Source organism: Urocitellus parryii, unplaced genomic scaffold (assembly GCF_045843805.1).
Source record: "Urocitellus parryii isolate mUroPar1 unplaced genomic scaffold, mUroPar1.hap1 Scaffold_155, whole genome shotgun sequence".
NCBI classification, from domain to species: domain Eukaryota; kingdom Metazoa; phylum Chordata; class Mammalia; order Rodentia; family Sciuridae; genus Urocitellus; species Urocitellus parryii.
The window spans coordinates 226,735-370,913 of record NW_027552093.1 but is presented as its reverse complement, the minus strand read 5'-3'; positions in this window follow the sequence as shown (position 1 = coordinate 370,913).

Below are 144,179 nucleotides of genomic sequence, written 5' to 3'. Positions count from 1 at the left end.
TTAACACTAACCCTAATAATAACCCGAACACGAACCCTAAACTGAACACTAACCCTAACCCTCACCCTAACACGAACCCGAACCCTAACCCTAACACGAACCGGAGCCCTAACCCTAACCCTAAACCTAACCTTTAACCTTACCCTAACGGAACCCTAACCCTATCCCGAACCCTTACACTAATCCTAACTCTAACCCTAACCCGAACCCGAACCCTAAACCTAACCCTAAACCTAACCCAGACCTAACTCTAAACCTAAACCCAATCCTAACCCTAAACCGAACCCGAACCTTAACCCTAACGCGAACCCGAAACCTAACACTTAACCTAACCCTAAACCGAACCAAAACCCGAACCCTAATCCTAACCCTAACCCTAAACTTAACCCTAACATTAACACTAACCCTAATCCTAAACCGAACCCTAACCCTAACCCTAACCCTAACGTTAACACTAACCCTAATCCTAACTGGAACCCTAACCGTAACCCTAACTCTAACCATAACCCTAACCCTAACCCTAACCCTAACCCGAAGCCGAACCATAACCCTAACCAGAACACGAACCCTAACCATAACCCTAAACCTAACCCTAACCCGAAACGTAACCCGGACCCTAACCCTAACCCTAAACCTAACCCTGAACCTAACTCTAAACCTAACCCCAAACCTAACATTAAACCGAACCCGAACCAAAACCCTAACCCGAACCCTAACACTTACCCTAACCCTAACTCTAACCCGAAACCTAACCCTAACCCTAAACGTAACTTAAACCGAACCCGAAACCTTACCTTATCCCGAACCCTAACCCTAACCCTAACCCTAACGTTAACACTAACCCTAATCATAACCTGAATCCTAACCATAACACTAACCCTATCCCTAACCCTAACGCTATCCAGAAACATAACCCTAAACCAAACCCTAACCCTAACACTAACCCTAACATTAACCCTAACAATAATCATAACCCGAACCCGATCCCTAATGCTAAACCTAACCCTAACCCTAACCCTAAACCTAACCCTAACCCGAACCCGAAACCTAACTTTAACACGAACACTAACATGAACCCGAACCCTAACCCGAACACTAACCCTAACCCTAACCTGAACCCTAACCCTAACCCTAACTCTAAATGTAACCCTAACCCAAACACGAACCCTAACTCTAAACCTATCCCTAAATCTAACCCTAACCATAACATTAACACTAACCCTAATCCTAACACGAACACTAACCCTAACCCTAACCCCAAACCTAACCCTAACCCGAAACGGAACCCTAACCCTAAACCTAACCCTAACACTAACCCTAACCCTAACCCGAACCCGAACCTTAACCCTAAACATAACCCTAACCCTAACCCTAACCCTAACCCTAACACTAACCCGAAACCGAACCCTAAACCTAACCTTATCCTAACCCTAAGATTAACACTAACCCTAACTCTAACCCAAACCGAAACCTAACCCTAACCCTAAACCTAACCCTAACATTAACACTAACCCTAATCATAACCCGAACCCTAAACCTAACCATAACCCTAACCATAACCCTTAACATAACCCTAACCCGAACCTGAACCCTAACCCTAACCGGAACCCGAACACTAACACTAACCCTAACACTAACTCAAAACCGAACCCGAACCCTAACCCTAAAACTTACCCGAACACGAAGCCTAACTCTAACCCTAACCAGAACACGATCCTAACTCTAACCCTAAGCCTAACACTAACCCTCAACCTAACCCGAAACTGAACCCTAACCCTAACCCAAACCCTAACATTAACAGTAACCCTAATCCTAACCCAAACTTTAACACTAACCATAACCCTAATCCTAACGTTAACCCTAAACCTAACCCTAACCCGAATCCGACCCCTAACCTTAAGCCGAAACCTTACCCTAACCATAACCCAAAGCCTAAACCTAACACGAACCCGAACCCGAACCCTAAACATAACACGAACCCTAAACCTAACCCTAACCATAACCCTAAGCCGAAACTTAGTCCTAACCCAAACCCTAAACCTAACGCTAGCCCGAACCCTAACCCTAACCTTAACCCTAACCCAAACCCAAACCCTAACCATAACCCTAACCCTAACATTAACACTAACCCTAATCCTAACCCGAACTATAACCCTAACCCTAACCCTAACCCTAACCGTAACCCTAACCCTAACACTAACCCTAACCATAACCCGAACCCGAACCTTAACCCTAAACCTAACCCTAACACTAACCTTAAACCTAACCCTAACAATAACCCGAACCCGAACCCTAACCCTAACCCTAACACTAACCCTAAGATTAACCCAAACCCTAACCCTAACCCGAACCCGAACCCAAACCCTAACCCTAACCATAACCCTAACATTAACACTAACCTTAATCCTAACCCGAACCCTAAACCTAACCCTAACCTGAAAACGAACCCTAACCCTAAACCTAACCCTAACCCGAACCCGAACACTAACCCTAACCCGAACCCTTACCCGAACCCTAACCCTAAACCTAACCCTAAACCTAACTCTAACCCTAACCCCAAACTTAACCCTAAACCGAACAAGAACCCTAACTCTAACCCGAAACCGAACCTTAAACCTTACCCTAACCCTAACCCTAACCATAACCCTAACCCTAACACTAAACCTAAACCTAATCCGAACCCGAGACCTAACCCTATCCCTAATCCTAAACCTAACACTAACCCTAAACCTAACATTAACACTAACCCTAATCCTAACCCTAACCCTAACCCTAACCCGAATCTGAACCCTAACCCTAACCCTAACTCTAACCCTAAACCTAACCCTAACCCGAACCCGAACCCGAACCCTAAACTGAACCCGAACCCTAACCCTAACCCTAACCCTAACCGAACCCAAACCCTAAACCTAATATTAACACTAACCCTAATCATAACCTGATCCCTAACTCTAACCCTACCCTAACCCTAAACATAAACCAACCTTAACCGGAACCCGAACACTAACCCTAACCCAAACGCTAACCCTAACATTAACACCACCCTAATCCTAAACTGAACCCTAACCCTATCCCTAAACCGAACGCTAACCCGAACCCGAACCCTCACCCTAACCCTAAAGCTACCCCTAACCCTAACCATAACCATAACCCGAATACGAACCTTAACCCTAACACTATCCCTAAACGTAACCCATAACCTAACCCTAAACCAAACCCTAACCCTAACCCGAACCCTAATCCTAAACCGAACACTAACCCTAACTCTAACCCTAACCCTAACCCTAATCCTAACCTTAAACCGAACCCTAACACTAAACCTAACCATAACCCTAACGCCAACACTAAACCAAACCCTAAAGTGAACCCTAAATCTCACCCTAAACATGACCCTAACCCTAAACCTAATCCTAACCCGAACCCGAACACTAACGCTAACCCGAACCCGAACCCTAACCCTAATTTTAACATTAACACTAACCCTAATCCTAACCCGAACCCTAACCCTAACCCTAACCCTAACCCGAACCCTAACCCTAAACCTAACCCCAACCCAAACATTAACGCTAACACTAATCCTAACCCGAACACTAACCCTAACCTCAACACAAACCCTAACCCTAAACCTAACCCTAACCCGAACCCGAATGCTAACACTAACCGGAACCGGAACCCTAAACCTAAAGCTAACCCTAACCTTAACCCTAAACCTAACCCTAACCCGAACCCAAACACTAACCATAACCCGAACCCTTACCCGAACCCTAACCCTAAACCTAACCCTAAACCTAACTCTAACCCTAACCCCAAACTTCACCCTAAACCGAACAAGAACCCTAACTCTAACCCAAACCCGAACCCTAAACCTTACCCTAACCCTAACCCTAACCCTAACCCTAACCCTAACACTAAACCTAAACCTAATCCGAACCCAAAACCTAACCTATCCCTAATCCTAAAACTAACCCTAACCTAAAACCCAACATTAACACTAACCCTAATCCTAACCCTAACCCTAACCCTAACCCGAATCTGAACCCTAACCCTAACCCTAACTCTATCCCTAAACCTACCCCTAACCCGAAGCGAACCCGAACCCTAAACCAAACGCGAACCCTAACCCTAACCCTAACCCTAACCGAACCCGAACCCTAACCCGAACCCTAACCCTAACCCTACCCAAAACCTAACCCTAAACCTAAACCTAACCCTAACCTGAACCCTAACATTAACCTTAACCCTGACCCTGACACTAAACCTAACCCTAACCCGAACCAAAACACTAACCCTAACCCGAACCCTAACCCTAAACCTAATATTAACACTAACCCTAATCCTAAACCTAAACCTAACCCTAAACCGAACCCGAACGCTAACCGGAACCCGAACCCTTACCCTGAACCTAACCCTAACCAAAACCCTAACCCGAACCTTAACCCTAACTCTAACCCGAACCCTAACCCTAAACCGAACACGAAACCTAACCCTAAACTGAACACGAAACCTAACCCTTACCCTAAGCCGAACCTTAACCCTAACCCAAACCCTAACCCTAACCCTAACCCTAAACCTAACCCTAAACCGAACCCGAACACTAACCCTAACCCTAACCGAACCCAAACCCTAACCTTAACCCCAACGCTAACATTACCACTAACCCTAATCCTAACCCGAACACTAACCCTAACCTGAACACTAACCCTAATCCTAAACCTAACCCTAACCCGAACCGGAACCCTAACCCTAACCCGAACCGAAACCCTAACCCTAAAGCTAACCCTAACCCTAACTCTAAACCTAACTCTAACCTGAAAACGAACACTAACCCTAACCCTAACGCTAACCCTAACATTAACACCACCCTAATCCTAACCCGAACTCTAACCCTAACCCTGACCCTAACCCTAACACTAAACCTAACGCTAACCCGAAATCGAACCCTCACCCTAACCCTAAATCTACCCCTAACCCTAACCCTAACCATAACCTGAATCGGAAACTTAACCCTAACCCTAACCCTAAACGTAACCCTTAACCTAAACCTAACCCGAACCCTAACCCTAATCCCAACCCTAGTCCTAAACCAAACCCTAACCCTAACTCTAACCCTAACCCTAACCCTAATCCTAACCCTAAACAGAACATTAACAGTAACCCTAACCCTAACCCTAACCGAACCCGAACGCTAAACCAAGTCCTACAAATAACTCTAACCCTAAACCTAAACCTAACCCTAACCCCAACCCTAAATCTAACCATAAATTGAACCCTAACTCTCACCCTAACCCTGACCCTAACCCTAAACCTAATCCTAACCCGAACCCGAACACTAACCCTAACCCGAACCCGAACCCTAACCCTAATTTTAACATTAACACTAACCCTAATCCTCACCCGAACCCTAACCCTAACCCTAACCCGAACCCGAACCCTAACCCGAAACCTAACCCTAACCCTAACCCTAACCCTAACACTAACCATAACGCTAAACCTAAACCGAACCCGAACCCTAACCCTATAACTAACTCTAACCCGAACCCTTACCCTAACCCTAACGCTAACCCTAACCCTATCCCTAACACCAAACCTAAACCTAAACCGAACCCGAACTCTATCCGTAAACCGAATCCGAACCCTAACACTTACCCTAACCCTAACCGTATCCTGAACCCTAACGCTAACCATAACACTAACCCTAAACCTAACCCTGACCCGAACCCGAAACCTAAACCTATCCTGAACCCTAACCCTAACCCTAACACTAACTCTAACATTAACACTAACCCTAACCCTAAACCTAACCCGAACCCTAACCCTAACCCTAACCCAAACTCTAACCCGAATATGAACCCTAGCCCTAACACTAACCATAAGCCTAACAATAACACTAAACCTAATCCTAACCCGAACCCTAACGTTAATCCTAATCCTAAACCTAACCCTAACCCGAACCCCAACCTTAAACCGAACCCGAACCTGAAACCTAACCCTAAACCGCACCCTAAACCTAACCCTGACCCGAAACGGAATCTGCAAGCTAAACCTAACGCTAACCCTAACCCTAACCCTAACTCTAACTGTAACTCTAAACCTAACCCTAACTCGAACCCGAACCTAAACCTAACCCTAACCCTAACATTAACGCTAACCCTAATCCTAACCCGAATTATAACCCTAACCCGAACCCGAACCCTAAACCTAACCCTAACCATAACACTAACCAATACTCAAATTATAACCCTAACCCTAAACCTAACCCTAACCTGAACCAGAACCCTAACCCTAACCCTAACGCTAACCCTAAGGCTAACCCTAACCCTAACACTAACATTAACACTAAACCTAATCCTAACCCTAACCCTTACCCTAACCCTAACCCTAAACCTAACCCTATCCCTAACCCAAACCCTAACAATATACCGAACTCTAATCCTAACCCTAACCCAAAATCTAACCCTAACCCGAAACCTAATCCTAATCATAACCCTCACCCTAACCCGAATCCAAACCCGAAACCGAACTCTAACCCTAACCGTAACCCTAACCCTAACCCTAACCCGAACCCGAACACGAACCCTAACCCTAACCCTAACCCGAACCCGAAACAGAACCCTAACCCTAACCCTAACATTAACACTAACCCTAACCCTAACCCTAACCCTAACCCTAACCCTAACCCTAACCCTAACCTAACATTAATGCTAACCCTAATCCTAACCCGAAACCTAATCCTAACCCTAATCCTAACCTTAACACTGAACCTAACCCTAACCCTAACCCAAACCCGAACCCTAACCCTAAGGCTAACACTAACCCTAACCCTAAACCCAAACCGTACCCGAAACTTAACCCTAACCCTAACCATAAACCTAACCGTAACGCTAACCCTAACCCTAAACCTAACATTAACTCTAACCGTAACCCGAAACCTAAACCTAACCATAACCCTAACATTAACACTAACCCTAATCATAACCCTAACCCTAACCCTAAACTAACCCTACCCCTAAAACTAAACCTAACCCTAACCTGAACCCTAACCCTGAACTGAACTCTAACCCTAACCCTAACCCTAAACCTAACCCTAGCCCTAACCCTAACCCTAACCCAAACCCGAACCCTAACCCTAACCCTAACCCTAACACTAACATTAACACTAACAGTAACTCGAACCCTAATCCTAACCGTAAACTAACCCTAACATTAACACTAACCCTAATCCAAACCCTAACCTAACCCTACCCCTAACACTAAACCTAAACCTAAACCTAACCCTAACCCGAAACCTAACCCTAAACCGAACCCTAACCATAACCCTAACCCTAACCCTAACCTTAACCTTAAACCTAATCCTAACCCTAACACTAACCCTAACCTTAACCCTAAACCTAACCCTAACCCTAACCCGAACCCGAAACCTAACCCGAACCCGAACCTGAACACAAACCGTAACATTACCCCTAACCCTAACCCGAAACCGAACTCGAACCCTAACCCTAACCCTAACCCTAAACCTAACCCTAAAACTAACCCTAAACCGAACCCGAACCCTAAACCTAACCCTAACCCTAACATTAACACTAACTGTAACCCTAACCCTAACCCTAAAACTAACCCTAACCCTAACCCGAACCATAACCCTAAACCGAACACTAACCCTAACCCTAACCCTAAACCTAACCCTAACACTAAACCTAATCCTAACCCTAACCCTAACCCTAACCTTAACCCTAAACCTAACCCTAACCCGAAACGAAACCCTAAACCTACCCCTAACCCGAACCCTAATCCTAACCCTAACCCTAACCCTAACATTAACACCAATCATAATCCTAACCAGAACCCTAACCAGAACCCTAACCCTAAACCGAAACCTAATCCTAACCCTAACCCCAAACCAAACCCTAACCCTAAATCTAATTTTAACCCTAACACGAACACGAACCCTAACTCTAAACCTAACCCTAAACCTAACCATGACCCGAAACGGAACCTGCACCCTAAACCTAACACTAACCCTAACCCTAACCATAACTCTAACCCTAACCCTAAACCTAACCCTAACTCGAACCCGAACCTAACCCTAACCCTAACCCTAACAGGAACACTAACCCTAATCCTAACTCGAACCCTAACCTAACCCTAACCCGAACACTAAACCTAAAACTAACCCGAACCCGAAGACTAACCCTAACCCGAACACAAACCCTAACCCTAACCCTAACCCTAACATTAATACTAACCCTAATCCTAACCTGAACACTAACCCTAACCTGAACACTAAACCGAAATGTAAAAATAACCCTAACCCGTACCTGAACACTAACACTAACCCGAACCTGAACACTAACACTAACCCTAACCCTAACCCTAAACCTAATCCTAACCCAAACCCGAACACTAACCCTAACCTGAACCCGAACCCTAACCCTAACACTAACCATAACACTAACCCTAAACCAAACTATAAAACTAACCCTTACCCGAACCAGAACCCTAACCCTAACCCTAACGTTAACCCTAACATTATCACTAACCCTAATCCTAACCTGAACACTAACCCTAACCCTAACCCTAACCCTAATCCTAAACCTAACCTGAACACGAACCCCAACCCTAACCGTAACGCTAAACCAAACCCGAACCCTAACCATAACCCGAAACCGAACCTTAACCCTAACCCTAACCCTAAACCTATCCCTTAACCTAACCCTAACACGAACCCTAACCCTAACCCGAACACTAACAATAACCCTAACGCTAACCCTTACCCGAACCCGAACCCGAACCCTAACCCGAACTCGAACCCGAACCCTAACCCTAACCCTCAACCTAACCGTAAACCTAACTCTAACACTAACCCCAAACCTAAACCTAACCCGAGCCCGAAACATAACCCTAACCCAAACCCTACCGCTAATACTTACGCTAAACCTATCCCTAACCCGAAAGTTAAACCTAACCCTAACCATAACCAGAACACTAACCCGAACACTAACCCTAACCCTAACCCTAACCCGAACCATAAACCTAAAACTAACCCGAACCCGAAGACTAACCCTAACCCTTAAACTAACCGTAAAATTAAATCTAACACTAACCCCAAAACTAACCCTAACCCGATCCCGAACCATAACCCTAACCCGAACCCAAAACCTAATCCTTATGCTAAACCTATCCCTAAACCGAACCTTAAACCTAACCCTAACCATAAACAGAACACTAACCCGAACCCAAACCCTAACCCTAACCCTAACCCTAACATTAACATTAACCCTAATCCTAACCCGGACACTAACCCTAACCTGAACACTAAACCTAAACGTAAAAATAACCCTAACCCGAACGTGAACCATAACCCTAACCCGAACCAGAACACTAACACTAATGCTAACCCTAACCCTAACCCTAAACCTAATCCTAACTCAAACCCGAACACTAACCCTAACCGGAACCCTAACCCTAACCTTAACCCTAACCATAACACTAACCCTAACCCAAACTATAAAACTAACCCTTACGCGAACCAGAACCCTAACCCTAACGTTAACCCTAACATTATCACTAACCCTAATCCTAACCTGAACACTAACAATAACCCTAACCCTAACCCTAATCCTAAACCTAACCTGAACACGAACCCCAACCCGAACCGTAACGCTAAACCTAAACCTAACCGTAACCATAACCCGAAACCGAACCTTAACCCTAACCCTAAAACTAAACCTAACCCTTAACCTAACCCTAACATGAACCCTAACCCTAACCCGAACACTAACAATAACCTTTATGCTAACCCTTACCCGAACCCGAACCCAAACCCTAACCCGAACCCTAACCCAAACTAAAACCCTAACCCTAACCCTTAAACTAACCGTAAAATTAAATCTAACACTAACCCCAAAACTAACCCTAACCCGATCCCGAACCATAACCCTAACCCGAACCCAAAACCTAATCCTTATGCTAAACCTATCCCTAAACCGAACCTTAAACCTAACCCTAACCATAAACAGAACACTAAACCGAACCCTAACCCTAACCCTAACCATAACCCTAACATTAACACTAACCCTAATCCTAAACAGAATCCTAAACCTAACCCTAACCATAACCCTAACCCTAACCCTAACCCGAAACCTAACCCTAATCCGAACCCGAACCCGAACACTAACACTAATCCTAAACATAACCTGAAACCGAACCCGAACGCGAAAACTAACCCTAACCCGAACACGAACCCTAACTCTAACCTTAACCCTAACCCGAACCTGAACACTAACACTAACTCTTACCCTAACACGAAACGAAACCCTAAACCTAACCCTAACCCTAACCTGAAAACTAACCCTAACTCTAAACCTAACCCTAACACTAACCCTCAACCTAACCCGAACCCGATCCATAACCCTAACCCTAACCCTAATGCTAACATTAACACTAACCCTAATCCTAACCCGAACCCTAAGCCTAACCATAACCCTAACCCGAAACCTAACCCAAAACCGAACACGAACCCTAACCCTAACCCTAACCCTAACACTAACCCTAAACCTAACCCTAACCCGAACACTAACCCTAACCCTAACCCGAACCCGAACCCAAAGTCTAAACCTAACACCAACCCTAACATTAACACTAACCCTAATCCTAACCCGAACACTAACCCTAACCTGAACTCTAACCCTAACCATAAACCAAACCCTAACCCCAACCGGAACCCTAACCCTAACCCGAACCAGAGCCCTAACCCTAATGCTAACCCTAACACTAACACTAAACCTAACCCTACCCTATTCTGAAACCTAACCCTAACCCGAAACCTAACACTAAACCTAACGCTAACCCGAACCCGAACCCTAACCCTAACCCTAACTCGAACCCTAATCCTAACCCTAAACCTAACCGTAAACCTAATTCTAACCCTAACCCCAAACCTAACCCTAAGACGAACCCGAACCCTAACCCTAACCTGAACCCGAACCCTAACCCTAACCCTAACCCTAACCCTAACCATAACCCGAACCCTAACCCTAACCTTAACCCTAACCCTAAATATAACCCTAAACCTCACCCGAACCCGAAACCTAAACCTAACCCTTAAGCTCACCCTAACATTAACACTACACTAATCCGAACCTGAACCCTAACACTAACGCTAACCCTAACCCTAACCCAAACCATAACCCTAACCCTAACCCGAACCCTAACATTAACACTAACCCTAACCCTAAACCTAAATTTTAACCTAACCCTAGCCCGAACCCTAACCCTAACTCGAACCCTAACACTAAACCTAATGCTAACCGTAACCCGAACCCGAACCCTAACCCTAAACCTAAACCTAACCCTAAACCTAACTCTAAACATAACCCCAAACCTAACCCTAAACCGAACCCGAACCCTAACCCTAACGTTAAAACTAACCCTAATACTAACCCGAACCCTAACGCTAGCCCTAACCCTAACCCTCACCCTAAACCGAACCCGATCCCTAACCCTAACCCGAACCCTAACCCGAACCCGAACCCTAACCCTAACCCGAACCCTAACCCGAAACATAACCCTAAACCTAAAACTAACCCTAACCCTAACCCGAACCCGAACCTGAACCCTAACCCTAACCCTAACCCTAAACTTAACCCTAAACCTAACATTAAACCGAAATGGAAACCTAACCCTATACCGAACCGTAAACCTAAACCTAAACCTAACCCTAACATTAACACTAACCCTAATCCTAATCCAAACCGTAACCCTAACCCTAACTCTAACCCACACCCTAACCCTAACCCGAACACGAACCCTAACCCTAATCCTAAACCTAACGCTAACCCGAACCCGAACCATAACCCTAACCCTAACACGATTCAGAACCCGAACCCTAACCCGAACACGAACCCTAAATTAACCCTAAAACTAACCCTAACCGAACCCGGACCCTAACCCGAACCCAAACCATAAACCTAACCCTAACCCTAACCCTAACCCAAACCCGACTCCAAACCCGAACCATAAGGTTAACACTAACCCTAACTCTAACATTAACACTAACCCTAATCCTAACCCGAACCCTAACCCGAAACGTAACCCTAACCCTAACCCAAACCCCAAACCTCACCCTAACCCGAACCAGAACAGGAACCCTAACCCGAACCCTAACCCTAACCCTAACCCTAACCGAAACCGAATCCTAACCCGAACCCTAATCCTAAACCGAACCCTAACCCTAACTCTAACCCTAACCCTATCCCTAATCCTAACCCTAAACTGAACACTAACACTAACCCTAACCCTAACCCTAACCGAACCCGAAACCTAAACCAAGTCCTACCCAGAACCCTAACCCTAAACCTACCCCTAACCCTAACACCAACACTAAACCTAACCCTAAAGTGAACCCTAACTCTCACCCTAACCCTGACCCTAACCCAAAACCTAAGCCTAACCCGAACCCGAACACTAATGCTAACCCGAACCCGAACACTAACCCTAACCCGAACCCTTACCCTAACCCTAACCCTAACCCTAACACTAAACCAAAACCTAATCCGAACCCAAAACCTAACCCTATCCCTAATCCTAAACCTAACCCTAACCCTAAATCCAACATTAACACTAACCCTAATCCTAACCCTAAACCTAACCCTAACCCGAATCTGAACCCTAACCCTAACCTGAATCTGAACCCTAATCCTAACACTAACTCTAATCCTAAACCTAACCCTAACCGGAAGCGATCCCGAACCCTAAACAGATCCCGAACCCTAACCCTAACACTAACCCTAACCGAACCCGAACCCTAACCCTTACCCTAACCCTTACCCTAACCCAAAACCTAACCCTAACCCTAAACCTAACCTTAACCTGAACCCTAACACTAACCTTAAACCTAACTCTAACACTAAACCTAACCCTAACCCAAACCAAATCACTAACCCTAACCCGAACCCTAACCCTAAACCTAATATTAACACTAACCCAAATCCTAAACCTAAACCTAACCCTAACCCGAACCCGAACCGTAAACCTAATATTAACACTAACCCAAATCCTAAACCTAAACCTAACCCTAACCCGACCCGAATGCTAACCGGAACCCGAACCCTTACCCTGAACCTAACCCTAACCCTAACCCTAACCCGAACCTTAACCCAAACCCTAACCCTAACCCTAACCCTAAACAGAACACGAAACCTAACCCTAACCATAACCCTAACCCTAAGCCGAAACTTAACCCTAACCCAAACCCTAACCCTAAACCTAACCCTAAACCTAACCCTAAACCGAACCCGAACACTAAACCTAACCCTAACCGAACCCAAACCCTAACCCTAACCCCAAACCAAACATTAACACTAACCCTAATCCTAACCTTAACCCTAACCCTAACTGTAATATGAACCAGAACCCGAACCCTAATACTAACGCTAACCCTAACCCGAACCCTAACCCTAACCCTAACCCTAATCTGAACCCGAAACCTAACCATAACCGTAACCCTAAAATTAACACTAACCCTAAACCGAAACCTAACCCTAACCCTAACCCTAATGCTAACATTAACCCTAACCCTAACCCTAACCCTAACCCTAACCCTAACCCTAATCCAAACCCGAACCCGAACCCTAACACTAACCCTAACCCTAACCCTAACCCTAACCCTATTCCGAACCCTAACCCTAAACCGAACCCTAACCCTAACCCTAACACTAAACCTAACCCTAAACCTAACCCTAAACCTACCCTAACCCGATCCCGAACCCGAACCCTAAAAATAACCCTAACCCTAACCCTAACATTAACACTAAGCCTAACCTTAGCCCGAACCCTAACCCTAACCCTAACCCAAACCCTAACCCGAACCCTAAACCTAACCCTAAACCCAACGCTAACCCTAATATTAACACTAAACCTAATCCTAACCCGAACCCTAACCATAGCCCTAAACCTAACCCTAAACCTAACCCGAACCCGAACCCGAACCCTAACCCGAACCCGAACCCGAACCCAAACACTAACATTAACCCTAACCCTAACATGAAACCGAACTAGAACGCTAACCCTAACCCTAACCCGAACCCGAATCCTAACTCTAAACCTAAACCTAACACTAACCCTCAATTTAACCCGAACCCGAACCCTAACCCTAACCCTAACCCTAACCCTAACCCTAACAATAACACTAAACCTAATCCTAACCCGAAACCTAACCCTAATCATAACCCTGAATCTAACCCTATCCCTAAACCTAAACCTAACCTTACCCGAACCCGAAACCTAACCCTTACCCGAACCCGAACCCTAACCCTAAACCTAATGCTAACCCGAACCCGAACCCTAACTGAAACCCTAACCCTAACCGGAACCCGAACCCGAACCCTAACACTTACCCTAACCTGGATTCTTACCCTAACCCTAAACCTAACCCTAACCCGAACACAAACCCTAACACTAACTCGAACAGGTACCCTAACCCTAACCATGACCCTAACCCTAACCCGAACCCGAACCATAACCCAAACCCGAACCCTTACCCTAACCCTAAACATAACCCTAACCCGATCCCGAACCAGAACCCTCAACCTAACCCTAACCCTAACCCTAACATTAACACTAACCCTAATCTTATCTCAAACCCTAACCTAACTCTAAACCTAACCCTAACCCTAACCCTGACCCGAAACGGAATCTGCAAGCTAAACCTAACGCTAACGCTAACCCTAACCCTAACTCTAACCGTAACTCTAAACCTAACCCTAACTCAAACCCGAACCTAACCCTAACCCTAACCCTAACATTAACACTAACCCTAATCCTAACCCGAATCCCAACCCTAACCCTAACCCGAACCCTAAACCTAACCCTAACCATAACACTAACCGTAACCCAAACTATAACCCTAACCCTAACCCTAACCCTAACCCGAACCAGAACCCTAACCCTAACCCTTACGCTAACCCTAACCCTAACCCTAACCCTAACACTAAACTGAACCCGAACACTAACCCTAACTCTAACCCTAACATTAACACTAAACCTAATCCTAAACCTAACCCTTACCTTAACCCTAACCCTAAACCTAACCCTATCCCTAACCCAAAACCTAACACTATACCGAACTCTAAACCTAACCCTAACCCAAAACCTAACCCTAACCCAAAACCTAATCCTAAACATAACCCTCACCCTAAACCGAATCCGAACCCGAATCCGAACTCTAACCCTAACCCTAACCCTAATCCTAACCCTAACCCTAACCCGAACCCTAACCCTAAACCTAACCCTAACCCGAACCTGAAACAGAATCCTAACCCTTAACCTAATATTAACACTAACCCAAACCCTAACCCTAACCCTAAACCTAACATTAACACTAACCCTAATCCTAACCCGAAACCTAATCCTTACCCTAATCCTAACCTTAACAATGAACCTAACCCTAACCCTAACCCAAAACCGAACCCTAACCCTAAGGCTAACACTAACCCTAACCCTAAACCTAACCAGTACCCGAAACAACCCTAAGCCTACCCCTAAACCTAAACCTAACGCTAACCCTAACCCTAACACTAACCCTAACCCTAAACCGAACCCGAACCCTAAACCTAACCCTAACATTAACACTAACCGTAACCCGAACACTAACCCTAACCCTAACCCTAACATTAACACTAACCCTAATCCTAACCCTAACCCTAACCCTAACCCCAACCCTAAACCTAACCCTAACACTAACCCGAACCCTAACCCTAAACCTAACCCTAAACCTAACCCTAACCCTAACCCTAATCCTCACCCTAACCCGAACCCGAAACCTAACCCTAAACCTAACCCTAACATTAACACTAACCGTAACCCGATCCATAACCCTAACCCTAAACTAACCCTAACATTAACACTAACCATAATCCTAACCCTAACCTAACCCTAACCCTAACACTAACCCTAACCCTAACCCTAACCCGAAACCTAACCCTAAACCGAACCCTAACCATAACCATAACCCTAACCCAAACCTTAACCCTAAACCTAATCCTAACCCTAACACTAACACTAACCTTAACCCTAAACATAAACCTAACCCTAACCCGAACCCGAACCCTAACCCGAACCCGAACACAAACACTATCTTTAACCCTAACCCTAACATGAAACCGAACTCGAACCCTAACCCTAACCCTAACCCGAACCCGAACCATAACCCTAACACTAACCCTAACCCTAACAATAACACTAAACCTAATCCTAACCCGAAACCTAACACTAATCATAACCCTGACCCTAACCCTATCCCTAAACCTAAACCTAACCCTTACCCGAACCCGAACCCTAACACTAAAACTAACGCTAACCCGAACCCGAACCATAATCCAAACCCTAAGCCTAACAAGAACACGAACCCAAACCCTAACCCTAACAATAACCTGAATTCTAACCCTAACCCTAAACCTAACCCTAACCCGAACACGAACCCTAACACTAACTCGAACCGGTACCCTAACCCTAACCATGACCCTAAACCTAACCCGAACCCGAACCCTAAACCTAACCCTAAACATAACCCTAACCCGATCCCGAACCAGAACCCTCAACCTAACCCTAACCCTAACCCTAATATTAACACTAACCCTAATCTTATCCCGAACCCTAACCTAACTCTAAACCTAACCCTAAACCTAACCCTGACCCGAAACGGAAGCTGCAAGCTAAACCTAACGCTAACACTAACCCTAACCCTAACTCTAACCGTAACTCTAAACCTAACCCTAACTCGAACCCGAACCTAACCCTAACCCTAACCCTAACATTAACACTAACCCTAATCCTAACCCGAATTATAACCCTAACCCTAACCCGAACCCTAAACCTAACCCTAACCATAACACTAACCGTAACCCAAATTATAACCCTAACCCTAAACCTAACCCTAACCTGAACCAGAACCCTAACCCTAACCCTAACGCTAACCCTAACACTAACCCTAAACCGAACCCGAATGCTAACCCTAACCCTAACACTAACATTAACACTAAACCTAATCCTAACCCTAACCCTTACACTAAACCTAACCCTAAACCTAACCCTATCCCTAACCCAAACCCTAACACTATACCGAACTCTAAACCTAACCCTAACCCAAAATCTAACCCTAACCCAAAACCTAATCCTAAACATAACCCTCACCCTAACCCGAATCCGAAACCGAATCCGAACTCTAACCCTAACCCTAACCCTAACCCTAACCCTAACCCGAACCCGAACCCTAACCCTAAACCTAATCCGAACCTGAAACAGAACCCTAACCCTAACCATAACATTAACACTAACCCTAACCGTAACCCTAACCCTAACAATAAACCTAACATTAATACTAACCCTAATCCTAACCCGAAACCTAATCCTAACCCTAATCCTAACCTTAACAATGAACCTAACCCTAACCCTAACCCGAACCCGAACCCTAACCCTAAGACTAACACTAACACTAACCCTAAACCCAACCCGTACCCGAACCTTAACCCTAACCCTAACCCTAAACCTAACCCTAAATCTAACTCTAAACATAACCCCAAACCTAACCCTAAACCGAACCCGAACCCTAACCCTAACGTTAACACTAACCCTAATACTAACCCGAACCCTAACGCTAGCCCTAACCCTAACCCTCACCCTAAACCGAACCCGATCCCTAACCCTAACCCGAACCCTAACCCGAACCCGAACCCTAACCCTAACCCGAACCCTAACCCGAAACATAACCCTAAACCTAAAACTAACCCTAACCCTAACCCGAACCCGAACCTGAACCCTAACCCTAACCCTAACCCTAAACTTAACCCTAAACCTAACATTAAACCGAAATGGAAACCTAACCCTATACCGAACTGTAAACCTAAACCTAAACCTAACCCTAACATTAACACTAACCCTAATCCTAATCCAAACCGTAACCCTAACCCTAACTCTAACCCACACCCTAACCCTAACCCGAACACGAACCCTAACCCTAATCCTAAACCTAACGCTAACCCGAACCCGAACCATAACCCTAACCCTAACACGATTCAGAACCCGAACCCTAACCCGAACACGAACCCTAAATTAACCCTAAAACTAACCCTAACCGAACCCGGACCCTAACCCGAACCCAAACCATAAACCTAACCCGAACCCTAACCCTAAACCGAACCCTAACCCGAAACCTAACCCTAAACCTAAAACTAACCCTAACCCGAACCCGAACCCGAACCTGAACCCGAACCCTAATCCTAACCCTAACCCTAACCCGAACCCGAACCCTAACCCTAACCCTAAACCTAACATTAACAGTAACCGTAACTAGAACCCTAATCCTAACCCTAAACTAACCCTAACATTAACACTAACCCTAATCCAAACCCTAACCTAACCCTAACCCTAACACTAACACTAAACCTAACCCTAACCCTAACCCGAAACCTAACCCTAAACCGAACCCAAACCATAACCATAACCCTAACCCTAACCTTAACCTTAAACCTAATCCTAACCCTAACACTAACACTAACCTTAACCCTAAACCTAAACCTAACCCTAACCCAAACCCGAAACCTAACCCGAACCTGAACCCGAACCCGAACCGTAATATTACCCCTAACCCTAACCCGAAACCAAACTTGAACCCTAACCCTAACCCTAACCCTAACATTAACACTAACTGTAACCCTAACCCTAACCCTAAACCTAACCCTAACCCTAACCCTAACCCTAACGCTAAACCTAATCCTAACCCTAACCCTAACCGTAACCTTAACCCTAAACCTAACCCTAACCCAAAACAAAACCCTAAACCTACCCCGAACCCGAACCCTAATCCTAACCCTAACCCTAACCCTAACATTAACACCAATCATAACCCTAACCAGAACCCTAACCCTAAACCGAACCCTAATCCTAACCCTAACCCAAAACCAAACCCTAACCCTAAATCTAATTTTAACCCTAACCCTAGCCCGAACACGAACCCTAACTCTAAACCTAACCCTAACCCTAACCATGACCCGAAAAGGAACCTGCACCCTAAACCTAACACTAACCCTAACCCTAAACCTAACCCTAACTCGAACCTGAACCTAACCCTAACCCTAACCCTAACAGGAACACTAACCCTAATCCTAACCCAAACCCTAACCCTAACCCAAAACCGAACCCTAAACCTAAAACTAACCCGAACCCGAAGTCTAACCCTAACCCGAACCCAAACCCTAACCCTAACCCTAACCCTAACATTAACACTAACCCTAATCCTAACCCGAACACTAACCCTAACGTGAACACTAAACCTAAACGTAAAAATAACCCTAACCCGAACCTGAACCCTAACACTAACCCGAACCGGAACACTAACACTAACACTAAACCTAACCCTAACCCTAAACCTAATCCTAACCCAAACCCGAACACTAACCCTAACCCGAACCATAACCCTAACATTAACACTAACCATAACACTAACCCTAAACCAAACTATAAAACTAACCCTTACCTGAACCAGAACACTAACCCTAACCCTAACGTTAACCCTAACATTATCACTAACCCTAATCCTAACCTGAACACTAACAATAACCCTAACCCTAATCCTAAACCTAACCCGAACATGAACCCCAACCCTAACCGTAACACTATACCTAACCCTAACCCTAACCATAACCCAAAACCGAACCTTAACCCTAACCCTAACCCTAAACCTAACACTTAACCTAACCCTAACACGAACCCTAACCCTAACCCGAACACTAACAATAACCCTAACACTAACCCTTACCCGAACCCTTACCCGAACCCTAACCCGAACCCTAACCCTAACCCTTAACCTAACCGTAAAACTGACTCTAACACTAACCCCAAACCTAACCCTAATCCGAGCACGAAACCTAACTCTAACCCTAAACCTAACCCAAACCCGAACACTAACACTAACCCTTACCCTAACACGAAACCGAACCCGAAACCTAACCCTAACCCTAACCCGAAAACGAACCCTAACTCTAAACCTAACCCTAACACTAAGCCTCAACCTAACCCGAACCCGATCCATAACTCTAACCCTAACCCTAACCCTAACATTAACACTAACCCTAATCCTAACCCGAACCCTAACCCTAACCATAACACTAACCCAAAACCTAACCCTAAACCGAACACGAACCCTAACCCTAACCCTAAACCTAACCGTAACCAGAACACTAACCTTAACCCTAACCCGAACCCGAACCCAAACCCTAAACCTAACCCCAACAATAACATTAACACTAACCCTAATCCTAACCCAAACACTAACCCTAACCTGAACACTAACCCTAACCCTAAACCAAACCCTAACCCCAACCGGAACCCTAACCCTAACCCGAACCGGATCCCTAACCCTAATGCTAACCCTAACCCTAACACTAAACCTAACCCTACCCTATCCCGAACCCTAACCCTAAAACGAAACCTAACACTAACCCTAACGCTAACCCTTACCCGAACCCGAACCCGAACCCTAACCCTAACCCTAACCCGAACCCTAATCCTAACCCTAAACCTAACCGTAAACCTAATTCTAACCCTAATCCCAAACCTAACCCTAACCCGAACCCAAACCCGAACCCTAACCCTAACCTGAACCCGAACCCTAACCCTTACCCTAACCCAACCCTAACCCGAACCCTAACCCCAACCTTAACCCTATCCCTAATTATAACCCTAAACCTAACCCGAACCGGAAACCGAAACCTAACCCTAAAACTAACCCTAACATTAACACTACACTAATCCGAACCTGAACCCTAACACTAACCCTAACGCTAACCCGAACCCAAAACCTAACCCTAACCCTAACCCGAACCCGAACCCTAAAACTAACCCTAACCCTAAACCTAACCCTAAACCTAACACTAAACCTAACACCAAACCAAACCCTAAAACGAACCCGAACCGTAACCCTAACAAGAATCCGAACCCTAACCCTTACCCTAACCCTAACAAAACCTGAACCCTAACCCTAAACCTAAACCTAACCCTAACCCTAAACCTAACCCGAACCCGAACCCTAACCCTAACCGTAACATAACCCGAACCGAAACCCTAACCCTAACACTAACCCTAACCCTAACATTATCACTAACCCTATTCCTAACCCGAACCCTAGCCCTAACCGTAAACCTAACCCTATCCCGAACCTGAACCCTTACCCTAACCCTAACCCTAACCCTAACCCTAAACCTAACCCTAACCCAATCCTGATCCCTAACCCTAACCCGAAAAATAACCCTAACCCTTACCCTAACCCGAAAAATAACCCTAACCCTTACCCTAACCCTAACCCTAACCCTAACATTAACACTAACCTTAATCCTAACCCTAACCCTAACCCTAACCGTAACTCTAACCCTAAACCTAACTCTAACCCGAACCCGAACCCTAACCCTAACCTGAACCTGAACCCTAACCCTAACCCTAACATTGAAGGGCACTGATATATTGATTTTTCAATGCTATTGTACAGATATCAGGTTAATATTAAAGGTCAGCTATTATATTACTTTTAGATGCTATTGTATGGATGTTATATTAAAATTAAATATCAAAGTGTACCTATAATATTAGTTTTAAAATCTATAATGCTGATATTATATTAATCATAAATGTCACAGAGCAGCTATAATATTAGTATAGGATGCTATAGCATAAATATTTTATTAAAATTGAATGTCACAGGAAAGCTATTATATTGGTTTTAAATCTATAATAATGATATTAATTATAAATGTCACAGTACAATTATTATACTAGCTTTGAATACTAGAGTATGGCTATCATATTCATATCAAAGGTCAAAGTGCAGGGGAACACAAAATTAGTCAGGCAGTCAGTAAAGATAGGTAGATTGAGTCAGATCAGATCAAGGAGGCCAATTGCAGTTAATCCCAGATGTTGGAGAGGGATTGAAATGCTAATGCCTTCAGAGCCCTTCCTCCACCCTTATCAGATAATCTGCCCCTGCTCCAACTTGTTGCTAAGGTAACCTGCCCAGGAATTGTCCTTCCCTAGAGGGAGTTGCAAAAGTTGCTAGTTAATTCACCCTGGGCACCCCTTCCTGCCCAAATGCTCCACTTTGGCCCCTCCAAACCATCTGCTTCTCACCTTTTGGCCATCCCACTGAGCATCTCCTGGGCCTAGTCATGTATGCAAGAAGGGAAGAGATAAAGGGAAGACAGCAAAAGAACAAAAGAAGCTTAATATATATAAAAAGGCTCTTTGTGATAGAGAGGTGGGAGGAAAAGGGAGGGATAAGGGGAATTTTATGAAGATGGAAGGAGACCCTCATCATTACAGGTGAGGAAAAAGAAAAAAAAAAGAAGTGTGTCACATTAGATTGGGTAGAGAGAAGTGATGGGAGGGGAGGGGGGGAAGAAAGGGTAGCAGAATAAAATAGACATTATTATTGCTGTATGTATATATTTGACTACATGACCAATGGTATTCTGCAACCTGTACACTCAAAAATGAGAAATTATACCCCATCTGATTCAAATGTATGACATTTCAAGATCATTATATTGTCATGTGTAACTAATTAAAACAAATTAAAAAAAAATAAAATGAAAAAAAGGCTCTTGGGATTCCAGGATACCAGCTATGGCCCCTTTCTTCCTCCAAGGAGAAGTCTGTTACCCCTTTTTAAATAAATCCTGTTTTATATGCTTGCTTTGGTGTGCTTCTCTAATGTTATATGTCAACATGTTAAGAAGCAGAACTCGTTACTGGTATTACAGGCATTTGATCAATTTTAGATGTTCTAATATAGATACCATATTAGTATTAAAGGCCAAAGGTAAAAATTATACCACTTTTAGTTAGTTGAGTATGAATATCATATTAGTATTAAAGTCAACAGGGCAGTTAATATATTAATTTTAGATAAGATTATAGGAATATCATATTAGTTATTAGCCATAAAGCAGATATTATGTTAGTTTAAAGTGCAATAGTATGGATATAATGTTCATATTAAATGCCACAGGCCATCTATTTATCTGTTTTAGATGCTATAATATGGACAATAAATAAATATGAACATTGACCAGGAAATTATTATATTGGTCATAGAAATATATACAGGTCATAGAAAGAATGGTATATTAATATTAAAAGTCACACTGCATCTATTGCATTGGTTTTAGAGGCTATAATATACATATCATATTAGTATTAAACACTACAGGGAAGCTATTATATTAGTTTTATTTTTTTATTGGTTGTTCAAAACCTTACAAGGCTCTTGACATATCATATTTCAGACATTAGTTTCAAGTGAGTTATGAACTCCCATTTTTACCCCAAATACAGATGGCAGAATCACATCAGTTACACATTCACCTTTTTACATAATGCCCTATTAGTAACTGTTGTATTCTGCTACCTTTCCTATCCTCTACTATCCCCCCTCCCCTCCCCTCCCATCTTCTCTCTCTATCCCATCTACTGTAATTCATTTCTCTCCTTGTTTTTTCTTCCAATTCCCCTCACAACCTCTTTTATGTAGTTTTTTATAACAATGAGGGTCTCTTTCCATTTCCATGCAATTCCCCTTTTCTCTCTCTTTCCCTCCCATCTCGTGTCTCTGTTTAATATCAATCTTTTCTTCCTGCTCTTCCTCCCTGCTCTATTCTTAGTTGCTCTCATTATATCAACGAAGACATTTGGTATTTGTTTTTTAGGGATTGGCTGGCTTCACTAAGCATAATCTGCTCTAGTGCCATCCATTTCCCTGCAAATTCCATGAATTTGTCATTTTTTAGAGCTGCGTAATACTCCATGGTGTATAACTGCCACATTTTTTTAATCCATTCATCCATTGAAGGGCATCTGGGTTGGTTCCACAGTCTAGCTATTGTGAATTGTGCTGCTATGAACATCGATGTGGCAGTATCCCTGTAGTATGCTCTCTTAAGGTCTTCAGGGAATAGACCAAGAAGGGCAATAACTGGGTCTAATGGTGGTTCCATTCCCAGCTTTCCCAGGAATCTCCATACTGCTTTCCAAATTGGCTGAACCAATTTGCAGTCCCACCAGCAATGTACAAGAGTACCCTTTTCCCCACATCCTCTCCAGCACTTGTTATTGTTTGACTTCCTAATGGCTGCCAATCTTATTGGAGTGAGATGGTATCTTAGGGTAGTTTTGATTTGCATTTCTCTGACTGCTAGAGATGGTGAGCATTTTTTCATGTATTTGTTGATTGATTGTATGCCCTCCTCTGAGAAGTGTCTGTTCAGGTCCTTGGCCCATTTGTTGATTGGGGTATTTGTTGTCTTATTGTCTAATTTTTTGAGTTCTTTGTATACTCTGGGTATTAAGGCTCTGTCTGAAGTGTGAGGAGTAAAAATTTGTTCCCATGATGTAGGCTCCCGATTTACTTCTCTTATTGTTTCTCTTGCTGTGAAAAAACTTTTTAGTTTAAGTAAGTCCCATTTGTTGATTCTATTTGTTAACTCTTGTGCTATAGGCGTCCTGTTAAGGAATTTGGAGCTTGATCCCACAATATGTAGATCGTAGCCAACTTTTTCTTCTATCATAAGCAGAGTCTCTGATTTGATATCCAGGTCCTTGATCCATTTTGAGCTCACTTTTGTGCATGGTGAGAGGAGGGGATTCAGTTTCATTTTGTTGCATATGGATTTCCAGTTTTCCCAACACCATTTGTTGAAGATGCTATCCTTCCTCCATTGCATGCTTTTAGCCCCTTTATCAAATATAAGATAGTTGTAACTTTGTGGATTAGTCTCTGTATCCTCTATTCTGTACCATTGGTCCACCCGCCTGTTTTGGTACCAGTACCATGCTGTTTTTGCTACTATTGCTCTGTAGTATAGTTTGAAATCTGGTATTGCTATACCACCTGATTCACACTTCCTGCTCAGAATTGCTTTTGCTATTCTGGGTCTTTTATTTCTCCATATGAATTTCATGATTGCTTTATCTATTTCTACAAATAATGCCATTGGGATTTTGATTGGCATTGCATTAAACCTATAGAGGACTTTTGGTAATATCGCCATTTTGATGATGTTAGGTCTGCCTATCCATGAACAGGGTATATCTTTCCATCTTCTAAGATCTTCTTCTACTTCTCTTTTTAGGGTTCTGTAGTTTTCATTGTATAAATCTTTCACCTCTTTTGTTAGGTTGATTCCCAAGTATTTTATTTTTTTTGAAGATATTGTGAATGGAGTGTTTTTCCTCACTTCCGTTTCAGAAGTTTTTTCACTGATATACAGAAATGCCTTTGATTTGTGCGTGTTGATTTTATATCCTGCCACTTTGCCGAATTCATTTATTAGTTCTAGTAGTTTTTTTTTGTAGACCCTTTTGGGTCTTCTATGTATAGAATCATGTCATCTGCAAATAGTGATAATTTAAGTTCATCTTTTCCAATTTTTATGCCTTTAATTTCATTCGGTTTTCTAATTGCTCTGGCCAGTGCTTCGAGAACTATATTGAATAGAAGTGGTGATAAAGGGCATCCCTGTCTTGTTCCAGATTTTAGAGGGAATGCCTCCAATTTTTCTCCGTTCAGAATGATGTTAGCCTGGGGCTTAGCGTAGATAGCTTTTACAATATCAAGGTAAGTTCCTGTTATCCCTAGTTTTTCTAATGTTTTGAACATAAAGGGATGCTGTACTTTGTCGAATGCTTTTTCTGCGTCTATCGAGATGATCATATGGTTCTTATCTTTAAGTCTATTGATATGGTGAATAACATTTATTGATTTCCGTATATTGAACCATCCCTGCATCCCAGGGATGAATCCTACTTGATCATAGTGCACAATTTTTTTGATGTGTCTTTGTATCCGATTCGCCAGAATTTTATTGACGATTTTTGCATCTAGGTTCATCAGAGATATTGGTCTGTAGTTTTCTTTCTTTGAAGTGTCATTGTCTGGTTTCGGAATCAATGTGATGTTGGCCTCATAGAATGAATTTGGAAGAACTCCCTCTTTTTCTATTTCCTGAAATAACTTGAAAAGTATTGGTATTAATTCTTCTTTAAAGGTTTTGTAAAACTCCGCTGTATACCCATCCGGTCCTGGGCTTTTCTTGGTTGGTAGTCTTTTGATTACTTCTTCAATTTCATCCATTGATATTGGTCTGTTCAAATCGTGTGTGTCCTCCTGACTCAGTCTGGGCAAGTCATATGTCTTAAGAAATTTATCGATGTCTTCACTATCTTCTATTTTATTGGAATATAGGTTTTCAAAATAATTTCTAATAATCTTCTGTATTTCTGTGGCGTCTGTTGTGATATTGCCTTTTTCATCCCTTATGTTAGTAATTTGAGTTCTCTCTCTTCTTCTCTTCGTTAGCATGGCTAAGGGTCTGTCAATCTTGTTTATTTTTTCAAAGAACCAACTTTTAGTTTTGTTAATTTTTTCAATAGTTTCTTTTGTTTCAATTTCATTGATTTCCGCTCTGATTTTAATTATTTCTTGCCTTCTGCTGCATTTACTATTGTTTTGCTCTTCCTTTTCTAGGGCTTTGAGATGAAGTGTGAGCTCATTTATTTGTTGGTTTTTCCTTTTTTTGAGGAATGACCTCCAGGCGATGAATTTCCCTCTTAAAACTGCTTTCATTGTGTCCCATAGATTCCGATATGTTGTGTCTGAATTTTCATTTATCTCTAAGAATTTTTTGATTTCCTCCTTTATGTCTTCTGTAACCCCTTGATCATTCAGTAACATATTGTTCATTTTCCATGTGATATTGGATTTTCCCTTCCTTCTTTCATCATTAATTTCCAGTTTCAATCCATTATGATCAGATAAAATGCATGGTATAATCTCCACCCCTTTATATTTATTGAGGGTTGCCCTATGGCATAATATATGGTCTATTTTTGAGAAGGATCCATGTGCTGCTGAGAAAAAAGTATATCCATTCGATGATGGTTGGTATATTCTATATATGTCAGTTAAGTCTAGGTTATTGATTGTGGTATTGAGTTCTATAGTTTCTTTATTCAACTTTTGCTTGGAGGTTCTGTCCAATGGTGAGACAGGTGTGTTGAAGTCACCCATAATTATTGTGTTGTGATCTATTTGATTCTTGAACTTCAGGAGAATTTGTTTTATGTATTTCTCAGCACCGTTATTTGGTGCATAAATATTGATAATTGTTATATCTTGTTGTTTAATGGTTCCTTTTAACAGTATATAATGTCCTTCCTTATCCCTTTGGATTAACTTAGTCTTGAAGTCGATTTTATTCGATATGAGGATGGCCACACCTGCTTGCTTGCGCGGACCGTGTGCATGGTATATTTTTTCCCAACCTTTCACCTTCAGCCTGTGTATGTCTTTTCCAGTCAGGTGTGTCTCCTGGAGGCAGCATATTGTTGGATTTGTTTTTTTAATCCATGTTACCAGCCCATGTCTCTTTATTGGAGTGTTTAAACCATTAATGTTTAGAGTTACTATTGATATATGGTTTGTACTTCCAGCCATGTTTGATTATTTATCTCTTTTTTTAAAATATTTTGTTTGTTTCTCCATGATTAGCTTTCCCCGCTCCGTCTGTCTTTACTGAGGTAATTCCCACTGTTGGTTTTGGTTATTGTTTTCCTTTTCTTCCTCGTGAAGTGTTTTGCTCAAGATGCTTTGCAACGCTGGTTTTCTGGCTGCAAATTCTTTTAGTTTTTGTTTATCGTGAAAGATTTTTATTTCATTGTTGTATCTGAAGCTTAATTTTGCTGGGTACAGAATTCTTGGTTGGCATCCGTTGTCTTTCAGTGTTTGAAATACGTTGTTCCAGGATCTTCTAGCTTTCAGCGTCTGAGTTGAAAAGTCCGTTGTTAACCTTATTGGTTTACCCCTGAATGTAATCTTTCTCTTTTCTCTTGTAGCTTTTAATATTTTCTCTTTGTTCTGTATATTGGATATCTTCATAACAATGTGTCTTGGTGTTGGTCTACTGTGATTTTGTATGCTCGGTGTCCTGTATGCATCTACAATTTGTATATCTGTTTCCTTTTTTATTTCTGGAAAGTTTTCTGCAATTATTTCATCTAGTAGATTACTCATTCCCCTGATTTGAATCTCTATCCCTTCCTCTATCCCAATGACTCTTAAATTTGGTTTTTTTATATTATCACATATCTCTTGTAGGTTTCTCTCATGATTTTTAACCAGCCTATCTGAGTTGGCTAGACTCTTTTCCAGATGATATATTTTGTCTTCATTACCTGACGTTCTGGCTTCTACTTGCTCCACTCTATTAATGATACTCTCATTTGAGTTTTTAATTTGGTTTATAATTTCCCTCATTTCTAAGATCATTGTTTGATTCTTTTTTATAGTCTCTATCAATAAAGATGCTTAACTTCTTCTTTTAACTGTTTATGTAATTCATTCTCAATGTGTTCTTTCGCTGCTTGAATTTGCTGTCTCGTATCCTCTTTAAGGTTCCGTTCCATCTGTCTCAGGTGATCCATGAGTTCTTTATATGACCATTTTTCTGGTGACTCTATATCCTCCTGAATATTTAGGCTGCCCTGCATTGTTTGCACTCCTTTTCTTCCTTGCTTTTTCATGCTGTTCATATTGTTTCTTGTTCTGTTTGACTGCTGAGTTACTGTTTACTCCTATAAATTTATTTGATGCTTGGGAGGAAAGGTATTAGAAGAGATGGGAAGAAGTCACTAAAGAGAATGAGAGTAAGCAGGTAGAATTCAAGGAAGGGGGAATAAGAAAATTGAAAAGAAAAGTAAAGGAAGGAGAAAAGAAGGAAAGAACAAGATAGAAAATTTAAAAGAATTTAAAAAAATAATAATAGTAGAAATGAAAAATGAAATTAAAAAAATAGAATAAAATAAAATAAGATGGATTAAAAAAACATTTAAAAGGACAGCAAAAAAAAAAATTATAAATGTAGTCCTAGAGTTCGATTAACTGCTCTTCCAGTGGATGGAGCTATGCCTACCGGGCCAAGTATCTCCTCTCAGTAGGCGGGAGTCAATCACTGTGCAGCAGTTCTTCCTCCCGGACTAGGCGAGTCTCCACTCCTGCTGTGGGCGGGGCCTTTCCCAGAGCTGGTCAGGGGTCGTTTGCAGCACTGGGCTGGCAGGTTGGGGGGGGTCATCTGTAGCTCCAAACCACCAGAGGAGGTTCACAGAGTCGGGCCGGCCGGGGCCGAGCAGGCAGCGCCCGCTCCCCCACTCACTGCAAGGTTGCAGGCAGCGGCTGCTTGGCGCCAGCCGGCGGCGGTTCACAAAGCCGCGGCGGGCGTGGGCCCTGGCAGGCAGCGCCCATTCCTAAGTTTGCTGTAGCGTGTGGGCGGCGGCAGTTCACAGAGCCGGGTGGCGGGGGCCCAGGAGGTCAATGTCGGCTCCTATGTTCGCTGTAACGTGTGGACTGCAACCACCCGGCAGCGGCCGGTGGTGGATCACGGAGCCTGGCCGGTGTGGGCCCAGGCAGGCCGCGCCCGCTCCTAAGCTCGGTGCACCCTGTGGGCCGCTCCTCTGGCAGCGGCCAGCAGCGGTTCACAGAGCCAGGCCGGTGTGGGCCCAGGCAGGGAGCGCCCGTTCCTAAGATTGCTGCTACTTGTGATCAGCGGCCGGCTGCAGTTCACAGAGCCGGGCGGCGGGGCCCAGGCAGTCAATGTCCGCTCCTACGTTCGCTGCAACGTGTGGGCTGCAGCCACCCAGCAGCGGCCGGTGGTGGATCAAGGAGCCGGGCCGGTGTGGGCCCAGGCAGGCCCGCCCGCTCCTAAGATTGCTGCTGCATGTGAGCAGCGGCTGGCTGCGGTTCACAGAACCGGGCGGCGGGGCCCAGGTGGTCAATGTCTGCTCCTACGTTTGCTGCAACCTGTGGGCTGCAGCCACCTGGCAGTGGCCGGTGGTGGATCACGGAGCCGGGCCGGTGTGGGTCCAGGCAGGCCACGCCCGCTCCTAAGCTCGGTGCACCGTGTGGGCCGCTCGTCTGGCAGCGGCCAGCAGCGGTTCACAGAGCCAGGCCGGTGTGGGCTCAGGAAGGCCCGCCCGCTACTATGATTGCTGCTACGTGTGATCAGCGGCCAGCTGCAGTTCACAGAGGCGGGCTGCAGTTCACAGAACCGGGCGGCGGGGGCCCAGGTGGTCAATGTCTGCTCCTACGTTCGCTGCAACGTGTGGGCTGCAGCCACCCAGCAGCGGCTGGTGGTGGATCACGGAGCTGGGCCGGTGTGGGCCCAGGTAGGCCACGCCCGCTCCTAAGATTGCTGCTACGTGTGAGCAGCAGCCATTTGGCGGCGGCTGGCGGGGCTGTGCCCCTGCTCTGCGTTGCCGAGATTCAGTAGTCTGTGACAAGCAGACACCTCCAATTAAACTTACTAGTTCCCGGTACGTCTCCTTTCAGTGGAATTTTGCTTGAAGTTTCTCAGCCTGACGCATGTGGGTGTATTAATGAGTCTCTCTGATCCCCTTACCACGGATGCATTGAATATGCTGCCTCTTCGCTGGCGGCCATGTTGGGCTCCGGGTATCTTATATTAGTTTTAGATGCTATAGTATGTATATCACATTAGTATTCAGGGCCACAGTATAGCTATTACATTAATTTTAGATATGATAGTTTAGATATCTTATCAGTGTTAAGGGCCACAGAGCAGCTATTATGCCAGTTTTAAAAGGATTTAGTATAGATATTACACTTACATTATAGATCATAATGCAGCTATTATATTAGTTTATAATACCAAAACACAAATATAATATTAATATCAAAGTCCATAGAATAGTTTTTAAATTAGTTTCAAATGCTATACTATGGATATTATGTTAAAACTAAAGGCCAAAGGGCAGATAAAATATTAGTATATGATTCTGTGGTATACATATTATAACATCTATTACTATTAAGGACCAAAGTTTATCCTTTATATTAGTTTAAGATGTTATTTTATTAATATTACATTAACTCAAAGGCCAGATGTCAGCTATCATATTAGTTTTTATGTTATTCTATGGACATAATATAAATATGAGAGGCCACATGTAAGCTATTACATTAGCTTGAGATAGCAAAGTATGAAATTACATTAATATACTATTATAAAAAACTATAGGCAGCTAAATATTAGTACAGAATTCTATAGTGTAGATAGTACATCAATATTAAAGGTCACAGGGCAGCTATTTTATCAGTTTTAGAGTCTATAACATGGATATCACAGTAGTGATATATATGGATATTACTTTAATGTTAAAGGACACAGGGAATATATATTAGATTATTATTATTATTATTAAGTTAGATTACATAAGACAGTATATATTCATTGGTATTAAAGGCCACAGGAGAGCTATTCTGTAAGACTGAGAGGCTATAGTATGACTATCATATTACTGTAAAAGACTACAAGGCGCTATTACTTTAGTATCAGATGTTATAGTTTGGATATCATATAAATATACAGGCCACATGGCAACTATTATATAAATTTTAAATTCTATATTTTTGATACTATAGTATTTTTTAAAACCACATGGCAATTATTATATTTTAGATATTATTTGTTGGATATCACTAGTATGTAAGATTACAAGAAAGTTAATATATTAGTATATGATGCTGTAGCATGGATATCACATTAACATTAAAGGCTGCAAGGCAGCTATTATATTTATTTAAGTGCTGTATTAGTGATAGTTTATTTATATTAAAGTTCACAAATCAGCCATTATATTAGAATCAGATGCTAAAGTATAGTTATCACATTAATAATAATGCCACATGGTAGGTACTATATTTGTTTAATATGCTATAGTATTGATTTTACATTGATAATGAAAGCAATAGTGCAGCTATTATATTAGCTTTACACGCAATAGTATGCACATGATATCAGCACTAAAAGCCACAGGGCAGTTATTATACTAGTTTTAGAGGCTGTGCTATGGATATATTTAGAATATTATAGGCCAAAATACAGTTATTCTATTGTCTTTAGAATGCATATTATAATAATAGTAAAGGCCATAGAAGAGCTTTTCTGTTTTAGATGCTACAGTACAGATATTACATTGTTATTAAAGACCACAGGAGAGTCACTTTGTTATATTTATTTATTTATATAAATATATATATATATATATATATATATATATATATATATATATATATTTCAAATACTGCATTATGAATATTAGTATCAAAGTCTACATGGTAACTACATGTTTTAGGTGCTATAGTATAGATATTACATTGTTATTAAAGACCACAGGAGAGTCATATATAAATAAAAATATATATAAATATATATATTTATATGAATGTCTTTAGATAAGGGGAATTAGTCATATTTTATTAATTTTATTACTTTTAGATGCTATAGTACAAATATCATTTTAGTATTCAATGTCACAGGGCAGCTATTATAATAGTTTTAGACTGTATAATATGGAGATCATATTAGCATTAAAGGTCTTAGGGCAGAAATTTTTTTAGTTTTAGAAGCTATAATATGAACGATATAGTATGGGTATTATATTATTATTAAAGGCCAAAGGGTAGCTATTATATTAGTGGTGGACTATACAGAATAGAGATCATGTCAGTATTAAAGGCCATAGGACAGCACTTATATTAGTTTTATAATCTATAATAGGATAATATATTAATTATAATCACCACAGGTGTTATGATTTGGATGTGAGGTGTCTCCCAAAGTTCATGTGTGAGACAATGCAAGAAGGTTCAGAGAAGAAATTATGGGGCTTTAAAAGCCTTACCTCAATCAGTAAATTAATCTCCTGATTGGATTAATTGAGTGGTGACTGGAGGCAAGTGGGGTGTGACTGGAGGAGACGGGGCATTTGGGGTAAGCCTTTGACATATATATTTGTACCCAGCAAGTGGAGATCTATCGAGCTAGTGAGCTAGCTAGATATCTCCTTCATGATCATCATGAGAGCTGCTTCCTTCTACCACACTCTTTCACCATGATGTCCTCTTTCACCTTGAGCTCCAAGGAATGGAACCCGCAATGGATTGAGACCTCTGAAATCATGAACCCTCAAATCACCTTCCTCCTGATATACCTAGCCTAGTTATCTCATTAGATTAGAAGCCAGCTTGTCACAAGTTATGAAGGATTCATTTCTGTTTTCTGTAAAAATATCAGGATGTCTGTATGGCCTGGCCATTAGTTGATGTTGTAAAGCTGATTGGAATGCCTGCCCGTGCCCTGAACTCACCCAGGTCCGGTTTTCCCTGACCATATAACAACCCTTTCCTAAACCTTAGTGACGCCTCATAAATTCTGGCCCTCCCTGGCCAGATAATGACCCTCTCTGAGTCTCTAAGATCTCCTTAAATTCTGATGCCAGAGCCAGCAAAAATGTAAACTTGTGTTATGCTCTTCAGAATGTTGTTATCTGTACCCCCCCCCCTTTGTGTAACTTTTTGGGCTATAAAACTGGGCCACAAAGAAGCCTCGGGGCTGTCCTTGGCTCCCCCAATTTTGAGGGGCAAGGCATCCCGGCCGGTCGAAATAATAAGCTTGCTTTAATTTGATTTTAATTGGAGTCAGTGGTCTTTTCTTGCGTCGTGGTCTAACACTTCCTCTATAACTTGGCTGTTTGGGTCTTTTAGTCAGAGCAGTGAAGAATCTGAAGAAAATAAATTAGTACCAAGAAGGGGAGTCACTGCTGTGACTAACCTAACCATATGGTTCAGAAACTTTCGGAGCTCTTTTGAAATTGGTGCAAGAAATTTTGAGATGCTCAACAGTGCAAGCTGAAAATGGTTTAAACTGTTGTAAGCAGAACTTAGTGGCCAATTCTTGTGGGAGCTCAGAAGACCAGAATGCCAATGGGACCAAGAACAGTGAAGATAGGCCTTGAGAGGGCTCAGAGGAGGATGCTATTGGTAAGTGGGCTAGAGGCCATTAATGTTATGTTCTGGCTGAGAAGTTGTCTGCCTTTTGCTTATGTCCTGAGGCTTTCTGTGAGGCTGATTTTAAAAGTGATACCCATCTTAACCTGGCAGAAGAAATGTCTAGGCAGCACAGAATTCAGGAAGTGGCATGGGTATTGTTGGTGGCTTTTAGCCAAGTTTATTTTGACATTCAGAAGCAGAAAGCAGAACAAAATTGAAAAACATGAACTTGAAAGATGGGAATAAAACTGGGACCAAGGAAGTTGCAGTTTTTAAAAACTTTACCATTACTAATGAAATGCTAAAGACTTTGCCCAAAGACAATAAAAAAGATGGCTTGAGGGCATCTCAGGAGCTAGCAAGACCACACCCAACTCAGGCCCAAGGGAGTAAAAGTGAAAATTCTCTTGGAGACCAATGGGGAATCCTTCTTCTTCTTCTTCTTCTTCTTTTTTTTTTAAGAGAGAGAGAGGGAGAGAGAGAGAGAATTGTAATATTTATTTTTTAGTTTTCGGCAGACACAACATCTTTGTTTGTATGTGGTGATAAGGATCGAACACGGGCCGCAGGCCAGGTGAGCACGCTACCACTTGAGCCACATCCTCAGCCCTGGGGCATCCTTCTTGCACAAGGGGGCCTAGAAAGTTTTTTCAACATGCTTCCACCAGACACACTGAGGCTGTTGCATCCAAGGTGTCTGAAGGCTTTACCACTTATTGCTTTGAATGGCAATAGACATTGGCACCAACCACGTGGTGCTGGTTCTGCAGGAATGCAGGATGCTGGAATTAGGTGGTCATAGAAATTTCCACCAAGATTTCAAAGGAAGGCCTGGGAGACCAGGCAAAGTGCAGCAGGGTTGAAGTCCATGCAGGCAGCACCTGAGAGGGCAAAGTGTGGAGGTGTGAGACCCCCAAGATTAAGAAATGCCAGTAATGTGGGACACCATCCAAAGAAAGCTGCAGGGATCATGCAGAGACAAGCCAACAGAAAGCCACTTGGCTACAAACCACAAGCCCTTTGGAGAGAACATCATGATGCTATGAGCTCCAGATGCCAGTCACAGAACTACAGAACTTGTTTTCCCAGCTGGATTTCAGTCTTTGTTCTTATCCCTTCTTTCTATGCCCCTATTTTTCTGAATGAAAATGTTTGCTCTGTATCATTGTATATTAGATACTTGTAAATTGCTTTTAATTTTATGGGAGCTCAAAATGCAACATTGCCTTAACTTTGGACTTGAACTTTGAGCAATATTGGAACTGTTGAAACTATGGGGACTCTTAGGAATGAATTAAGTATTCATGTATAAAACAATGCAAAAAGTTTCAGAGATTGGGTTGTAAGAGTCTTAACACAATCAGTAAATTAATCACCTGATGGGATTGATTGAGTGGTAACTGAAGGCTGGTAAGGTGTGGCTGGAGAACTTGGGGCATTGGAAACATGTCTTTGGGGATATATTTGTATCTGGCAAGTGGAGATCTCTTTCTCAGTCTCCTATTTCTGATTATCATGAGAGCTGCTTTCCTCCACCACACTCTTCAACCATAATGTCCTGCCTCATCCTGAAAGACAAGGAATGGATCCAGCTGTCTGTGGACTGAGAACTCTGAAACTGTGAGCCTCCAAATGAACTTTTCCTCTTTTACAATTGTGCTTTTAGTGACAGCAATGAAAAAAGCTGACTAAAACAAGAGGGCTCTATTTTGTTAGTCTTGTATATGACATGTAGAAGTCATATTAGTTATCAAAGGCCACAGGGCAGCCATTATATAAGTTTATATGTCACAGTTTGTATGTTCTACTAATATTAAAGGCTACATGGCAGATATTATGTAAGTTTTAGAGGCCAAAATATGGATATTATGTTAATATTAAAGGCCACAGGCAGCTATTAGTTTTTTTATTCTATACTATGTATATCACATTAGTATTAAAAGCAGCCATTATATTGGATTATAAGCCACAGTATGAATATTATATTAACATTAAAGCCATGTGGCAGCTATTATATTAGTTTTAGAGCAAAAGTATGGGTAGTATGTTAATATTAAAGGTCTCAGGTCAATTGTTATATTAGTTTTAGAGATTAAAGAATGGCTTTCATATTGAAGTCCACAGTACAGTTATTATATTAATTTTCAATGCTATAGTGTGGATAAAATATTAGTACTAAAGGCCACAGGGAAGATATAAAATTAGCTTTAGATGCAATACTATGGATATTCCTGTAACATAAAAAGTGACAGAGAAGCTATTGTATAAATTGTAGAAAGTATAGTATAGACATTATAATAATATTAAAGGCTAGAGGACTGACTAAGAATATTATGTATATCAGAAGTTTCAGTCCTCACTGAAGCCCTTATTGTTTGTTAGAGACTTCAGTAAGCATAGTAAATGTGTTAGAGTCTACAGGAGGATATTATGTGTCAGAATCCAGAGAAAAGCTATTACTTGAGTGTGAGTAGTATATGTATTAGAGCCCTCAATCACACTGTTATATGACTATGAACATCCTTATATGAGAAAAATATCTGACTGCAAGAGGCCTTGTTGAAGGCATTGCATGTGTTTGAGATCTCAGTATGTTCAATCTATGGCTCAAAGGTCTCAGGAAAGAAATCCTATGTGTCAGAGGCCTCACAGAGGACAAAACAGGAATGCCAGGCTACTGAGCGAGAACATTAATTGTGTTAGAGTCCTCAGGGGAGAAGGTATACTAATGTCACATACTTCATTGAGGGTATTACTGTGTTGAAGGCCTTGGAATTTGTGCTGCTTGGTTGAAAGTCCCAAGTGGAGCTACAGTCTGTGTCAGAGACCTCAAGGAGACACTTAAAAGTGTCAGAGGACCTCAGGGATTTAGAGGCCTCAGGGAGTATATTATATATGTCAGAGTATTCAGAAAGATATAACATGAGCCCAAAATCTCATTGAGGCTATTAACTGAGTCAGAGGACTCAACACTGGTACTTCATTGTTGTTAGAGGTCTCAGCAGAGGATAGATTGCTTTTTAGAGGGGTAAGAGAAAAATATGTTTTCCTGAGGGCACTATGAGGATACCATGAGTCAGAGGCTTCAGTGTGGGTAGAACATATAAGGACCTGAGTGAAGATTTCATAAACCTCAGGGGGATTATGATGGAGTATCTCAGAACTCAGTGAATAAAATCTATTAGTATCAGCAGCCACATGAGGAAATTTTATGCATTGAAATCTTCTATGAGTCTATTATATGGGTTTCAGAACTCTCCGAGAAAATATCACAATTCTAAATGCTGTGAGTGAGGATATTTTAGAGCTTCTTTAGGAAGTTGCTTACAGGTGTCTGTATAATCAATGAAATAAAATATGAATATTAGAGGCCGCAGTGTGTATAGGATGCAAATGTCAGAGGAGGACCTATTATGAATATCCTATCAGGGATAAGACCACCAGGAGGGTTCTATTTGAGTAGTCACCATCAGAACAAGGATATTACATGGGTCATAGTCATTAGTGTGCCAATGGTAAGAGTAAGAGGCCTTTGCAAATACAGTATATGCCTTCGATACTTGATGTTTAAAGTTAATTCCAGAGTGAAGCTATTAGTTGAGTTTCAGCAAGTTTCAGCAAGAATCACATATATGACCCCAGAAATCAATAATAAAATATTATCCAGCTACAGGCCTCATTGAGGATGTGTCAGGGGCTTCATTGAGATTAATCAATGATTGCCACAGGACTCAGCTAGGGTATTGTCTCTGAGTTCTCAGTGAGTTGAATACATATGTCCAAGAACTCAATGTATATAATATGTTTCAGATCCCTCAATCACACTATTACATGACTATGAATATCCTTAGTGAGGAAAATATCTTACTGCAAGAGGCTTAGCTGGAGGCTTTGAATGTGTTTGAGATCTTAGAATGTTTAATCTATGCCTCAAAGATCTCAGGGAGGAAATCCTGTATAAGAAGTCTCACATAGGATGTGACAGGAGTGCCAGCCTACTCAGTGAGAACATTATGAGTGTTAGAGTTATCAAGGAAGAGGCTACATCAGTGTCACACCCCTCACTGGGGATATAATTGTGTCAAAGGCCTGAGCATTTGTACTGCTTGGGTGAGAGTCCTGCATGGAGAGTGTCTGTGTCATAGACCTCAAGGAGACACTTAAAATGTCAGAGGAGTCTGTGTTGACAGAAAGATACTGTCTGAGCCCTCCATGATTTTTAAATATGACTAGACAATTAGGATCTCTGCCAGTGATGCTCTTAGTTGTGCCTGAGCTCTCATTGAGATATTAACTGAGGGACAGACAGAAGGTTGAGGGAGAATATTATCTACATACAGCAAGCCTCTGTGAATATGTGATGTAAGTGTCAGAGGCAACTGGGAGGAGAGGACATGAGTGTCAGAGCCCTGAGTGAGTTTATTATACATGTGACAGAAAAATTTATGGACTCAGTGAGATGATCAAGGAATTTCAGAGCCCTCAATAATTACACAACATTGAGTGTCAGAGGAGGAATCATTGAGTATATTTCCTGAGTGTCAGGGACCTCCATGAGAATGTTCCATGAGTGCTGCAGGCCTGAGTGAGGACATATATGTGCTGTAATAGGAAGAGACCTGTGTTAGCCTATTATATGTGACAGTGCCTTCATATGGACATTTAGTGTCAGAGTCCAGAGGGAGGCTATCACCTGAGTGTCAGAATCCTCATTGAGACTGATACATTTTTCAGAACATGTACTGAAGATATTTGGTCAAAGTCAGAGGCCTTAATAAGGATGTGATAGGTGTCAAAGTCTTCATTGAGATTATTTTGCTATTACTATAGGTCTCAACCAGGGTATTTTCTCTTAAGAGACTGTTATGTCTCTTAAGAGAAAATACGTGTTAGAGACTAGGGGTAGAGAATGTAGGTATCATAGCCTCACTCACTCTGTTATGTGACTATGAAGGTCCTTAGTGAAGAAAATTTTCTGACTAGGAGAGGTGTTATTGAGAATAGTTTCCTCAGTAAGTATATTTTAGAGATGAAATTTCTAGTGAGTAAGTTTTTTTAAAATTTTTTTTAGTTATACAGGACACACTAACTTTATTTTGTTTATTTATTTTTATATGATACTGAGGATCAAACCCAGGGTCTCACACGTGTAAGGCGAGTGCTCTATCACTGAGCCACAACCCCAGCCCTCCACTGAAGAACTTCTATGTGTCAGATGTCTCATTGAGAATAATGGTGGGAGTGCCAGGGTACCCAGTGAGGACACTGTAAGTGATGGAGTTTTCAGGGTTGAAAGAACATCAGTGTGAAAGGACTCAGTGAGATTATGAAATGAGTATCAGAGGCCTTAATGATTACATATTACATGGAAGAGGATCTACTGAGAGGACGATTTTTCTCAGACTGGTCAGTGAGGAAAATATGGGCTCAAATGACTCAGTCCCTCCTCTACAAAGGTTGGAGCCCTCTGTGGGGATTTCATATGTGTCAGAGACCTCAATGAGACCTCAATGAGACACATGCATTGTACATACTATGTAACCTTTGGAGGTCTCAGTTATATTTTGAATATCTATCAGAGCATTAATCTGTGCAGACATCAGGTACCCCAGAGCACTTGGTAAGATAATACTTAAGTGTTAGAGGTCTAATGGAGGTCATTATCTGAGCTTGAGAAGCCTAAGGTGGATATTATATTCATTTCATTGTCCTGCATGAGGATGATATCCACTGCAGAGTCCTCAGGCAGTATGTTACCAGTGTGAGTGGACTCAGTGCTATATGATGTGAATGTCAGAGGCCTCAGGGAGGAATCATGGAAGTTTAAGAAAGGATACATCGAGGATATGATATGAGTATCAGATACCTGCTTCACACTATTATAAAAGTGTCCAAGGCCACAATCATTATATCTTATGTGTCAGAAACTTCAGTGATAACACTGTATTTGACATAGGCCTCTGTGAGAATATTGTAGGTGGCCGAGTCTTCTCATGGATATTAAGTGTCAGAGTCTAGAGCCAGGGTGTTACCAGACTGCCTGAGGCCTCAGTAACAATGTGAACATGACCAAGGTTACAGTTTAGATATATTATTGATGTCAGAGGCCTCTGTGATGATGTGATATGTGTCCAAGGCTTCAGTGAGAATGTGATGTGTTTGTCACAGGCCTCACATTGGATTTTATACTTCATAGAGGCTGCAGTAAATTTACTATACCTGTCAGAGGCCTCAGGTTTCTCCTATGGAAAGAGGCCTCCATAAGTATATGATGGCTGTCAAAAAGATTCTAAGTGGAAGAGACTTCTGTTAGTCAATTACATGTGTCAGATGTCTCCAATACTACATCATTAATATTAGGGGCCTCAGTAAGCCTCTTATAGGTCCTGTAGGTCACAATGTAGATACTGTATGTGTCAAGTCCTCAGGGAGTTAGAGGCCTAAAAAAGTATATTATATCTGCCAGAGGTTTAAGGTAGGATATTAAATGCTCCTGACTCTTCAGTGAGGCTTTTAATTGAGTCAGTGGATTCAGAATTGATACTTCATTGCTGTCAGAGGCCTCAGTGAGGACACTATTAGGGTCACAGATCTCATTGAGTCAGAAGTCTTAGTGACAATGGAGGATATGTCAGAGGCCTGAGAATATCACATGCATCTGAATCTTCAGAGATAATATTTTGTGTGTCAGAGGCCTCAGCAAGTATATGGGCTACAGCCTCAGTGTTGATATTACATGAGCATCAGAAGCCTGAGGGAGGAGGCATTGCATATGCCCTGAGGGAGGGCATTCAAAATGTGTCTGAGGCCTAGCTGAGGATAGTTTGCTTGTTGAAGGGCTAAGGGAAAATATTGTTTGTCAGAGGCCCCAGGGCAGATACCAGGTGTTAGAGGCCTTACTGTGGGTAGAAGGTATGAGAACCCTGAATGAAGATTTCATTTATTTCAGAAGCCTCAGTGAGACTACAATGTTATTATCACAGGACTCAGTGAATATACCAGGTTAGTGTCAGAGGACAAGAAAGGACTTTCAATACATCAGAATCCTCTAGGAGTTTATTATATGGATTTCAAAGACCTCAGGAAAGATATCATGTGATTCTTGGAGCTGTGAGTGGGGACATTTTAAGTTTCAGAGTCCTCAGGAATTTGATTAGGGATGAACGTACCTTCAGTGTGATTGTATATGAATGTCAGATGCCTCAGTGAGTATGGGATATGAATGTCAGAGGAGGCATGGAGGATATCCTATCAGGGTAAGAGACACACAGGAGAATTCTATATAAATAGCATAGCCCAAATGAGGATATTGCAGGGGTCAGAGTCCAGTGTAACTATGGTAAGAGTAGGAGGCCTCTGTAATCCTATCATATACCCTAGAATCTTCATGTGGATATTTACTGTCAGAGTCCAGAGCAAGGCTATGAACTGATAGTCAGAAGCCTCAGTGAAAAATCATACATGTGATCCAGGACTCTGTGAAAACATTATGTCCAAGTCAGAGTCCTCTGTGGAGTTATTGTCTGTGTCAGAGATTTCAAGTGGATACTTAAAAGTGTCAGAAGGATCTGTGTTGATAGGACGGTACTTTCAGAGTCTTCAGTGATTTTTTAATATTTTAGACAATAGGGGTCTTTGTCAGTGAGGCTATTAGGTGTGCCTGAGCTCACTGATGGCCAAGAGGATTGAGGCTATTTCTTGAGTCCCACAAGTCTCTATGAATAAGTTGTGCAACTGTCGGAGGAAAAAGGAAGGAGAGGATATGACTGATAGAGATCAGAGTGAAGATATTGTACACTTAAGAATCCTCAACAAATGGAATAGGAGTGTTTATGGACTCAGTGAGATAATCAAGAAATGCCAGATAATCAAGAAATCCTCAGTGAGTATCCAATGTGTCAGAGAACGACTCACTAAGGATATTACATGAGTGTCAGAGACCTCCATAAGAATGTTTCTTAAGTGCCATAGGCCTGAGTCAGGACATATATGTGCTGTAATAAGAAAAGGACCCTGTTAGCGTATTATATGTGAAAGTTCTTTGAGGATCAAAAGCCTGAGTGAGAATAATACATTTGTTAGGGGACATACTGAAGATATTCTGTCAAGGTCAGAGGCCCCAGTGAGGATATGATATGTGTCAGACTTCACTGAGTTTATTTTGTTTTCACCACAGGCCTCAATTAGGATTGTTAAATATTTATGTCAGAGGCCTCAGGGTAGATAGTATAAATGTCAGAATCCTCATTTACTATTTTATATGACTGTGAGGTGAAGAAAACTTCTGAATATTAGAGGACTTCCTGAGGATTTTGTCCTCAGTGAGTATATTTTAGGGCTCAGAGTTCTCAGTGAGGAAATTCTATGTGTCAGAGGCCTCCTTGAGAATAATGATGGCAGTGCCATGGTACCCAGTGAGGACATTGTATGTGATGAAGTTTTCAGGGTAGAGAGAATATCAGTGTGGAAGGCCTCAGTGAGATTATGAAATGAACACCACAGGCCTTTGTGATGATCTAATATGTGTAAGAGGCCTCACTGAGAATAGAATCTCTCTCAGAGGTCAGTGAGGATAATATGGGGTCAAATGACTCATTCCATACTGTACATAGGATGGAATCCTCAGTGGGAATTTTATATGTGTCAGAGACCTCAATGAGACATATATGTCTCTGAGGACTCATTGTACCTCATGTTACCTACAGAGGCCTCAGTACTTTTGGATGACTCTAGAGGGTCTAAATCTGTGTGGACTTCTGGTGACCCAGAGCACTCAGTGTGATATTCCTTGAGTGTCAGAAGCCTTGATTAGGATATTTCTGAATGACAGAAGCCTCAGGGTGGATATTATATTGATCTCACTGTCCTGTATGAGGATGATATCCATTTCAGAGTCCTCAGTAAGAATGTCATTAGTGTTTTGGGACTCAAATGAGATAGGATGTGAATGTCAGAGGCCTCAGGGAGGATTCATGTTGGCGTTAGAGGAAGACTCACTGAGGATGTGATATGAGTGCCAGAAACCATTCTGAGGCTATTATAAAAATATCCAAGGCCTGAGTGTGGTTATTTTATGTGTCAGAGGCTTCATATGGATATTATGTATCAGAGTCCAGTGCCAGGGTATTACCAGAGTTTCTGAGACTTCACCAACCCATCCCCTTGAATGGGATCAAGGTCACAGTACAGATATCCTGTTCATGGCAGTGGCCTCAATGACAATATGTGGAAGATTCCTCAGTGACAATATAGAGTGTTTGTCACAGGCTTCACCTTTGACATTATATTTTGGGAGTTGGCAGTAAACTTACTATACTTGTCAGAGGCCTCAGTTTTCTCCTATAGAAAGGGACCTCTGTGAGTACATGATGGCAGTGCCAGAGGCATCAAGAAGACATTCTAAGTGCAAGAGACCTCTGTTATCCAATTGTACATCTCAGATGTCTCCAATACTTTATTGTTATTATTAGAGACCTCAGTATGACTCTTATAGATACTGTAGGTGTCAATGTAGATACTAAATATTTCAAAGACCTCAGGAAGTTAGAGGCCTCGGGGAGTATATTATACCTCTCAGATGTTTCAGGGAGTATTTTAAATGCACCAGCCACCTCAGCAAAGCTATTCCTGAGTCAGATGTCTCAGTACCAGTACTTCATTATTGTCAACAGCCTCAGTGAGGATACCATTAGGGTCACATGCCTCAGTGAGAATACTAAATGCATTTGAATCCTTAGTGACAATGGGACTTGTGTCAAAGGACTTATGATATCATATGTTTTAGAGTCTCCTCTGAGAATATTATAGTTGTCAAAAGAGTTAGTAATATATGTCAGAGCCCTCAGTGAAGACAGTGCCTTTTTAAATAGTTTCATGTGTTTAGTTAGAGCTCTGAATAAAAATATTGTTGTGTTTCAGAGGCCTCAATGTGGTTTTTCCTTATTTGTCATAGGCTCTCATGGATATTTTATGACTGACACAGGCCTCAGTAATGATATTGAGCATGTTAGAAACCTCTGTGAGGACATTATATGTCAGAGTCCTCAATGATTATATGTGTAGAGGACTCATTGAAAATATTATAGGTGTCAAAGAACTTAGTTTTTATGTGAGTTTTAGAGAACTTATTGAGAATATTTTTATGTGACATAGGCTTCCACAATGATTTCATATATGTGTCAAATGCCTCAATGAAGATATCATATTTTTTCTAGTTCTCTGTGAGGATATCTTATGAGTTTGAAATTTTGACATGTTATTTTCTAGGGGTCTCAATGTGTATGTGATATCAGCCAGTGGTATCATTAATGATATTTATTGATAACAAACTCATATTATTTCAGTGCGTACTATATATGTTAGAGTCTTCATAAGAATATTATATTGTACTTAAAGCCTCAGTGAAATGTTTTATAAGTGTAAAAGGCCTAATTGAGGGTATTATACTATTCTTTCCTGTTAAAAGAAAACAGGAAACAATAGAAAGAACTCCCAGTGGAAAGAATGGTCAAAGCTATTCCCAAAGGCTTCAAGCAGGAATGAAGTAAGCAACAAAGTGCTATAGAGTTGGATAACAAACAAAATCTTGGAGTAAATATCCAGATGCTCATTTATTTACAAGTAAATGACTAAACAGATAAACAAAAGAGGCTAAATAAAAACCTCTTATGCAGAATTTCAAGTAATTGAGGTGGACATTTGGCCCTCAAGGAGTTAGGCCTAACTTCCCACTCCTTAAGAGGGGGCTCTGGATAGTGACTTACTCCAAAACAATATATATATAATGTGTACATGTAGAGAAACATAACTTCACAGTGAGAAATCTGGCAAACACTACATCAGTCAGGTGAGCACCTTGAGGATATGAAATGAAGAATAGCACTTCATCTGTAATCTGCTTTCCCCAATCCATAACCTGTCTACATATGAGAAAAACATCAACTGAAAATCTAAAAAGTACCTGATAGGTACTCCTCAACTGTCAGGTCCTCCTCAAACATCAAGGGCATCAGAGAAAGGAAGATCAGAGAAACTGTCGCTACGAAGAAAAGCCTATGGAGACAGGATGACTGTCTTGCGGAATCTTATATGGGGTCCTGGAACTGAAAGAGACTGTACTGAGAATTCAAAGGAAACACAGACATTAGTTAATAAGAGCATATCAGTATCTGTTTATCATGAAAAATCATGTATGAAGTTAACATATCTGAGATAGCTCACGTAAGTCATAAGAGCAAAAAAAACTGGGTAGAAGTTACATAGTAGATCTCTGCATTTTCTTTGCAATTTCTGTGTAAACATAAAACTACTCTAAAATAAAATCTTAAGACATGGCTATATTTTTCAAACACCTGCTCATTTAATTACTCATTATTAGTAATTGACATTCTTTACTAGTTCTGCATTTTGTTAAGAGCATTTATAACAAAAATGTGTCAAACTAAGATAATGTAAGATAAATACTTATTTTATATGTTTTATGTTAAAGTAATAATATGTTTAAACTTATTTATCATTATTTATTTTGCTATTTCTAGGTTCTGGATTTTCTCTCTAAAAATTTCAAAACTTTAGAGAAAATATCTACGTTTTAGAGACACTATTTCAAGTCATGGTTGAACTTTTTCAAAAGAGTCATGATAAAAAATATGTTACAAGAGCAGATTGATTCATTGTGAATGAATCATTGATCCCAAGGGAGTCTTATCTTTCGTTTGTTTCTATGTATACCCTTCAACAGCAATAGCATCAAATATTTGCCACTAGGAAAAATATTTAAACGAAAAATGTAAACAGAATTTGTGACAATAACTTATGATGCTTTCTAAAAAAAGAAAAATTTAAAAGAATATCAAAGTCAGTTTTCTCCATGACGTTCTTCAGAAGTGGTAAAACTAGAGAAACATCAATGGAAGCATGGTTTATGAGTGATCTTAGATATTCTCGTGTTTTACGGGGAAATTATATTTTAGAAATCATAAAAATATTGGATGCCCAAACTCTTTAGTGTTTTCAAATGTAGTTGAATTTCTATGTAAGTTTCTCATTGATATAGCTAGTCATAAAGCTAATAAAAACAAAGAATCTATGGGGCTAGGATGTAGCTCAGTGGTGGTATACCTTATCCAGAATTCAGGAGGCCCTGGGTTTGATCCCTAGCACCACAATTTTTTTTTAAATCAGTGCCTTATTTGTGTAATCAAATAGAAAGTGAACCATCACCACTCTTAGGAAAATGTTAAGCCTGAAAAACAGTTAAGAATCAAAATACTCTTACAATAGAAATAGCCTATTGTGACCAGATGTGTCATATCATAAAGTACATTCACATTATACTATCAAAATATCAGAATCAAAATACTCTTACAATAGAAATAGCCTATTGTGAGCAGATGTGTCACATCATAAAGTATATTCACATTAAATATCCTCTCAGAACAATAAAAAAAGACTTTGATGACCATTTAGAAGGAGAAAATGGCTATAATATAGATTAGAAAATTATTAAGAAATTAGAAACATGAGGTGAGGGGCTGTGGGCACGGAGAGCGGGTGGCCTAGGCTTGGCGGGTGGAAGGGACCCTCCTGCAGGGTTTGTGGATTGAGCCGGGTACACAGGGGTGGTTGTGTGGTGTCCCCTCTGGCTGTCCGTCTTGAGGAAGAGCTGAGTGGGCGGGAAGGATGGAGGACCAAGGGTAGTTGTCGCGGAGGTGATCTGGGTGCTCCGAGGCCCTCATAGGGAAGGCCTCAGGAAGCTTGGAGGTGTGGAGAGGAGAAGCCCATCCTCAACCAATGCCCAGCGCTGGGCGGATCCGATGTTGGGCTGTAGAAATGCTCTGTGTGGTGGGTGGGGTGCGGGTGGTCTTTTTCCTCAGCCCATCTTGCACGTCATGCATGCGAGGAAGTGTAAGGGGTGCGGCCTCCAGGCACCTCTTCAGCTCCCTTGTGAGCTGCCCTGTAGGGGTACCCTGCAATCATGTAGGAATAGGAGACGCTGGCAGAGCCTTGCAGTCAGGACAGCAATGATGACACTGAAGATGTTTCATTGTTTGATGCAGAAGAAGAGACAACTAATAGACCAAGAAAATCTAAAATCCGACACCCAGTGGCATGATTTTTCCATTTGTTCTTCTGAGTCTGTGCCATTATAGTCTATCATCTCTCTGAATTGCTAAGCAGCAGCTTTATTGCTTGTATGGTGACAATTATCTTGTTGTTGTCACGTGACTTTTGGGCAGTGAAGAATGCCACAGGTAGAGACTGATGGTAGGCCTTGGGTGGTGGAATCATATTGATGAGGATGGAAAGAGTCATTGGGTGTTTGAGTCCAGGAAGGCATCTCCTCAGGAGAATAAAACTGTTTCAAAAGTTGAATCAAGAATCTTTTGGTTAGGACTAATTGCTTGTACAGTGCTGTGAGTGATGTTTGCCTTTAGTGCTTTCTTCTCCCTCAGAGTAAAATGGTTGGCATGGTTATCATGGGTGTGGTGCTACAGGGTGCCAACCTGTATGGTTACATTAGGTGCAAGTGGGCAGCCAGAAGAATTTAACTAGCATGGCAACCTGGTATCTTGAAATGCAGTTTTTAAGACAAAACACCAGAAATGAACAGACTTCTTGAATAGAGAGAAAATTATATTTTCTGTGATATTGGGGAATGGCTGAAGAGATTCTTGATTATGAATTGTTTAGAGCTCAGTCCAGTATAAAAAGGAGCATTGATTTTTGTTTGTTTGTTTTGTTTTCACTTGCAAAGTTACTATAAAAACTGTTTTTTTTTTTTTAAACAAAGTTTTAATTTTCTTTTTCTAGTAGTTGAGGCTGGGAAGTATGATATCATTAAGAACATTGTCAGAATTTATTTTATGGTGTACATATGTATGCATATAGTAATGTATCCATATATCCCAAATTAATGTGTTAGTTTACATATGTTACAGAGATATTTGCATTTTGATCCATAGAATATAGGATGTTCTTAATATATCTCAAAGGTATGTGTGTTTACATACTATTTCTATAGGTTATTTTCAGAAATAAGTTGATTCCATGATTAAGAGTAAACACTTGGCTTGTGTATGAGTTAAAAAGTTAGAAAAAAATGTTAATTTTAAATATATACTTCATGTTGAAATTGCTTATGTTAGACATGCACAAGTGAAAACAAATTCAGGCTGGTAGTGTTAACTAGTTTCTAAAATTTTCTTTTATTTTTATACTTAAGGCCTAACTAATAAATGGAATCTTTATAGTTTATGTTTAAGGGATACCCAGGGATTGCTGCTGTTTTATTTATTTCATAGAAAGGATAGTCATATTTTATTTTGGAACTTCCTGGAAACTCTTCAGTGATCTCTGGGCTAATAAAATCTTTTAGTACTAAATGAATATTATTCTTATGTCATAGTAAAAAGAATCATTTAAATACTTGGCATAATAAATGCCTAAAGACATTTTATGAATCTATTTTTTCTTGCTATAATGGGGATATTGTAAATCATACATTTGTATTAATAATTTTTCTTAAACAAGGCAATATATTTAACTGTAAACTAAACCAATCTACAAATTATTGTGGGCAGTTGTAAATTCTGTTGAGATACTGGAAACTTTGTTGGAGTCTTTTAATCAGCAGATTATATTGTGAATGTATTTGTACATTGTTAAAATATGTTTAAAGATGTTTTGTTTTAGTTGAATAAATGTGTATTGGAGTCAAAAACAAGAAATTAGAAACATGATAATGCATAAAAATTCTCTAGGCCATACTAGGCACTTTGAACTGTAATCACAGCTATTTTGGAGACTGAAGCAGGAGGATCACAAAGTTTGAAGCCAGCCTCAATACCTCAGGAACTTAGCAAAATCCTGTCTCAATATAATATTTTAAAAGGGCTGAAATTCATTGTTTGCCTAACATAGTCAAGGTTATCAGCTTAATTCTCATCACCATAAATAAATTTAAAGAATAACTCCAAACCAAGCATATAATATGAGATAACTGGGGCATTTATAGAAGAGGGTGGAAACTATTATGTTGAACACCCCAAAAGGATTCAACTATATTTAATTATTTTTCAGCTCATGATATCAAAATGTCTAATCTCCACTTATATTACTTCATTAAAATATGGTAAAAAGTGTATGTACTTTTTTAATGATTTCAAAATATGAGTTATACTCAACTCTATTCTAAAAACTACCTTTGAAGCACATAGAGCACCAGCATTTATATAAAATGAAATCAGGCCATTTCCTACACAAAGTAATATTTAGTAAGTACTAATATATACACACATTATTTCAAAAGAAATTAAAATTGATGAAATCAAAAGGTCACTGGTATGCTTTTGAATGATATTTTGAATATATGAGAAACACTTAAAAGAGTTCTCCAAAAAGAACTTCTGACAATATATAAAGCATTCTTATTAGAAGGTCAATTCCCTTGCTTGCAAGGAGTAAGAGAAACTAACTACATGATGAATGTAAGACTTTAATAATAAGATATTCAAATATGCTTTCTAAATTTGAAAAAGTAGAAAATGTCTGTTTAAAAAAGTCTATTTTTGGTAAATGCATCTGTTTTTTTAAAAGAATATATTGACCTTTATCTTACACACTGTAATTATTTCAGTGGTTTTAAGCTGGAATATCATGTAATATCAATAGGTGGAATTTTAAAATATCACCATCCTCTTTCTTTCTATAAAATTGATTAGCGAATTTTCTTAGAATAATTTTAACCCAATTTGGAAAATATCTGTGTGTGTGTGTGTGTGTGTGTGTGTGTGTAAATACATAATATTTTAAACAATTCTCCTGACCCTTGGGTCCTGTGAAAGACATATTGTCTGTGTGTGGTGCTGAAATGGAACCCAGGGACTCTCACATGTTAAGCGAGTTCTCTGTCACCAAGTTACACACACTGTCCCAAAGATATTAATAAGAAAAAGATAATTAAAACTTTTTGAGATAATGAGAACTGTCAAACAAGATAATTCAATCAAAACAAGGTAAACTAAAAATTATATTTAAAAATATTGTTGATAAAAATGGCAGAAGTTCAAAGTTAGAGAAGAAATTAAAAATCAAACTGCAGAAACCTACTACATAAAATTGGAAACCTAGAGGGAATGGGTAATTTCCTAGTTAAAAAAACACATTAATAAAAGATTAAAATAAGAAAACTATGAATGATCAATCAGCTTAAAAAGTTTAAAATGATGCTTACAGATCTCCCATTGGGACAAAAACCAGGAACATAGAGGTCCACAGTTGAGTGTTAACTGACTTTTAACAAATTCTGGATTTACTTAAAATGTTCATGATCTAGGAGGAAAGAATGAAATCATTACTTAAAATAAATACTTCAATTAATTAAAATTAATTTCCTCAATTAACTTTGTGGTATAATACCAAAGCATTATATAGTCAAGATATTTCAGCAGATGTAGAATGTCAACACAGTATACCATTACAAATGCACTGCCAAATAAACTGACTTGCTCAATCAAAGACAAAATGTATTCTTAATCAAAATTTTGATTAATTTAGTTCCATAAAATCCATGAACTATTTTTTCACAAATTCTGGCTTATTAGAAATAACATATTTAAACTTAAATAACCTTGTGGGTTTCATACATCTACTTTTCCATTTTTTAATATTTTTCCTGCTTTAACACAATAAAAATAAGCAGTTAGAACAATTCCTCCTCCCTCTGTGCCAGAAATCATCCAAGTAGCCGTGTTTTGATGACAAGTAATCAGAGCCTCTTGAAGGGATGTTTCCCCAAAGTAAACCTTGCTGAAATAATGAAGGAGAGCAAGGCTCCCTTCTCAGCTCTCAAATGGGCGCAGGGAGTGAATCTGCTTTCTCTTCACACTTCCCTTTTCCTCACCTGCCGCCTATTTATCCAGAAGTTTCTGGAAGATCTCTCTGAGGCTGCTCTAGGCATGCCTATAGACATGACCCACAGAATCCTCAAGCCAGGATCTCTCTAAGGCTAGTCTGAGAAGAGCATCCCTGTAGATATGACTCAGTGTCCCCAAGTGAGGCATCCCTCTGAGGTTGCTCTGAGGAGAAGGGAGCTCGGGATGACCCTACACACGTGACCCACAGTGTCTCCAAGTCAGTTATCTGCCTGAGGATGGTCTGAAAAGAATGGAGCTCTAGGTGTCCCTATAGCCTTGACCCACAGCTGGTCTTAGAACGGAGTTATAGCCTTGATCCACAGTGTCCCCAAGCTGTGAGTCTCACTGAGGCTAAAGAGAAGGGACCCTAAAGTCCCTGTAGACACAACACAAAGTGTCCCCAAGCTGGGAGTATTCCTGAGTCTGCTCTAAGAGAAAGCTCCAAGTCCGCATACACATGAACCACATTGTCTCCAAGGTGGGAGTATGCTTGAGTCTGCTGAGAAGGCAACTCTCCTCCCATACATATGACCCACCAGGGTACCCAAGTTAGGAGTTACCTCCTCAGACCAGAGGTGCTCAGAGAACCTAGGGTGCCAAGCTGGTGGAGTATTGCTTCAGACAGGAGGCACATGGAGCACCCAGGGTCCCTGAGCTGGGAGACTCCAGGTACATGGCATACCCAGGTTCCCTGAGCTGGGATTATCTCCTCAGATCCCAGGCACACTGAGGACCCAGCGTATCCAAGCTGGGAATATCTCCTCAGATCCAAGGTGCACGGAGGACCCAGGGTCCCTGGGCTGGGAGGACCTTCTCAGACACCAGGCACACCAAGGACCCAGGGTCCCGGAGCTAGGAGTACCTCCTCAGACCCAAGGCACACAGAGGACTCAGCGTCTCTGAGCTGGGAGTATCTACTCAGACCCCAGGCACACGAAGGACCCAGGGACTCCGAGCTGGGGGATCTCCTCAGACCTGACACACACCCAGGACCCAGGGTCCCCGAGCTGGGAGGAACTCCTCAGACCCTGTCGCGACCCCTTGCCCGCAAGGAAGATGCAACTCAGGAATCTTCTTTCAGCAGTTTATTCAGGTCCTTGATACTTTTTCTTCTTTCAGCTGTTTATTCAGGCCTTTGTATTGACATGTCTTTTAGCTTCTACTGCTACTCCTACTACTACTTCTACTGCTACTCCTACTGCCACTACTACTACTGCTACTACTACTGCCACTACTACTACTACTGCTACTACTACTGCCACTACTACTACTCCCGTGTGCCCCAGCCTTAATAAAGCAGATAAAGCCCCAATGCACAACTGCCACGTGGACTTTTCTCATAGGGTGCCAAGTCACAGCGTGCCAACTCATTCTGATAAGGAGTTGTTTGTCACAGACTACAGGGGAAACCAGCGCCATCTTGTAATGGCGGCCACAGTTCACAGAAACGGCTCACCACAGTTCCCCCTTTTTTGTTTTATTACGACAATACAGGCGAGAGTAGAGGTCCTATCCCACTGTGCAGAAGTGGCTGCATAGTATGGCCCAGCCTTAAGGAGGGCCCTTCCCCAAACCTGAGGCCATATGAGCCGATGCCTTTTTTCGTGGGGCGGGGCGTGGACGTCAAACCCGCATGCAATAGGACATGCTCCCCTTGAGGTCCACTCAAGTGGATCACTCAAGTGCAGTGCCTTGTCTCGCATCCTGTATCGTGACGATGGTAGACAAAGGGGGACAGCTGAGGCTGTCTTTGTAGTGCAGACAAAATTAAGTTGGCAATACCCTAAGAGAAAGGCACGGACAATAGAGAGGGGGAGAAATTTGGTTGTGACATCTGCCATTGTTAGATAAAGGTCAAGACGTTCCCGTGGAGCACATATGTCATGGCCCTGTGAGCTGGCCACTTTGACATACAGAACAAGGAATTGGGGGCTGGGCCCCGGGGGCCAGGGAAGGCCTGCTATCAGCAAGTTCCCCTCTTTTGTTTATTGCATGTCAAAGGGAATCAAGTAGCCCCTGTCTTAGGTCGTCCACCGCCCCTGCACTGCTTACCCGTCTCTGGGGAGGCCCCACTCCCCTGTCTTAGGTTGCAGTGCAAGCGTGGAAGTTGCCCGTCACTGGGTACTACAAGATCAGCTCAGTGTGTTGTGGCCAACAGGACAGTGTTATGGTAACCGCCTCCATGTACAGGACCCATGACCATCACCATCAAATGGCAGGTGTAGTTGAACCGTAAGATTAGCTAGCAAAGATCCTAGTGCAGAAAGGCAGGGAGGAGAGGTATGTACAAAGGAAAGATATGGTAGAAGTTTCAACATTAGAAGAATGACAAAAGAAAGACATGTCGATCCCAGTGCAATGTTATAATAACTTGGGGTGCAACGACCATGTCAAAGGTTTACTGTTTAAGATGCGCAAGCCAGACCTGTGGCGAGTTGCCATTTTCTAAAGCAGCAAGAGCTTGTATGATCATAGCCTTATCGTGAGCACTGCGGGCCTTGAGGCGACAGAGAAACTACAAGCAGAGAAACATACCAAAGCAACACATTGCACCAAAAATGCCTATTCCCACCCATTCCTTAAAAAAGGAAAAGGCAGAAGAAATCCAAAGGGTGAATTGTCCCAAAGTCACCGGTATGACACGGGTGTCGTTCAAAACAGCTATCTGAGTCAGTTGAGACTGGATCAAATTTTCTGCCACCATGGACCAATTTCCGGCCAAGTACTCTCCGATGATGCGGGAAGCATTCCTGGAATTATTAAATCTGACAGAGGTTATGTATAAATGTGCATGTTGGTCAACACAACCCAAAAGCACCAAGTCAGCCAATTCTTCTACCTGAGCTTGGAGTAAATCTATTCTTTGGTTGGCAGCTAAAATCCCTGACAAAAGATGTTGGTTAACTTTATTTTGAGAATCGAGTATGGTGGAAGTTTGTTGAATAACCTGATTAATAGTGGCAGCAGTTTGGACCTGATTAAGAGCCTGTTTGCATTCAGCAAGCTGCTCCTTAATCTTCACTTTATCAGTTAAAAGAGCATCCTTTACCAATCTCCATAGAGAGAAAGTAGCAATCGGGACTCTATCTGGACCCTGGTCCCTCAACAACTTTTGGAGATCCTGCTTTACCAAATCCCAATCACTGTTATTAAGAAAGCCTCCTGTCAGAAACCAAGGACAAGCCTGGGCTATAGCTTTAACGAATTTAGTTGTTGTCTTGGTTTTTATTTCTGTTTCTTGTTTGCTTAACAGTTCTTTAACTTCGTTGGCCAGATGAAGTTTCACTGTTGAGTGACCCATGGTACGTACCCTGTCTCTTTAAATTATCTTTGATCCAATCCTCCCCCTTCTCCCTTAGAAGGTGAGCCTCCTCCGCTTACCTCTGCTTTCTGAATCTCGGTAAGGACCTCCAGATGCCAAGTCCGGCTAACGGAAACCGAGTCCGGCGAGAGACGTCGAGGTTAAAAAATAATAAAAAAATCACAGGACACCAACGTTCTTTATCCAGGAGGCATGTGCGTTTTTTTTTTTTTTTTTTTTTTTTTTTTGCTTTTTATATTTTGGAACAATTTTTGAAAACCTTAGAATCTATAAACAAATTATTATATTTTGAGAAGAAATATCAATGAAAATAAAGTTAAAACCTTTAGATATTTTGGAGAAATAATTATAATAATTTATCATTATATGAGTTTGAACAATAACCTTGAGAATTAGAAATTACTTGATTGTATTTTTACTTAAAAGCAAATTTATAGTAAACACATTTATCTCAAATATCTGTAACTGAAAAGGCAGAGGATCTGATAAATGTAAATATAAAACATAAATTATGGGTTTTCTGTTGAAGAAAAACAATTAGGCAAATATATATTAACTAATCAATTAGGCATGTGCTAATTAATTTATAGATTAACAAATATAGGTTATCTAAATATCTAATATATATATATATATATATATATATATATATATATATATATATATATTAAGAATAAGAACATGACTTATAATTGTATTAACTTTATGTAACCACGTGGTCTTAAAATATTTGGATCCATTTAAATTTATTTTTAACTAGGAGTGCACTCTTCTATGTGACGTCACTTGATGTAACTGAAATAAGATCCTTGAGTATACATTTTTATTTTTATAGTTAGCAATGAAAATAAGGATTTTTTGGTCATCACAGGAACTTTGCCGGCTTGTTCCTGTGGCGAGCAAATGCATCCTCATAACCTTCAAAATTAAAAGTAAAATATAAAGAAACATATTTGATATCTCTCATCAATAGAACATTATTTAGTAACACAACTAGAGAGACAAAGTCAGGTTATTTAACTTAGAACTAGCTTAAATTTAGGACTGTAACATAGAAACCTGTGGAATTAAATTTTGTCTGAAAAAGATATCTTTCATTAGCATTTACAGGTAGGCATTTTTTTGTAAAAAAAATACAGGCTCTGAGCAGCTCCGGTAGAAACCTGAAACACAGCAGTACAGGTTAGTGGCTGGAAAGCGGGACCAGAAGTCCTGTCTGAGTGACTATGGAAGAACCAATCAGAAGCCCGCAAAAGTGTGGGAGGTGGGACCAGGAAGCAGCTATGCCGGCCAGGCACCCCATGGTTACCATGGTGATGCAAACAACATGGAGTCTGGTGCCCATTTTCAGGGCAAAAGTTCTCCAAGTTTTCTTAGCCGATTGTATTTTGTTTGATTTTGTCTGCATTTTCCCCCGCCTGGCCAAGATCTTACTGCGGTAACAGCCTGTTCTGTCTCTGTGACCTGCGGTTGCAGCTCGTGTACATCCTGCACTTCCTGGCGTTCCCCTGGGGAGTCTACAGATAGAAAGGGGTTGGTCCGTGGGAAGCCAGCGTCCTGATGGACTCGGGCTAGCTCGCGACACCTCTCTTGATTTTCACTTTTCCACAACAAAAAATCCCCTCCGGACAACACAGCCATGCAAAGCTGTTGCCAGTCACTAGGTGTCAGCTGATTGGCAGAGAAAGACTCGAAGAGAGTCAATGTAAAGGGGGCATGGGATCCGTAATTAGTAACTGCCTCCTTTAGTTGTTTAATATCCTTAAAGGCTAAAGGAACATGTACTCTGGCCGGCTGTCCATCGGCATCCAAGTTTTCAATTACTGGGAAGTTTGGGCCGTCTTAGGCTGCCACTGAACATCCCCCAGGCTTCTGGGGTTGTCCTTGTCCCAATCGGGGTTATAAGGAGGGAGCGTGACAGCATCAGGGCCGTAGGTGCTTTAAATCTTGACTTTTCCAATTGACCCTCCAGTTCCTCTATCTCCCTTTCCAGTTCTTTTTCCTGCCAGCTGTTACCATGGAGCCCAGTTAGTAACTCCCTTATCTTAGAAATGTAGTCAGCACTGTGAAGCCCAGCTCAAGGCCAGAGGCCTTGTTACATATTTTTGTGAAAAACTAGTAAGGGAGTGTCCAGTGCCTGGAATGCTGATTTTTTCAGACAGTAGCCAAATAAAACAGGGCAACATGAAAATAGGAAGTTTATCTACATTAAACCTTTTTGTAGAGATTCTTTTGCTGAAAGTCCTAAAATAAGTCATGGTGAATATTCTGGAGAAGGTCAATTAAGACTTTTCTGTGGGCCTGATAGGGAGGGGGAAGATGAGAAGGCGGGGTTGAGAGCGGCTAGGGTGGATCTAATTCCTCAGAACTGTCCGAGCTACTTGTGTCCTTGGGAGTTTTTAACTCAGTCAAGTCCGGATAGAGCCTTCTCCTCTGTTTAACTTCAGACTCCCTTATCTTTTCACCACTCTTACTCCTAATACTTTCTGCTACCTCGCTATGTGACCCCTCCGATTTTTCTTCATGCAATTGCTCAAGAACAGCCTGACCCTCGCTCACAGCTTTCTGGCATTTACCATCCATTATACACCCCCTCACTAATTTCCAAAGCGGAATGGTACCGCCCCTTAAAGTTCCTTGTTTGTAAGCGAAATCCAGATCTTTCCCTAATTTGTCCCAACTGGAAATCGTGAGACTCCCTGAAAAAGCAAACCAAGAAGCTACAGAGTCAGTCTCTTCTAAAAACCTCTGTAATGTGCTCTGCTTCACTTTAAGTTCCTTAGAACGCAGTAACCCGTCCAAGGCCAGCAAAATTGGGCTTGAGGGAGTAGCACCCATACTGTTCCAAGCAGTATAAAGAAAGTGAAAATACAAAATTCCGCTCTCTCCTTATTTACAGAGGAGCGTCTTATTTTATTATTTTCCCCCGCTCTCTCTTTATCTACAGAGGAGCGTCTTATTTATTATTATTTTTTTTTTGCTCTCTCTTTATCTACAGATGACACAACAACAAAAGAAACACAAAAAACAAAAGCGAAATGACACAACAAAAGAAACACAGAAAACAAAAGTGAAAGTACACAGTGCAGCTGCAATAAATGTGAGGCTCTCTCTTTCTTTGTAGAGGAGCTGACCCCGCTTTGGACGCGGATCCCACTTACTGGGACTATCCCTGCTTTGATCGCAGATCCCACTTACCTGGGACTAACCGGTGCACCACCCCTGACTGACTGAAAGTTCTGGTTCCCGGGTCTCGGCGTCACTTGTCGCGACCCCTTGCCCGCAAGGAAGACGCAACTCAGGAATCTTCTTTCAGCAGTTTATTCAGGTCCTTGATACTTTTTCTTCTTTCAGCTGTTTATTCAGGCCTTTGTATTGACATGTCTTTTAGCTTCTACTGCTACTCCTACTACTACTTCTACTGCTACTCCTACTGCCACTACTACTACTGCTACTACTACTGCCACTACTACTACTACTGCTACTACTACTGCCACTACTACTACTCCCGTGTGCCCCAGCCTTAATAAAGCAGATAAAGCCCCAATGCACAACTGCCACGTGGACTTTTCTCATAGGGTGCCAAGTCACAGCGTGCCAACTCATTCTGATAAGGAGTTGTTTGTCACAGACTACAGGGGAAACCAGCGCCATCTTGTAATGGCGGCCACAGTTCACAGAAACGGCTCACCACAAGACCCCATGCACACGAAGAACCCAGGGTCTCTGAGCTGGGAGGACCTCCTCAGACCTGACACACACGGAGGACCCAGGGTCCCCGCGCTGTGACGACCTCCTCAGACTTGATGCAGACGGAGGACCCAGCGTCCCTGAGCTGGGAGTATCTCCTCAGACCCCAGGCACACGAAATACCCAGGGTCCCCGAGCTGGGAGGACCTCCTCAGACCCAAGGAACACAGAGGACTCAGGGTCCCGGAGTTGGGAGGGCCTCCTCAGACATGAGGCACACGGAGGACCCAGGGTCCCTGAGCTGGGAGGGCCTCCTCAGACATGAGGCACACGGAGGACCTAGCGTCCGGACCTGGGAGTATCTCCTCAGGCCCAAGGCGCACACGGAGGACCCAGGGTCCCAGACCTGGGAGTATCACCTAAGACCTGACACACACGGAGGACCCAGCGGCCTCGAGCTAGAAGGACGTCCTCAGAGCCGAAGCAGGTCTGAGGAGGAGCTCCGCATCCCCACACACATGACCCATAGTACCCTCAAGCTGTGTGTATCCTGGAGGCCGGTCTGTCGCTCCCTGGTGGTTGACCCAGCACGCTGGCAATTTTTCCTGAGACAAGAGCTCTAGTCCTCACCCTGAAGAAGGAAGGACAAAGATGGAACGTGAGCCACTGTTCCCTGCTGACCCCGCCCAGTGTGAGACTCTGCTTGTACACAGGGGCACCATTCCCTGATGGCCACGCCCAGTGCAGGCCTCTGCTCATGCGCACAGGCACCACTCCCTGATGGCCACGCCTAGTGCAGGCTTCTGCTTACCTGCAGTGGTAGTAGGGTGGCTAGTCTTTCTTATTTCTCTCAGCGCCTTTCTGTAGCCTCAGCTATTACTGAATAGGATCTATTCCCACTTCTTTAACTAAGTCTGGCTGTGTTTATTTGTGCCATCACCAGAAGTGGAATCTCAGGAGAAGAGAAACGGGAGGCCAAGACACTGAGACCCGGGTCCCTGGACTCAACCAGGCCACACACTGCTGTAGCCAGGGTCCAGGCTGGCAGAGGCACAGACATGAGCACCTGCAGGGAGACCCTGGACACTTCACTCTTGTGCCCAAGGGCAGAAGGCCAAAAGCAGGTCAACACAGAGGCCTCTGCGAAGTTTAGACATGTGACTGAGTGAGTGATGTAGCCAAGGACTGCCAAATTTTAACGTCATGGGTTTTAAGAAAAGCAGTGAAATCCCAGCCCATGTTGACTGCTTTCAAGGTTGTGAGACCCTGAGCTCACACGACCCCCCAGCAGCCTCTGGGAGCTGCAGGGTGCACCCCTTGCCCTGGGGCATTCTAGATTGAATTATCTTTCCTTGTTTCCCAGCTCTCACCATGAATGCCTCTGGGAGTTGCAATTATTCCCAGAGATTCTTGACAGTCTAATTTGGTGTTCTGCCCACACAGCCCTCACCAGGCAGGATCATCAGAGCTGTGTGCCACATGCTATCCCAAGTGCCCTGGATGACCCTGGCAGTGGAGACTGGTGTTCTTCCCATGTAGCCCTCACTCCAGAAGCCTATGGGGAACTGCAAGTAGCAGAATTACCCTCATATCCCATGCAGCCTTCACTACAGAGGCATCTGGGTGCTTCAGAACCCCCAGGATCATGGACATTGTAGCCTGGTGCTGGGTTGGTGCAGCCCACACTATAGTTGCTTTTCACAGCTCTGAGGCCCCAGGAATTCTGTGTATTGTAGTCCACTTTGCTCAAGCATTCATGACCTCAGAGGTCTAGAGCTGCAGGCTATTGATTATTCTGGGCAGTGCAGACCATCGTACCTAAGTAAACCTCACCATCAAGGCTCCCAGTATCAGCGCACCACAAGCCTGCCTGGACACCCCTGAGGAGTATGGGTGGTGCAATACAAATCTTGCCCATGCAGTCCTCAAGAGGTAGATGTCTGGGAGCTGCAGGCCCTGGGGGATTCTGGTAGTGTATTCTTGCCTTCAGCCCACACAGCTCTCACTGTGGAGGCCTCTGAGTGTCAGGCCACACAGGCACCTTGACATCTCCAAGAATTCTGAGTAGTGTAGTTAAGTTCTCTACCCTGAAGCCCTCACCACAGAGTATTTTGGGGGCTGCAATTTCCTGAGGATTCTGGGTAATGCAAGTCAGTGTTTTGTCTGCGTGCCTCCTGTGAGGGCCAGGATAAATGCAAGCCACATGCTTACCTTGGTAATGCAGAACTCACTGTGGAGGGTTCTTGGACTTTAGGCTTCACAGTCATCAGGGTATCCCCAGGAATTATGGGTAGTGTAATCTGACCTTTAGCATGAACAGCCTTTGCTGTGGAGGCCTCTAGGAGTTGCAGGCCACATGCTCACCCAGGCAACATGTCCCTAAATGATTCTGGGTAGTATAGTTAAGTTCTGTTTTCTACAATTCTCATCACAGAGGATCCTGGGAGATGCTGGAACTAAGATTTGTGGGTAACATAGTCCTGTATTTTGCCCATTCACCACAGAGGGTTCTGGGAGCTATAGCCCCTGAGGATTGTAGGTAATGCAGGCTAATGATTTTATCACCACAGAGGAAGGTACAGCTCATGAGGATTCTGGATAATGTCGTCTAGTGTTTGCCTGCACAGCCCTACTGGGAGGACCACAAGAACTGCAGACCCATGCTTTCCCTGGTACCCTGGAGAGTCTAGGTACTAATGCTCTCATCACAGAAACTTCTGTGAGTTATAGGCAGTGAGGACATACCCTGCATTGAGCCTGGTGTTCTGCCTTTGCAGCCCTCAACCCAGAAGCTCCTGGGCACAGCAGACACCCAAGGGATATGAGAAGCACAGTTTGTCATTCTGCCCACACAGACCTCACTGCAGAGGTCTCTGTAAGCTGCAGGTCCCTTAGGGCTCTGGTCATGCAATCTGTCATTTGGTCCATGCTGCCCTCAATGCAGAGGGCTGTAGGAACTGCAGGTCCTGAAGGATTCTGGGTAGCACAGGCCATCATAACCTTTGCATCTCTTGCCCCAGAGCCTCCTGGGAGCTGCTGGCCACATTCTCACTAGCCACTCCTGAGGACTCTGGGCAGTGTCGTAACCAATAAGTGTTCTCTTTGCTACATTGTATCTGACATAAAGGGGCCACACTGCCATTTAAAAACCTGGCTTATATCTGTTTTAACTATGTCTGTTTCTGATTATTAACAGTGTTTCCTAAATGTTTAAGAGATTGAAAGCCATCCTTTCAGTTTTGCTAGTCCTGATAACATGCAAACCCATGATTATAATTTTTATACACTATGGATTCTAAATTTTACTTTAAAATTTAAACATTTAATTGTGACATTAACCATTACTAACTTTTTCATATTTTGGATATATTCATGTTCTTACAGAATACAAGCCTTTTAAAATGTAAGACTTGGTAGAGCCCTTTACCAAGATGATGTTCTCTAAAACTGTCTGTAGCAATAGTCTCTTTCAGGTTTATATAGAAATAACAAATTTGATTGATATTTATTTATGATATTTAATGTTTTATAACTGGATAAGGGTAACCTGTTATCAATAAGTTATATATAAAATTTTGTGTTACTCTTTATACTGGGATGGGAATTTAAATGTATTTTTGGAAAGTAATAAGCAGAGCCTGGTTTGTTTAAAGGCTGAAAATGTGGAATATGATTTTGCCATTTTTCCCACAAAAAGAAGTTAAGAACTCTCTTAGCCTTTATATTTTATTCATGTTTCAGATGAAATGTTGTTTGTTTGTTTTATAAAGAAAAGAAGTTTATTTGGCTCAAGGTTCTTGTCCAAGATTAAAGGGCTGAATCTAGTGATGGCCTTTTTGCCGGCAGAATACTGAGATGGCTCAGTACATCATATAGTGAGGGAAGGGACTGGGATTCTCCAGATAGCTGGTTTCTATAGCAGCCTCACTCTCAAGATAGCCCATAAGTCCATTAATCTGCTCATAGTATAGATGGATCAACCCTTCTCAAGTTAACCAATAAACTCATTAATCTGTTCAGGATATGAATGGATCAACCGTGCACAAGGACAAAGCTCTAAAATGGATCAACCCTGCACAAAGACAAAGCTCTCATATGGATCAACCCTACACAAGGGTGAAGCTCTGATTGCTTTGATCACCTCTTAAAGACCCCACCTACTTTTATTTCTTTTTTTATTGGTCGTTCAAAACATTACAAAGCTCATGACATATCATCTTTCATACATTTGATTCTAGTGGGTTATGAACTCCCATTTTTACCCCAAATACAAGTTGCTGAATCACATCAGTTACACATCCACATTTTTTACATAATGCCATATTAGTGACTGTTGTATTCTGCTACCTTTCTTTTTTTTTAACTGGGGATTTTACCCAGGGATATTTTACACAGAGCTACATCCCCAGTTCTTTTTAATTTTTTTTTTTTTATTTTGAGAAAAGATCTTGCTACATTGATGAGGTTGGCCTCAAACTTGAGCTCTTCTCCCTCAGCCTCTAGAGTCATTGGGATTTCAGGTGTGTACTACCCTGCCTTGTGGTTCTACCTCATATATTTATTTATTTTATTTGTTCAAATTAGTTATATGTGGCATATTGACATATTGTACACAAATGAAGCACACTTTCTCTTTCTTCTGGTTGTACATGGTGCAGAGCCACTCCAGTTGTATAATCATAGACGTAAGTAGGGTAATTATGTATGACTCATTCTACTGTCCTTTCCATCCCTGCAGTCATAACCTTCCTTCACAGTCCTCTACAAAAACCAAAGTTTCTTCATTCTTCCCTACCTCCCCACCCCACTATGAATCAGTATATGCTTATCAGAGATAATGTTCATCTTTTGTTTTGGAGGAATTGGCTCATTTCCCTTAGCATGATATTCTCTAGTTCCATCCATTTATCTGCAAATGCCATAATTTCATTCTTCTTTATGGCTGAATAATTTTCCATTATTTAAATGTATCACTTCTCTTTATCCATTCATTGGTTGAAGGGCATCTAGGTTGGTTTCATTGTTTAGCTATTGTGAATTGAGCTGCAATAAACACTGATGTGGCCACATCACTGTGGTATGCTGATTTTAAGTCCTTAAGGTATAAAATGGGGAATGGGATAGCTGGGTCAAATGGTGGTTCCATTCTGAGTTTTCTGAGGAATCTCCATACTGCTTTCCATAGTGGTTGCCTCAATTTTCAGTTCCACCAGCAATGTATGAGTGTGTTCTTTCCCCCACATCTCTGCCAACAATTATTATTGCTTGTATTCTTGATAATTGCCATCTGATTGAGATGAAATCTTATAGTAGTTTTGATTTACATTTCTTTTTCATTTGTTTGTTAATGGATTATATTTCTTCTTCTGTGAAGTGTCTTTTCAGTTCCTTAGCCAATTTATTGATTGGATTATTTGTTTTTAGGGTGTTAAGTTTTTGAGTTCTTTATATATGTCCTGGAGAAGAGTGCTCTATCTGAGGTGCATGTAGTAAAGACTTCCTCCCATTCTGTAGGCTCTCTCATTACATTATTGATTGTTTCCTTTACTGAGAAGAAGTGTTTTAGTTTAAACCCATGCCATTTATTGATTCTTGATTTTACTGCTTGCACTTTGGGAGTCTTCTTAAGGAAGTCAGGTCCTAAGCCACCATCATGAAAATTTGGGCCTACTTTTTCTTCTATTAGGTGAAAGGTATCTATTCTAGTGTGTAAGTCTTTGATCCACTTTGAGTTGATTTTTGTGCAGGGTGAAATATAGAGGCTTAATTTCATTTAGCTATGTATGGATTTCCAGTTTTCTCAGCACCATTTATTGAAGAGTCTATCTTTTCTCCAATGTATGTTTTTGTCTAGTATGAAATAACCATATTTATGTGGTTTTTATCTCTGTGTCTTCTATTTTGTACCATTGGTCTACATGTCTATTTTTGTACCAATACCATGCCATTTTTGTGACTGTTGTTCTGTAGTATAGTTTAAGGTCTGGTATTGTGATGCCTTCTGTTTCACTCTTCTTGCTAAGGATTCCTTTGGCTATTCTGGATCTCTTATGTTTCCAAATGAATTTTATGATTGCTTTTTCTAGTCCTATGAGTAATGCCATTGGGATTTTAATACGAATTGCATTGAATATGTATAACAGTTTTGGTAGTTTGGCCATTTGGACTATATTAATTCTGCCTATCCAAAATCATGGGAGATCTTTCCAACTTTTGAGGTTTTCTTCAATTTCTTTCTTTAGTATTCTATAGTTTTCATTATAGAGGTCCTTCACCTATTTTTTAGGTCAATTCCCAAGTACTTTATCTATTTGTTTGTTTATTTGTTTATTTATTGAGGCTATTGTGAGTGGAGTGTTTTTCCTAATTTCTCTTGCAGTGTATTCATAACTTAGTATGGAAATGCACTTGATTTATGGGTATTGATTTTTATATCCTGCTACTTTCCTGAATTCATTTATTAGGTCTAAAAGTTTTTCTGGTGGAATTTTTGGATCTTCTAAATATAGAATTATGTCATTGGCAAGAAGTGATAGTTTGTGTTCTCCTTTTCCTATGAATAATTCTTTAATTTCTTTTGTCTGTCTGATTACTCTAGCTAGAGTTTCAAGGGCTATGTTGAATAGAAGTGATGAAAGAAGGCATCTTTGGCTTGTTCCAGTTTTTAGAGGAAATGCTTTCAATTTTTCTCCATTTAGAATGGTGTTGGCCTTGGGCTTAACATAGATAGCTTTTACAATGTTGAGGTATACTCTGTTTTTCTAGTGTTTTGAGAATGATCTTCATGTTGCTGTATTTTGCCAAATGCTTTCTTTGTACCTATTGTGACAATCATATGATTATGCTTCCCCAGAGTCAAAACCCTTACAAGAAGGACTCTTGAGGGGCTGGGGTTGTGGCTCAGAGGTAGAGCGCTCGCCTGGCATGTGCAAGGCCCTGGGTTCGATCCTCAACACCACATAAAAATAAATAAACAAATAAAGATATTGTGTACAACTAAAAAAAGGGGGGGCTCTTGATTTATAACAACAAGCTTCAATATCTGGCCACACAGTGACCAAGCAACAGCAGCAGTCACCCTCACTAAGTCAGAGTCCACAAAGGTACTGAGCTGCACATCTCAACATCAGTTTAATAGGCAACTTAAAGAACATGTGCCCTCCATGGTTACCTAGTCCTGGATCTTCTCCAGTTCAAATTCAGAACTTTCCCTTACTCAAGAGTGAGCCTTGCACCTCTCTCTGACCACCACGCCTTGCCAGGACAGTCCAACCACATGATGCTTTGCTCCTGGAGGGATGGCAAAGATGACCACCACTCCGAGGTAGAGGCTACCTTTTGTCCACATGTGACTCTCCAGCCTACTCCCTGCAGAAGTCAAATAGATGGTGTCCTAACTCAAGCAAGGTTCTACCCAGCAACCTCCCACTTCCTGGAGGTAGAGCATGGCATTCTTGAGAAAGATGCTCATACACCAAGTATGTGGAAGTCCAGCTTCATGGGCAGCCCTGAGTAGGACACAGCTCTGCAGCAAGTTCAGGCTGTTCCAGAAAGCAGTCCACCCATCCCAACTTGACAGACTCTGGGCTGGAGATGTCTATGGTAGGAAAACATGCTGTATGTGTGGCTCATGTCACCTCCAAAAGCGTAGGCCCTTAGGATTTAGGCACATAGACAAGCTGTTGGCACAAAGAAAATACATCATTTTAGAAGCTGCTCAGGCAGTCTACTGGGCCATGGTAGAGAGGTCACGCCCAACTTCAGGCATCAGCCTAGTAGCCATGTCCATGATGGGCTGCAGCTTTGTAACATTCTGGTTCATAAGAGGGATGAACCTGCTGGCAATCTCTTGTAAGTTGCAAGTGGTCCACTGGCAGCTGGGCATAAGATGGAACAAGACACATGTAGGCTGCTTGAGGGCACATATGGCCAAGGTGCCCTCTGCCGCTCCATTAGCTCATCTTCTAGTCACCCTATGGCCACTCTGGGAACAGGAGTAACCTTATATTTCCCACTGGTAGAAGAGAATGAAAGATGACCTTGGGTCCTGGATAATGTAGTATATTGGGTATGGCCTCATGTGTGTGTTTGTTTGTGTGTGTGTGTGTATTTGTGTGTGTGTGTGTGTGTGTGTGTGTGTGTTGTACCAGAAGCATTTGAATGTGGCTTAATTTGGAAATGGGTCTTTGTAGAGACAATGAAGTTAAGGATCTCAAGATGAGCTCATCTTGGATGCCCCTGGTAGGGCTATGTCCAAGTGCCAGGCTCTACAGGCTGAGCAATATCCTGTAGCTGTGTAGCTTCCAGGTGAGGAGGCCAAGCCCTCCAAGTGTACACTTGGTTCATAAGTAGAGGCAACTTTCTGATCAATGAGCTTACTGTCAGTGTAAGTTGTTATTCTTCATTCATTAATGGAAATTTCAGGCTTATATTAATTTCATAGGGATGCTGTAAAAACATTACACAAACCAGATGGTTTGAGCAACAGAAATGCATTGTCTCAAGTTCTTGGAGTTCAGAGATCAGGTTGTTGGTGGGACCTGCTCATCTGAGGACCATGACAAATTCCCTCCTGTCTGCAATGGTATGCTGGCCATCTTTGGAGCTCCTGGGCAGTGGAAGTATCACCCAAGCATGACCTCAGTTCAATGTGCTCTCCATGCATGCACCAACTCCCTTTTCTAATGAGGATACTGGCATATTGTATCAGGACTGCCCTATTGCACTTTGACTTTGTCTTAATGAATTGCACCAGCAAGAGCCTATTTACAGATGGAATCAATAAGCCACATTCAGAGAGGGGCTAATACTTAAACATGCAGGTTTGGGGGAGGGGACAATTCCACCCTGAATGGGACACAGGAGCAGAAACGTGCCAGCACAATTTCCCACTGCTTGTGAGCAGTGGTTGCAGGTGGCCCCTCTTTCTGTTGTAGACATTCAAGGGATGCTTAGACTCCTGCCTTTCAGCTTATCACTACTGAAAGCCAGTCTGGAGGATCTGGGACCTGGATAAAATCACGTGCACAGCACGCTGTGTGCACATTGTGTGCTCAAAGGGATAAATGTGATTGACTTGTTGTAATCATTTCTACTTTATTGCTGTTTGTTCTGGCCAACAGTGTCACCTAAATTAAGTCTACTCTTTATATAATGTTTCATTATGCGAAGTCAGAGATCCAGATGGATCTTTCACTGGGCCCTTGTGGCTTTTCCTCATCTTCCTTTTGGGTCAGCTCTCCTGTCCATCTGCCTGTCCCTAATCAGCCATTCTGCTGTGTTTGCTGTATTGTTGGATGTTTACCTGCTCATATGTATTCAGTTTACTAAGAATAAATTTGTTTGATACCCTTTTAAAACCCTCTTAAGAAGTGACTCTCTAGCTCATTAGCCTAAGATGGCTTTTAGTTCCCTACCAATTCAGAAATTCTGGATTTCAGTGGCTCCACTTCAGTTTTTGGAGGAGACAAGAGGGACCTGCTCAGTGTCCATGAGGGCAGAGCCCGACTGGGAACAAGTGTCTCTGTCACCCTCCACCAGGACTCCTTGTATGCCCTCAATAACATTGTATCTTTGGACTTACCAATTCAAACAATGCTGGGCTGGTAGAGTGCTTGCCTCACATGCACAGGGCCCTGGGTTCAATCCTCAGCACCACCAAAAAAACAAAAAAACAAAAAAACAAAAAACAAAGAATGTCTTTGTTCTCAAATTGTAGGCTCTCTATTCACCTCACTTATTGTTTCTTTTGCTGAGAAAAAGCTTTTTAGCTTGAATCCATCCTATTTATTGATTCTTGATATTCATTCTTATGCGATAGGAATCTTATATAGGAAGTCAGAGCCTAATCTGACATGATGGAGATTTGTGCCTACTTTTCCTTCTCCTGCTCTTGCTGATGCCAAACCTGTTCTAGTCACACATGGGAATCATGTTCATAATGCTGAAATTCTCAGATGACCATGCTAGTGGGGCTCTCTCTCCAGACCCCCCTGCTGATATCTGCTCAACTCAGGGGCCAGCTGGATAGTTGGGGTGGATTCTACTTTGCTCTTTGTACTCAAAAGCACAGCAGCTTTCAAGATGCACAGGCCAGAGCTGTGTAAGAAGCATAGATTGGAATGAGATGCCTGCATCAGAAATCAATTGGAGCCCAAATTTAATGTCTAAGAAGAATGTTTAAGAACTTGAGATTGTTTAAAGCATGGCACATGATGTCTCCATCTTCTCTGGTGCTTCCATGATGTCTGAGTCCTCTGCAGCACTCCCAGAACTTCCATGTCCTCCCATGAGGTCCCATGACATCTGTGTCCTGTGTAGCATTCCCAGGATGTCCACATCCTCTGTGGCACTCCTATAAGGTACCATGGTATCCATATTTTGGAAACCAGCTTCTCATGAAATTTGAAATATTAGCCAGTAATGTTGAATTCAGCTCAGCAAACTATCTTTCATTGTTTGTTCAATGAGAGGCTAAGTCATCCCTTGAGATGCTGGCAGACCTGCTATCCTGGTCAGCTGTGCAATTGTGACACATTTGCAGATGGCCACAGAGTACCAAAACACTTGCTCATGTCTGCATAATAAGTTGTTGCCCAACTTCTGGCCCCATTGCAAGATAAACTATCATTTTCAAATGTCCTTCAGAACAACAGTTGGAGCCTCAGCTGTGGCCAGGTGTCTTGTTTCAAACCAACATAGTGTGTGTGAAAATGTTGTAATTTTGAAATATCTTGGTAATTTCTTATTTGGCCCATTGGTGAACTACTTAGGGGCATGTTCTATAATTTTTGTGCAGTGTGACTTTCCAAATTTTCTTTCTGTGAGTGATATATTTTATTCTATTGTAGTCAGAGAATATGCTTAGTTTGATTTCAATTCATTTAGACTTAAGATTAGTTTCATGGCCTAATTTATGATGTTCTCCTGCCGTGGAGGGAAGCAGACTCTGCTGTTATTGGAGAAGCATTCTGTAAATGTATGTTGGGCCTTGCTGGTTACATGTTTTTTCAGTCTTTTCTGTTTCCTGTTGGTCTTCTGTCTCCTTGTTCTGTGTTATCCTCAACAGGGAGCTGTTTCCTGATGGTCTTCTGTCTCATTGTTCTATGAATTATCCATGGTGGAGTACTCAAATCACTGCTTTGTTAAGCCACTTGCTTTTCCCTTGAGATCTGGGTTTTGATTTGTGTGCTTGGGGTTCTGTTGTCACTGCATGTACTGTTATATCCCACTGGTACAAGACTGGGGACACCAGTAAAATGGTACATGATTTTTGTCTTCACTTTCTGGCACAGAGATCCTAAGACCCTGGGACTTTCCTGAGTGAGGAGGGGGTTGGGTGGCCACTGGTTCTGTTGAAGTGATCTTTCTCAGCAAGTTATTAGCTAGCTTCTGGATTCAGACTGGTCACCAAAAAGACTAACCCTTGATTGGAAGGTTGGGACCTTTAGCTCCACTACTCTCCAGGGAGCTCCTGCCAGGCTAGAGATAGCATTAATCGATCATGACCAATTGGTGAAGGTGTTCCTGCTCTTGATTGCTGTCTGAGAAGATCACAGTGTGGGGGATGCTGTGGCAGGACCACACCATCTGGAAGCCAGAACCATAGGGATGCTATGGCAGGACCACACCATCTGGAAGCTGGAACTAATCCTAAGTCTAAATGGATTGAAATCAAACTAAGCATATTCTCTGACTATAATAGAATGAAATATATCACTCACAGAAAGAAAATTTGGAAAGTCACACATGCCCCTAAGTTGTTCACCAATGGGCCAAATAAGAAATTACCAGGACATTTCAAAATTACATCATTTTCACACACACCATGTTGGTTCGAACCAAGACACCTGGCCACTTGTTTATAATACTCATGATATGGAAAAATGGCATATGTTAATCAATAATAAAAGTATGTATTGCCTGAGAATGCAGGAAACTTCCCAGAATGAGACTAAGCATACAATTAAGACATGCCCCAAGGTATGTTTCAATATCTCTCAGGATACAAACAATAGTGCTATTCCTCAAGAAATTCACAGGAAAAAGATTGCAAATCGAGGTTCCTGAGAAAAGCTTAAACTTTATGTCAAACCCCCATTCTAACGTCAAAACCTGTGCAACATATGTTCCCCCCACCAAAAGACCCTCCTTTGCCTTACACAAGAATTCATGATGAGAATGGAAAACACATAGTTTATATAAATGACAAATGGTTTTAGGTGCAAAGCCTGCCCTTTAGTTAAAGATTACAAAGACATAAGAATTGGTGTGCTTTGACCAAGGATCAAGGAAACTCTTTTAAAAAAGCAGTTAAATAGATCATATGAAAAAAAGAAAATTACCTTGGAAATTAAAAATAAAATAATGTAAAATTAATATAGTTATATTTTAGAGGCACTTCAGAGTAGTAGGCTTTTTAAGTAATAGACTTTCACTATTTTAAGTGTGTTTTACAGGGATTTTAGTTTAGAAGTAAGAAAGCTTACCAATAATCATAGGTATGCTTTATTTATTTATTTTGAGAGAGAGAGAGAGAGAGAGAGAGAGAGAGAGAGAGAGAGAGAGAGAGAATTTTAATATTTATTTTTTAGTTCTTGGCAGACACAACATCTTTGTTTGTATGTGGTGGTGAGGATCCAACCCGGGCCACATGCATGCCAGGCGAGCATGCTACCGCTTGAGCCACATCCCCAGCACAAGACTTTCACTATTTTAAGGGTGTTTTACAAGGATTTTAGTTTAGAAGTAAGAAAGCTTACCAATAATCATAGATATGCTTTAAAGTTAAAGGTTGATGAAATAATTATAGGTATGCTTAGAAGTTAGTAGTTAATAATAGGTCAAGAGTTATGTAGTCTAGCTGTGTATCCTAGCACCTACTTATTGAGGTGAAATATGTAAAAGCTTAATCATGATTGCCTAAAGTTATAGAAATATATTTTTTAACAATGTACTCAATATCTTAGGTAATCAGCATGCCAAAAAAGATTATAACTCTTGAAAATCATGTAAACCAAAGAAGTTTCAGGCTTTGAGGATATCCATTAACTACTTGAAAAAAAAACACACACTTGTTTAAAAAAAAGGTATAAAAATAAAGGCTCCTCTAGAGGCAGCAGTTTTTTTCAGGAGGCTGCTGGTTACTTGCAATCTGTAGGCCCGACTCTTCTTCTTTCGCAGACGCACTCCTCCTTCAGGACTCCTGGATCCATTGCTGGGGCTAGACCCTAGCAACCAATGATGTGACGAATCTTGCCTATGGAATGAAGCCACAATAAGCAGGGGCTATGGAAGAATGAAAGAAGTCCACTGGATTCGACAAAGCAGAATGAAGGGAAGCAGTGGTGGGTGAAGAAATAGGAAAGACAGTGAAATGAGTCCGACATTACTTCCCTATGTGCACATGTGAATATACTACCTGTGTAACTCCAAATCATGTATAACCACAAGAATGGGAAGTTATACTCCTTATGTGTATAATACGTCAAAACACATTCTACTGTCATGTACAACTAATAAGAACAAATAGAAAAAAAATAAAGACAAAAACCTAAATGATGGGGTTCAAGAGCCTCCAGGCTAGCAGGCAGGCAGATATCACCTGTATGGGGCTTATAGGCTGTGAGCCTCCCTCTTCTACTTTGCCCCAGGCATTTCTTTTATTCAGCTGTTCTTGAGTTGCATCTTTCACAATAAACAGGCAGGTAAAAGCTTTCACCTTCTTGAGTTCTGTGAGTCGTGTTAGCACATCCAGTCATTTCCATGAGGTGACGGCCTGAGAGGACAAAGGAAGGAGAAAGGCCATGTGTGGCACTTTTAGAATATACTTTGGCATAATCTTCATGCAGGACTACCTGTGCAATTTTTGTAGCCCTGTGTAAAATGAACCTGCAGAATCTCTTATTTAAAAACTCCAGAAAGCTTAAAACAGCACCAGCAGACCATTAAACCAAGCTCACGGCCCATCTGAGTGGACCAGGCTACGTATCCATGACACCAGCCAGGGTCCAGGGTAGGTTTGTCCTTGTAATCCTATGGACTCAGCTAAGGTGGTCTGTGGAGTAGCCGACAGCTGTGGACAGAAGAGGCTGATGTGAACTTGCTGTAGATTCTAACTGAAAGTAACCCTTGATCTGATAGGTTTTCCACACTGAAGTTAGTCTCTGTTGAGGCAGGGCAGGATGGCTGGGAAGAGATAAAAGAGTTTTGTCATCAGTAGAGCTGGCAGGGAAGACCTCAAAGCTCCATCAGAACTAGACAATTCCTGGAGAAGACACAAACACTCTAAGTCTCAATATGCATAGTATGTTGACAGGATGCTCTTGGAGAGCTTGTACTGGCTCTGCTAACATCAGCTTCTCTTAGAATTAAAGCCACAGATATCTCTATAGGGGCTGAATCCAGTGTGGTTTTGATTTTAACAGGAGTCCTAGCTTAATAGAGAAAATTATGGCCTGGAAAATATGAGCGACTTCGAGCAATCCCTGGAGGCCATGCATCTCTGCCTTGTCTCATGTTTTCACCCGAAGGGGTGAGCTACAGCTCTGGCGTGGGCCCTTGTGAACCTGTGGCAGCTACTTCTTGGGGCCTCAGTTTCTCAAAGCAAGAGAGTCAAACCAGCTGACTCCAGGCACTCCTCAGCATCAAGGGTCAGAAACCATGGTGCCTCCCTGGCTGACACATACCTTCTTACATGACATCTCATTCTGCAGTTGCCAAACCCAGACTTCACTTCCTGCTGCTTCCCCTTGGCTGTCCCGTCTGCAGGAGTTTCTCTGACATGACAGAGACAGGCTTCCTGTTAGCTTCAGGTTGAAGCATCCTAGGTGTAGGCTGTCACATATTCCAGGTGGGGGGGACAAGCAGAGGTGTCTTGCCTCTGCTGACCCATGTGTGTGCGGTCGTGACCTCTGTGGACACAGGTCCTCCTCCAGAAGTGAGTGTGAGCGCGTGTCGAGGGAAAGCCTCTGAAGACAAGAGAACTCACTCTGACTTAAATAAATCCTCAGTGTCATCTCCCTCCTGTCACCAAAAAGGAAACAAAATAGACCAGCTCTACACAGTGGCAGATGGATGGCAGAGCCTTTGGAATCTGACAGGACAATCCCAGAGGGAGGGTGGAAAGGCCTAATGCCCATGACAAGGCGGCAGGGCAAGCATTCGATGCCACACTGGACCTGGCAGAAGGAGCTGTGGGTACCGCCGCCATGTTCAGCTGGCCCTTGCTAGCCACGCTTGACTCTGTGGCACGAGCTATAGCTATGTTAACTTGGTTAGCAGCCTGACCTTAGACTTAGGTGTAGTAAAGTTTGTGAACTTATAAATGGGAAATGATAATAACAATGACATCTAAGTGACAGGTGGATTGGAGGTTGTCATAATAAAATACATGTGAAAGTTCCTGGAACTTAGTGATTACCAAAAAAAAAAAAAAAAAATGGACTAAATTCTTCACCACCATTGAAATTTTCAAAAACTGAAAATTCTTGGTGAAACAATTTTGCTTTAATTGAAGAGGGCATATTACAAAGATTGCTTCTGTAGTACAAAGTCTTAAAAATCAGAATTTGGCATTAGATCAACAAAGAAGCAATGAGAACAGGATACAGAATCATGCTGGTTTGATGTCAGACTCCAAGTGCCAGGGCAGAGGCCTGTTGACTGAAGCCCAAACACTGTCTTTAACTTCAAAGCAGGAAACAGTGGTTAAACTGTTGAAATTGCAAAAAAGACAGAGCACTGGTTGTCCTCAGAGGAGAGCAGAAGTGAAGACTGAGGAAGGGGCAGGCTGCTACTTACCGAGGGCCAGCCTCATAGGACTAACTTATCAAGGGCCAGCCTCATAGGAGTAACCTAACCAGGGCTAGCCTTATAAGAGTGACCTACCTGGGGCCAGCCTCCTATGTGTGACTTACTAGCCTTGGGTGACAATGGGCAGGTCATTGATTGCTTCAAGTTTTGTTTTCTTATCTGCTAAATGAGGTGATGTGCCTGCCTCCTTCAGAAGCTCCTGCTGTGGTTTGCTGTTAACATGTGCTGTATGACTGAACAGATTGTATATACATCCACACATGTGCACTCACAATTCACAGCTTGTTAAAGAGTGGAAAGACTAATGATTCTGTCCTAGATGTCTGGCTCTTGGGTGGAAAGTAGAGGTTCTCTACACTGCAGCCCAAACCATTAACCTGAAACACAAGCCTGTCTGTGGTCTTCTTGCCCAACCTCACAAGGCTCCTCTCTCCCCATCAATGCTTCAGCCTCTGGGTAAGCCCTGTGAGGGTCCTTTGAATGGTCCTGCCTCATATTTTAGTCTAACCTTCATGGCATAGCAAGGTTGTACCCGGGTAACACCAAGGGACCCAGAGGCCTTGGCTCATTCTCCCTGTCCTGATCCTTCCTCCCCTTCTGGTCTTCAGTTCTGCTCCTGCCTAGGGCACTTTTCATCTTCTGCAGTGTTGGAGACCATTGGAAGCTACTGTGGCCACATTGGAAGCTACTGACTGCTGAGGAATTCCCACCCACAGTTCCTTTATTGTGCAGAGGCCTGGAAAATGGGTGTGGCTGAAAAATGGAAGCGAACCCTCATGCACAATTGAATGTTCCTTGCCATAACACTGATGGTGAGAGCTTCAGATGCATTTGCTATCAAGATGATCTTATAAAATATGAGGTTAAGTTTTGCATTTTAAAAATTTTATGCCTAAACATTTGAGGTCAAATATTTGTGTCTAACTTGTGGACTCAGGCAGTCCATTTAGAAACCCATCCATAAGCAGGCTTTTCCAGGTGTCATGCAGACTGCTGTCACATGGCTAGTAAGACTTACAGCATAAAGGCCCATTGGGCTGTGAAGGGCTGAGCTCAACTCTCCACTGTGAGGAAGCAGAACCATGCACAGTCTTCTGCAGGTTCTATTTCTCCCACTGCCCAGCTCTTCGCACACCCTTCCTCTGCCTCTTCTTCCCTACCCATGTGTCCTCTATCCAGTCATCAGCCTTGTGGTGCTGCACTTGTTCTGCCAGAGCATTCAGAGGCATGCACCCTCTGCAAGAGTCTGTGGAGCTCCTGACCATGGTAATCCTTGTGCAGCCTCCTTTTCTCTCTCAGGGAGGGGACATTGGAGAGCAAAAATGTTAATCTCAGTCCCAGATATCTTAGAGTTTATCAGAGGCAATTTCCAGGCACACCCATAATCACCCTGCCCTTGCCTCTCTCTCTGGGGACCATGGAAAGGCCCAGGCCTCTCCTCCTGACCACCCTGCCCCTTGCCTCTTTCCCTGGAGACCCTGGGTGGGGAGTCCCAGGCCTCCAGAGTTCTCCTCAGTACCCTCCCAGAACAAGGGAGGGGAGCCAGCTGGCTGCCAAAGGCCTGTTCTCCCAGGTGTTGACTGTGCTACACGTGTGAGTGCTGGATCCAACTTGACTCGGCCTGGATCATTCCTTGCAGGACCGGTGTCACACAATGCTGGAGATTTAAACAGCTGTGGTCCTTGGAGGGATAGTTTTTTCTGATAATGTACCTTACTAACTAAAAAAGCTCTAGAAAAAGAGCTCTGTACAGCTACGCTGAAGTGCATCCCCTTTCATAATATCCTGCTTTCTCTAAAAGAAATGGACTAGTTTCTGACAGCCAAAGTCACTGTGCAATAGCAAATTTTAAAATGCATCAAACCTGTGGCCTTTCCCACTCCCAGCTGCAGGGCACAAGTGCGGACAGTGGGTTAATCGGGAACTGCTTAGGGCCAACACATTTCTTGAACTTTCATGTTGCATCTTAGAGTTTTCTGTAAAATTCCCATTCCCACAACAGACATCTGTGATTAAAATTAAAGTGTTTTAAAACTAGAAAGAGTGACACCCTATTAATCCAGGAGTTTCCTGTACTCCCCAATTACCAATGCTTACCCCAAAGTCAGAAAATCCAATGTGAGAAAATCCCCAGCTAGGTCTCTGTGGGCCTTGGGAGTAGACCCCTGATCCCATGCTTTGCTCTCCGTACAGCCCAAGGGTCACGACCTGGTGTCAGGACAGGGCCAGCTGCACAATGCAAGGTGGGTTTATCCACAAGTAGCCCACACTGAGGGTTACCATGTGTGCCAAAGGGCAGGCAGTGCACCTGAAGAACCAGGTTCAGATCCCACCATTGCAGCATCCGGACTGGGTCATTAGCACTCTAAATCTCAGACACAGGTTAAATAGGTAACAATGTGTCATCATATTCAAAACAATGCCTAGCATGTTGAAAACGATCAACAGACAGCAGCTTTAAATATGGTTAATTGTTTTCAGATTTATTTTCATGTAAAATTAAAAAATACATAAAGATCATTGCAAATGTTTATTGCCTTTTAAAATAAAAATAATTTTTAAGATCAGAAAGTATTTGAATATTACCTACTAGGTCTAAAAACCTGAAACAAAATTCTAATTAACATTTTCAGAGAAGCACTACTAAGAGTCCTTCCCTCTGCAGGATTAAAGAAGGGTTGCAGGTGGGAAAGTCATTGCAAATGCATACAGAGTCATGCAGAGGTGGTGGGAAAACCAAAGCACCTTCTTTTGCCTCTAGAAAAGTGTGAAATTACTCCTATATACTTGTCTAGGTATCCAATGATGGAAGAATAGCATACAATTCAAGGAAAGCTTGAAACCTAAGCACTTAGTAGGAACAAAAAAGGGCAGTGAATTCTGAGCACTGGACAAAGAACACCAGGGAGAGCCCCCAGTTGCTGCAGGGGAGTTGCATGAACATAGTGGGTCCCTAGAGCGTTCTGGCTCCAAGCTGGAGTCAGGTTCAGGGCTGCAATTTTCAACCCACCATTTTCCTTGCACTAGGAGTTGTGTCTCCCTGTGGCCGAAGGCACCAAAGGTCTTCTCCAGGGACTGCAAGGAGACTGATGGCATCTCTCCCACCTCTAGAGTGCGATCCAGTCTTCAGATCCTTGAGTTTCCTCTGCCCCTTCTGTGCCTCATGGCTGCAGCTTGCATCAGACCCCACCCTTGTTAAGTGGATGCTGTGAGACTGAGAAGAATCATTTTGGAATGTCCTTTTTTTCCCCAAGAACTGTAGTTTAGAGACTATCAGTTCAGAATGAAGGAACAGTATGTGGACTGGATACACCTTTCTTGGTTGGATGGATATGGCTGGGCTTAAGAGAGGACTCAGCACTCACTAGACTCTCCCACATGATGTGGTCAGAAAAACCACACAGGTCACTCTGTGACCCAATTTTAAGAGCCACCAGCACATGCCCATAAGGGAAATGAATCAGACTGGAGTGTGCTTGGCTTCTGACCAGAGGTCGACTTCCAGCAGCTTTCCCTGCATCATGCAAATGTGGTCTAAAGGGTGCAAAACAAAGAAAATAATTAATTTCTGTGATTCTTTCATGGTCACACACTAGGCACACTTTCGAGGAATAGTAAATATTAATATTCAGGATTCCATAAATAGTCAGGGCATGATAAAGAGATCTTCATATAGTACCCATGGAGTTCTCTGAAAAGCTGTGCTGCTTCTCTTAGCAAAGCTCCCTCTCCATAAAGGGCACAAGAGAGGAGAGTGGAGGTAGGCAAGGGAGACAAGGTGGGTCTTCTGGAAGCCCCAGTTGATGTCCCCCTGGTCCACAGTCCACAGTGGTGTGACCTGTGCCAGATGGCTGGCTGTCCCTCCTGCAGCATCTATTAGCTATGGATTCACACTGATTTCATTCCTGATATTCTATTTCCAGTATTCATGGAGTTATGGAGCAGGCAGCCCTGAAAGTCCTTCAGATTTCCCTGTGTACCCCTTGATGCCGAGATTAAACATAGTTTCATCTCCTTGGAGGCTAAAGTGATCCTCTGAGGAGATGCATGCTAGCATTTGAATTCTAGTTCTAATTGGTATGGAAGTGGATTGAGATATTAACAACTCCTAATTGCACTTTTAAATGTTAATGTTAACATTTATGTCTAAGGAGAAAATCATATCAAATTCTCAAGGGTCACCCAGTTAAGAAAATCAGGCTTAGCAAGAAACTAAGCACAACTGCAGAGTTGGAGAACTCAGGTTTATCTACCCCAGCAGACCTAGATGAGCTAGTGCTCTGAAGTTCTGAGCCCTGTGCTGAGGTTACATGGAGGCTTTTTAGGAAATATGACATCTTTCCTTAACAATGACAACATTGGTGAGTTTGAGTTCTTGGCCTACAGACCATGTTCTGACCAAAGACCATGCACAGGGAATTTATGATAAGTAGTTCACAGGTGAAGAACAAAGACAGAAAAGCTTCTGAGAGTGTTAGAGCAAAGTGGCCACCACAGGCAGCAATAACTCAAGGTAACTCAAGTTTGCCTCCCTAAGAGCTATATTTAAGAACTTAGCCTATGAGTTTATAGTTCAGACAGCAGTTAATTGGCCTAGCAATTAAGTGATGTAGCTACATTTCTACAGGGTTCAGAAAGTTACAGAGTATAAGAAGAAACTACTCTTTTACAGGCATCTGTTGAATCTCTGGCCTTGAAAGCCTGGCACAGGGGTGTTTACATTTAAGGAGGAAATTCTCAGGCTCCTAGAGACAATTGTTTACAATCCTATATGTAGAGACCCATGGTTAATTAGGCTGACTGCAGAAGAGGGAGTTAACCCTTTCCTGGCATTGGTTCTTTATCATATTATTCTTATAACTCCATTTTAAATCAGGTCTGGTCTTCCATCACAACCTTACTTCTGATTTCTCGGGGTGTCTACCTAGCTACATGTATACTCTCTGCCTAGATATCTTGGAACATAGAAGGAATTTTGTGTTATATTTTTTGAGTTGACAGATAACATTGTACACTTGTATCATGCAGAACATGATGTTGTGATTTGTAAAGGTTGAATCTAGCTAGCTAATATATTATCAGAGTTGCCAATTTTGTGGTAAGGACAACTGACATTCACTCTCACACATTCGAGAATGCAAGGTGTCCTCATTGGCTGCAGTCCTGGCCTGTACAATGGTTTCTTGAAGTTCACTCCTCCCCTCTGATGTAATTAGTTATCCTTGGACCAAATTTCTCCAACCCTCTTCCCCTAGCCACCCTGGCCACGGGTACCACCATTCAGCTGTCTGGTTCTATGGAATTGTAGCACACAATGGAGAAAGATGCTCTCTTTTAGTGAAATTGGATAGTCATGTGAGTATGGAAAAGTTTATTCTGGAACAGGGTATCAGAGGTTCAGTCCATGGTCAGCTGACTCCACAGTTCTGGGCCCAAGATGAGGCAGAGCATCAGAGCGGAAGGGTGTGGCAGAGGAAAGCATCTCAGGATTTAACAACCAGAAAACAGAGAGAGCCCTGCTCACTAGGGACAAAATATACCTCAAGGGCAGGCTCTCAGTGACCCACCTCTTTCAGCCACACCCCAGCTACCTACAATCACCACCCCATTAATCCACATCATGGGTGAATGCAATGATTAGGTCACAGTTCTCATAATCTAATCATTTCACTTCTGAATATTCTTGCATTTTTTCATGCATGAACTTTTGTGGGACACCTTATATCTAAATCATAACACATTTATACCTATCATTACGTATGTGAATCATCTATCAATTCTCTATCCCTCTATTATCTAAATCTATCACCTATCATCTGTCTATCCATCATCTATATCTATCATCCATTCATCATTCCTCTGTCTCTCACATGCATGTCTATCATCTATATTCATTTATATCAATCTCCCTATATACATATCAGCCTATCTTCTGTATCTATCTTTCATCTATTTATCTATCATCCATTCATCATTTATATATATAATCCATTCATCATCCATGTATCCCTCATGTATATCTATTAACTACATTGATCCATCTACCTGCCTAACAATATCTATCTACCATCTTTTTATGTATCATCTATCAATCATCTATGTCTTTCAACTATCTATCATTTCTTTCTGTGTATATTGTTGCATTAATTCACTTGCAGGTCAGCATGGGAAAAGAAAGAAGAAGAAGAAGCAGAGCAAGTGAAGCAGCAGCAGAAAAAAAAATGTCCTTTATTGTGTACAAGCAATCTTTTTATAGTATTGTGAACAAAGAAGGCAGCCTTCCAACATCAATAAATGAGGTCTTTCAGCTAATTAAACATAGCATACAGAAGTTTTACTTTCTAATCAGAAGTGACCCACTTCTCATGGCTAATCTATTCTTGGCTCGGAGTATGTTGAGCTCTGCTCTTTGTTAAGAACAGATAATAAAATTTTTCTCAGCACCCTCCTTGCCCACTTGGCAGAACATCCCGTTTGCAGGCAAGTCCTCCCAAGGACAGCAGACACCTTGTTTTCAAGCATGTCCGCTGTTACCTTATCTAAACCTTGAAGGAGCCTCTCCTTTGCAAGTAGGCCCTCCCAAGGGCAGACACCTCATTTTCAAGCATGTCCGCTGTTACCTATCTATACCTTGACAGAATAACCCATTTGCAGGCAGACTCCATCAAGAACAGAAATAGTAACACAGTTATATCTGATTCTCTACATCTCCCTCCTTTTGTTTTTGTAAATGAGCCTTAGCAGAAGCAATAAGAGAGGTTTCATGTTTCAGTTGCCTTTGCTTTTTCCAGCATTGGATGACTATATAGAAAACAAAACACAAAACAAAAATTATTACAGTGTTACCTAAAGAAGTTGACAACAAGGTAGAGAAATGACTTAAAGGATTTAAATTAGCAATACTTGAATTTTTGTAAAATATCAGATCCTGTTAGTTCAGGTAATGTCTTGCTAAAGGTGTCCATAATAGTTTTTTTTCCAAATTCATAATTTCTAAAGTTAAATTTTGATGTCCATTTAACCGTCTTTTAACAGTTTCCCAGAAATCACTGGTATTATATGGCACAGGAGTCACACAAATATGAGAAGAATTCCAGTCACACTTCAGAACACTTCTGGTAGCCAAGATAGTCACTTGATCGCCAAGCCAGGAAACAGTATGTTGTAAATTGATCACATCTGTAGCCAATTGAGAGTTTAAGTCCTTTTGTTGTTGCCATATTAAATGAGCATCTTGATGCAATGTTCTCATGAAATTCGCATATTGAATGTCTTGAGGCAAAGCAACACTAGCTATCGCATCAGTGGCAGTTACAGAAGCAACTGAAAGGAATGAAGCTATAACTATTCCTATTAATCGTAGAGAGCAATATAACAAAACTTGAACGACATTGTACAAATGAGTAACAGACAATGAATCAGAGCAAGGATGAGTCAAATTAACAGGCACCCCCAATTCTGTGCGAGCTTTAACAATAACTAAAGAATAATTATTAATTTCTATTAATTCCCAATTAGTTCTATTTACACATTGAGTAAGATAACAGTCTATACATGATATTGTTCCCCAAGTTACATTCCATTCCCAGTTTCCAATCATAAGAGAATAAGGGAATTTAACACATGCAGAAGCAAAATAAGTCAGATTATTATGTAGATGTACTTCAAAAGGAGAGGAATGGGATACATCTAACGTGAAATTTCCAGTCCATACAGTGAGTTTCCCAGATACTGCCCATAATTTCCATAAATCCCCTTGAATATTGGAAAACCTTATATCCTGTAACATTGGAGAGACCAAAGCAAAATGTTGCACTTTTATTGTCTGATTACCCCAAGCATTTATTGTCCCATTATGTCGATGCCATCTTGAAGTACAATTTGACCAACTTTTTATAAATTCAGAACGATCAGGACTCCACCCAACTATAGTGATATTTTGGTATTTGACTACTGTTTTAGGGTAATGATCATGAGATTTTTCCCACTTTAAATGAGTTAAAAATGTTTCAAAATATTTAGCTGAACATAAAGGAAGATGAGTTCTGACAAAACATTCTTCAGATGATAGCCATGATTGATTAACATACATACTAGAGGTATTAAATCCTCGGGAAGATATCATGACAGTAAAAAAAGCAGTAGGATAACTATGATAATTAACTCCCCAACTATTATAAGAAAGAGAGTTGCTATGTGCTATAAGAGGCAAACAGAAAGAACAAGCCCCTATACACAATGGGACTCCTTCAACAGCTACAGTTATATTAGAAATATTATACAGATTTTTATGGAATGGGATATTTTTAATTCCCCCACATACACGAGGGGGGAAATTAGTATTATTAGTACACACACGAACTTCAGGTTCTCCCCAGGAAACACTGTGCACCAAAGGAGAGTTAGGAACATAGGCCCAATAAGCAAAAGAATGAGCAGAAACTATACTTACCTGGCAATTAATAACTGTAAGCATAGCTAATAAAAGATTAACAGGATTTAAAGGCTGATTTGCCTTTTGAAGAGTTTTTTCAGCTTCTTGAGTCAACTTTTTCATCTGTCCCCATGTTGGGGGTCCTCTGTTCTCGTTGCCATCATAGAAGTTCTCTGCATTGTCAGCTCCTGAAATTGTCTGACAAATGGGTCGCTCATTCTGCAATTTGATAAGTCTTGAAGGTACTTAGAAAGGTGTTTTACCTGTATAAATAAGAGCAAACTCCCTTCCCAAGTGGTGCAACAACCTAGAAATCCATTCTTAATTTTCATCCCTGTACCACATAGGTATTTCCAATTTTAGAAATAATGGTTGAGAATTAAATGTAGAGAGATGTTGCTGGGCTTCAGGAAACTCGGAAGCTGACCAGACATTTAAAAAATTTAAAGTTAGTAAAGTTTTATGAAGTATATTTTGAGGTGTAAAAACCATAGCCATATCCCCCCTTTTTATTTTAGTATATATTCTCTTAACATACGATTTGCCCTTTGTATAATAGCTTGACCCTGACTATTACAAGGTATGCCAAATTTATGAATAATGTCATACTTTTGTAAAAATGAGGTATATGCAGGTGCATTGACAGTTTTAAGTTCTTAAGGAATTCCCATGATAGCAAAACAAGATAATAAATGAGAAATGATTGCATCAGCTTTTTTTTTAAAAAGATAAACTGTGGCCCAAAGAAAATGAGTATTAGTGTCAATAGTATGATGTACATATCTTAGTTGTCCAAATGACTGAATTATAACAACATCCATTTGTTAAAGGGCATTAGGATGGAGTCCCATTGGATTAACACCAGGAGGACAGTAAGGAATATTAAAAGGAGCACATGATGAACAGTTATTTTGTAATTTTTATAAAGTCCTTTAGTGTTTGTATGATGTAAAACATGTTCTAGATGAGCCTTTTGTAAGGGAAATAATACTTGATCAATATTTTGATTTTTTCTAGTTAATGGTCCTGGCAGTGTAGAATGTGCTCTAATATGAGTAAAATATACTGAAAATTGGCCTACTTTTTTTGTTGTTATTTTTACATGTAGATAGGACATAGAGTCTTATCTTAGATAAGTAGGGCTCTTTATAAATTTAAGTAAAGTGTTGTAGTTTTAAAGTTTATTATTATTTTTAAAAATAATATATTATAAATTTTATATAAATAATTGTTTGTTTATTTGAGTAAAAACTAACAAAATATAACACATCTAAAACATGAAATAAAGAAAGGCTGAAAGCTTTTAGCTTTTTTTAGAAAAATAGAAAAATTTCTTGTGTTTTATAATATTAACCTTTATGTAGATGAGGCTCTCATTAACTTAAAAAATACATTTAAATTGTACCTCAGTTTAAAAAGTAACATAAAACTTTATATATCTTATTGATAATAGGCCAAGTTATAGAACACTAAAGGATATAAATAAATCCCCAATATGTTATTTTTATAAACCTAAAATTACCATGCAACCTTTTGGAGAACACCAGCTTGATATAATTTTTTTAAAAGCTATTATCTTAATGACTTATATACCTGGAAAATATGAACACATTTAATATACAAAGAAGAGTAATAGTACCATAATTACTATTGATGTTTTTATAACAATTAAGTTTAGCTCTTAAAGAAATAACATAATAGAATATTGCAAAATAACAGTTTTTATTTAACCATATTTGCATAATCCTTAATTTTTTCAAGATTATTTGTTCAAAAATTTACATATATAGCCAATGTACACAGACCTTCTTTATCACTTACTTAAAACTATATATCTAACATACATAGACCTTCTTCATCACTTGTTAAATTCTTTTATTTACTCACTTCCAGAAACACAATTTTTTTTATTAAATCCATGCCTAGAACCTTTTAATTTTTTTTAACCCCTTCTTTATTTACACTTTGAAATCATCCTTGTAAATTTTTGAATTTAGGCAAATTATTCCATTTAATAAGAGATATTTTGTTATTTGTAGTACACAATTAATCATATTTGTTTACCATATTATGAAAATATAGTGTCTAAATATTAGGGATGATTAAAAAAACCCTTTATTTATTTATTTATTTATTTATTTATTTATTTATTTATATTATTTACCAACTTAAATAATTTTTTTTTTGTTTACCCTGTCCCCTACTTTTGGGATCTCTTCTGCCACACCCAAGCTTGTGAGCTCCTCAGAATTTCTAATTCCAGATATGTATTCACAGATTTTTTTCCTCTTCTCCTCTCATTGTGTCTTATTTGGGGTGATAGTAATGTCAAGGCATTGTGGTGGATGACAGTGGAAGATTTTTATATGGCATGTGTTCGCATATATATTAGACTCATTTTACATTTTGCCATTTGAAATATTGAATCTCTGACAATAACCCATGACCTACTAGACTCTGACTACTTATCCTAACAATGATAAAAATACTCCAAAAGGAATAGAAGTAGAGGCATTTGATAGGAGACAAGATGTATACTTGGACTCACCTTTTGCTTCATCAGAGATACATATTATAAAACCTGAGTTGATCTTGCCATACAGGTATGTAAAGAATCCTACAGCTGCTGAGAAGCTCAAAGGTAGATGCAGAAATGATCCCTGGAGCCAATATAGGCAGCGAGGTAGGACCTGTGAAGTCTAAAGTCATCTTCCATAGCCAACAACGCAATCAGGATGAAGGAATGTGGCTGAATCAGCCTCTCTCTTCTCAATGCAGGGAAGATGGATGCAATCAGGCCTGTGTGCGTTGCTGATCCCGGGCTCCTAGGGTATATAGACCTTTATGTCTTGTGAAAATGTCACAGGAATGTGGGGCAGCCTCCATCTCATGGGACCCTTGGAAACAACTGTTAGGACAAAGTGGTTGCCAAGGCAGTGACCTCATTCACTTCCCTGAAGGAAGTGACCTCACCTCACTTCCTTGGTGATGGAACTCTCTGAACTTGGGATCCAGGAGGCGAGGCGCCCAGAGGCAGTTCCAGTCCCAGTGGGCTCACTTGTTTGTCTGTACCAAGGCCAGAGTCATTCTTTCTTGGCACCTAGTGATGTGTGGATAGACAAATGCCTTGAATGGTCTGAACAGGGGCCTTTCCTGAGAAAGAAGTGTTGGCTCATTGCTGGCTCCTGACAACTACACACAGATGGCCAAGGAGACCAGAGCTGAGACAGGACAGGCCACTGCCGGGGAACATATTTTTACCCACCAGTCAGAGGACAGAGTGGATAGATGCAGACCAAATACAGGGGTGGTTTGTGTGTCTTAGTGGGTGTGTGTTTCAATTTGTCATTTTGTCTCATGTTCTGAGAACATGAAGGAAAATCGTTTTGTTGTTGTTATTATTGTTGGTTTGAATGGAATGTTAACTAGTGAGCCTTTCTATGTCAGTAGATCTTACTGGGTTTTTGGTTAAAAAGAGTAGAGAGAAGAATGCAGCCGTGAATGTGTCCTGTCTAGTGGAAATTTTTTTCAGGACTCCTCCTGGCCAATTTATGAATGGACTGCTGCTTGCCTTGCAGATGGGCAACACCTACCATGATCCTAAGTTCCTGTATTCTTCCTGAATTTTGGCCACTCTCTGAGGGGCCTGTGGTTTTGTTGCCAAGATGTGTACCACCTTCAAGCTCTGTGATATGGCCATGGACTGGATTGCTGAAGGGAATGCCAAGCATCTCAGAAAACTCAAAAAAAGCATGACTGGTAAGGATCTCCCTGGAGAAACCCTGCTTGGATAGATAGCCACCCAAGTTGCAGGATTAAGAGCTGTCAGTGCCACAGTGTTCAATTAAAAAAAAGTCTTTCCCCAGGCTTCTTTCTTCCTATTGTTCTGTTCCCCTGAATGTCAGGGAGGTCTTTGACTTAGGGCACTCCTTTGGGAATCCTTAAGAAAACAGTTTCAAATGGAAATGAAGAGGCCTGATCTGTGCCTTTAGGTAAAGTGCTTTGTAAAAGATGTGTCTGAATCAGACTCTTGGCCCTGTGTGTGACTGTGAATTACATTCTCAGCACCCCAGGAAACTCAAGAAAAATTCCATGTGTCCATCCAAATCTAAAAGGATGAAAAAGAAGTGTAATATTGGATGAAGTCTCTTGCCTTCCTCTGGTCAGGCTTCTGACCCCGATGAAGTAAGAACAGGGATTCTCTGGGTCAAATGAGTTGTTGCAAGCCCTCCAGTAACTAGCACACAGGTGTTTGGGTTTTTTTCATGAGTCCAGTACACATAAAGAATCTACCCCTTGCAGGCAGGAGGCCTCTAATTTGAGAAGCAGAACAGCATTAACTACAGGCCCATTTTATCTATCCTGTTTCTCAGGAAGGGTGTCCAGGCCACCATGACTTTTGGCATATGATGGGCATGAGAGCTTACTTTGCACACCATCTTAGACTGCTCCCCCTAGGGAAACCCCCAGCCAGAATGTTATGATGAGTGTCTGTTGGAAGAAGATGAGGGCCATGTGGGCGTGTTTTTGTTAGAATTGTGGTCCTCTGGGAGGTGGTTGGAAAAGATGACTGGGTCCACCTCAGCTTGAACTCTGGTGTGATGCCATTAGAGACTGAGTACTGGAACTGATCCCAGAGAACTATTGTCATGAATTGTGTTGAGATTTGAGAAGGCCAGGCATTAGAGGAGCCTTTGGAATCTGAGATCTAGGCCCAGGGTGTGTTTCTCCACAGCACTGGGAATCTCAGCCAGGATTTCACATGATTTTGCTGTGAAAGCCTTTTCAGCTCTGGTTGAGAGCCAAAACTCACATGAACCTCATATTTTCGACCGCAATGGGCCTGGATTCCTGTGACCTTTCGCTACTCCTTGGGATGCCTTGCCTGCATGCCATCTCCAGAGCTTTCACTGAAAGGAGATTCCTCAACACTTAAAGGCTCCTGAATGAATCCAAACCCACAGTGCCAACTTCTTCATTCTTGATATATGGCTAGGCCAATACCATGAAGTTTTTGAGAATCCCATGACCAGAAATCCCTGGAGAACATTTAGGTCTCCTGTTGCTCATCATGACTGAACCAGCGAGTTCCGTTTTTGACTGAGTGGAATTCACGACCATTGTGAAGAACAGAGATGCCAGTGATGGAGCCAGCAGGGAACTGGGCCTGGAGCAATGGAGTGCAGGTGTGTGATAAAACATCTGTGGTGGGCCCCTGTGGTTCTGTCCTTGGCTTCCGAATGACATGTGACTGAAAAGGAGCAGCCAGCAGAACCTGAAATATAAAGGCATGTTGTTGTGGGGAGAAGATTTTGTGTGATGCTCACAATCAAGTTGCTATGCTCAAGGGGGAAAGATATATGGGGTAGGAGCCCAGTTTGTGTTTTTTCCTTCAGACCCTGACTCACCCCACGTGACAGAGCTGCCTCCAGCACAGTGTCCTGGTTGACCTTATATATTTCAAAAAAAAAAAAAAAAACACACCAATTTTCCAGGGAAGCTGCAAGAAATGCCATTAAAACTGGAGGGTGAGCCAAAGAATTCACAATACACCCAGGGAGACATTCATACCCCAATGGACACAGTTACCTACAAAGAGAGGATTCAGCTCTGCTGCTTCCTGTTCCTATTGGAAAACATGAAACCATGTCTTCCTGTTCACATAGACTCAGACCAAGCTTTCATGGTCTCACTACAAAGGAAGCCAAAGCACAAAGCTATATTTCTAGTGCACAAATGTCAGAGGCAGAGAGTCAAGACGTCATTAGGCCAGCAAAGCTCCCATGTTTGTGGAATGTTTACTCTGTCCCCTACTTTTGGGATCTCTTCTGCCACACCCAAGTTTGTGAGCTCCTCAGAATTTCCAATTCCAGATATGTATTCACAGATTTTTTTCCTCTTCTCCTCTCATTGTGTCTTATTTGGGGTGATAGAAATGTCAAGGCATTGTGGTGGAGGACAGTGGAAGATGTTTATGTGGCACATGTTCGCATATATATTAGACTCATTTTCCGTTTTGCCATTTGAAATATTGAATCTCTGACACTAAACCATAACCTACTAGACTCTGAATACTTATTGTAACATCGATAAAAATAATCCTAAAGGAATAGAAGTAGAGGCATTTGATGGGAGGCATGGTGTATACTTGGACTTGCCTTTTGCTTCATCAGAGATACATATTATAAAACCTGTCACACATTTTTCTCCTTTTACTTCTCCATGAATTTTCAAAATTAACCAACATGTAACTTCCTGGCTCCCTGTCTCTGTTGCCTGGGTCACAATGTATATTTTTATATACATATGTATATATATAATCCTACTGCCATCACAGGTATATTCTTGAGAGTACTCTGACTTTGGAAAATACGAATTTCATGAACAAATCACTGCCCCCCAATACACTGAGGTAACTGAAAATTCAAACTGTGGTGAGCTTTATACTTCAACAAGTTTATACATGAAACAATGTAGAGGACAATGAATACTTTGGGTACATATGTGAAGGATATATATCCCCTTATGAATTTCAATTGGCATACGTACTGTTACATTTTAATGTATTTTATATATATATTGTATGGATGTGCAAACATGAATTATATGTGTCATATACTTATACTACCTTGATTCTTTTATCTGTGTCTCTCCTACTCTTTTATCTGTGTCTCTCCTACTCCCAGAAAGGGGCTGGGCCTGGGCTTCGAGGACCCAGTGAAGACGGCACCTAAGTGACTGTCCAGTCTTGGACACTCAAAAGCACATCCTCCTGTGCAGGAGAAATAATAAGAAGGGGAGAGTGGAGGGGATTCTGAACTAAAGTGTGGTGAGCAGAGGTGCCCTGGAGGGTGTTCACGCCTGCCCATTGAGTCCCTTCAACTCCAGCCCCTCCCAGCTCTGGCACCTCTGCTGGGAAGGTCAAGTACTGCAAGGGGATTGCAGGCCCTCTCCAGCCAGGACACTGGGCTTTCCCTGGTAAGCACAGCCCAGCTCCCCTGAGGTCAATGACTGCTGGGCTGAGGTTTGTTACTTACCCTGCTTCTCCAGGCCTGGTGGGAAGCTGCCCCTCCTCCTCTGAGGGAGGGCTTGTCCTCCCCATGGTCCATGCACCCCAGACCAGCTGCAGTCTGTCTCCTGAACCAACCTTCTTTACTCTGGGAGCCAACACTTTCAGCTTCTCTGAACATCAGCTCATGGAGTTGCCACCTGCCTTTCCTGTGGCCCTGCCTCAGTTACTGCTGTTCAACTGCTGAGCTCCTTCTCTCCTGGGACCTGCTGCAGCACCCTGGGATCCCCTCAGCTGCCTTCTCCATTCCTGCTACCTCATTTTCAAGTCCAACTTATTTTCTAGGAAAGACTTAGTTCCCTGTTCTCTGTGTTTGCATTTTACATAGGAGCTTTCCATATGATTAACTGACCATGTTCTCATCATCTGCTTCACACTAAAACATGGTGATTGAAACCTATGTAAGAAGGCCCTGGGAATTCCAAATTGTGTGCAGACCCTTCCTTTACTTTGCATGTGCAAGGAGAGTCCACAGCCCCCATGGATTAGTGCAACTGTGCAAAGGTAACATGAAGTCTAAGTACCAGTTTCAGATTTCTAATGCAATAGTGCCCAACCCTAGGTGCAGTAGTTCCTGATGCCACAGATTTGGAATTTGAAGTTTACATTCTGGCTCAGTGTGGTGAGGACAATGCAATAGTGACTCCCGTAGTTCACATATGAATGATGGGTGAATTTGCTGATGCTCTTGGCACATACACCCTGGGGAGGCTTGAGTCCCCGAGTGTGAACAGCAAGCTGAGCTCACCCTCTCCTCTCTCAGCTTTCTTCCTGCCCTTCATGGGCAATTTAGTGTAGGAATTCCACATTTTTTCTATGTTGGCAAGTTGGCACTTACATTAGATTCAGGGATGTTGGTATAGTGCCCTTTGTCCTTCCTCAGTGTTAGAAGGTGGGAAGATTCTAAGAGGGTAAGTATGTGAGTAAAGGTGATTCTCTGGTATTTTAGTGTTGGCCATGAGCTCAGGGTGAATGAATCACAAATTTGATGTTACACAAAGAGGCAGAGAAATCAGCTGATCTGAGCCTGAGGGTGCTCTGGGAACTGGTCACTGACCCTAACTGTGCATGTGGCCCTGGTGACATCTGGACTGACCAGATTATTGGATTCCTCCAGCGAAAATACAGAAGTGCCACCAATGGTGTCTCTTGCAGTTGAGGCTGAAGTGTGCACAGCCAGGCTGCTCAGGGTGAGGGAGATGAGAAACCTTCCCTGGATGGAGCTGCTGGTCTCACACATGCCAGAAGGTGAGACAAGTGTGAAGGCTGAGCCTGGGGGTTGAGCACCTTCTGGGGTCAGGAGAATGTGGCAGGATTTTCTCTAATTTCTTGCAAGTGCTGCATAGGAGGTGGTAGGAGATGGAGCAGGCTGTGAGTTTACATGGAACTGACTAGTTCACAAAGACCCCTATGACCAAGGTGTCATTTCAGGGATGAACATGTGACCAGAGGCCAGCAGGAACCAGCCCTGTGTGTCCCTGGGAGCAGCAGGTTAGCAGCCAGTAACAAAATGTCTGCAGTGGCCTTGAGGATTGGAAGTCCCCACATAAGGGGGTTGGACTGCACAGTGTTGTGGGTGTTACACTCACACAAGAGGCAGAAACCATCTTTTTCCCCTTCATTTTACCATGAAATACACACAGAAGTTTATGGATCTCTCTCAGAACTCATGTGTCTCCATCCTGCTGATGGGCAGCTCAGTGATTTTCTCTGAAGGACACTTTCCTGGTGCCTGGGTGGACAGCTCAGGACGTGTCCTCTCTTGCACACATCTGTAGATGCACTAGTCAGGTGGACAGGCCACATCAGAGAGTGGAGGGAGGGGAGTGTGCACAGAGCAGGCAGCTCTATCCTCCTGAGGCCCCTGACTCTCCTCTCTGCTGCGTCATCCCAGGGCTTGTTCTGACCCCGATTCTCAGCAAGGTGAAGCACCTGAGCTGTGCTTGAGAAACCATTAGTACTCAGTGGTCCAGGATGTGATGGACAAGGGTCTCAGCTCTGCCACCTGGTTCCATCATTGGGAGGAGCAATCTAGACCTCCACCCCATGCTGACAGCACCACTCTTCACCACAGCAGGATACAAGGACTGGGCACGGCGGCTGGTCAGACGTTCCCTTACTCCAAAGAGCAGGGTCTTCTCCTAAGCCCACTGCCGAGGGGGACTCTCGGTTTTGTTGGCAGCATTTTGACAGCTCAGCTGTGCACCCCATCTTCCCTGGGGAAGGAGTGTCCCCAACATTCCCTCCACCCTCCCTCCTGAGGATGATGGAGAATGGGCACTGCTCCTAGGACCAAAGCAGGGCTGGCCCCTGGGTCTGCAGACACATATCCCACTGAGACATGTGGGGAGGATGGGGCTGGAATCTGACAGGCAGGTGGCTGTAACTGCTGAGGGTTCAGACAGCAGCATCCTGGGCCTGGGCTGCTCTACATTGCCACCCCCATCCAGCACAGGCAACTGAAGTGAAGTCACTGTGTGAATTTGGGGTGACACAAAGTACCACAGACACAGAATACCTTTTATTTTTTTATTTTTATTTTTTTTTAAAGAGAGAGTGAGAGAGGAGAGAGAGAGAGAGAGAATTTTTAATATTTATTTTTTTTGTTCTCGGCGGACACAACATCTTTGTTTGTATGTGGTGCTGAGGATCGAACCCGGGCCGCACGCATGCCAGACGAGCGCGCTACCGCTTGAGCCACATCCCCAGCCCACAGAATACCTTTTATAAGCTTCATGATGGCTTTCTCCATCTCCCAGCCTCAGGCTCCCCATAACAAGAGAAGGTCAGAGAGGCTGACAGGAGAGAGGGGTCACGTTCAGAAGTGGGCTTTTATTTTGGGTGATGCTGTTTCTTAGAATTTTCTATCTGAAAAAGGCAGAAAGGGTAGGATTACAAAGGAACAGGTGAGTGTGACTCAACCCCAGCAGGTGACACCTACTCCTGGAGCCACACCCTGGTATCCCAGCTGGGAGAGCACCCATGTTACTGGACCTGGCACTACCCTGCCTGACTGAATGCAATAACTGTTCAGAACCTGGAGCATCAGCACTTAAGGAGGTTCATCCATAGCGGCTTCCCTCACTAATGGCTCTCCTCACCTTGGACCTACGCTGAGCTGATCCCTTGGAATCCAGGGAAACCTCTGCAGATGAAGAGGGAGCTGGACATAGAGAGGGAAGTCACATGTCAGTGCACAGCTCCTCTTGGGACAGCCACTTAGACAGTCTGTCTCCTCCTCTTCCCAAATGCTCTCCATCGCATGTTGCATCCAGTCTCCCTGCTGGTGCTGATGTGTCTTGGATTACAGGACATTAGAAGATGAGGAAGGCTGTACCTATGTCACACAACCAATATGACTGTGTCACAAGTTCTTCAGAATCAGAAGGACCATGTCACAGTAGCAGACAGTGGGAGAAAAAGCAGTGTGCTGGACTCAGAACTGAGAACTCATCACCCAGAGCCTGAGAGGATGTGGTGAGTGAGACTGGGCACCAGGAAGGGAGCAGGGTCCTGAGGAAGGTGCTAGGCTCAGGAGGGTGGGCTCCTCCTCTGACAGCCTTCCAGATCCCCTGAAACCACCTGCTCTCCTCTCACAGGTAAAGCTCCACTTGGGTTCAAGACAGGGACACATCTCAGGAGCACAGAGGACCTGGGCAGCCTGACCTCAGCCTCTCCAGATATCAGAAGAGCCTCACCCACATGCAAATTCCTCCTCCTGCTCTAAGTTCAAAGGCCCTCTGGGCTGTGGAAGCTCCCAGCTCTCTGCTCAGACAGGGCTGAGGTCTCTGGGAAGGCAGGTGTGGTTTAGAAGATGAGTCTGCTGGGTCTTGTCCTGTGCCTGGTCACAGCTCCCCAAGGTGAGTGTTCCCAGTGTCAGACCTGTGTCCATGGGGAGGTTGTGACTGCAAGTGACTGACAGGGTGTGACTCTCTTTGTCCCCAGGTGTTCTCTGCCAGGTTCAGCTGCAGGAGTCAGAACCTGGCCTGGTGAAGCCCTCGCAGACTCTGTCCCTCACCTTTGCTGTCTCTGGATTCTCCATCACCAGTGGTTACTGTTGGGTCTGGATTCGTCAGTCCCCAGGGAAGGGGCTAGAGTGGATAGGACGCATATGGTATGATGGTAGCACTTACTACAGCCCATCCCTCAAGAGCCGAATGTCCATCTCCAGAGACACATCCAAGAACCAGTTCTCCCTGCAGCTGAGCTCCCTGACCACTGAGGACACAGCCACCTATTACTGTGCCAGAGCCACAGTGAGGGGACCTCAGTGTGAGCCCAGACACAAACCTCCTGCAGGGTGCCCAGGGCCAGCAGGGGGCGCTCAGCACACAGGAGCTGGAGTGCCACCTTCAGAGCAGCAGAGGAGAGTGGATGGTTTCTCTCCAGGTGATCAGTGTCTCCCTGTATCCCATCATGGAGAATCTGGAGGTCTCTTCTGCCTCAGATTATCCCACGCTGTTCTCTTATGGAGTCAGGAGTGTCTCTCTCCACCTGTCTCAGGTCAGGCTGCACAGTACACGTGTGAGTCTGTGTGTCCATGTGTATATATGTGTGTATGTTATATGTGTGTGTGTATATGTGTGTGTGTGTCTGTGAGACTGTATGGGTGAGACCCCTGGAAGGCAGACTCTGCTACCTTGTCACATTGCTGTCCCTGAGCTCCAGACCTGCCCCCTGCTCCAGAAGCCAGTCCCTGGGCAGCTGCAGAGGACTCACATGGGGAAGGCTCAGCAGGCTCTCAGACACCTCCACCCATCACAGCCATGACCCTGACCCTGCCAGGTGCTCTTTACACACTGACCTGGGCTCACCCTTCCCAGGGCAGGCAGCTGTCAGTTCACACCAAGGCTGCAGCCTCCTCTTCCAGACCAGAGCACGGGATCCCAGAGTCCTCAGCCCATGTGTGCATACTCACACACACACATACACACACACACTCACACTCTCTCTCACACTCACACACACACACTCACACATTCACACACACTGACTCACACACACACACACACACACACACACAGACACTCACATTACTCAGTCTACCATTGTCCTTAGCTGTCATCATAGAAACGTCCTTTGACACAGGGGTTCTTCTGGTGACTGCACAGCTGCCTTCTACCCTTGGCCACATCTCCTCCTCATCTCTTCCTGGTGACCTCTCCCACCCTGGTTCATGGGTTGCCTGAGCCTTTCCCTGGGCAGGTGGCGTCCTGCATGTGGATGGGGTGTCCATGGGTCCTGCTGATGCTGGGCTCCACCCCAGGACCATGGCAGTGTCTGGAGTCAGTCTGGGTGTCTGCAGGGCAGTGGGCCTCTCCTGGCCCTGGGTGGTAGAGAGCTCCCTGCTGCCTCCCACCTCACAGTCTCAGAGCCCAAATGCCAGCTCTGCCAGGATCAGGAACTCTATGCCCACCTTAAGCCTCATCTCAGTTCACCCCACAAAGTGACTTTGCTGTGACTCACTGACCTGGACACCCTCAGCTCACCTGGTCTCAGTGTGCACAGAGGGCACTAGGTCCACTCCTCACCCCTGTGTCCCTGGAGTGTGGGGTGAGTGACCTGAGTGTGCACCTAGAAATGAACAGGGTGTCCACAGCAGAAGCAGGACAAGGACCCGGCAATGCCACACACCTGTGGGAGCTGGAGCCCAGCTCTGCCCATCCTGAGGTCCTTGAAGATGACTTATAGTTTCAGAGGTCTCAGTACACAGTCAGCAGACTCCACACCTCTGGTCCTAGGTGAGGGAGACCATCATGGTAGAAGGGTAACCAGCTCAGCATATGGTAACAAGGAATCTTAGAGAGAGATCTGGTCACCAGGGACACAATTATAACCCCAAAAGCACACCCCAGTGACCTACCTAGACCAACACAGCCTTCCTACATTTGGTTGCCATCCAAGTGATCCACATCAGTGCATGAGTCCACTTATCAGGATCCAATGCTCATGATCTAATCTTTCCATCTCTACAAATTATTGCATTGCCATACACGATCTCTTGGGGACACTCCATTTCTAAACCTTAGTGTTCTTCCCCAGGCCCCCAATGTTCATGCCCATCTCACATTTCAAAATGCACTGAGACCACCTGCAAGAGTCAGCACTGTCCTAACAGTCCCAGGGTGACCCAAAGTCCAGGTATAGAATCTCTCCTGAGGCTCAAGGCAAACTCCTCACTGTGGGAGTAAAGTTCAAAACCAAGTTACAAGTGTCTGGTATATAAAGGTGCAGAGTCTACATCTCCAATTTGAAAGTTAGAAATGAGGCATAGAATAAAGTGATGGGAGCAAAGTGAGACCAAAGTCCAGCTAGACAAGCTCCATGTCCAGCACCTGGGGCACATGGCATCCTCTGCTTTACCCACAGGGCTGTGCTGCTCAGCTCCAGTGACCTTGCTGGGTGCAGCCTCATGGCTTCTCTCGGGGCTGGCCTCTGCTGGATTCATGCAGTTTCCTTGGCATAAATTCAATGTTGCTGGCATCTCTTATGGGGGACTGTTCCCCTGGAGTTTCACCTTTCTCCTCACATCTTGATGCACCATCCTCTCAGGGGCAGACCACAGGGACTGTGACCCTCCAATCTCTGGCCTTCCCCACCTTCCTTGGAGTCTTGTTGGAAGACCTGACCCAACCTCCAGTGTCCAGCAATCCTGCAGAACCTGCACCACATGTTTGGCTCCCAGGTCTGCCACCATCTCCAGCAGTGACCTGGCCTCCTGGGACCATGGCCACAGTGGACTCTGCCTGCCTGGGTGGCTGAGAATGGTGAAATGACTTTGTACTCCCCCTCTGCAAGCAGGGTGTTCCGTGGTCTCTTCTCACCTTGAGCCTGAGATGGGGGTGGTCCTACCAATTTCTGAGGTGCTGCAAAGCCATCTTTTATCTTGTTTCCAGGGAGAGTATTTAGCATTTCTCTAGTGACAGTGTTGTCTTGAACAATCCCAGTTTCTTTAGCCTCAGTTACACTCACACATTTCTAACTGTACTGCAGGATTTCCACACCTTTCTGCTCTGTTCCTCCTCCTCATTATCACACTAAATGGCTAAAACCAGGCAGCCTTATCTATGCCTCAGCCTGAAGGCTGTGCTGTCCTTAAAATCACTCTGCTATTTTAACAAGTCCATCACCTTTAAACCCATCTTCAAAGAAAGAATCAGGACATGGGGGAAAAGTAGGCAATTCTATGACAGAATTATGGTCTCCTCAACTCCCACCATAAGCCCCTCCCCCTATCAAACTCACACACAGTGGTCTAACACTTTTCCAGTGTGTGTTTGTAAATCTTTCTATAATCTTCCACACACATCAAAAAGCTCCAAATGCTTCTGAACCACACAATCATGCAAAGTCACCTCTATGGATTCCTATTCCTATTTTAGTCAATATTTGCACTGCTGAGGTAAAAATACCTGTCAAGAACATGGTGTGGGACAAAAGGTTCAGTCCACCACCATCTGACTCCATTGGTCAGGACAAAGTTAATGCAGAACATCATGTCAGAGGTGTTTGGAGAAGAAATCTTCTCAGGACAGTGTCATGATGAATGACACATACACACACACACACACACAGAGAGAGAGAGAGAGAGAGAGAGAGAGAGAGAGAGAGAGAGAGAGAGAGAAGCACTCCCCACATCAAAATAACACTCCACTCATCAAAAATAAACCACTAAATATATACACCTCCAGGGACCTGTATCCTACAGACACACCCTAACTGGCTACATTTACCAAACCCACTCACTCCCTGTTAGTGCATTAATCCACTGATTTATCCCAACCTTCATAATCTGACCCTGTCACCTCTGCAAATTCTTCCAATGTCTCACACAAGAGGGTTGGAGCACCTCATATCTAAACTAAAGCTGATACCCAGCTTCCAACATGGCTCTTTGAAAGAAGAGTTAGGCAGGATCTTCAGAGAATGCTGGACCTATATCAGTAGATGCATGTGAGAGGGCACAGGCTAGAGTTCTGTGACCTGCCCAAATGATAGCTGTGGCATGTCTTGGCAAGAGCAGAGCAGGTAAGCTTGTGGGCTACAGGATGAAGGTCAAAGAGACAATTTAAGTGTCCAAAAGAGAATCATGGCACTAAAAGTAGATGACAATATTGTTTTCCTAAGGTCCCTGCTATAGAAATCACACACAGAGTTCCTGCTACAATCCCCAATGTGTGCCTTTCCAGACTGGAGGTCACATGTGCAGTGCACCTCCTCAGGGTCTCATGGTGAAGAGGGATGGATGGGCTCTGTGTGCCACCACCACTCTCAGGAGATCTCACCACAATCCAGGACTCTGTGTCACACGGTCACGGAGGGCAAGTCACAGAGGGACTCTCCACCAAGGGCAGAATCCACAGGACCAGCTGCTCCTACAGGACCTTGTCTCTCCACAGGAAAAGGCAAGAACCAGGCCTGAGTGCTCTGCCAACAGTGCTAGGAGTGGACCCAGGTGAGCAGGGTCTACACCCCACTGAATCACAGTGTGTGCAGCTTGTGAGCACCAACCCTCCCAGGGACGTCCTTGTCACCACACAGTCCAGAGCAAGGTCCATGGAGAAACGTGGAGCTCAGTCATAAGTCACCCAAAGTCTTCCAGCACCTGATGAGCTTTGCATCTAAGGGAATCTGCTCTGAATGAAATAGATTGCAACATTCAGATGTTCCATCAAACTCTGGAACCCTAAAGCTGAACATGAGATTATGGTGACTGCACATGTATTAGAATCATAATTCTGTAACTTAGGGTAAGATATAGGTGTGTATAGCCTGCATTTCTGTGATCCGTACACACACACACACACACACACACACACACAGCCATTAGGCCTATGTCCTCTGGGAGGTGAGCCTGGTCACCAGTTCCCAAAGCCGTCTGTCATGTGTGGATGCACCCTGCTCCCTGGAAACTCCCACCACATATCACTCTGGAATGAGGACTCCCTGGGCCTGGTGACATGCACCCCAGGCAGGGCATGGACCTTCCTGAGGGCGCAGCCAGCAGTATCCCCCCAAGAGAAAGGTGTCTGCTCCTCCCTCCACGTCCTTGACACAAGCCTCCCCACAGCAGATGCACAATGAGGCCCCAGGTTGAACCGCAGACCTGCTCACTCACATTCAGTGTCTTCTATACCTGGAAGGGGTTTTCTAGGATGGGAATTTGCTCTAGAGAACCTGGTGACATCCTGTTTCTTCTTCCTTTTGCTGGAGGCTCCCAGATGTGAGATCTCAGGGATTTAAGGAGGAAGACTTGGGGCAGCTGCATCTGAGTTCAAGACTCACTCTGGTTCTCTGTCCCCAGGGTCCTCTCCCAGGTGCAGCCACAGGAGTCAGGACCCAGGTGGTGAAGCTCTCAAAGACATTGTCCCTAACCTGGGTGTCTCTAGATTCTCCCTCACCAGTGGTTACTGCTGGAGGTTCATCCATCGGCCTCCTGCAGTGGTGCTGCCATGAATGGGGTTCACTGATGGTAATGGAAGCACAACATATAACCCCTCCCTGAAGAGTGGAGTCACCATGTCCCGAGACCCATGTAAGGACCACTTTTCCCTACAGTTGAGATCTGTGACCAGCAATTATGCAGCTGTGTATGACTGTGCAGGACCACAGTGAGGGTACTTGAGGGTAACCTCAGACACAAGCCTCCATGCATGGTAGCTAAGAACAAACTTGGACATTAGGACCAGAAGGGAGCTCAGGACAAGCAGGTGATCAGAATCACTAGATGAAAATCAGGACCAATAAGGGAAGCTCAGACCAGGGGTGGAGCTCAGGACAAGCAGGTGCACTGGGGAACCATGAGGGACAGAAAGGGACCAAGGAGCAGATGCAGACAGGAAGCTGTGAGTGAGGGGCTTCCTGTAGGCCTGTGGGGTTTCCTCTCGTTCTCTACTTGTAGAACCTCAGAGACCCTGAAATGCACCTGCTGTAGAGGACCTGGGGAATGTCCAAGCACCTAGCATGGGGCAGACTCTTTGATAAATTTTCCTGCATTCATAAGTACATGTTTTCTTCATCTTATTCTTATGAATTTCTCTGAGAGGCAAACTCCCCTTGTACACAACTGAGAGTAGACTGCAGTCTGCACAACTCAAGGGCCTTTGAAGAATGGAAGCATCAGAGTCATTACCCTCATCTGAAGGTCAGTTTGCTGTGTTGCCATCAAGAGGGACAGCTGCATGCAGGACTCAGTGTCTCTGATTAAGAATGAGGGCTTCATGCCTGTTCTCATGGTCTGAGGACTTCCAATCCTTCTGCTGCACCACCAACAGTACTGGGGAGGCAGGAGCAGAGGTCCAGGTGCCTGAGCATGGCCTGTTGGTTAGCTCAGGACTCTGGCTCTGCTGGGTCTGCAGGGTGAGCATGCTGCCCACAGCCACACTCTGGGTGAGGACAGACAAGTGCTCCTGTGTCAGCCATGGCCATGTGCCTCTTGTCTCAGCCCCTCCCTCTCCTGACCTTGCTCACCACCACAGCCCCTGTCCAGCTCTGCCCCTGTGAGGCTAGCTTCTTACATTGACAGGAGAATGAGGCCAGGAAGAGGCAGCACTGTAACCTAAATTGGGTTCCTCAGCTGTGCACCCTGTGGCAAGTGCCTGAGGCCATCAACACATGAAGAGAAGCTTTCCTTTGGCTCCTGACTTCCAATGCTCTAGTCCATGAAGAGAGGAGTCCACTTCATTCACACCTTTCCTGGGTGTGCCGGGGGCAATGCAGAGAGCCCGCTGTGGGGACAGCCACTCACCTACTTTGAAGGACTCCAAAGGGAGGGAAGCAGAGATGGGGTCTGACAGTTCCCTTGCAGGGCCTCTCCACAGTGATTGACATAAACTCCATGAGTCCCCATGTCCTAAGTAGTCCCCACTCCCCCACAGCCCAAGGGGCTGCAGAACAACTTTAGCACATGGAATTTTGCAGGACAATTATGCACACTAATCATTCTATCCCTGGAAATAAAGCTCTCACATCCATCTCATAATGCAGACACATTCAGTCCTCATCCTCAAATTCCTAAATGCACAAATACTTTAGCAGTACCAAGAAGTCCAGTGCAAAGACTCCAAAAGATTCCAGGGAAATCCTACTGTGGGCCTTAAGATCAAAGAGGGCTTCCATTCTCCCAAGTTTTATGGAGGGCTCTCAGCAACTCCACCAAACATCCCAGCTGGACATACCCTCTGGACTCCCTCTTAGTGATGTTGACCTGCAGCTTTCTGAGCAAGGGCTGCTCACTGCTGGCTCCTCTGATACAGGTGTCTCCTCAGGAGCCCTGGCTTTATCTCACAGCCCCATGCATCACCTGCCAGGACTGCCAGCAGGGACTCTGACCCCTGACCCCCATCTGACCTCCCAGCCCTTCCTTTCAAGTATTCATGCAACCCACCCTGGCCCTGTAGCTCTCACAGTCTGCACCCTGTAAAGCCAGCATGGTGTGGCTGAGGACAAAGTCACCCTCAGCAGGGAGCAGGTCCTGGATGCCCTTGAACCAGGGCTGGGAACCTCTGGGCCCCTTGCTGGCTGAACAGGGGAAACCATGCCCTGGGCAGTCCTGGGTCAGGAGTCCAGAGCTCTCTCCCTCAGGGCCTGCCCTGGAGGGGTCTTTCAGATCTTCATCTCTGCCTCTGAGCTGGGGAAGCTGGGCCTTGTTGATACCTGGGATCCTGAAACACCCTCCATCCTCTGGTGCAAAGCCCTGTTCTGCTCCCAGTGGAGCTGCTGGCCTCACCCTCCTGGCCACAGCTCCTGGGCAGCACCACAAGTGTGCTGCTTTCCTGGCCAAAGTGCAAAGCACCAGCTCTGCCTGCATTGCCCCTCTCTGCCCCTCTCTGTCCTTCACATGGCCTGACATCAGTCAGGGGGTCACACACCAGAGCCTCACCTGTGCCCTTGAGATTGTCCAGCCCAAAGTCTGTTCTAGTCTGAGTGAGCCCAGCTCCCACCGAGTGTTAGGTCATTTACAAAAGAGGTTCTGAGGATGGTACCCGGTGTGTGCACCTGGGAGCTGGAGGACAAACAGGGCAGCAGTCATGTTCATGGTGAGAGCAAAGCTCAAATACACAACTTGCTCTTGCCAAATATGATCCATTGTACACCTTGAACCACCACACCTGCTTCTGTGTGATTTTAGAATTGCATCATAGATTTAACTCTGATCCCTCTGTTATGGTTATGTGCATGTGTAATACAAGTTAATGGATGATAAATGCAAAACAGAAAAAAATAAACAAAAGAAATTTTACTTTTCTGAGTGCTATTAGTACACCTATCTGCCCCATGACACTCACCTGCACTTTCAATGCTCCTTTATGTGACCTTCACCCAGAGCTGCTATATAGCAGGAGCACATGCAAATAGGGCCTCTGTCTGCTCATGAAAACCAGCCCACCTGACCCTGCAGCTCTGCACAGGAGCCCAGCCCTGGACTCCCAGCTCAGCCCACTCAGTGACCAGGACTGAACACAGCTGCTCACCATGGAGAGTGTGCTCAGCAGGGTTTTCCTGGTGGCTGTTTTCAAAGGTAATGAATGGAGAACCAGAGATCCTGAGTGTGAGTGGACAGGAGTGAGAGGAAGAGTGGATGAGTGCCAGTGTCCTGACCAGGTTGCCTCTGTTTTTGCAGGTGTCCAGTGTGAGGCTCAGCTGGTGGAGTCTGGGGAAGTACTGGTGCAGCCTCGGGGTCCCTGTGAATCTCCCTTCAGCTTTTACATTGACCTTTAGTGACTACTGGTTGCACTGGGTCACCAGCTCTAGGAAGGAGCTGGAGAGGATCTCAAATGTTACTAGTAGTAGTGGTGGTAGCACCTATTACCCAGATACCATAAAGGGCACATTCACCATCTCCAGAGACAAAGCCGTTTTGCTGTACCTGCGATGGAGCAGTCTGGGAGCAGAGGACACAGCCACCTCTTAATGAGCCAAGACCTTTGGGGAGACCTCAATGTGAGCAAGACACAAACCTCTCTGAAAAGGCTCTAGGAGCCAGCAGGGAGCGCCCAGCACTCAGTGAGCTCTGGGTCAGCCCAGGAGCAGGTGCAGAGGTTCCTTGAGGGCTGCTCCCCTGTTGATTGTGGAGGTTCCTCTCTATTCCATGGGCCTTAGGCAGTAAATTTCTCTAGTTCATGGTTCAGTTTTATATCTGAAGATTCTGAATAAGATTTTCACTTTGTTATTTTGCAAAGTGACAGGAAATAGGGCTGAATTTTTCACTAAATTTTCAAAATCTATTGTCAGTAAATAATACTCAGTTTTACTACTCTGAGTCCATGTTCCTGGAAGGACTAATGCATTCTTGAATTTCCACACTAACTTCTGAGCCTTGATAAATATTTCAATAAGGTGAGAAATTTAAATTCTATGTGACTCCTTCTCCTTATTTGCTGGCACACACAGAAGGAGCCACACCTGTGTGTTTGAAGCAGCATCACAGGAACATGAAAAAGATCATGAACCTTGTCCTGCTGCAGACTTGTAAAGCAAAAGTGTCTCAGATCTGGAGGCCACATCAGACCTCCTCATCCCTGGAGGGGATCAAACTCATGTTCAAAGCTGTTGTATTTTTGCAGTTGACCATGAGCTGCCAGGGAAGAAAATTCCCCCTAGGGAACCATTCCCAGGAGGTTCCTGTCACCACATCCTCTTGTTTCTCTCTCATGCTATGAACAAATGTTCTTCTGGCCAGCATTGAAGGCCACATTCCCTGCAATGTCTGTGCATTGTGATGATGCTGTTTGCATTGGTCCCAAGAACTCTGCTCCACTGCTCTCTGGGTTTCCCATGTGGGAGACTGGAGTAGGCCTCAGTGAGAAAGAAGGTGACATAAAGAATTTTTTTCAAGTGGAACTTACAGCAGACAGTCTGCATTTGATGGCCTAAGCTTGATATTTTTATTAAAACATTTGCATGTAGTTATGCAATTTCAACTTAATAATTTAAAAGTTAAATACATTTTTAAGTAAGTTAACAATGAGTTGTTGTATGTTGTTGTCTTCCTCATGTGAGGGTGCTTGATCACCAACATCACTAACAATTTCAGCATCTCTCTCCATCAGACAACACCTGGCCATTCCAGCTGTATTTTTCACACTTACACTGAAATCTAGCTCTAGTGAGGCAGAGGACAGCACCCTGACACAGGGGTTCCATGTGTCATGATGGGTCCCAGGCTGTGCACACCCAGCTGTCCATCACCTGTCCCTCCTGGGTGTGGGGAGCCCACCAGCTGCTCTGCCCCAGTCACTGTGAAGCACAGCCTGGCTGTGGGCCACATGTGCCCTGTGAGCTGCAGAGCCCCAGGACAAGGCCCTGTCTGCACGTGGCCCTCACCACCCACCCTCACCCTCCCTGCACCTTCCCATCTCCAGGGCCACTGTCCTCTCTCTTCCCAGGTCCCTATGCAGGAGCTTCCCCAAATGAGGGATTGTGTGGTGATGGGGTCCCTTTGTGTGACTCATTCCAGCTAGGTCCATGTGCTCCAGGGCCATGCCCAGGGCCAGCAGGGACAGGATGCCATTTTTGTTGGGTAAATGACATTCCTCCTCTGTGGACAGCATATTTTGCACACATCCATTGAGAGACAATGAGGTGATCATGAAAGGTGCTTCAACAATCTTGGGTCTGGACTTGAGAACAGGTCTCTTGGATTTCACAGCCCACCTGCTGTGCACACTGGGCAGAGGTCCTGTCCCCAAGCCTCAGGCTGTCCCAACCCATGTCTCTGCTGGCCTCAGGCCATGCTGCACAGGGTGGGGCCTCCTGCCTGCTGCCCTCCAAGATGGGCCTGCAGCTGGTGGACCTACATTCTGGGGCCTTTGGGGGCCCTGATCCCAGGATGCTCTAGCAGTCCCCTATTTGGACTCTGTGTGGGGCCACACCTGAGACAAAGGTCTGCCTGAGCCCCAGGTCTAACCATGGCACCCTCAGGAGTCCAGATATAGGATGAGCCATCTCCACACTCTATCACCCTGTATGCCTCCACAGTTAGCCCCATAGGTGCTGCCAACTGGGCTCCTGGGTGAGTAAGACAGGACCCAGATCAGAGCTGGCACAGACCAACCCTTCACCCAGTCCCAGGGTGTGCCCATGTCTTTAGTTGTTCTCTATGCCCACTCAGACAGAGGAGCAGGGGCCTCTGCATCTTCCTGGTCCACTCAATCAGCATCCAAGGGAATTGGATGTGTGAACTAAAATGCAAACTTGCATGTGCTCAAGTGTCTGCACTTTAATCCAAAAACCAAGAAAGTACAAAGAGTGTTTGATGTGAAAATGTGAACTGGACTGCTGAGCCTTGGTGATTACAACAACATGGTTGAGGGAATGTTCATGGAACATCCTCTCCTTCTTTTCTGTGCACACAGAGGAGGAGCTATACCTGTGTCTTTGAAGCAGCATCACAGGAACATGGGAAAGATGAAGCTGTTCCTGCTCCAGACTTGTAAGGCAAGAGTGTCCCCGCTCTGGAGGCTCCCCGACCTCCTCAGCCCTGGGGGCCAGGTCTAATCCAAGTTCAAATCTGTTGTAGTTTTGTAACTGTCCAAGGGCATGAGCCACCTGAGAAGGAATTTCCCACCCAGCACCACACTCAGGAGCTTCCCTACACACCTTCCTTGTTTATACCTCATCTTCTGAAAACATGCTTTTCTGACCAGCTATGGAGGAACACATGCCTTGCAATCTCTCTGCATTGTGATCATGCTGTTTGCAATGGTCCCCAAGAGCAATGTGGAAGGAGGATGCAATGATTCAAGCATCAGGAGGTTATGACTTGGGAGGCTGAGGTAGGTATGGTGGCTTGGGAGGCTGAGGCAGGAAGATCATGAGTTCAAAACTAGCCTCAACAATATGAGTGCACTAAGCAACTCAGTGAGATCTTGTCCCTAAAGAAAATACAAAACAGGGCTGGGCATATGGATAAGTAATTGAATGCCTCTGAATTCGACCATAGTAAAGAAGAAGGTGGGGAGGAGAAAGAAAAGGTGGGGAGAAGGAGGAGGAAGAGGAGGAGGAAGAAAAGGAGAGGAAAAGAAGGAGGAAGAGGTAGAGGAGGAGGAAGAGAAAGAGAACAAGAAGGAGAATGAACAGAAAAATGAGAAGGTGGAGGGAAAGAAATAGAAGTAAAGGGAGGAGGAAGAGGAGGCAGTGGTTGGAATGTGCCTTAGAAAGCAGGTGGGTTAGAGGAAATTCCTTTCTAAATATATATAAAAGCAACCTTGGCCATGGCTGCCATGCTAATTGGTCAGCTCTGTCAATTGTCACCAACTACAGAAGGAACCATCTGAGGTAAAAATGAGGCCACTGAAGAATGTTTCAAAGCAGCACAGTCATGAGTGAGGAAGTAACAGGGAAGACTGGTGAGACAAGATGTTGAATCCATGAAACCTTCATCATAACAGAAATGAAGGGGGGAGCTGAAAATGAGTCTGGAGGTCAAGGGATGGAAATGTGATCAGGTAGGGCCATGTGAGGCCTTGGCTGGCTGGAGCCCACTGGCTCACATGTGGCGCAGGTGAGGTGGGGAAGAGTGTCATATGGAGGATCCAGCTTTCCCTGGTCAGGAGGTGGAGTCATCTGAAGATGTCCCCTTGTGGTCAGCCTGAAAGAACACTGTAGAAGTCAGGTGATTTGATAGTTAGTAGAAACCTCACCCAGGGCCACACATGGGTTTGCAGGTGGTGAAAACATGGAGACCAGCAGGTCTTACCTGAGCCACTCCAGGACCAGGAGGTGGGTGCTGCAGGCTCAGTGTTTGCAGGGAGTTCATGGTCAACACCACAGGGAATGAGGAGAGGAGCCCACATGTCTTATTAGTGTGCTGTTCTCACTCAGTTAGGCAGGAGGTCAATTTCTGAGCCTCATCAGGAGGTCAGCAACTACACCTGCCCTCTCAGTGACCCCACTTCACTAAAGACAGTGTCCATTGTTCTCTCCAAATGCTGGGCTGTGGGCAAGGCAGGTCTCACTGCAGTGATGCTGCATAGGGAAGGGGACTGGGCCTCCTCCCTCACCCAGACTGCCCTGCATGTCATCCTGTCTGCTGTCAGCCTGGCTCTGCTGCTCTGGGGAACTCAGGGGCTCTCAGTCTCAGGCTGCAGCTGAGAGCTGCCTCGGCTCCCAGGACTATCACCTGGCCCAGCACCTCCATCCTGTCCTCTCCTGATGGAGACTAGAGGGCAGGACAGCTGAGGAGAAGAGCTCAGGGCAGACTCCCACCCACTGCTGTCCACAGGCATTGGCTGGACAGTGAGGAGGACAAGCAGGGCAGTGGGTGGGGGAGGGCAATGGGCACACAGAAGGAAGCCCCTGCCCTCCTGAGACCCTGCTCCCTCCTCTCCTGCTCGGTCTGTAGCCCCCTAATCTCACAGAGATGAAAGAGAAGAACTAGTCCTGAGAACAAAGGGGGGGCTCTTCTCCTGGATGTGGGGAACCCCATCCTCAGCCATGGGCTCTGTTCAGTCATCAATGAGGGCTTCTCCTTCAGGGCTGGGAGGTGAACCTGGGCCTCTTGCATGATGGGCACGTTCCTGCCACTCTGAGACCCTCCTAGGTGCAGGGAGGAAGGGCTTGGAGGAGAGTGGGCTCAGGAGGGTGGGCTCCTCCTCTGACAGCCTTCCAGCACCCCTGAAACCACCTGCTCTCCTCTCACAGGTAAAGCTCCACTTGGGTTCAAGACAGGGACACATCTCAGGAGCACAGAGGACCTGGGCAGCCTGACCTCAGCCTCTCCAGATATCAGAAGAGCCTCACTCACATGCAAATCCCTCCTCCTGCTCTGGGTTTAAATGTCCTCTGGGCTGTGGGAGCTCCCAGCTCTCTGCTCAGACAGGGCTGAGGTCTCTGGGAAGGCAGGTGTGGTCTAGAAGATGAGGCTGCTGGGTCTTGTCCTGTGCCTGGTCACAGCTCTCCAAGGTGAGTGTCCCCAGTGTCAGACCTGGGTCCATGGGGAGGTTGTGACTGCAAGTGACTGACAGGGTGTGACTGTCTTTATCCCCAGGTGTCCTGTGCCAGGTGCAGCTACAGGAGTCAGGACCTGGCCTGGTGAAGCCCTTGAAGACCCTGTCCCTCACCTGTGCTGTCTCTGGTTACTCCATCACAACCATTAATTACGACTGGCACTAGATCCATCAGCCTCCAGGTAAGGGGCTGGAGTGGATATGGTACATACATAGTGATGGTAGCACTAACTACAACCCATCCCTCAAGAGCGGAGTGTCCATGTCCAGAGACACGTCCAAGAACCAGTTCTCCCTCCAGCTGAGCTCCCTGACACAGCCACCTATTACTGTGCCAGAGACAATATGAGGGGTCTTCAGTGTGAGCCCAGACACTAACCTCCTACAGGGTGCCCAGGGCCAGCAGGGGGCGCTCAGCACATAGGAGCTCAGGTGCCAACTTCAGAGCAGCAGAGGAGAGTGGATGGTTTCTCTCCAGGTGATCAGTGACTCCCTGGATCCCATCATGGAGAATCTGGAGGTCTCTTCTGCCTCAGATCATCCCATGCTGTTGTCTTATGGAGTCAGTAGTGTCTTTCTCCACCTACCTCAGGTCAGAATTTTAAAAGCTTTCCTGGCTTCCTTCTTGATGTGGTTTTGTCATCAGAGGTGACAAGAGTTAAGGGAACATAGGCAAAGGCTGGGGCCTTATTTCTCCCTTAAGGAACTTCCTCAAAAGGCAGCTCCATCGGTTTCCTCAGGAGAGTCCTCCCTGTTCGGGGTCCCATTCTAAACTGGTTTTTCTTGTTTCTTCATAGGGGCAAAAAAAAATCTTAGCCTGGCATTTTGAAACACATTTAGCGGCTGGACTGTCACAGTTAAAAACTCTTTTGGGTCACCTCCAATAGTTGGAAGTGATTCTGTAACCCTTTAGGTTTTTGGAGGTTTCGTTGTTGCTGCTGTGAGTATCTAGGGCTGAGAGACAAAAGCCAAGTTTCCTAGAGAAAAGGATACTTTACATATCTTAGAAAGGATGATCCTAAAAACTCTCTACTTCTAAGCTGCCCTCTGTAGGAACTGAATGTCTACTCTGCTCTCCACCTGGCCCACTTTCTAAATGAAGGCAATCTCCACATGCTTTATGACCTTTGTATTTACTCCTATCTTGATGTCTTTAGCCTTGAAGGGGGAGGATTACCAGTGTCAGATGGACACTCCTTAAATGTTTACCATGTCTGCGTACACAGCTGAGCCAGAGTCTGACCCAAAGTTTGAGGCAGAAAGGAGACTGATACAAAACAAAGGCAAAGATGCTGAGATTTTATTCTGCTTTTAGTTATCTCCCTGGACTTCTGCAGGCTTTGGTAAAATTAGTGCTTTTAAGCCATAACAGCTTCTTAGTCCCTATTACAAAAGTTCAGCTGACCCCCAAGAGAGGTATTACCTGGAACAAAGCCAAGAAGTATAAATTTAAAGAAGTATTAGTTCCTTTGGAATTACTGTGTCTTTAAATTATGATAAGGAAGATTAAGTTAGGTGTAAATAGAATTTGTTCATTGCTTCTGTTAAGTTGTTTTTTGTATTGTTTTATTTATTTAGTTTTTGGTGGGGAGAGGTACTGGGATTCAAGCCAAGGGCAATTTAATACTAAGCCACATACCTATCTATTTTTATTTATTTGTTTGTTTGTTTTGAGAAGGAGCCTCACTAAATTGCTGAGGATACTGGCCTTGAACTTGTGATTCTCCTGTTTCCCCCAAACTGCTGGGATTACAGTTGAGCACCACTGTGCCCAGCTTCTATTAGCAATTTAAAGCATGGAAATGTTTCAGACAAGCAGTTTTAAAATTTTGCTTCCATCAGATTATTTTTATGTTTTGCTCCCATGGAGTTTGATAAACATTGTTTAGGAATATCAGTTTCTCTTACTTATATCAAGATGAACCAAGGAAAAACATTTTCTGTGCCTAAAAGCACAGAGAAATGTACATGGTCATAGCCATAAATAACAAAGTGTTAGAACCTTAAGGGACAAGAACTCAGTGGGGTTGAGTCTAGAACAGCCATTATTTTAATACATGCCACTCCTTAATCTCATTTGTACACTCAGAAAAGAGATTTTTCTATGCAATTTTGGAAAACTTGTGCTATGATGCTTTTGCTTTTTGTTTTGTTTGTTTGTTTGCTTGTTTGTTCTGGTACAAGAGACTGAACCCAGGGGCACTAAATATGGACCACATCCACAGTCCTTTTTAGTTTTTGAGACAAGATCTTGCCAAGTTGCTTAGGACTTTTCTAAATTGCTGAGGCTGACTTTAAACTCATGTTCCTCCTGCCTCAATCTCTGGAGCTGCTGGAATTACAGATGTGTGCCACCAGTAGGAATATTGTGCTGTGTTCTTAAGGTAAGCATATGCTTTGTCCTTTATTATCTTACATTGTAAATAACTGAAGATTGATATACTAGAAGATACTACAAATAGAAAAGCAAACATAATATGGTGAGAATCATGCTATTTTAAAAATGTGTAACTCTTAAATAATATATATTTTTACATACTTTTTACACACATAATTACCAGTGCAATTGATCAAAATTTGATTAGAAATGCAGCCATCTGAAATTCAAACATACTAGTGACATTCGAGTTTTTATGATACACTGTGGCAAAATGATTGGGAAAACAAGGCAAAACTGTTAACTACTTAAATTCTTCTTCAAACTGCAGGTTAGTATTGGAGTTTGTGTGTGTGTGTGTGTGTGTGTGTGTGTGTGTGTGTGTGTATGTATGTATTTACTTATCATATTTTATCTATAATAAACCACAGATATCTTTCACTAAATATTTTGCTTTAACTGTTTTGTTTTTCCTCCTGGACCTAAGTTACCCACAAACATATTAACAAAGTCTCTTAAGAAACTTGCCACCCTTATGGAATACCGAGTTCATTCTAGATGCATTAGAGAAATCATATTAATGGTACGCTCCTGATGTAAAAGAATCATTCATCCTGACAAAGGTAATACATTTGTAGTAGTTTAGGGTACATCTCAACGACCAATTTCCTACTGAAATTATGTCCAATGATACACCCATTTAAGTAGGAAATCTTCAATGTTACTTTACTTGTAGCCTCATTAGGCACCACAAAAAAAACTGGAAAGTCTAAGGTATATCTTGACATTGTAAATATTACTTAACCCTATTCACAAAACTTCAGATGCTTTGTTTTTTGTGTCCTGAATATATTCACAATTTATTAAGTCTCAAATAAAATTTGAATTTAGCACCAACATGTCTTGGAAAATGAGTGTGACCCTTCCTTCTTTCATTTTTTTCTTCTTTTCTCCCTTTTTAAAGTTATTTAAAAACTGTTTATAAATGAAATCCCCCTTGTGACTATAGTGGGAACTGAAATAGAAAAAACATGTAAGAATACAGAACAGGATAAAAACCTTACAATGCTAGCCTCATGAGAGAACCACTGTTCACCTGTCAGCATATTTTCTTCAATATTTATATGCTAAACATTTTCTTTAAACTTTGCAGAAAGCAAAAAGTAGAAAGTGTGTTTTTAAATGATACTTTTCACCTAAAAGAATGTTGTATATCACATTTAATTTATAATCCAGCTTTCCACTTTAATAGCATACATATTTTCTTTGTCCTTTGTGGGGTTTACTTGCATGGTACAAATACTCATTCTTTTCTTTTTGAAAACTAGATTTAGATTTTTACAGTTGCAAATCAAAAGCACTAGCACCCCCTAGTGGCATAACAGATTTTAAGCACAAAGGCATATCCATAAACTTGTCTGAATTTTCTTAATAATGCATATAATAATTGAAAATATCATATTTTAGTATCTAATTAATTGTTTTATTATTTCCAAGTATAAGTGGATAATAAAGTAGTTAAAAATGTTTAAGGTAATATATTGATTTAAACACAATTTTAATACTTTGTTACATATTTTTTTCTATACCTCTTCTTAATAAAAAATATATTTAAATCACTTAAATTTATTTTTAAAATAGGTTTTTAGATTTGCATATGCATAAATCTGTTGAGGTTTTGATAAAAAGAAAATTATGGTTTTAAAATTTTAGGTGGGACTTGAGATTTCCCATAAACACGCCAAATTTACCAATGTGAAGCTTCAAGCAGCACACTCTGAATACTAATAGATTAAAATTTATTTAAATTTGTGTATAAATTATTTTAAAATATTTACAAATATTCCATATAACTAATGGTATAGTTACATTTTAACAAGACAAATGTTCTAATAATTAAAAGTTTCATGTGTATTTTAATATACTATTTTAATATACTATAAGTTAAAAAAAATCCCCAGTTGTATTCCTCTTTGATGCCTTTTCAATTTAGAAATGTGAAAACATAAAGCTATTTGATATACAATTTATCTTTAAATATTTATCACCTAGTAGATTTTCATGGAAATATTTGCCTGAGTCAAAATTCAACCTGAAGAATGAATTTCAACTGTATTGTTTTTATCTGCACCAAATGTCAAAAGGACAATGCATTTAGCCCAATTTTTAGGCACACAATAAAAACTTTATACTTCTAGATATTATTATATTATTCCATAAAATACAGTATTTAAAGGCAGCCTCCAAATATTATAGACTTATTAATGATTTTATTAGGCAACAATACTGAAAGAATTATGGCTAAGAAAGAGTAACTAAAAAGGTTGAGCCTCTTTCTGCTAAAGGACACTCTACCTATTACCTGTGACATTAAATAGCCAAAGATGCTTGGTTTGAGTTACTTCCTATCCCTAAGTTTGTATCATAGTTAGAAGAAAAGAAATCACTTGAATGTTAGATGGATGCATTTTACTACTTAAATTTTATCATTTTTCACAGATTTTATAAAGCCTTAAATGCTAAGGAAAAGGTTATTATTTATTTTTTTTATTTTTCAAAATATGCTGTATTTGTGCATTATAATTAGACCTACTAGAATTCATTGTCACATATTTGTAAATGCACACACACAAAAAAACCTCAACGTGCAGCATGGCGGCGGGCGCGGAGAGATCAAGCCTCTGTCCTCTTCAGCTGTGCGGGCATAGGGAGTCATAAACAACCTAAATTCTGTTTGCTCAGGATCACTAGGCAATGCTGAGCTGACGTGGATCTGGGGCAAACAGTCTGGGCCTCTCAGAACACACACTGAGCCCGGATCGGCTGAATTCAAGCTCCCGTTCGCCTGCTTCCCGCAGACAAACAGCTGTGACTCAGCACTAATCCATCCGGCTGAAACAACTGGTCAGCCCCTCTGATCCCATGGAGGTAAATGCCTACCAAGCCTTCATAGGGAGTGGCCACAGGTTTGAAACGGGGCTTGGGAGAGACAGTAAGGACCCACCCGTTGCATTGGTCACCCGGCAAAGGGAAATGAACTGTCGCCATTTGCAAGAGATACCACCATGGCAGAGAACTGACGTCATCAGACTGCGGCAGAGGAGATAACTTCATTGAAACCTGTGGCTACAGGTGTGTAATTCCCTGGTCTTCCCTCTCCACACATCGGGGAAACCTTAAGGGCCCCTCCCGGCTCTCCCGTAAGGGCCCCTCCCAGCTCCCCCAGACCAAGGGAATCAGACGTGGCACGGGACCTGTGGTGCGGAACTACCACTCCCACCAGAGCTGACAGCTGAGGTCTCTTGCACCAGCTACCGGAGGCGTGGCTACCGGAAGTCAAGTAAAATTCGCTGAGGATTCTCAGCCCCAAGCTCTACAAACTTAGGGTCTGAGGAAAAGGCAAACTGGGAGAGTGTGCCCAATCATCCATGAAAACAGGGCTCCCGGGAGCAACAGACCTGGCGTATAGCCAGTATTGTGGTGAGCGGCACCCGTGAGAGGGGCCTGGCTAGAGGAAAAGTGGGGGAGAGACTAGACACAAGAGGAGGCCCTAGGCACTCAGGATTGGAGACTCGCCCAGTCTGGGAGGAGGAGCTGCTGCACAGTGATTGGTTCCCGTGTATTGATAGGAGAAACTTGGCCTGGTGGGCACAGCGCCACCTACTGGAAGAGAAGTTAATCAAACTCTAAGACTGCATTTATTAGTTTTTTTTTTCTTTTTTCTTTTCTCTTTTTTGATTTGGGTTTTTTCTTTTTTCTTTTTTCATTTTCATTTTTCTTTCTTGTTGTTTTTTTAATTCTTTTTAAATTTTTTTAATTTTTTTTCTTCTAATTTTAATTTTTATTTTTATTATTATTTTTTTTAAATTTTTTTTGCTTTTTTCATTTCCTATTTTTTTCTTCTTTTGTCTTTTCATTTCTTTTCAATTTTCTTATCCCCCCTTCCTTGAATTCTACCTGCTTACTCTCATTCTCTTTAGTGACTTGTTCCCTTCCCTTCTAATACCTTTCCTCCCAAGCATCAAATAAATTTATAGGAGTAAACAGTAACTCAGCAGTCAAACAGAACAAGAAGTACCATGAGCAGCTTCAAAAAGCAAGGAAGAAAATGAGTACAAACAATGCAGGACAGCCTAAATATTCAGGAGGACCTAGAGTCATCAGAAAAATGGTCATATAAAGAACTCAAGGAACACCTTAGACAGATTTAATGGAACCTTAATGAGGATACAAGACAGCAAATTCAAGCAGCGAAAGAACACATTGAGAATGAATTACATAAACAGATAAAAGAAGAAGTTAAGCATCTTTATCAGGAGATAGAGACTATAAAAAAGAATCAAACAATAATTCTAGAAATGAAGGAAACAATGAACCAAATTAAAAACTCAATGGAGAGTATCACTAACAGAGTGGAGCAAGTAGAAGCCAGAACGTCAGATAATGAAGACAAAATATATAATCTTGAAAAGAGTCTAGCCAACTCAGAAAGGCTGGTAAAAAATCATGAGAAAAACATCCAAGCGTTATGGGATAACATAAAAAAACCAAACTTACGAGTCATCGGGATAGAAGAAGGTACAGAGATTCAAACCAAGGGAATAAGTAACCTGCTGAATGAAATAATTACAGAAAACTTTCCAGAAATAAAAAAGGAAACAGATATACAAATTGAAGATGCATACAGGACACTGAGCACACAAAATCACAGTAGACTAACGCCAAGACACATTTTTATGAAGATATCCAATATACAGAACAAAGAGAAAATATTAAAAGCTACAAGAGAAAGGAGACAGATTACTTTCAGGGGTAAACCAATAAGGTTAACAACGGATTTTTCATCACAGACGCTGAAAGCAAGACGGTCATGGAACAATATATTTCAAACACTGAAAGACAATGGGTGCCAACCAAGAATTCTGTATCCAGCAAAATTAAGATTCAGGTATGACAACAAAATAAAAATCTTTCATGATAAACAAAAGGTAAAAGAATTTGCAGCCAGAAAATCAGCATTGCAAAGCATTTTGAGCAAAACACTACACGAGGAAGAAATGAAAAACAATAACCAAAACCATCAGTGGGAAATGCCTCGGTAAAGACAGAGGGCAAGGGGAAAGATAATCATGGAGAAACAAACTAATTTTTTTAGAAAAAAGGATAAATAATTAAGCATGGCTGGAAGTACAAACCATATATCAATAGTAACTCTGAATGTTAATGGCTTAAACTCTCCAATAAAGCGACATAGGCTGGTATCATGGATTAAAAAAACAAATCCAACAATATGCTGCCTCCAGGAGACACATCTGATTGGAAAAGACATACACAGGCTGAAGGTGAAAGGATGGGAAAAAATATATCACGCACACGGTCCTCGTAAGCAAGCAGGGGTGGCCATCCTCATATCGAATAAAATCGACTTCAAGACTAAGTTAATCAAAAGGGATAAAGAAGGACATTATATAATGTTAAAAGGAACCATTCACCAACAAGACATAACAATTATCAATATTTATGCATCAAATAATGGTGCTGCAACATTCATAAAACAAATTCTCCTCAAGTTCAAGAATCAAATAGACCACAACACAATAATTATGGGTGACTTCAACACACCTCTCTCACCATTGGACAGATCCTCCAAGCAAAAGTTGAATAAAGAAACTATAGAACTCAATACCACAAATCAATAACCTAGACTTAACAATATGTTACTGAATGATCAATGGGTTACAGAAGACATAAAGGAGGAAATCAAAAAATTCTTAGAGATAAATGAAAATACAGACACAACATATCGGAATCTATGGGACACAATGAAAGCAGTTTTAAGAGGAAAATTCATCGCCTGGTGGTCATTCCTCAAAAAAAAAAGAAAAAAAACAACAAATAAATGTAAATGCACACAATATAACAATAAAATTTGGTCAATTTTGTTCTCTAGTAACTCTCTTTGTCCTCCTCTTTATCCTCCCCCTATTTTTAAATATTTCCTTTTAATTGTAATCTTATTTTAATAATCATTATTTTTAGGAAAGCAGATAGAAAAGAGAATGAGATTATGTGTATTAAAAGGACATTTAATTGGTGATAAGTAACAGTATATTACTCACTTATTTCTATATTGGAAGAGAAATAAAAGCAAGATTATTACACAGGTGCTAAGAAACATGGGGAATAATAATCATTTTTAATGTACAAATAACACAATTATATTTATAAAGTGGAAAAGAAAGCAAAACCCTACTAGAATTATGTTAGTCCACCATACAAAAAGCCAAGCATGTATTATAATCTGAGTTGTTCAAATTAGAAAAATTAAAGTATAAGGACATTAATAACGTACCTTTTCACTAGGAGCAAATGATACAATTTGACTATTACCCAGCAAAAAAATAAGCTCCTCAAAACAAGGAACTACAGCCCTTTAATACATGCATTAAAAGCACACAGCATGAGGAAGAATCATCACATTGTCTCTGTTCAATTTACCCAGGAGTCCCTTAAAAGAACCCCCCAACACTGGTTGGGTCAGAGCCTCCAGTAAGGGATGGACATTTCAGCCTTTAGAAAGATTGGGAATGAGTCATCACTGTTATGCATCAAGAATGTATTTGTCTATACTGACAAAATATCTTTTTGTTTTCTACTTCAATCATTTTTTAAAGAGGGAGGGAGGGAGGGAGAGAGAGAGAGAGAGAGAGAGAGAGAGAGAGAGAGAGAATTTTTTTTAATATTTATTTTTTAGTTCTCGGCGGACACAAAATCTTTGTTTGTATGTAGTGCTGAGGATCGAACCCGGGCCGCATGCATGCCAGGCGAGCACGCTGCAGCTTGAGCCACATCCCCAGCCCCTACTTCAATCATTTGTAAGATGATAAACTAGCACCCATCTCTAATGACAATTTCAAACTCTTGTCCCATATACCACAGCGCAGTCTGTAACACATATGGGACTGAAAACATGAGTAGGCCAGGTATGGAGCACAAGTACTTTGGGAGGTAACAGTATGAAAGGTGAGAAAACTACTCTGTTTAAAGTGCCAAAAGTAGCAATATAAACTAAATAGTAACAACCTGACAAAAAGAGTGACTAGAAAGTAGCTGCTATAAATTACTTTTAGCTTTAGATATTTATTTTACACTGATTTAGTTATATAACCATTTTATTGGCATTTAAATGTATTTTGCCAAGAATATGAGTGCATACTAGCTGTCTAAATGCAAGACACATTTATAAGTAAAAAATTATAAACTTATGACACTCTTGTGCCTATCTCCTAATGATGTTTTCAACTTTTAATTGTTTGTATTTCTTTCTTTCCAGACACAGGATAATTAATATAGAAATGTCATTTTGAGTTTAGATTTTACATGCATTTATTATTTCACTTAAAATAGTTTCCAGTTGTAGTTAATATTGATTTGAATTTCCATATATATATGACAGTAAGAAATTTACTTGCACCCTATATTTCTTCTTCTTCTTTTTAAATATTTCATTGAGGAATCCCTAGCAGTCACGGAAAAATCTTCTAGTGTAAACTAATTTGGACTATTTTACTACTCTAAGGAAATTACTACTCCTGTTAGATTTTTTACAAGTAAAACTGTAGAATATGGAGCTGGGGGCATAGCTCTGTGGTTAAATGCTTGCTTAGCATGCATGAAACTATGAGTATGATCATCAGCACTGCAAAAGAGACAGAGGAAGAAAGGAAGAAAGAAAAGAAGGGAGGGAGGGAAGAAACACACACACACACACACACACACACATACACACACACACACACACACACACACACACACAAATCTTCAAATAAGACCTTCCAGCAGGTAGAATGGTAGCCTCTTGTGCATGTGTTTTGAATTTATATGAAATGGAAGATAAATGCACACACTAAGTTATTATTATATGTAAGATAAAAACAGTAACTAGTGTTCTGTGAGTCTTATTTCCTCTGTGGGTAGTATATTACCTAACTAATTCTAAATCATCTCTGTGTTAGATTTCCATTGCTGTGAGAAATATCTGAGAGAAATCCACTTTGAAGGAGGAAAGGTCTATTTTGGCTCAGAGTTTCAGAGGTTTTGGTTTATGGTCAGCTGGCTTTATTGCTTTGTGGATGGTGGCAAAACAGAAAATCATGGAGGGAACTGTGTGGTAAATAAGCAAAGCTGCTTATCCCATGACAACCAGGAAAAACAAGGAGGGCGGGGGCAAAGACCTGACTTCTTTCCATCAGGCCCCACCTCCTAAAAGTTCCACCACCTCCCAGTAGCCCCGTTGGTGGGGTAGTGAGGGGCAAGCCTTGAATACATGGACTTTGGGGAGAAAATGAAGTTCTAAATTATAACAATCTATAATAAGTATTATTTACTCTACAATCCAAAAATTTTAAAACTAAAAATAAAACCAAAGTTACCTTTGGCATATTCCCTTTTTAAATAGGAAAACATTCTGATTTTGACACTGAACAAGGTTATGTTAATTTTGTGAGCTAAAAGAAATAGTGTAGGATGGATGATATATCAAGTAGGTGAATACTTTCTGAATTTCTGATTAAAAAACAATAATTAGAAAATATCACATAATCAGGGGCAGATAATAGCTAAAGATTTTCAGTTGTTTATCATAACACTACTTTTTTACTATTTTTCTCAGTATCTTGGGTGAAGACATACATCTTCTTAAATATTTATTCAAATGTGGAACTAACAAGTAATATTATTGGAAAGTTGAATCAAAATTTAAAAAAAAATTGATAGATTTAGGTTGACAATTCATAATCTACATTAGGCAGAACATTACTTTATTGAATACTATTAGTATTATCTGAAAGATGAATCTGAGAAATATTAGGTGAGTAAAGCTTAATTTGATTTATTTTTATCTTTTTATTTATTTTTATTTTTTTTAGTCTGAAGAACCTATCACAACTTTTGAGTATCTGATGTTTATCAAAATATGCAAGATAATAATACAGTATAAATATTTTAGGAAATTTATCTGACAAAATATTTTTTAAGGAACATTACATAGGATGATTCTATGAGATGAATTTTGGATGGTTTAGTTCAAAATTCAAATAGCCAAATCATCAAACTAAAATTTAATGAGGATCAACAAAAAAAAACCTACATATTTAGATCATATTTAAAAATATTAAACAAATGAGCAAATGATGAGGTCATCTGTCATAGTGATTCTATATGAACCAAGAATATTTCTAATTTGAACAAAGAAACAGTCAAATGCATGGTTGGGGGATGTGGCTCAGTGGTAAAGCACTTGCCATGTGCAAGGCTCTGAGTTCAATTCTGTGCACTGCAAAAACAAACAAACAAATAAACAACAAACAAAACATACACACCTACACAATTGCAGTAATAAGCAATATAGGAGATGAGTTCATTGTATTAATATCATTGTAGTCTATGTGGAAGCATAACCTGGGACATTTCACAAATAGGATTATGCAATTGTACAACACTTAATCCTAAGTGTCCCAAAGAAAGGCACCTATCCTTCACATTTTGTCCTGGATATCACTTTAACTAGAACAGACCTGTATCAGTCCATTTGTGCTGTCAAACAACTACAAAATCTCATTTGCATATGACAATAAACATTTCTCTCTTATGTGTCTGCAAGTCATTTGGGAACCTCTACTGATCCAAGTCAAGGTGGAAATCTGGCTCTGGGCTGTGGACTGGATCTGGGTGGCCTCCATGTATCTCTCATTTCTCCTTGGACCAGCCAGTGTGCATTTTGCTTATGAACATATCAAAAATATAAGAGGGGAGTGAAAACATGGTAGCGTCTGATGTCCTAGTCTCAAAAGCAGCATCCCATCATTTCCATTTCATTAACTGAATCAAGTGGTAAGTAACAGCCTAAATTCATGTGAGAAATATACCCTGCATTTGTAGGAGGAACTGAAAAACTATACAGCTAAGACTATGGATATACAGGGGAGAAGGAACTGAAACCAACACTCTTTTTTTTCCAGAGCTAGGGATTGAACTCATGTGTTTAACTAGAGACATTTAACAGGAATAGATCATAGAGAGAGGCTTGGGAGAGAGAAAGTCCTAAAGACCAGGACATTGTAGAGCAGTTGTTGAAAATCAAAGTGTTTAGCAGAAGGAAAAAAGACTTGGGGGAGTCCAAACTGTAATCAAGTCCTTAAAAGGCTGAGTATAAAAGAGAGCCCAGAATTATCTGGGGTTGCCCCAGGAGACAGAAAAATTCCAGCCCTAAATGGAAAATTGGCCATGTGTTATCATTATCCATGTAGTTTGAAAACATAAAATCTGTTAGATTCAAAAGCAATGATCATCACAGTGCAATCCTGCTAAGATTAGCACTTTTAGAAAACAGGCTGCAGGCATAAAACCCAGCATATTGTTTATGGTACACTAAAGTGCGGTGATCAAATCTGAGCAAATAGGAGTAAAATACTTTTAAGAGTACACCTAAGTGTACTAAGTGTAGCTTTCAGCAGTACAGTCTTTCTCTGAATTGATAAGAAAAAACAGGACTAGATGAAGTGATCAAAATGTAGATTAATGAAATGGAAATTTTTTCTGGATCATCCATGTTGGTATTGCATATTTATTTCTGGTAACTGTATTACAAATTATTTTAAAAGATCTATTCTCTTTTTTTTGCCTCTAGAAACAGCTCCAAAAATCCAGTCATCTTTATGTGTTTATGGGGTGAAGTGTCACATGAGTTGTTTAATATGCATAGCTAGCATATTCTTATAATGATATTTTCAATAGCAAACATTAGAGTGACAAATGATCTCATTTCGGAAGATGAGTTATATTGAAAAGCATTAACAATCTGTTTGAAGTAATATATATAATTTTACATCTATCATTATTGTCAGTATTCAAAAGTCCACACATTTGCTTTTATAGCAGATAGGGGCCTAGTCAATGTATTTATATACTAAAATCTATGTGAGCAATTTAAGTGAACACCTAGCTATCTTTGGCATTAAAAGATTAGAAAGGCTAGTTAGCAATTTCTATGTTTCTTCCTACTGCTATGCAAATACTATTTATTTATCAACCGTGATATGTAAACTTGCACATAGAAAGAATTTTTCTTTATCTCTTTTCTATACATAAGTATAGATGCACACAGGCATCTACTTATACTAAGCTCACCCACCAACAACATGATAAACACATCAGGTTTAAGAACAACTCATGAAGGGTGTTACACAACTTGGGTACTCAATACTGATTTTCAGATGAAGGTACTGAAAGCTTCTGGGCACCCCATCCTTTCCATCTACATTGCTTTAACAAAATCAACTAGGAAGACACAGGCTAAACTCATGGGAGCAGTGTATGTATGCTACATTTGTAAGAAGAACTGTACAATTACAAAGCTGTACTCTACAGCTGCCTTCATCTTTGGGGAAAGAAGACTAAAACAGAATCTTGCTTGACTACAATTGTCCTGAGAATAATTTCTTTCTGGGAATTAATGCACAAATGAAGCAGGAATTTTTTTAAGTCTCATAATACTTGCAGGAGATATGCCAACAAGATAGTCTGGCTTTGGACTAAGTAACCTGGTCTATTCAACAGCTCAGGGTCTCCCTCCAAACATAGGACTGGAGACATGCTGGCACATCTTTCATGAGATCCATGAAGTTGACTGATACGTGTTCTCAATGCTGCACTCCCAGGAGTAGACAATCCCTTTTCTGTAGGTTAGTGCCTGTGAACAGTCACAGCTTCTTTCATCAGCTTTCATGAGCAACCAGACAGTCACAAAAGTGTGCCTTGCATTCTTTTTAGTAGAGGGAAGTCCTTTTACCCCAGGCTTCTGTGCCAGATACTTGGCATGGAATATCTCATTTAATACTTTTGACCATTTGTGGAAGTATTATATGAGGATTTACAATTTAGTGAGATTGTAAGAGTTAAGTTGGTACTTCTCAAAACTTAATGTGCCCACATATGACAAAGAGATTTAAGTAAAATGTAGACTTTGATTCACAGGCTCTAGGGTTGGGACTGAGATCTACTTTGCTTGCCAGATCCCAGATGATGCATACACTGATAATTCAGGAACAACCTTTGTGTAACAAGAGGCTAATTGCTTATTTCATGGGGTTTATACCCAGCAGGGGAAATTTTGGAAATAATGTGTTGGTTTGGAAATCTGTGCCAAGTTTTATTTCATGCTGTGTAGAAGTTAGGGGACAGAACTGCAGCTCATGTTGGATGCAACACAAATGTTCACAATGAGTTTGGTTTGCATTATTTTGTTATCATGAGGATTGCTCTCCTAACCATAGGAGAGTAATAAAGACTATGTTGCTGAATACCAATAATCACTGTGTGGCTTCATCTAGGTCATGCATGATACTCCTATTATTGTTCCCATGTTTGAGTGTATTTAGACTCATGAAGATATAGGTAGGAAGCATGTGTTTTCTGGAAAGCTTCTTAGAGATGAGAAGTAGGCAATAAATGCAAAAAAGAAATGTGTAAGGAAACTAAGGCAAACTATGAAGATCCTTCCAAAATTTTCAAATCTAGATTCAGTTTCAGAACTATATCTGCTGGCCCTACCTAGTGACTCTGTGTTCAAGTAATGTACATGTTTTGCTTTCTGGTGATGGTTCTCATACTTTGAAGGCAGAATCTTATCTTCAATATAAAGAAATACAAGCTTCCAGACAATCATTTTGAGGATATTAGTAAATATGAGAGAATGAACAATGAGAAGAGACAGCCTGAGGAAGACAGACAAGAGAGTCTGAGAGAAATCTGGTGTGGGGCAATCTCATTGATGATCACCACTCTTTTTTCTCGAATTTCCTTCAATTATTCAGATGGGTAAGTGAGGAGGGAATGTGGGTGCTCTTTGGAGTTTCTTAAATACTGAAGTCAGCAGTATTTGTCCTCCAGCTATCTCAGAAACTGAAGTAAGGTATCATGATTAAATTTGAATGACACTGACTGACACTGTCTCTGAATTCCTTGGCAGGTGATCCTGTAATTCAGCTACAGAATTTGTGGCACTCTGTCAATACAGCTGTGTGGAAACATTCCCTGAATTTTTCTCCTACACAGCTCAGGGTTATGAATGGCTTCAAGTGAGCTCTGCAGAGGAAATGAAGAGGAAGCCATGTTCGGCTAGGGAGAACAAGAAGCTTCCCTGTCCCAAGCCTGAAGCCTCTCTAGCACCTGCCAGATATCTGTCTTATGTGACCCAGGCATAAGGCAGGGGCTGAATTTTGGAAGTCCCATGTTTCACTAAACGTGGAGACCTAGAGGTGGATTTCCAGTACCTTTTGTTGTGTTCTGGTTTGTCTTTGTTTTCTCCTCCTTCTTGTCTGTTTCCTCCTTCACTTCATGATTGGCAGACTTCAGTCCAACACTGAAGTAACAGCCTCACACAGACTATTTAGCCAACTCCCATATGAGTGTGCTCAAATTCTATAAATAATCACTTATTCTCTATCATTCTTAGTATTTTTGTTTCTGAAGGAAAACTCTTCAGTGATGCAGGATTAGTTCCAATTTTTTTTTTCTTTCTAAGGACAAATATATGAAGAGCACATGTCTTGGCATAGAAAACTATACCTTATCTCTAAGAACCAAAAAAATCACATAGTTATTTATTTGAAAAGGCAAATGGGTGAAGGGAAGAAAAAGCAGACTGAATATATGAAGATATATGAAGAGCACATGTCTTGGCTCTTCATATATGAAGAAAATATATGAAGAGCCAAATATATGAAGAGCACATGTCTTGGCATAGAAAACTATACCTTATCTCTAAGAACCAAAAAAATCACATAGTTATTTATTTGAAAAGGCAAATGGGTGAAGGGAAGAAAAAGCAGACTATCTACAACAGGACTTGACAAAGGAAAGTCTACAAGTCTGACCCACTGTCTTTTAAATAAAGTTTTATTGGAACACAGCCATGCCCTTTGTTCACCTATTTTCTATGACTGATTTCATGCTCTAATGGCAGAGTTGTATAGTTCTAGAGAAACTGGATAACCCACAAAGTCTAAAATATATTATCTGGCTCTTTACAGAGAGATTTTTTTCCTATTCCTATTATAGACCTTAAAGAGAGAATTTTTTTTTACCAGGTTTTATATTAAAATATTATTAGTTTCTATTTTAAGAAGTCTTATATTTTTAGAATTTCTCATGAAAAGTGTTTCAATAAAATGTTATGAAAAATTTGAGCCTTTATAAAATCTACTGATCAAGTTATGATGTAAGTTACCATAAATTAATCATCTACTTTGTGCTAAACATGTTAAAATATAAATTATTTGAACTGCTCTATACTATAATACATTTTATAAATTAATAATCAAACACTTAAAATCTATTAAGCTTCCTAGTATAACACAAATGAAGTGACAGAACCAATCTCAAAATCCAAACTCTATTCTAAACTTTAACCTGACAGTCATCCCTATCAATACTTCCCTAATAACTAAAGTTCACCAGGCTAATACTTCAAACAAAGAAGAAATATTTAGTATTTGATATAATGATATGCCCAAATTAAAAACGTGTCTTTTCATAGATATGGAATTAAAAATGCATTTGAAATGTTTTTGCAGAGAAAATAAAAATATAATCAACAGCCAGCTTTTGCAAAATTCAAGTTTAATAAAAGCATCTTGAGTAAGACTCTTATTTAGCTGAATTCAACCTTTCCTGTTCATATATAATTTGAACAACCTATAATTCTTTCAAGCTATTCAGACTTGTTACATGATTGTCCATTTTAGATACATTTGACACCTCATTTTTTAAAACATTCTTGTAGCTATATAGCTATATTTTAGTTTTTAAATCTCATAACAACTCCTTTAAATCCATTTTCAAACATTCTACTTAAAGGTACAATAAAAGAGTCAATCTGAATCTATGCTGCCAGATGACATAATAGCTTAAGCAATGATGTGATGTATTTTGTACAATCCATCTCTGCCCTTCCCCAAGGTTAGAAAACGCTCAGTGTTGTCATGCAAAAGATGGACCTGTTCTGCTGTAATCATTATTTGAGTTTCTAAAATGTACTCTGTAAAATAAAATGTATTTCTCTTTTGTCCTTTAAATGCTTGCCCCTCTCTTTTCCTCATCTTTTCCCTCAATCCTCTTCTTTCTCCCCTTTCTTCTTTACCTTGGAAACAGAGTTGAAAAAGCCCTACTCTGCAAGGCATGTTGAGAAGATAATTGTGGAATAAGGACACTGATTCATTTTGGCTTCAGCCTGACCTCCAACCAATGGGAAAGCAGCTTAATCTTGGAGGACATCAATTTATTTCCTCACATGGACTGAGAATTAAGTTAATGAAGTTGAATTTGACCATGAATACACCATGACTACAGTGCTAGAGATAACCCAGAAGGTCAGAAGCAATAGGCCAACACAGATTGGCAAGGCAGGAACAAAGTCCACAGGGGTTAGATGTAAGGCAGAGAAAAAGATAACTGCAAATGCAAATGCAATAAATTAAGGGCAAGAAATGAAGGGAAAACTCACCATGCCTTTTTCTACCTGCTCCCCTGGGTGGACATAGAAGAAAGAAGGCATTAAAGATGTTTTCATAGGAGAGTTGTGGTGACTGTAAGATGCCATGTGTCCTACCCTTCACCCAAACAAATCGTATAACAGAGTCGAGTCAGCTTCCTCCCCAAGAGTGGGCAGAGAGAGCACACTCATCTGTTCCTTCACACATTAGTTCAATATAACTACCCAATTTCAGTCTGAATCTCGCTCTCTTTATCCCTCCAATAATTATGCAATAATTATGCCCACAACAACCTAACTCTACTGATTCCATTACATGCAAACATATGACTTATATTTTATAACTTGCATGGAATTTATTTCCACTGATAAACCTGTCTTCTTCTGCTTCTCCTTCCCCTCACTTTGGTCCTCTTTCATCTTATGCCTTTGTCCCGATGGCTACAGACCACAGGGCAGCAGGAAAGGCCAAGGAATCAGGCTTCAGGAAGAAGGGGTGGTGGGGTAGATAGAAGCTGATGCCTCCCTGCACCTGTGCCCTGCTTTGATAGGAATCTTCCTAATCCAGGGTGGAACTCCTAGTGTCACAGGCACACAAAGAACAGGTCAGAGAAATCTGTTGAAGCAGGATGCACTATCCAACTCTTCATTTACAAATCTGCATATTTGAGGGTTCAAGACAGAAATACATATATATGTCACATAGAAATACTTGCCAATGAAGAGACCATGTGTACAAAATGACCTCCACTTGAAAATTCCTCTCAGACTTACTCTCCTATTTCTTTTACTAAGTATGTCAGATTTGCTGGGAACTGATTGGGGAAAAATGCAAATTGAAAACCTTAACAAATACAAAGGACACTGGGAAATGGACTTAGAGTAAGTGGACTGACAACACTGACAAGTCCCTGCTTGGTCATGGAGAAACGAGGATCAGGTTAAAACACCTGGGAACAAATGACAAATAGGAGTGATGAGGTTAGATGGGCTTTAGATGAATATGTGATTTTCAAGGAATTCAGAGAAAACCTTAGAAAAATGATCAAAGCCCTCCAATAATTATTCAAAAACCAAACAATTCTATGAAAGTGCTGAAAATTACATGAGGGATCAAGGCTGTGGCCTTGCATTCTCCTGCAGCGGTGATGCCCTAAAAGGCAACACAACTCATTTTTTAGTCTAATATTGTGCAATCTCTTTATTCTAAGAATGCACACATAGTGGAACAGCAACCTAAATTTTATAAGTAAAATACAAACATAAATTTTAAACTAGTTGTTAAATTTTTTAGGAAAAATTCTAGCCAAACCTTTCTCCATTATTAACTACGCAATTATGCAACACTTTTAAAATCAGTTTCAAATGCCCTTTCCCTGATGCCAACTTTTCTTAGATATTAAGATCTTCCTCTGCTAGGAAAGAATCTCAGGGATCCCTGGGCCCATTTCCTCAAGTTAGAGAGAAGATAACCAGAGCTCATAGAATAAGATCATTTGCCTGAAGTCAAGGGAATCCAAATCAAGGTCAGAGCTGTCCATCAGCCTACTGGCCCCTCTGCATACTGCTGCCCCAAATTCCAATCTAGACAAATTTCCACATTTGGAACTAATATTAAAAACCATGAACCAGAAGTTTGTTACTTTACAAACATGTCACACTTTCTAGAGTGAATCCTGAGTCAGCAGTTTCTATAATGTCTTTGGGAACAGTTTCTAATTTCAAGTGTATCTTTCCAGAGTTAGATTTTAAAAAGGTAACCAAATTGTCATTTTAAAATAAGTCCATGTTTCAATGATCAACTAACTACACATTATTTCATTCTGCTCTCTCAATATAATAGTTACACTTTATTTGAGAGAGAGTGAGAAAAAAATATTGCCAACAAATGCCATTTTGCAAAATTTACAAAAACTCAGTTTGGCTCATTTGTAAAAAGAAAAAAGCTTCAGAAAAATAAAAAACATGGAGTTTGGGATATGGCTCAGTGGTACAGTGCTTGCTTAGCATATATGAGGTCCTCTGTTCAAACCCCAGTACTGAAAAATAAGGGTACATGTCATTTTTATTATACTAACAAGATGCTACCTTACTAAGGAAATATTGAATTATTGACAGCCAAATAATGTAGTTAAGGATATGCAGATTATGTAGAAAAATAAGCATTTTTTTAATTTTGAAATTTAAATAAAACAGATATTTCTTTTTCAGCTATTCTTTTGTCTTATCTAGTTAATATTAAATATTGTATAAAAGTACCTAGCAGATGTATTGAGGGAAATTCTGTTCAGTGATTCCCCTTTCCTCTACTTGTTTGATTTAGTTTCAGTGTTGATGGCTTGTTCCTCTGTTTGCTCTATAAATGTTCACAGATTTCTGTTTTATCACTCATTAGTAATATAATTACTCAATTACTTGTTCATTTCTGCACTAACGTGAGAAAGTTTCAGGGATGGGAACTTTGTCTTATTTAAGTAGCAGAGTCACAGAATATTATCACATCGGGGGCACACTAAGTGTTGATGAAGTTGTCCTTTATTTTGTTTTCTTCTTCATTTTTAATTTAGTTCTCTCAAGCAGATAATCCCAAAATTGAAACAGAACCCCTCCCAAAATCTCCTAGTTGGCTTTCATTTGAGTTTTCCTCCTTTTGGGATCTGTGGGTTACGCCATTTGAGGAAAAAGAAAACACTTAGTAAAACCCTTTAAAAGCTGTGGTTTTATTTTAAATTTTCACAGGTTTTCATTAAGGTCACTGATTATTTCTCATTATGGTTCCAATAAACAGAGGTTTTCTTTAATGCTTTTCCTTTCCTAACTCCATCTACTTTCTACAACTGGATATAGAGATATAGCAGCCATTAACTCTAAAAGGATAGCCTTTCAACATATAGGGAGCTATGACACCAGAATTTACTTCATAGATCTTTGCATACTTCCTTACTTTGAATGGGAAAATAAAATTTTAGTTTCTCACTTCATAAGCATTTTCCTGGCAATCTGGCCAAGTTTAGATGACCTCTCTAAAATCATGCTAATTAATGAAAGCATCACAGAGGAACCTGTTAAGAAGTAGTAGAAGGTTAATTGTGTTAGAATGGGTAAGGGTCCACATACACTGAGATAATTCACATAGTGTGTAGAATAATGGACCCCTAAAAATGGTTTTATACATCTTTGAAAAGTATTAATTTGCTAATACAGTCATCTGTATTATTCAAATGGCCAAAAATCAAAGCTGAGAATATTCTAAAATATTTCATTACCAACTCACATCTGTTCATAATTCTTCGCTTCTTATCCCTGTCTGCCAACAGCCATCCCTACCCATTATTGTGATGTTTATGCTCTGGGCACCTGGTCAGGACAGGTTCCATCTCTCCTATGACTTAGAACAAAACAGAAAATCAGAAAATACCTGTTATTATGGACTGCATATCAAGTAGAAGGCAAAATGAAAGTAGCCTCTCAACTATTCTTTGGGAAGTCTATATATTCCCTATTGGTATAGGAAGCTGATTTGACAAAGTCGTACTTTGGAGTCCCAGGATTGTTTGATGGCACTCCATTTGTAAGGAAAGCAAGAGCACATTCTGGTAGCCCCTGTGAAAAGTGTTTGTTTGTTTGTTTGTTTTCTACTTACCTGTGGGATCTGGGTGGGCACGCAGCAAGTAAATACCAATACAATGTAATAAAAATTTGTCTTGATGAGTTGATTACCTCCTGAGAAGGCAGTCTCATTATTGGTCTAAAAAATAGTAATTTGATTCTGGTTCTTTATGAAGCAATCTGAAAGTACTTTATTTTAAAGGTAGAAACATTTTGGTTAAGCTTTTGGGAATCAAGCTCAGAATCAGTTTTCCAAAGGATCAGCTAATTAGGCAATTTAATGTACAAGAAAATGATTCCCCCACAGAAAAGGTTAATGGATTTTTCAGTGTAAAATTATTTGCCTAGAACTAAGTGCTGACTAAAATGCCAGATATAAATGGGTAAAAAGTTAAGTAAAAAACACAAAAGCTAACAAACTTTATTTTATCCTGAAGGGAAATAATGTACTCTGAAGTAATATTTAATCAGTATGTGGAAAGCACACATTTTATCCCATGGATCTATTAATACATTGAAATTCAGTAAAATAATAAAATATATTGTTAATATGAATATGTTTCACATATGCAGAAAGAATCTCTGAGTACAAAGTAAATTTTAAAAAACTTAGGTTTAAGAAAACTTATTGGAAGCATTCTTATTTTTTATTTTATGGGGAATCAAAACTGGATTGTGAAAGCCTAATAAGAAAATTAAGTTTAAAAAAGGAAAATGTGGATACCAGAATGAGGTTAGTGTTAGCAGTGTAAGGGAATTTCAAAGTACCTTTCCTGTCCTTTGTGGACTGGGTCTATTATACCTACAACTGAAATTACTATAAATGTTTTAAATGTCACAGAACTTCATAGTTCTTGACGACAACCTTAAAATGCCATAAGGTTGACACAACACGGAGGACAAGAGCTGAACACTCATGTCCCCCGTGGAATGCTGCAGTAAAGTTCAGCTTGGCGAGGTCCTCCCCTCCAGCACACCTTGGGGATGCTCTCCGCTCTTCTCTCTCCACTATCTGCTCTGGAGCCTGGATCCTGGTTCAGCCAGCTCTAGGCCTCTAGAGCCAAGTGCTACTTTGCAGACTACACAAGGAGTGCACTGCCTGCTGTTCGGGTTCACAGAGTTTTCACTACTAGAACCATCAAGACACTAACCAAGGATATTACAGAACCCTTTGTTTTAAAGTTATTAGTAATTTTAGTATCTTGTTTAAGATGACTAGTTTATAAACTAAAATAATCCCAGCAGCTCTGGAGGCTGAGCCAAGAGGATTGCGACTTCAAACCTAGCTTCAGCATCTTAGCAAGACCCTAAGCAACTCAGTGAGACCCTGTCTCTAAATTAAATATAAAGAAGGGCCTGATAGTGACTCAGTGGTTCAATTCCTGGTATCATCATCTTCTTCAATATCATCATCATCATCATCATCATCATCATCATCATCATATAGAAAAATGAAAAAGTGAACGTTCCTTCCCATTTTATTTCTATTCCCTAAAGTGGATAGATAAGAAATTTGGATAATGGTGTGCTGAATAATCTTGGAAATGCTAAATAGTTGAAATTGTGTAAAATAGTGACTAGAAACTGAGGCCAGAAAAGTTCTCCCTATTGCACCAGGAATTGGCAAAGAAACTTGTCCTCTGCTGGAAACCCTCCCCAGAAAAGAATCATTAGAGGTGGGACATAGACTGTAGCCATATGCAGGTGTAAAGTCTGGATTTTCATTGCTCAAATAGGGAGAAAATCCTGACTGGGAAATAAACATGAAAGAACAATTGGGGCCTCTGGAGTCCTAAAAGAAGAAAACTTAAGTGCACTTTGAATACATGTTCAGACCAGAGTAAATGGGTTTCACTCTCCACCAAATTACATCAAAGTTCAAAATTATAACACACACACACACACACACACACACACACACACACACCCCTACCATCAGGGAGTAAAAACAAATTAATACCTAAGAACTAGAACTGAATCACTTCAAAGACTAAATGTAAGTTAATTTAAGATATTTAAAGACATAAAAAGAACTTTCATAAATTATATAGGAAGAATTATAAATATGGGAGGAAAAAACAACGAGTAAGTTTAAATTAAAAAATGGAGAAAATTACTAAATAAGAAAAATATAATAATTCAAAGTAAAAATATCAATGGTCAAGATAATTACAAATCAAAGACTAATAGGAAGAATCAGAAAACAGAAAAAAATCTAAACAATTTATCCATAACACCACAGAAATAAATGTGTAAATGGAAAATATGATCAACCTTAGAGAAATAAAACATTTTAATATAATGAGTTGTTTTATAACAAAATTGACAGATTTTTTTAAAATCTGATATTTTCATGAACAGTTAATTTATATAAAAACAAAAACACTTATCCAATACTGGTATGAGCATAAATTGATGTGATCTCTTTAGATCTAAAGAGGGTGATTTGAGCCAAATTTGAAGACTTTTTATACCACATGGGTCAGAATTTTACTTCTAGGTATACTCCCTTTAGAAATGTGTGTTAACAAGGGCTTCCATGGCCTTTGTAAAGAAAAGTCATTCAGTAACCAAAACAATCATGCAAAATACAAGGTATTTAAAATTCCTGGCTCCTGTGCAGGAGATATCAGTACCATCACTAGATTTCATGCCAAGTGAAAAAAAAATGCCTTCAGATATTTGCATAGTGCATCCTCTAATTGAGAAGCATTATGCAGATTCTTGAGAAATTTATACATGTATACAAAGAGGCAAACTGCAGAAATTTAGCAATGTCCACAAAGTTACATGTATTGGGTCAGCAGGCTTCCATTCTTCCTCCCATTTCATGGCAGCTGTGGCTTGGGACTTTCCACCTGGCTGAGGAGACCAGAAATGGCCAATCAGAAGCAGACTTAGCAATGGACACCAACCACCATGGGATCTTCCAGCTGAAGCAATGGCCCGATCAGCTCACATCAGCCATACCAACCAGTGACAGACACATGCCCCTAAACTCGGCTCCGCCAACCTGCTGTGAATAGCTGCAATTTAGATGGCCTAGGCCCTCCTACCTCCAGCTTCCCTTATTAGCATTTTCTTGCAACAACACTAAGTATAAGTAGCAGCTAAATTGACTGGAGTAGATGTACATTCATTTATATGGCTACATTTATGAAGCATAAAATAATTGAAAAAGAAACTTCCCTAATTGTATGTATAGTATGATACCATAAGTGTCCATTAAAAAAAAAAAAAAACATGTGCAGTGTTATAGGTCTATCCTTGACTCTGAAAACTGTGGAATAAAAAACTAAAACCAACTTTAGCATAGTAGTCGCCTCCAGAAAAGGAACTGGAAAAATAAGAACAGGGAACCTAACCCCATTCAATATTTTTCTTTAAAAAAAAAGCACAGATATGGCAAAATGCTGACATCTGCAAGTAAGAGTGAATACGTTAGATTGGTTTGATTATTTTCTATAATATTATTTATGTTTGAAATATATCATGATTACATTTTATTTCAGAAATATTTGGCAAGATTAAGACAGATGGAATCTTAATTAAGAAGATCACTCCAAGAGAACAATCTCAAGAGTCACTAAAAGGACAAAAAAATAAAAAAGAAAAGATTTAATAAACAGAGACAACACAAAGGACTTCTTAAAAGCAATGTCTTCAAATCTTCATGAGAAATGCCTATCATCCTACAAATGTACACCTTGCTGAAACATCATTTAAGAATGAGCATGGATCAGTGAGGATCCTAATAAAAAAAAATCAAGGAATTGTTTCAAAAGGAGGGGGTTGAATCCAAAATAAATAATGGAATTATAAAAAGTGAAATAAGTAAATATAATGGAAAATAAATTGGTAAATCTAAAAACTTTAAAAGCCAACATCAGGATTTACATACCAGGTAGAATTAAGATCCCAGAAAAACAGACAAATAATCAAAATGGAATGGAGTGTGAAAGGATTAATAGCACAAAGGTTTCCCAAAATCTCAGGCTTGCTAAAAAAAAGGCTAGAGTTGCTGATTAAACTTAGACTTTGCTGGACAAAATGCATGTTAATAATTGCATAGACTATAAACAGAATCCTTGAATGCCATATCAATAAAAAGTAAGAGAAAGGAAAAGAGATGGAAAATAGCAAATATTCACAAAATGCTTCCTATTGCTATGCATCAAGCACTATTCTACATACTATTACTTTAATCATTACAACTCTCTGAATGGTAGTCCCATTTTTCAGATGAGGAAAGGGTAAAAAGGAGAAGCTGAAATATGGGACCAAAGGTTGTACGTTTCTATGTAATGAACCCAGTTGTCTTAAACCATAACATTCCATCTCCAAACACCATTCTCTTTCCTGTAATAGGATACCTAATTTGGACAGTTAATAAACTTGCAATACAGTAGAAATCAGTAAGGCAAAGTTTTTTAAACAAAAACTAAGAGAAAAAAAGAAAGTAAAAAGTGTAGCAAATTTAAACATAAAACAAGGTAGCAAAACAAAGCTAAATATTCTCAGATCCATAGAAATATAGTAGCAAACCCACCAAATAGTGGATAAGTGTCTAAGGCTGAGTTCTCCAAACACAACAGCTATATACTTTATACAAGAGACAGAACTAAAATCCTATGACACAGAAATACTGAATATAAAATGACAAGAAATTGTGTGTGTGTGTGTGTGTGTGTGTGTGTGTGTGTGTGTGTATGTGTGTGCCAAGGTCTTGGCTGGGCACAGAATCAGGAGGCACTCACAGCTTTGTAGGTTTAAACAGCAATTCTTTATTCCCGAACTCACACCGGCCTCTACAAACACATTTTGGGGAAATCCAAATTCTGCCCTCCCAATTAACCTACTCCATGAGGCTTCTTTCCAAATCCCATTTGAATCTCACGAGAACTCAATGGGAACAAGCAGCAGGAACACCCTAATCCCAGCAGCAATAATCTTCAACCTCCAACTTCCCTAAAACCCCTATTGTCTTAAACCGGGAACACCCTAAACCCAAATTGTCTTAAACCTGGATACTTCCTAAAACCTGTAGGATACACCCTAATCCTGGATCCACCCTGGTCCTTGAGCAGGGTCACCTTTCTCAAAGACACATGCAATGTCCAAGGCAAGTCCATTTAACATGGGGTACGCTGGCAAGGAAATTTCGATGCATCATTCCTACTTGGCAATGGCCCTCAGCATGTGTGTACATACTGTGTTTTGTTATCTAGCATTTAAATCCTACTTCTACTGTTGACCATATGATTGACTTTTTCCAAGTCATTAGATTTCTCTGAGCCTCAGTTTCCTCGGCTATAAAATGCATTGATATGACTTACTCTATAGGGTTTTTATGAAAATTAAATGTGATGATTCATACAGAAACCTCATATTGTGGCTAACCCACAGCAATGCTGAACATATTATCAATAAAGTTAAAATTGTAAATTTGTTTTTTATAAACATCGCTATGAGTATGTTAAGACTATAAATTACAATTGAGTTAGGAAAAAAATAGTCAATTATCATATATAAAATAAGTCGTTTTTACCAATTCAGCAAGTTTTCTTATTTTGCATAAATTTAATTAAATTTGATTTCCTGTTTATACTTTATATACACATATTAATTATATAATACTTAAATGTATTAAGGAAACTGTCATAAATAAACTAAGTTGAGGGTTGTACCTTAAATTTAATTCAAAGCTTTATACAAAACTATATGCTAAAGTAACATACCCTCCACATAAATAAATGTATTTTGTTACTTTAAATTGTCCACATAGTTGGCAATTTTAATGTAGAACTCAATGAAAAATATAACCAAAATTTAGGTATGTAAAAATCTCAAAATTTGATGTATTAATGTAACCTTTATTCACAAAATTTTAAAAGCTTGAATACATTAAATTTTATATTACAAAATATTTTGTCTTTATCTGGTTTTGGAGTCATGCCATATTGGTTCTATAGTATGAATTATGAGTCATTTCCTATTTCTATCTGTAGATATTTCTATTGCATTTTTTTTCAGTTTGTCTTGAGGCATAAATAGGAAATAGAATATTTAAGAGTTTCTTAAAATATGATGTATTACTCTCTTTGTCTTTGATGTAAATTTCTGTCTTTATTCAACTTATTTCCAAATTTAAACCCATAAGAGTTTTCTGAAACTTCAAACTTCTCATTTATTTCATAGAACTTTTGTTTCGTGTTGGTATTGATATATTCATTAGTGCATCATCAAGAATATGATTACACAAAAATCAGTGAAACCAAAAGTTAGTTTTGTGAAAATATTATCAAAATTAACAAATTTCTAGCTAATCTAAATAAGGGGGAAAATGTGAAGACTTAAACAAATAAAATCAGGAATGAAAAAGGGATCATCACTTCAACCCTATAGAAATAAAAAAAAATGAAAAAAATGCTCTGAACAACTGAATACCAACAAATTACATAAATTGAATGTAAATGGAAACATTCCTAGAAAAAAAACAAATTACCAAAACTAACTCAAGAAGAAACATAAAATCTGAAGAGACCTATAAATAAGTAGAGACTGATGGTAATGTAAAAATAAAAAATAAAATTACCACATAACTAAGTACTGGGCTGGGGCTGGGGCTCAGGGAAAGAGTGCTTGCCTAGCATGCATGAGGCACTGGGTTCAATTCTCAGGGCTACATAAATGTAAAATAAATATATTGTGTCACTTAAAACTAAAAAATAAATATATTTTTTAAAAAATCTAAGTATGGATAGCTTTATTGGAGAACTCTGCCACACATTATATATATATATATATATATATATATATATATATATATATATATATATATATATATATATATAATACCAGTGCTCCACAGACTCCACCAAAAAATATGAGTTATGAAAAAATGCCTCATAACTCATATAAGGTGGCATGACTTGAAAACCAGATAAAGACAAAAAAAAAAAGGAAACAAATGACAGGTATCTCTTATGAACTGAAAAATCCTAAACAAAACACTAGCAAACTAAATTCAGGAATTTGTGAAAAAGCTGTATGGGTGACAAAAGGGATTTATCTCAGGAATACAGGAAAATAAATTATCCAATCAATAAATGGGAAAATTAACTAAACAGACACTTCACAGAAGAAAAATATGATCAATCAACAAGTATATGAAATAATGTTCAACATCTCTAGCAATTAGAGAAATGCAAATTAAAACTACACTGAGATTACATCTCACTCCAGTCAGAATGGCAATTATGGCATTTTTAAGAATACAAGTAACACTAAATGTTGGTGAGGATGTGGGGGGAAGAGTGCACTCATATATGGTTGGTAAGACTACAAAATAATGCAACCACTCTTTAAAGCAGTAGGAAGAATCCTCTAAAAACTAGGAATGGAACCACTATTTGATCCTACTCCTTGGTATATACATGAAGGAGTTGAAATCAGCATACTACAATGACACAACCACATCAGTATTTATAGTGTCACAATTCACAATAGCTAAGCTATGGAACCAAACTATATGCCATCAATAGATAAATGGATAAAGAAATTGTAACATATATACACAATGGAGTATTACTCAGTCATGAAGAAGAATGACTTTTTGATATTTTCCAGTAAATTGATGGATCTGGAGACTATTATGCTAAGTGAAATAAGCCAATTCTCCCCCCCCCCAAAGAAAAACCGAACAAGGTCAAATGTTCTCTCTGATATGTGGATGCTAACACACAACAAGTGGGGGAGGTTAAGAATAGAAGTTCCATGTGTTAGACAAAGGGTACAGTGGAAGGGAGGAAGAATAGGAATAGGAAAAACAGTGGAATGAATCTGACATATCTTTCCTGTGAATATACCACAGTGAATCTCAACATCCACAAGACAGGGATCCTAATTAGAATAAGATAAAATCCAGGCTTGTATAAATATATCAAGTGTCTACTGTAATGTATAACTAAAACAGTGGAAACTTACCACAAAGCTAGAGTAAACAAGATAGTGTAGCATTGTCATAAAGACAGACATACAGATCAAGGAATAAAATCTGGCTTCCAGAAATAAAAGCCTTCATTTATGCTCAGTTGATTTTCAAGAAGAGTGCCAAGCAAATTCAATGGAAAAGAAAATTTTGTATTTTTGAAAATTGGTGCTAGTACTACTGGATTTTCACAAAACAATGAAATTAAACATATTATTTCCACCATACACAAAGATGAATTCAACATGATCATAGAACTAAATGAAACCATACAACCTTTTAAAAATGCATTTATGTTTAGCCATGTGGTCCCATCTGAGGGATGGGTGGATGGGGGAGCCATTTGTGAAGTTGAGGGTCCATGGGCTTAAGATAGCAATCCAATCACAGGACTGTAGAACACATCCCTGTCTCCATTATCTTACTATATTACTAAAGACATATTTACAAAAGTTTCTTGCTTTTACCCAGTAGTTCATATCTGGCAGAGAAAAAAATTACAAGACTGCCACAGTCTGGCAATAACTGAGCCGCCACAAAGCCTTGTAGTTTCAAACAGCAACTACTTTATTTCAACTCTCACCAGCATTCCATGTGCGCTTTTCCGCCATTGCCATCCATGCGGTGCTTCCAGAAAACCCCCACACCAGAAACCCCCTCCGGACCTTCCCCAACCAATGGGAACTCTCGGGGAATCCCCACAAGAACTCCAAAGCAGTAGGCGCCCAAGGCAGCAAGCACCAGAGGCAGCAAGAGCGGCCCTATTGCCCGACTGTAAAGGTCAAATATGCAATACAATCAATTCAGCACCACAGCAATTATATATAGCTTAATTCAAATCATCATCTCAATGGTTCGCTGGTGTCACCTTTCAAACATTCCCTCTGGCAAATGCCAGGCATCATTCTGACCAGATATGGCACTCAACATCTCCCCCCTTCTGTTTAATTAAACAACAAGCAATGTGGCTTAGGGATTGTGCCTGTTAGGTTGTCCAATATTACATATGGTCCTTACTCATCATCAGATGAGCTGACCTCAAGGCGTCAGCCTCCTGTCTTAGGTTGGTACCACTGAAATTGGATCTTACCTGTAACTGACTACTGGTAGAGCAAACAGCAATACTTGTGGATAGGCCTTTGCACCAGTGTGTGTGGGGGGGTGAGGTTCTTTGCCTCACCTCTGTTGGCCCACAAATTTGGCCTTGGTGCCAGTGGGGGGGTTAGGTACTTTGCCTCACCTCTGTTGGCCCCCAAATTTTAGACCATCACTAGCAGAAGGGAGGAGGATACAGAAATGCCACTACACCAAGCCAATTGACGGCTCCTTTGGAAAAATTGTACCACTGGTGACACCATCAGCAAATATACTCCAGCACTACCACAATTCACTGCACAGACAGATAGTTCACAATGTATACAAGTGATACATAGTCCAGGCAAGTTCTGCAAGCACTTCACAGCAGAGGAATCCATCAATATGTCCATTTGCTGGTAAAGTAAATTGACTCCTTGATTGAGTATTACTTGTTGAGTTATTATTCATTGATGCATTAGTATATACAGTTTACTGTGATAGCTATTGAAGAAGCTTTAGTTTGGTTTTATCTTTGTCTTTACCGGCACTGGGAGGAAGATAGGAATTCTGGCAATGATTGCTAAAAAAAATTATAAAACATTCCAACAGGTACTAAGAAAACAATTTTCTGAACAATTTACATTATCCTGAACAGAATTATTAAATATAATGAAAAGGAAAGGTGAAAGTAAGCAAACAGATCTGTGAACCTCCTTTTTTGTTCACATATTAAAACAATCCTCAACAGCTGTTTACCCAATTTAAATTAAGCCATTAAATCAGGTGAAAAAAATTATTTGGATCCATTTTTCCATGAGTGCTCCTCATATATGATATATGGAATATGCACATACAGACATACAACAGAAAACACAAGTGTGCACAGGTAACATACAACACATAAGACACATAAGGCCTTGTAGCTTTACACAGGTGAAATCTCCATTGCAATGTTTAAAACTCCACAGTCAAAAAATAAAACTGATCAGTAAAACATTAACCTAGGTCTATATGAGCTCAAAAAGTCCACTTTAAAGACAAGAGTTTGTTTATGGGTTTACGTTTTATTTGTAAATTATTGATTTAATTATGAACATTAATCTACTTTTACCATTGTAAAACAAACTTACAGGGAAAAAAGCCCAACATTTCTTATTAAACTCCATAAAAGTAAATCATTTAATACAATGAGCTATTATATTTATTTAAAGGGCAATCTCTACCTCCAAACCTTGGTTATATTTGCTAATGTTCTGATTCTCTGTTGATAAAAAACAGAATTAAAGAATGAATAGGATGGAAAATGAAAACAATGCCAAGCAGAAGTCCATCTACAAGGCTATGAGGAGGGCAGCTGAGTCACATGTAAGAAAAGCACAGTAAACATGGTAAGGTGTTAATATGATCTGATGATAAAATCGAATCAGAAAGAAAAAATTTTATGCTAGAATCATTTATAACTTTTATAACTCCTCTACTATAAGCAAATGATCTTGTAAAAATATATCAGCAAGAGGGATAAAAAGGTGATATAAACTACATTAGTGAAAGTTTGTTAGCAAAACTTCATTGTTTCCAGGACAGCTTTGGAAGAGCTCAGTTAACTCAGAAACCGCTATTTCATGATCTTTTGATAAAAAAAAAATAGACTTTCTAATATCCTCCTCACTTCCAGTACATTATATCTAACAAAATAGGTTAGGGTTCCTGAATGCTCTACAGATCCCCTGCAATGGAATCTACAGAAAGGGAGGAGGACATTCCTGTAGAAAAAAAAATGTAGATTGATGGGCTGTATCCAAATCTAATGAATCAAAAAAATAGGGGCAGGGACCACTGGACAATGTACTTAAATGAACCCCCCCCCAGATGATTTGTAAGGAAACCAAATCTTAAAAATCACCTTCCTGGAGTCAAAACTTCCATGTTTGTTCAAATTTGGACTCCCATAAACATAATGATAGTTACTCTGGAGGTGAGAGTTACATATTTAAGGAATTAGTCTGTGAATGGATGAATGAGTGAGTGAGTGAGTGAGTGAGTGAGTGAATGAATAGAACAATTGAGAGCTGTCAGAAAACTACAACTTATTTGGTTCTCAATGGGAAAAACATTCCCACTCTTCACCCTATTCTCAAACCCCAAAGAGGTCATGGTTATTAGAAAATGTAAGATGCAGTATTACCAGTATTATATGTTAGTATGAACTAGTGCAATTTACTGAACAGGTGCATTATACTTGCTGAATGAATGTGTTTGAATGGATTTTCTCAAATGTCATCATTGGATTATGGCAAGGCAAGCACAGGGCCATGTTCACTCCTCAAAGCCACACTTCAACCTTTACTAACTTGGCATTTGTGCAGGCAGAGATGGCACCGAAAACAGCTGAAGTTAGGATTCAGAAACATAAGTGAAAACTCTGTAGTGAGGAACATTTCACAGGACTGTTACTGTAAAACACAGGCTTACCAGGATAAAACACTATTTAGCATGTGAAAGATATTTTCATACATCTTCATAAAGTCCTATTTTTTTCAACTATGCAGATTGATTTAGTTAAAAGTAAAAAAAAATACATGTGTAGATTTTCAATAATCTGGTTAACTGTGGTCATAGACAGTCACAATAATTACTGGAATTTTTTAGAATATCATATATTTCAAGATGAGACCTACTCAGATTGAGGTAATTGGGAAGTTATTTTATCAGTATCTGAGATTTAGAGCACTAACTTCAGTGGTTCTTAAAAAATGTTTATATCTTAAAACAACACATGTTGGGGTATGTTATTCTCCACTATGTACTAATTCTATATTAAATCATGTTTGTATTGTATTGAATAACTTTACATATAGTTTTTTAAGCAATGTTATTATTGCAGGTAGAAAACACCACTAGAGTGATGTATTTACATTTTTATTTTAAGTGCTTTGAGTGCAAAGTTCCTGCAAACAGACAATTATTATTTTATTTTTATATCCCCGGGACCAAGCCCAGCCTACCACATAAGTGCTCAGTAAATGTTTATTGAATGTTGAATGGAAGTTGAATGCAGATACTGTGACTACATCTGGCACATCTACCACACTAATGATTTAGAGGTGAGGAGAAAGACTTAATTGCTTTAAAAATGCAAAAAAGAAAAAGAAAGATTATTAATTGCATGTAGTAAAAATGCCACTATACAGTCTCTCTAATGGTGGAACTAATGCAGTTATTATACCAGGGACCATTTTGAACCCGCCATTATTGACTATGTAACACCTCTGAAGTCTAAATATGGAGACATGCATCATTTATTATACTGAAAGTACTTTACTACCATTGACACTTTAAATCAAGAAATGTGATTTAGAAAAAACTACTTTTAGAACACTCCCCCCCCCCCGGGACTCCATATTTTATATGTAAAACTTATGTGAAGCTTTCAAAGTGTTACCTTATTTTTCTCTTTCCAGTTAAATATAGTAGTATCTTGTCACAAAAAGTTCAGAAATTGTTTTAAATATTTATATGGACAAACTGATATCACTGAATTAAAAACACATTGTGTTACAGATGGCTAACTCTCTAAAATAAAATTTAATTTTCTTCTTTTGAAAAAATTATTTTCCAAAGTGAGGCTCAATTTAAAAACTACCTATGTGTTGGGGAGTTAGGGGTGTATTTCACTGGTACAACATTTGCCTAGCATGCACAAGGCCCTGGGTTCAATCCCTTGTGCCACAATAAATGAATAAATAAGAGAAATTTATACAGGAGCAAAACATACATATGCTTCACTAAGACATATAAAAAGATATTCTATATATACAAGATTAATAGTTTTCATGAAAGTAATGACCCTGAAGAGACTTTAAAAACTTTGCAAATGTTCCTGTCATTTATGGAACACATAAAACACTAATTTACTAACTGCCTGTTTCAACTTTATTCTATTTTTTTCTAAAGCATCCTTAAAATAACAGAGAGACATCTTGAGATGAGGACTGAAATGTGTACTTTGTATATATATTAAGGATAATAGGTGTGATCAAGGGAATTATAATCAGAGAATAAAGCAGACAGACTTAAATTTTTATCACACTTGCACATACAATAAAGCTTGATTATGTATCGGAAGGCAAAGTGCTGCATATACAAAGCACAAAATACAGTCTAATAAATATTTCACATGCTTAGCTGATTTCAATTTGGTTTTTACATTTAACTTCATGAAAGTCTAATCTAAAGAATATGTTTAAATGTTCTCTTTTTCCTACGACAAATTATTCAAAACTTTGTTAAAAACCTCTTAACCACTGCATACTTTACAATACAAGAGTAAAAAAAAGAAAGAGATAAATTATTAATTTTTAAAGTTACCCAGCAACTCCATTGCATCATCTTCCTTGTCAATGTCTTCTTCTGTTACAGATGGGGTAGGGCTGTGGATGGACTCAAAGGAAACCTGAGAAAACATGGCTGCCAGAAGTTTCTTATGCTGCTGTTGCTGCTGTTTTAATCCTTTAGTCTTGGGCTCCATCTTCAAGCTGAAGAAATATTTACCATTTATTAGTTGAGGTGAGTAAAGAGAATTTACAATTTTTTCATTCATGTATTCTGTTAGGCAAATTGATGGACAGATAACTAATATTTTCCCCAAGGATAACAGAGTCATAGAATCTCTCTGAGACAACCTGTGGTAATTCAATAACAAATTCCCAAGTGAGTGTGGGAAACCTGAAAACTCCAACACTCACTTAAAAGAGGAGGCCCTATGTTCTGCACCTACCAACTGTTGCCATGTGAGAATTAATCAATTTTCTGATATTTTAAAAGAAATAGAAAGTCCAGGTAATTATTTGCTGATTTATAAAACACATGATTGTCAAGCAAAATGTAAGCCATTGGATAAGTATTTTAACCTGCTACACTAAGATTCAAAAATTAAAAATAACTGCTTTAATTTCTTTTGAGTGTGTGTATACAGTTGTCCCAGCACCATTTATTTGAAAACGCTACCCTCTCCTCCAGTCATCTTGCAATAATTAGAGTGCTTTCAAGTCCACCTCTTTGCATAATTTCCTAGTTGACTGTTCTTTCTATTAATATATACAAGTGTGTCCTCAAAGTCAGGAGACTGTTGTGTAAGTATCAACATTTACCACTTTGAGTGAAGTGTGGACACCTTACTTCTGCTTCAATTCCTTTACCTTTCTTACTTTTAAATACTATTATTTTGAGTATCCCATAGCATTGTAATTTTTGTTTCAAAAACCACTATATAAAATCCCTTGTATATAATCATATTTCTCCTATTTATTCTTCCTTCCCGATGTTCCAAGATTCTCTTGTTCATCATTTCCTGTTTGAAAAACTTCCTTCCTTCCCTCCTGTCCTGAGCTTTCTTTCTCCACCACCCACTTCCACCTTGATGTTCTACTTTACCTAGGGCCAAGAACTTTGGAGTCAGCTAACAATGGACTGAACCTCTGAAACCATGAGACACAATAGGTTTTTCCTCCTCTATGTTGTTCTTGTCATGTCTTTTGATCATAGTGATGCAAAATCTCTTTAACATTTGTTGTACTTGGAATCAATCTCAGGACCTCATGAATGCTATGAAAGTGCACTACCAATGAGTTGTAACTCTGATTTCTTAACTAAAGTAGACACCACTTTAACCAATCAATCAAACTGAGTGTCACCAATTATGGAGCAAGGTGACATTATATACCTCCTGATATGATACCATGAGGAAATACATAATAAAACTATAGAATTTATTCCAAAAATGTTTAATCAAGAAATAATTTGAGAAATACAGATATGGGAATATTTTTCAAAATAACTAACATGTAGGTAGTCTTCAAAATCTCAGTTTCACGAAGGAAAACAATGCCAGAAGACTGTTCTAGATTTCAGAAGACTAAAGAGACCTGACAATTAAATTCTACACACAATGTTTATTGGAAACTAGCTAAAAAGTAATAAATAAATATACAAACAAAAGCCCATAAAAGATCTTACTGGGAAAATTTGAAAATGATATAAAATTATTATTAATGTAAAAAATTTATAGCATCATTGTTAATTATTTTGATATAATCATTATATTGTAGCTATACAAGAATATATCCTCATTCTTAGGAAATGCATTCCAAAGACTTAGGGAATTGATAAGTGATAATATCTACAACTTGTTTTTAAATGGCTCAGCAATCAAAGATTGCAAAATGCTAATGAATATGAGTGGAATGTATGTGAATATTAATAATGACTACTCTTAAATTTTCTAGGTTAGAAAATTTTCAATGTAAAACATTGAGGAGAAAAACATATGAAAGCACACACATGAATATTTGTTTCATATCTGTCTTCTATTCCAATTAGGTTCCCCAACAAATAAAGGATTATTGCTGAGATATAAAAATGTATCCCTTTTAAAATAATTTT